This window comes from Zingiber officinale, chromosome 3B (genome assembly GCF_018446385.1).
Source record: "Zingiber officinale cultivar Zhangliang chromosome 3B, Zo_v1.1, whole genome shotgun sequence".
NCBI classification, from domain to species: domain Eukaryota; kingdom Viridiplantae; phylum Streptophyta; class Magnoliopsida; order Zingiberales; family Zingiberaceae; genus Zingiber; species Zingiber officinale.
In genome coordinates this window covers 93,988,771-94,132,949 of record NC_055991.1, presented here as the reverse complement: position 1 = coordinate 94,132,949, position 144,179 = coordinate 93,988,771, and the positions used below count along the sequence as shown (strand labels likewise).

Sequence of the window (144,179 nt, the reverse complement as noted above, 5' to 3'; positions counted from 1 at the left end):
GACATCTTGCACTGAAATAGTGCCCTTGAGATCTCAAATCTCTCGTGCCTCGCTTGTCCTTGATACAGTTTACGAAGATGTTCAATCATATCGTAAGCGCACATCAACTCGTGTTGCTTCTAAAGCTCAGAGTTCATGGTCGCGAGCATTAGACAGGACACATCTAATGCGTCATCTTGATGCTTCTTGTAAGCATCTCGGTCAGCTCGCGTGCCAGTGGCAGGAGCAGCCTCCGGAATGGGCTGCTCCAGAACGTACAGTTTACGTTTCTGGATGAGAACTATTCTCAAGTTCCTGTACCAGTCCAGGAAATTTGCTCCGTTGAGCTTGTTCTTCTCAAGGACAGAACGCAGGAAGAAAGAGTTCGTATTCGACGTCATGGTAATCTAAAACAAAAATTAAAGCAGAAAGTAAATATCATATTCTTTTAATTATTTAATTAGGCCTTTAACTAAATGATGCTCCCACTGAATTCTATAATTCATGTGGGACAAGATTCACATCATACTACGCCTTGAGTTAGCTTTGGCTAAATCGCCCAAGACTTGGTGTGATCGGTAGATAACAATTTACCAATTACATCTCTATGCAACTCTTGTTTATAAGATCAAGATCCGCATTTATATTAAAACTCGAGTTAGCTTTGGCTAATACGCCCAAGAATTAATATAAATGTGATTTTGACCTATCTACCAACCATTGGAAAATGCCTATAGTTAAACTCGATCCAATTGAGTTAACTAGTTACTCAATCTAATTGAGTTGTACTCACCCATGCGTTGATAAGCGGGACCAAGATTGTCCCTCCGTACCCTACCAAGATAATATGTGTTGCTTTGCTTTGGCAGATTCAACAACACATGTGATCGAGGTAGTGATAGGTATCACAGCATGGTAGGCATTTGAGTTGACGCGATTGAGATCTAATCTAATCGAGAGGGTGCATCTTGTACACGATTTAGATCTAATCTAATCGTTAGGCACTAATTAATTACTAATTATGCATCATATACACTCAAGCAATTAATAAATTATTTGTGATTAGTCATGGCCCTACTACGATCTTCTCAAGCCAATGAGAAGATCGGATGGTCAACCTAAGGTCAACAGCTTCTCAAGCTCCTCCCTTTGACCACCTTGTGTTGTTCGCGCCCTCCTCGTAACTCCGTCTCGAGTGGACCTTCCGCCGCTCCAATTTTGTACATTACAATTTTTGAAATTTGAGTTACATTTGAGTCTAAACTAATTTACAACAAGAATATAAAATAGAGAAAGGCACGACGCGCAGGTCGCGAATCAAATATACAACACACACATCACATGACGGCACGCAGGCCGTATTATGAATTACAACACATTTCCAATCAAATTGGGTATTTTGGGTCCATGACTATCACAAAATGATACATAATTCTAAATTATGTATTTTCTATAATTTTCTGTAATTTTTACTATAATTTTACAATATTTATGATTAAAATTCCCGGTGGTTCCGTTTAGCGGGTTTTCGGGCGCAATCTCGGAACGAATCCCCTTGCGTGCCATGGGCAGCGCCCCTACCCGCGATCTAACCGTCGCAAGTGTTCGTTAGTGATCTTACAGCGCCTTAGCCCGCTGTCCCAAAAAGATTTGGGGCGAAACTTTGCCGTTTCGAACAAATCTTCTCGGTAGTCGAAGCCTACAAGTGTCGAAACACTTGTGCTTCGCTTCTATGAGAAAAATACCCATAAAAACTATAAAAATATGAAATTTACAAAATATTACAGAACTGCTATTTTTCATAAAAATACAAAATAAACTCATACAAGACTTCGCACGTGGCTTTGATACCACTGTTGGGTTTTTCGGGCCGCGAAAATCGCTTTTTCGCGTCGCAGAAACCCCGAAACCCCAAGCCACCGGATCCGTGCGAAGTAAAATAAAACAAAAATTCGAGTACGAGTTTCTTACATCTAGATCTATACTAGGAGAAGGAAGTTACCCTTGATGCGATGCCCTTCGCATTCCCGCTCGTCCAACGATTAGCCGGATCTCAAGATCGTCAAGCGTACGATTTTCTAGAAGTATCCACTCGAACAAACTAAGTGGAGAGGTCAAACAAAAAGGTGTGCTAGCACCTATGGAGTGTTTGGCCAAGGAGGAGGAGAGGGAGAAGAGAATGAGAGCTAGAGGAAGAAGATGAAGTAATGAATGCCTTGAATGAAAATAAAATTTTCATTCCACACAATAAGTGGTCGGCCACCTCTTGGAGTTGTAACCTCCATTCTCTTTAATGTGGCCATTAAAGAGGAGATTTGTAACCTCCATAAGTTGACACACACATGTGCTAAACATGATGATGTGGCACATCATCATTAGTCCTCCTAATGCCAACTCACAAATGAGGTGGCAAATAGTCAAGTCAACTTGACTTTTCATCTTCCTCTCAAGTCAAGTCAAACTTGGCCAAATCTCTCTCATGGTTGGTCTAATCTAGCCATTTGATTCAAACCAACTTAATATAATGAATCTAATTCATTTAATTAAATTGATTCAATGAGTCATAATCTAAATTAGACTCATTGAACACATGAATCAACTTGAGTCCAACTCAATTAGTTCAATTAGGATTACACTTAATCCAATTTGATTCATCACATGAATCTAATCCTCTTGGTTTATCATATGAACCTAATCTCCATCTAATTGTCCTTTGTGTGTGACCCTATAGGTTCTTATAACGTTGGCAATGCTACTAAACCCATTTAGAAGCATAAGTAATGAGCGGTATCTAGCAACACATCATTACTACCCAAGTTATAAGAATGTTGAGATCCAACATCACCTTGTGACTACTAATTGTGACTCCTCACAATATATGACAAGTGTCCTTTTATCCTAGACATCTAGATTGATCAATATGAGGCATAGACCGTGTCATCCTCTAATCAACCCAAATCTTGAACTCCAAGTAGACTCACTCAATCAAATGAGCTCAATATCTCATATTTGTTAGGACCGATGATCGCGGCTAGAGAGGGGGGTGTGAATAGTCGCCCCCAAATCGTTCGTTTTTTTCTACAAATCAAGGTTAGCGCAGCAGAAATAAACAATAGAAACGACAACGGAGAATAGAAAACCTCAAACTCGTCGATGTAACGAGGTTCGGAGATGAAACTCCTACTCCTCGGCGTGTCCGTAAGGTGGACGAAGCCTATCAATCCGTCGGTGGATGAGTCCCCGGAGAACCGGCTAATAAATACTCCTTGTGGGTGGAGAAACCTCGCCACAATAGCTTGCAACAGCAATATGGAAATACAAAGAAGAGCAAGAACAAAATACACAATGAATGTACAAATACTCGCTTGCCTTCTCGTCGACTGAAGTCCCGGATGAAGCACCAACTTCAAGGACGAATGCCAACAAGCAACTCAGTCAAAGAAGCTCACACGAAGCTTCGGAGTTCAGCAAAGCTCAAGAGCACAGCTTTCAGAAGAACAACAGCTCAGTTCAAAAGAGGAAGAAGAAGAGAAGCAGTAGCCCTCGATCTCCTTTTATAACCCCTGATATCCTGAGCCAACCTGCGAACCTGCAAGCAAAAAGGCCAGAACACAGAAGCCCGAAATAACCTAGCCGTTGAGTCACAACGGCTAGTCCTCCACCCTGATCGGTCCAGGTTCTTCTGATCGATCATGGAGACCGATCAGACTGATCAGCACACTTCACAGAGAATTGCCCAACTCTCTGTGCGTACCCTGATCGGTCTTGGGGACCGATCAGGCTTCCTGCTGATCGGTCCCCAGACCGATCAGTAAGCTCACAGAAGCACACTGATCGCTTTCTGATCGGTCTCCAGACCGATCTAGGTCTTGATTTTTGCCCAAACCAAGTCCAAACCAATAACCGGTCAACCTTGACCTCTTGGTACATCATGCTTAGCATCCGGTCACTCCCTTGACCTGCTAAGACTCCCCACCAAGTGTCCGGTCAATCCCTTTGACCCACTTGGACTTTTCTCTTCGTGTCAAGTATCCGGTCACTCCCTTGACCTACTTGACCTTCTCAACACCAGATGTCCGATCACCCTTGATCCATCTGGATTTTCCCTTGCCCGGCTTCACTCACCAGGACTTTCACCTAGCTTCACTCACTAGGGTTTTCACCTGGCTTCACTCACCAGGATTTCCAATCTGCCCGGCTTCACTCACCAGGACTTTCCAACTGTCTGGCTTCACTCACCAGGACTTTCCCACTGCCTGGCTTCACTCACCAGGACTTTCACCTAGCTTCACTCACTAGGGTTTTCACAACTGTCTGGCTTCACTCACCAGGACTTATCCGTCTGCCTGGCTTCACTCACCAGGACTTTCCACATCCGGTCCAGAGAATGAGCTACCGAGCCCTCTCTGACCACAGTTCGGAGAACGAGCTACCGAGCCCTCTCCGACTTCCATCCGGTCCAGAGAACGAGCTCCCGAGCCCTCTCTGACCACATCCGGAGAACGAGCTACCGAGCCCTCTCCGACTTCCCATGTGCCAAGCTTCCATACCTGGACTTCTCCGTGCCAAGTCTCCATACTTGGACTTTTCCCGTGCCAAGCTCCCTGCTTGGACTTTTCACCATGCCAAACTCCCTGCTTGGACTTTTCCCATGCCAAGCTCCCTGCTTGGAATTTTTCGAGTCAGGTCAACTCACCTCGGGTCAACCAGGTCAACCTTGACCACGGGTTGCACCCACAATCTCCCAAGCTTGTATCCTTGTAAAACATCAAGATACAACTTTTCTGTTCACGTCAAACATTGTCAAACATAACTCGTCAAACATCAAAACACAACTCGAGTCTGGTCAACCAGGTCAACCTTGACCTAAGGTTGCACCAACAATCTCCCCCTTTTTGATGTTTGACAAAACCCATAATCAAACCCATAATCAAGTTAGGTTAACCCGATAACCTAACTTAGGTTTTCCAATGTTCTTCCCTGAACATTCTCTATTCTCCTCAAACCTACACTCTCCCCCTTTTTGACACACATCAAAAAGAGTGAATCAAGGTCAAGAGTTTCTTTCTAATGAAGGTCTCATACCTTTCATTGAAACCCTTAATTTCCCCCTTGATACTAAGGTCAACAATTAACTTAGTGATAATCCCATATCACTCAAGTCTTTAGGAGTAAAAACTCCCTCTAAAAGTCAACTCCCCCTTGACTAATAGGTAAAAATCCCCCTAAAGGTCAACTCCCCCTTGACCATTGCACCAACAATGTCTTGGAGAGTTTCAAACCTTCAAAATACCAACTCCCGAGCTGAAATTTCAGTCAACAGTTGAAATTCAGCAACTTGGCACGCCCTGATCGGTCACCAGACCGATCAGGCTCCCTCTGGATCGGTCCAGTGACCGATCACACAGACCTGGACCGATCAGGGAACCTCCTGATCGGTCCACGACCACTGATTTCTGATTTCTGAATTTTTCTTCTCCCGAAATTCAGAACCCTCTAGAAAATCACAGAAAATTCTAAAAATTGTAAAATTTTGTGGATACACTCCTCATACCATATACTATCATGGAAAAATAGTTTTCTATGAAAATAAGTTCTATTTTCAAATCTTGATACAAAGTTCAAAAGTCTTTGAAATAGCTCAAAGTTAACTCATCTTTGTATCACTTTGCTCAATGATGAATGCTATCACTAGAAAAGCTTCATCAAGGTTTTTCAAATCAATTTTTAAATGATTTTAAACCATTTAATTTAGGACCACAATCTTTGGGCTAAATGTACATGACTTGTACATAAGCTTTCCCTATGATCCCCAATTTTGAATTAGGCTCATCTAGGTACAAGAACTATGCACCTTGTTCTTAACTCATCATCCTAATATCTCACACACATCTAAGGTGTATCAAACACATCCAAGTAAATTTTGATGTGAGATATGGGTTTAGGTTATCTTTGTTAGGATCCTTTGTACGGCTAGAGAGGGGGGTGTGAATAGCCGACCCCAAATTTCTCTCGTTTCTTTCTACAATAAGGGTTAGCGCAGCGGAAAATAAAACAAAGAAACGAAAGCGGAAAGATCAAACCTCAAACTCGTCGATGTAACGAGGTTCGGAGATGAAACTCCTACTCCTCGGCGTGTCCGTAAGGTGGACGAAGCCTATCAATCCGTCGGTGGATGAGTCCCCGGAAAACCGGCTAAATCAAACTCCTTCTGGGTGGAGAAACCTCGCCACAAGATAAACAGAAGTACAAGAATACAGCAAGAAAACTAAGTACAATACAAGAATGTAATAATCCTAGCTTGCCTTCTTGTCGACTGGATCAAGCAACAGCTCCAAGCGCCTACAACAGCAGGTGACCCAGCCGAAAGCTCACGCGAAGCTTTGGACGAGCTCAACAAAGCTCAAGCACAGCAGCACTTAGCAATCGGAAGGAGGAAGAAGAAGATCTGTAGAAGCCTTCAGCCCCTTTATACCTGCGAAGAAGAAACAGCGAAGAAACTAGCCGTTGCGTCGCAACGGCTAGAACTCTGATCGGTCTGCAGACCGATCAGGGAAGAGGTGGATCGTCTCTGATCGGTCTGTGGACCGATCAGAGAGGAGGTGGATCGGTTCACAGACCGATCCCCTTCCTTTCCCCTTCTCGCGATGCTCGTCTCTGATCGGTCCACAGACCGATCAGGTGTCGCGATCGAGGCCCTGATAGGTCTGTGGACCGATCAGGGAACCTCCTGATCGGTCCATAGACCGATCAGGCTTCGGCTCCTCACGCCACTGATCTATTCCTGATCGGTCTGCAGACCGATCAGGCCATGGGTGGATCGGTCAGCAGACCGATCCACGGTTTTCTTCTCGCGAGGTTCCTGATCGGTCTCCAGACCGATCAGATTGCAATCAGTGAGCCACTGATCTGATTCTGATCGGTCACCAGACCGATCAGGGCAAACGCAGTATCACTGGATCGGTCACCAGACCGATCCAACTCCTCGGTTTAGAGTGCCCTCTCTAACCTAGTTCGGAGAACGAGCTACCGAACCCTCTCCGACTCCATATGCCAAGCTTCACTCACTTGGACTTCTCAACACCAGATGTCCGATCACCCTTGATCCATCTGGATTTTCCCTTGCCCGGCTTCACTCACCAGGACTTTCCACCTGGCTTCACTCACCAGGATTTCACACTGCCTAACATCCCAGTTAGGACTTTCTCATTCACCTAGCTTCACTCACTAGGATTTTCACCTGGCTTCACTCACCAGGATTTCCAATCTGCCTGGCTTCACTCACCAGGACTTTTCCGTCTGCCTGGCTTCACTCACCAGGACTTTCCCTTGCCTGGCTTCACTCACCAGGACTTCCCTACTGCCTAACATCCCAGTTAGGACTTTCCACTGCCTGGCTTCACTCACCAGGACTTTCCAACTGCCTAACATCCCAGTTAGGACTTTCCACTGCCTGGCTTCACTCACCAGGACTTCTCCGTGCCAAGTCTTCATACTTGGACTTTTCCGTGCCAAGTCCCCATACTTGGACTTTTCCAGTGCCAAGCTCCCTGCTTGGACTTTTCCGTGCCAAGTCTCCATACTTGGACTTTTCCCGAATCAGGTCAACCAGGTCAACCTTGACCTACGGTTGCACCAATAATCTCCCAAACATCTATTCTTGTCCCATATCAAGAATAGAACTCTCTCACGAGTGTCAAACATCAACATGCAACACAACTAGGTCAACCTTGACCTAAGGTTGCACCGACAATCTTCCCAAGTCAAACATCAAAATACAACTCGAGTCAAGTCAACTCGAGTCGGTCAACCAGTCAACCTTGACCTAAGGTTGCACCAACAATCTCCCCTTTGATGTTTGACAAAACCATAATCAAGTTAGGTTAACCCGATAACCTAACTTAGGTTTTCCAACCATCTTCCAATGTCCAATGTTCTTTCCTTGAACATTCTCTAGACATTCTCCCTTAGGTTAACCCGATAACCTAACTTGGGTTCTCTAATAATTCTCCCCTTTTGACACACATCAAAAGTATTCCAATGTTCTTCCTTGACAATCTTTCCCTAGCTGAGGTTAAACCGATAACCTAACTTGGGTTCGCCAATAATTCTCCAATGAACACTCTCCCCTTTTGGACACACATCAAAAAGAATAAGGAGGGTATCAAGGTCAAGAGGTTCTTCCTAATGAAAGTCCCATACCTTTCATTGAAATTCTTATGTTCCGATTGATAGTAAGCTCAACAATCCACTTAGTGATAATCCCATATCACTAATCCTCTAAAACTCCCCTAAAAGTCAACTCCCTTGACTAATAGTTAAAACTCCCCTAAAGGCCAACTCTCCCTTGACCATTGCACCAACAATGTCTTGGAGAGTTTCAAACCTTTAGAAATCTAAAACCAACTTTCAGCCGAAATTTCAGACATGCAGTCTATCAGACCTCACTGGATCGGTCACCAGACCGATCCACAGCACTCTGGATCGGTCCAGTGACCGATCCAGCCCTCCCTGGATCGGTCCAGCGACCGATCCAGACACTGATCACAGGGATTTCTGATTTTTCCTCTCCCGAAATTCAGAAACCCCTAATAAATTCCAGAAAATTCGAAAAATTGTAAAATTTTGAGGATACATTCCTCATAACATATACTATCATGGAAAAATAGTTTTCTATGAGAATAACTTCCATTTTCAAATCTTGATACAAAATTCAAAAACTTTGAAATAGTTCAAAGTTAAGTCAACTTTGTATCACAATGTTCAATGATGAATGCTATCACTAGGAAAGCTTCATCAAGGTTTTTCAAAACAATTTTGAAATGATTTCAAACCCTTTAATTTGGGACCACAATCTTAGGGCTATATGTACATGACTTGTACACAAGCTTTCCCGATGATCCCCCATATCTTGAATTAGGCTCATCTAGGTACAAGAGCTATGCACCTTGATCCTAATTCATGATCCTAATATCTCACACACATCTAGAGTGTATCAAGCACATCCATGTCAATTTTGATGTGAGATATGGGTTTAGGTATCTTAGGCTAAGGTCTCATGTATTTTCTAAACACAAATTTGATCTCAATATCAAAATGTGTTTTTCATCCTTAAATCAATTCAATTGATTATTAATGCAAGAGATGATGACATGGCATATAATGATATCATAAGTAAAAACATGTGCCAATGTCATGATGTCATGGCATAAAGTTTGAAAACTTAAATAAAGCATGACATATAAACTAGCCTAGCACTATCATGACATTTCAAATGATGATAAAACTAAACATGATGTCATGACATGTCATATGGCAAACAACCATGGTAAGTTAACACAAATAAAATACCTAGATTACCTATCTAAGTATCCTTAATCTCTTAGTTAACTTAAATTCTAATCCTAGATTGCCCATATATCCCTAAGAGAAACCAAAATCCCAATTATGGTTTTCTCTAGGTTTCCTTAAATTGTGCCAAATAAGATTAAAATATTCTCACTTTGGCACACTTTACTCTTCCAAGGAGTGAATGATAAAGATTATCCCCTTTCATTTTCAAAGGTTCCCAAAACCTTGAAAATGCTCCTTGAGTGTCAATTTCCTCAAAGTTGGGTTAACTACCCTTCTTATTGGAGTTGACACTCTCTAACCCATCTATGGGGTAGAGAAAATGCTCCTAGGAACCCAATACCTACTTGAGCTCATTGGGTTCACTAAAAATTCACTAGGGATGACTTCCCTAGCAACCCTCCTAATGACCCTCTTAGGCTTTAAAGCCTTGGTCATTTGGGTCTCATCAAGATCAACTCTAGGAGTGACTCCTTGTGACCTTGGTGGTGATCTTCCTAGCCCTAGGTTTTATTCCATAATCGAATGGAACATTGTGGTAAGTGGGCTTGACCACTTGGGACTTAGGTTTGTGACCCAAACCTTTCTTGTCCTTGGGCTTTGGTTTTTGACCCTTAAACCCTAGAGATGACTTCTCCATGTTTTTAAGAGCCTTTTCTAAATTATCAAGTCTTGACCTCAAGACTTGATTTTCCCTCTCTAATACCTCAAGTTTTAATTTGTCATTTTCTCTTGAGATATTCCTAGGCATGTGTCTAGTCTTTTTGGGATTTCTACCTAGGTTTTCCTTAACTTTAGAAGCGTTAATCCTAGGGTTGGTATTTCTAGTGTTATCCTTACCTAGGCTAACATGTTTAGCTCCTAAGCACATGTATTGGTTCCTAAAGTTAACATGCTTATCATTATTAACAATTGCAACAAAACTACTAGCATGAGTTTTATTAGAATTGCAATAATGAACCTTAGAGGTTACCTTAGGGTTTGCCTTAGCTCCCCCTATCGTTGTGCCCGGTCTCTTGCCCTTGTGAGGTTGCCTCCCCCTCGGACAATGGCTCCTATAGTGTCCCCTTTGCTTGCATTGGAAGCACACGATGTGCTCCTTGCCCTTGCGTTTGGGACTCCGGCTTCCTTGACCTTTGGCGCCGGTGGAGTCTTTCTTACCCTCTTTGGACACTTACTCTTGTAGTGCCCAAATTCCCTACACTCAAAACACATTATATGCAATTTACTTGAACTTAAAGTGTTTGAGTTACCTAGGATTGAGGATGAATGGATGTTCTCTTCTTCATCCCTCCCGGAGGTAGAAGCTTCTTCTTCGTGCTCCGATCTTGAAGAAGAACTCACTTCCTCTTCTTCCTTGGATGTTGAGTAGCCCTCAACTCCCAACTCGCTCCCTCCATGATGTGAGCTACTTGGCTCACTAGGCTCCTCTTCATGGCTTGAAGTGGAACTCTCCTCATGGTACTTGGCCAAGTTATCCCACAACTCCTTGGCATTGTTGTATTCACCTATCTTACGCAAAATATTAGTAGGTAATGAAAATTCAATTGTTTTAGTTACCTCATTGTTGATCGTTGATTGATGGACTTGTTCCTTTGTCCACTTGTTCTTCTCTAGAGGCTCTCCTTCTTTATCCATTGGAGGAGTAAACCCTTCTTGTACACAAAACCAATTCCACATATTAGTCCTAAGAAAATACATCATCCTTACCTTCCAATATGCGAAGTTGTCGTTGTAGAAGGGTGGAATGGTGATGTCTTCTCCGAATTGATCCATCTCTAGCGCTTGTGCTCCCACGGGTGTGAATCCGATGAAGAGCGACCTCGCTCTGATACCACTTGTTAGGATCCTTTGTACGGCTAGAGAGGGGGGTGTGAATAGCCGACCCCAAATTTCTCTCGTTTCTTTCTACAATAAGGGTTAGCGCAGCGGAAAATAAAACAAAGAAACGAAAGCGGAAAGATCAAACCTCAAACTCGTCGATGTAACGAGGTTCGGAGATGAAACTCCTACTCCTCGGCGTGTCCGTAAGGTGGACGAAGCCTATCAATCCGTCGGTGGATGAGTCCCCGGAAAACCGGCTAAATCAAACTCCTTCTGGGTGGAGAAACCTCGCCACAATGTCTTGCAACAGCAAGATAAACAGAAGTACAAGAATACAGCAAGAAAACTAAGTACAATACAAGAATGTAATAATCCTAGCTTGCCTTCTTGTCGACTGGATCAAGCAACAGCTCCAAGCGCCTACAACAGCAGGTGACCCAGCCGAAAGCTCACGCGAAGCTTTGGACGAGCTCAACAAAGCTCAAGCACAGCAGCACTTAGCAATCGGAAGGAGGAAGAAGAAGATCTGTAGAAGCCTTCAGCCCCTTTATACCTGCGAAGAAGAAACAGCGAAGAAACTAGCCGTTGCGTCGCAACGGCTAGAACTCTGATCGGTCTGCAGACCGATCAGGGAAGAGGTGGATCGTCTCTGATCGGTCTGTGGACCGATCAGAGAGGAGGTGGATCGGTTCACAGACCGATCCCCTTCCTTTCCCCTTCTCGCGATGCTCGTCTCTGATCGGTCCACAGACCGATCAGGTGTCGCGATCGAAGCCCTGATCGGTCTGTGGACCGATCAGGGAACCTCCTGATCGGTCCATAGACCGATCAGGCTTCGGCTCCTCACGCCACTGATCTATTCCTGATCGGTCTGCAGACCGATCAGGCCATGGGTGGATCGGTCAGCAGACCGATCCACGGTTTTCTTCTCGCGAGGTTCCTGATCGGTCTCCAGACCGTGATCGGTCACCAGACCGATCAGGGCAAACGCAGTATCACTGGATCGGTCACCAGACCGATCCAACTCCTCGGTTTAGAGTGCCCTCTCTAACCTAGTTCGGAGAACGAGCTACCGAGCCCTCTCCGACTCCATATGCCAAGCTTCACTCACTTGGACTTCTCAACACCAGATGTCCGATCACCCTTGATCCATCTGGATTTTCCCTTGCCCGGCTTCACTCACCAGGACTTTCCACCTGGCTTCACTCACCAGGATTTCACACTGCCTAACATCCCAGTTAGGACTTTCTCATTCACCTAGCTTCACTCACTAGGATTTTCACCTGGCTTCACTCACCAGGATTTCCAATCTGCCTGGCTTCACTCACCAGGACTTTTCCGTCTGCCTGGCTTCACTCACCAGGACTTTCCCTTGCCTGGCTTCACTCACCAGGACTTCCCAACTGCCTAACATCCCAGTTAGGACTTTCCACTGCCTGGCTTCACTCACCAGGACTTTCCAACTGCCTAACATCCCAGTTAGGACTTTCCACTGCCTGGCTTCACTCACCAGGACTTCTCCGTGCCAAGTCTTCATACTTGGACTTTTCCCGTGCCAAGTCTCCATACTTGGACTTTTCCCGTGCCAAGCTCCCTGCTTGGACTTTTCCAGTGCCAAGTCTCCATACTTGGACTTTTCCCGTGTCAGGTCAACCAGGTCAACCTTGACCTACGGTTGCACCAATAATCTCCCAAACATCTATTCTTGTCCCATATCAAGAATAGAACTCTCTCACGAGTGTCAAACATCAACATGCAACACAACTAGGTCAACCTTGACCTAAGGTTGCACCGACAATCTTCCCAAGTCAAACATCAAAATACAACTCGAGTCAAGTCAACTCGAGTCGGGTCAACCAGGTCAACCTTGACCTAAGGTTGCACCAACAATCTTAGGCTAAGGTCTCATGCATTTTCTAAACATCAATTTGATCTCCATATCAAATTGTGTTTTTAACCTTAAATCAATTTCATTGATTATAAATGCAAGAAATGATGACATGGCATAAAATGATATCATACATAATAACATGTGCCAATGTCATGATGTCATGGCATAAAGTATGAAACTTAAATAAAGCATGACATATAAATAACCTAAGCATTATCATGACATTTCAAATGATCATAGATTAAATATGATGTCATGACATGGCATATGGCAAACAATATATGGCAAATAACATGTAAAGGTATAGAAAATACCTAATTCTAGCCTTAGTTGCCATTTTTGATAATTTCGATCATTTTGCCATAAATTCTATATTCCTAAGTGTAATAGACCTAGCATCTTATACCAAAGATTTTTAGATCACTATGTGCCAATTAGATTGACTCTAGACAACTCCTCAAATTTGATTGACACATTCTAATCACTTTAGGAATAATTCTCCATTTCATTTTCAAGGCTTGATTACACCTTGAAAATTCCTAAAGTGCCACCTTTTGCCATGATTAGGTTAACTACCTAGTCAAGTAAGGTTGGCACACCCTAACTCATCTAGCGTGATGGAATCACGCTCCTAGGAACCCAATACCTATTTGAGCTCATTGGGTTCACTAAGTATTCACTAGGGATGACTTCCCTAGCAACCCTCCTAATGACCCTCCTAGGCTTTGAAGCCTTGGTCATTTGGGACTCATCAAGATCAACTCTAGGGGTGACTCCCCTTGTGACCTTGGTGGTGGTCTTCCTAGCCCTAGGTCATGTTCCATAATCGAATGGAACATTATGGTAAGTGGGCTTGACCACTTGAGACTTAGGTTTGTGACTAAAACCTCTCATGTCCTTGGGCTTTTGCTTTTGACCCTTAGACCCTAGAGTTGACTTCTCCAAATTCTTAAGGGTCTTTTCTAGAATGTCAAGTCTTGACCTCAAGACTTGATTTTCCTTCCTTAATACCTCAAGACTTGATTTGTCATTTTTCTTTGAGGTATTCCTAGGCATATGTCTAGTTGTTTTGGGATTCCTACCTTGGTTCTCCTTAACCTTAGATGAGTTAATCCTAGGGTTGACATTTCTAGTATTTTCCTTACCTAGGTTAACATGTTTTGCTCCTAAGCACATGTATTGATTTCTAAGGTTATCATGCTTATTATTGTTAACAATTGCAACAAAACTACTAGCATGTGTTCTATTTGAATTGCAAAAACGAGCCTTAGAGATTACCTTAGGGTTTACCTTAGCTCCCCCTATAGACGTGCTCGGTCTCTTGTCCTTGTGAGATTGCCTCCCCCTCGGACATTGACTCCTATAGTGTCCCCTTTGATTGCATTGAAAGCACACCACGTGCTCTTTGCCTTTGCGTATCGGGACTCCGGCTTTCTTGACCTTTGGTGCCGGTGGAGACTTTCTAATCCTCTTTAGACACTTACTCTTGTAGTGCCCAAATTCCCTACACTCAAAGCACATTATGTGTAATTTGCTAGAAATTAAAATGCTTGAGTTACCTAGAGTTGAGGATGGATGAACGCTCTCTCCTTCATCCCTTCCGGAGGTAGAAGCTTCTTCTCCTTGCTCCGAACTTGAAGAGGAACTCTCCTCCTCTTCTTCTTTAGATGTTGAGTAGCCCTCAACTTCTAAATCCATCCCTCCATAATGTGAACTCCTTGGCTCACTTGACTCCTCTTCATGGCTTGAAGTGGAGTTCCCCTCATGGAACTTCGCCAAGTTGTTCCACAACTCCTTGGCATCATTGTATCCACCTATCTTACATAGAATGTCATTAGGTAATGAGAATTCAAATACTTTCATTACCTCATCGTTGATTGTGGAATGGTGGATTTGTTCCCTTGTCCACTTCTTCTTCTCGAGTGGTTTTCCTTCCTTATCCATTGGAGGCTTGAAACCTAATTGAACACAACTCCAATTTTCAAGGTTAGTCATAAGAAAATATCTCATTCTTACCTTCCAATACGCGAAGTCGTCGCGGTCATAGAAAGGTGGAATGGTGATGTCTTCTCCGAGTTGATCCATCTCTAGCTTGTGCTCCCTCGGGAGTTAATCCGGCGAAGAGTGACCTCGCTCTGATACCACTTGTTAGGACCGATGATCGCGGCTAGAGAGGGGGGGTGTGAATAGCCGCCCTAAATCGTTCGTTTCTTTCTACAAATCAAGGTTAGCGCAGCGGAAATAAACAATAGAAACGACAACGGAGAATAGCAAACCTCAAACTCGTCGATGTAACGAGGTTCGAAGATGAAACTCCTACTCCTCGGCGTGTCCGTAAGGTGGACGAAGCCTATCAATCCGTCGGTGGATGAGTCCCCGGAGAACCGGCTAATAAATACTCCTTGTGGGTGGAGAAACCTCGCCATAATAGCTTGCAACAGCAATATGGAAATACAAAGAAGAGCAAGAACAAAATACACAATGAATGTACAAATACTCGCTTGCCTTCTCGTCGACTGAAGTCCCGGATGAAGCACCAACTTCACGGACGAATGCCAACAAGCAACTCAGTCAAAGAAGCTCACACGAAGCTTCGGAGCTCAGCAAAGCTCAAGAGCACAACTTTCATAAGAACAGCAGCTCAGTTCAAAAGAGGAAGAAGAAGATAAGCAGTAGCCCTCGATCTCCTTTTATAACCTCTGATATCCTGAGCCAACCTGCGAACCTGCAAGCAAAAAGGCCAGAACACAGAAGCCCGAAATAACCTAGCCGTTGAGTCACAACGGCTAGGCCTGGACCGATCAGGCTCCACCCTGATCGGTCCAGGGTTCTTCTGATCGGTCATGGAGACCGATCAGGCTCTATGCTGATCGGTCCCCAGACCGATCAGAATGCTTTCACAGAGAGTTGCCCAACTCTCTGTGCGTACCCTGATCGGTCCCCAGACTGATCAGTAAGCTCACAGAGGCACACTGATCGCTTCCTGATCGGTCTCTAGACCGATCCACGTCTTGGTTTTTGCCCAAACCAAGTCCAAACCAATATCCGGTCAACCTTGACCTCTTGGTACATCATGTTTAGCATCCGGTCACTCCCTTGACCTACTAAGACTCCCCACCAAGTGTCCGGTCAATCCCTTTGACCCACTTGGACTTTTCTCTTCGTGTCAAGTATCCGGTCACTCCCTTGACCTACTTGACCTTCTCAACACCAGATGTCCGATCACCCTTGATCCATCTGGATTTTCCCTTGCCCGGCTTCACTCACCAGGACTTTCACCTAGCTTCACTCACTAGGGTTTTCCAATCTGCCCGGCTTCACTCACCAAGACTTTCCAACTGCCTGGCTTCACTCACCAGGACTTTCCCACTGCCTGGCTTCACTCACCAGGAATTTCCCACTGCCTGGCTTCACTCACCAGGACTTATCCGTCTGCCTGGCTTAACTCACTAGGACTTTCCACATCCGGTCCAGAGAACGAGCTACCGAGCCCTCTCTGACCACAGTTCGGAGAACGAGCTACCGAGCCCTCTCCGACTTCCATCCGGTCTAGAGAACGAGCTCCCGAGCCCTCTCTGACCACAGTCCGGAGAATGAGCTACCGAGCCCTCTCCGACTTCCCATGTGCCAAGCTTCCATACCTGGACTTCTCCGTGCCAAGTCTCCATACTTGGACTTTTCCCGTGCCAAGCTCCCTGCTTGGACTTTTCACCATGCCAAACTCCCTGCTTGGACTTTTCCCATGCCAAGCTCCCTTCTTGGACTTTTCCGAGTCAGGTCAACTCACCTCGGGTCAACCAGGTCAACCTTGACCACGGGTTGCACCCACAATCTCCCAAGCTTGTATCCTTGTAAAACATCAAGATACAACTTTTCTGTTCACGTCAAACATTGTCAAACATAACTCGTCAAACATCAAAACACAACTCGAGTCTGGTCAACCAGGTCAACCTTGACCTAAGGTTGCACCAACAATATTGACTCATTTGGGCATGGCCATGCGCTTCGTGGTCTCACTCTATCAAGAATATCGATGTCACTTCCGTCATATAGGAGGGATAGAACCCATCTACATCACTCACATCCCTCTGCATAATTCGTTACATACCCAGTAATCGCCTTTATAGTCCACCCAATTATGGGTGACGTTTGACGAAGCCAAAGTACGTAACCACTTATGTAGGGATCCATGGTGACTTCAGGTCCAAGGACTAGTAGTCATACTAATAGCCACATGAGAAAGTATATGATACTCATATAACGATCCATGATACTTTCTCATGGCGGGTCATTCAGTATACATTCTCCAATGCATACCCATGTGTCAACTTGATATCTCTATATCCATGACTTGTGAGATCAAGTCATCGAGGTGACCTACATGCTAGTCTTATTGCATTAACATTGTCCCTAAATGTTAATACTCGACTAGGAATAATTAAGAGTAGTGTTACCTATATCATCTCACTATCGATTCAACCAATCGATTGATATAGGTAAGAACCTTCTACTCAAGGACGCTATTATGCTTAGTTATTTGGCACCAATAAGAGTAAGTATAATAACCAAAACAAATTCCTTTATTTATATAAAAATATGATACAACAAGTCCATAATACAATCATCAAATGATTGACTCTAGGGCTCTAACTAACATGTATCAGTGTAATTTATTAGTTAAGATAAACTAATACTTAATTACACTACGACTACTTCAACGGTTTGTTCCTTTCCATTTTAGTCGCGAGCAACTGTTTATAATTTATAAAGAACCGACAACATGATCTTGTGTGTGTGACACCACACACCATGTTGTCTACTATATAAATTAATTGAATAAATTACATTTAACAAATAAATGTAGATATTTAACCATTGTTATTTTTTATTTCTAAATAAATGTTTATACAAAAGCTAGACTTTTAGTATACACTCTAACAATCTCCCACCTATATTAAAAGACTATACTTCCATAAATGCTACCATACATCTGATTCCCAACCCTTTCACATGCCCATCAAAAGCTCTTGCCTTAAGGACCTTAGTGAAAGGATCTATAGGTCATCACCTGATGCGATCTAGGCGGCAATAACTTCTCCTCGTTTATACGATTTCTCATATTGGGTGGTACTTGCGCTCTATTGTGTTTACTTGCCTTATGGACTTATGGTTTCTTCGAGTTTGCTACTGCACCATTATTATTACAATAAATTGTAATAATTTTGGACAAACCAGAAATCATATCTAAGTCCATCTTGAGGTTATTAAGTCATTCAGCTTCTATGGCTGCCTCTGAGGCTGCCACATACTCAACTTCCATAGTGGAGTCTGAAAAATACCTATGCTTAATACTCCTCCATAGTTATGACTTTACCTCCTAAAGTAAACACAAAACCCCGAGGTCGACTTACTATTGTCCCTATCTGATTGGAAGTCAAAATCCGTGCAACCCACAGGGACCAAATTATCTGCCTTGTAAGCTAGCATATAATCTCTAGTGCCTCTAAGGTACTTCAATATATGCTTTACCGCAGTCCTATGTGTTGGAACCCCAAGGTTGTTTTGGTGTGATCAACAAGTTAAGTTAGGTCCTGCGTTGTTTCTAACCTTGTGTCTAAGTGTGCAGGAGCTTAGGAGCACAGGTACTCGAGCGGAAGACGCAGCTAGCGAGAAGGACGGCACGCGGTGCGTCCAAGGGACGAGGTGCTGCGGAAGAGTACACCGGTGGACGAGAAGGAAGTGCGTGCGGTGGTTCCGAGGTACGAAAGCCAGAGCGGAAGATTGCTCGGGGAGCAAGAGACGCATCTAGCGCGAAGGTCGGCACGGGGTGCAACCGAGGGACGAAGTCTGTGGATGAGTACGCTGGTGGACGAGAAGGGACACGCGGCAATTCCGAGGGATGAGAAGCCGGAGGGAAGCACGCTCGAGAAGACCGGAAGATGGGTTCGGGTGAGCCCTATTCCGGATGTCAGAGATCACTCAAGCAAGCGGAGCCGGAGCAGAAAGACCCGGACCAGAGGCGAGCTGAACCGGAGAAGAGAGCACGGACCAAAAGTCAACAGGGTTGACTTTTGGCTCCGGGGCGCCCGGAAGTGACTTTTTCCCAGGATCGAGCTTTGACTCGATCCAACCGTTGGGGGATAAATCTTATCCCCCCCCCAGGGCACCCGGAACCCTTCCAGCTCCAGAAGCTTTTCAACAATCACGATCATTTTATTTCCAAACACTTGTATGCTTTAGTTGTAGTTAAGCTTCTGTTTTCTGTGCCTAAACGCTGTAAGAGGCTTCTCCTCCTGAAGGAGTTTTTGAGCTTAATCTTCCTTGGATTAACACCCACATCGGTTGTAACCAAGTAAACATCTGGTGCCTCGTCTTTTCTTTTATGCTTTTATTTATCTTCTTAATTCATTTTACAAGTGTTAGCTTAATCGTTCGAGGAAGGGTTGTTTGTTTTTAATTGACAGGTTATTTACCAACCCTTCTAGCCGGCCCAACGGTCCTACAAGTGGTATCAGAGCCGAGTACGCCTCAGAAGGACTAACCGCCGTCTGAAGCAACAAAACAATGGCCGAAGCTAGCGACTACCCACCAGCATTCTAGGGGGAGCTTGCTTCTTGGAAGCAACAAATGATGGTATTTCTTAACTCTGATATTGGTATTTCTCTAATAATGAAAACAGGTTATGAAGCACCGAAAGACACGAACGGAGAGAAAATCGACATACGCCTCTGGAACGAGAAGCAACGTGAAGAGTCCATGGCAAATGGTCGGGCAGAGTTTCACATTCTAAGTGCAATACCAACTAAAGATTTCAACAGAGTCGGAGAGTACAAAAGCGCGAAAGAACTTTGGGAAAAGTTCTTAATGCTCTATGAAGAACCGGTTGAAGTCTTCTCCTCAATAGAGATCGAGCCGTCATCAGAAGAATCCGAGATGGAAGAAATTACCAAGACAGCCCCAACAGCCGAAGTACATCCCGAGATCGATGAAGGGGAAGAATCTTCGGAAGAAATTAATTCAACAGGGGGAGAACCTACGGCCACAAAGGTAAGTCAGGTATGGTCTCCATCTTCTAATCAATTGGTTAAACCAGTCGAAAAGCTGCCTAAAGATTTTTTCGAATTAGAAATTGATTCATCAAAAGAGATTTTCGGTTCAGAAAAACTTTTGTATAACAAATCTTGCAAACTAGATTCTTGCGAATTAAGTACTTTATCAAAAGATTTATTTCCAAATATGTTATCGAAAGAATTTTTCGGATTAAGATATCGACTGTTAAAAGATTTTTGCAAGTTAGAATTTTTGTCGTCAAATTCTTGCAAATCACAAAATAGTCTTTCGAACGAATTTTGCACCTTTCCGAAAGAACTTCTTATATTGTCAAAAAAAAAATTTCAAGTTAAAATTTATGCTATTCAAATATTTTTGTGAAGTAAAAATTCAAAAAATTAAAATGATACAAATTTCTGCATGTATAATCTTTGTGGCGTTAAATCTAAAAAAGATTGATTTAAGAAATTATGATAAGTTAAAATGGAAATTTAAAACTTTCTGATAAATAGAATTAAGAACTAAATAAATAAATAAATACATAGAAATTTTTTTTAAATGTTTAAATTTCTTGCATAAAATCTTTTGGGCTTAGAAAGTTTTTTTTTACTTAGAAATTTTTCAAAAAGCTATTGTTGACTTAGAAATATTTTAATAGATAACTTTTCAAAATTTTCTAAGTCTTTAAACCCTTAGTATTTTAAACCCCATTTTATTGTGATCAAAGGGGGAGAACGAAAGTATAAGTCTAGGGGGAGGTACAAATTGAAAATTAAAAATTTTTGAAATTTAATTTTTTTCTATCTTGTTGCACATTATTGCAATAAATTGTTTAATTTCATATCTATTTTTGACCCTAGCTTAACTTGGGTTGATCACACCAAAAAGGGGGAGATTGTTGGAACCCCAAGGTTGTTTTGGTGTGATCAACAAGTTAAGTTAGGTCCTGCGTTGTTTCTAACCTTGTGTCTAAGTGTGCAGGAGCTTAGGAGCACAGGTACTCGAGCGGAAGACGCAGCTAACGAGAAGGATGACACGCGGTGCGTCCGAGGGATGAGGTGCTGCGGAAGAGTACACCGGCGGACGAGAAGGAAGTGCGTGCGGTGGTTCCGAGGTACGAAAGCCGGAGCGGAAGATTGCTCGGGGAGCAAGAGACGCAGCTAGCGCGAAGGTCGGCACGGGGTGCGACCGAGGGACAAAGTCTGTGGATGAGTACGCTGGTGGACGAGAAGGGACACGCGGCAATTCCGAGGGACGAGAAGCCGGAGGGAAGCACGCTCGAGAAGACCGGAAGATAGGTTCGGGTGAGCCCTATTCCGGATGTCAGAGATCACCCATGCAAGCGGAGCCGGAGCAGAAAGACTCAGACCAGAGGCGAGCTAAACCGGAGAAAAGAGCACGGACCAAAAGTCAACAGGATTGACTTTTGGCTCCGGGGCGCCCGGAACTGACTTTTTCCTAGGATCGAGCTTTGACTCGATCCAACCGTTGGGGGATAAATCTTATCCCCCCCAGGGCACCCGGAACCCTTCCAGGCGCCCCGACCAAGGCTATAAATATAGCCTTGGTCCAGAAGCTTTTCAACAATCACGATCATTCTATTTCCAAACACTTGTATGCTTTAGTTGTAGTTAAGCTTCTGTTTTCTGTGCCTAAACACTGTAAGAGGCTTCTCCGCCTGAAGGAGTTTTTGAGCTTAATCTTCCTTGGATTGACAACCACATCGGTTGTAACCAAGTAAACATATGGTGCCTCGTCTTTTATTTTATGCTTTTATTTATCTTCTTAATTCATTTTACAAGTGTTAGCTTAATCGTTCGAGGAAGGGTTGTTTGTTTTTAATTGACAGGTTATTTACCAACCCTTCTAGCCGGCCCAACGGTCCTACACTATGTCCTTGTCCAGGGTTTCTTAGATATCTGCTAACTATGCCCTCGGCAAAACCGATTTCTGATCTCGTGCATAGCATACATTAGGCTTCCGACAGCCGAAGCATAATGAACTGCCTTCATTTCCTCTATCTCCTTTGATGTCTTCGGAGACATCTCTTTAGATAAAACTACTCCATGCTAAAAAGGTAAGAAACCTTTCTTGGAGTTTTGCATACTTAAAACGAGCAAGGATTGTTTCGATATATAAAGCTTGGGATAAGTAAAATATATTCTCTTCTTGCGATCCCTTTAATCCCAAGAATATATGCATTCTCCCAAGTCCTTCATATCGAATTATTTGGACAACCATACCCTTACTTCTGACAACACTTTGATATTGTTTCCAACTACCAAAAATGTTATCTACGTAAAGTACAAGAAATACCACCACGTTTCCATCACATTTCTTGTATACACAAAACTCATTCAGTTATAAAATAAATCCATAGGTTTGGATTACTTTATTAAACTGGATGTACCAAGACCTTGAAGCTTTATTTCAGTCCATAGACTAATTGAGCTTACACACAAGATGCTCTTTGCTCTTTGTAATAAACTCTTCTGGTTGCTTTATATGGATGTTTTCTTCAAGACTTCCATTAAGGAAAGCTGTCTTGACATCCACTTGCTAAATCTCATAGATAAAAGAATCCGGATAGACTTAAGCATGGCTACCAGTAAAAAGTTTCCTTTTCCAACAAGCCTTGCTTTGAAAGTTTCTACCTTCCTGTCTATCCCTCTTTTCCTATTGTAGACTTATTTTCATCCAACGACTTTTACACCACTTGGTAATTTTATAAGCTCCCAGACTCTATTAGAATACATATATTCTAATTCTGTATTCTTTGCAAAGATGCTGCATCTTTATCTTGGAGTGCTTCGTCATATGTCCAGAGATCAGGTTCATGTCCACCAAGGATCAAGTCCAAAAGACTCTCCCAAACATGAATCTTTTAGGTTGGCTAACAACCCTCCCACTACGACGAGGCACTTTCTGCAATTGTGTATCATTTGTGATACGTGTTGCAGTTTCTTGTGATATTTCATCTTGTACAGTTGGTACTAGGTTAGACGTGTCCTTTAATTTCTTTAAGAACAATTTTTACTCATGGGCTTGTGGTTCATAGTATAGTCCTTTTCTAAAATTGGGTATTGGTGCCAACAATGACTTTCCGATTTTAAGGACTATAAACCTCTTTTCATTTTTCTAGAATAACTCACAAATAAGTGAAGTCATGTCCAACTTTTCAGTGTCTCTCACGTGCTAGACCACCCAAATTTGAATATACTTCAGACTAGGCTTACGCCCATTCTACAATTCTATGGGAATAGAGAATTCTGACTTAGAAGGTACTATGTTCACTTCTGTTTCCAGTGTATATCCTTAAAATGAATTTGGTAATTTTCTGAATAACTCATCATCGATCTAATTATTCCATAAGAGCCTTATACCTTCTTTCTACTACATCATTCTGTTGGGGTGTACCAGGTGCAGTTAGTTGGGATTGAATCCCGACTATTGATAAGTGACTCCTAAACTCTCCTAAGAGGTATTTGTTACTACGATTTCACCGTAGTGTCTTGATACTTTTACTTTGACATTACTCCACATCAGCCTAGTACTCTCTGAACTAATCAAAGCACTTAGACTTGTGGTGCGTCAAGTAAATGTATCCTTATCTCGAATAGTCGTCTATAAAAGAGACGAAATATTCGAAACAACCTCTTGCCTGGATAGTCAAAGATCTACACAAATCAGAATGAACTAATTCCATTATATTTTTGGTTCTATACCCCTTAGACTTAAAAGCTTCTTGGTTATTTTTCCTTCCAAGTAAGACTCGCAGGTTGGAAAGATTTCCACTACCACTGAACCCAAGAGTTCATTGGTTATTATCCTTTGAATCCTACTCAAGTTAATATAACCTAGCCTTAGATGCCAAAAATATGATTGGTTTATCTCCGAAGGTTACTTTCTCTTATTTAGAAAATATTTTATTAATTTCCATTTATTGCATTGTGGGAGTTATTGGATTATAAATTGTCAACCAACATACCAGAACAGATAAATTTCCTCTTTTTCTTGATAACAACTTTGTTATTAAAAGAGGCAGAATATCAAGTTCTTTAAGTAGTTTAGAAACTGAAAACTAGTTCTTTCTAAACTTGGTACGTAAAGACAATTTCTCAAAAAATCCATGTTTTATTCTTCTCGGAGGATAAACACCTCCCACTGCAACAGCTACTACTTTTGCAATAGTGCCCATGTAGACGGTGATTTTCCTTTCATATAGTTGTCAGGCAATAAATTACAGACATGATCAGTGGTTCCCGTATCTACACACCAGGTATCGGTAGATAATACCACTAAATATGTATCAACTAATGAATAAAATACACCTATATTGTTCTTAGTTCTAAGAGGATAGTCTACCTTAATGTCCAAGTCCTATTTCCAATCATTATAATTGAGACTACTAAGTCTTTTCTATAGTATAACAACTAGGGGATTGACTACCATTTAAAAACCTAAGAATCACAAAAATATTTGGTCAAGACCAACTCCTTAAAAATCCCCGTGAATTTTGTATGCCACGATAGTGTGGACGTATACAAAATCAAAGAGGAGATTTTATACATTAATTTTATTATCTCGTCAACCTTACTTTATGACGAATAAAATTAATAGTTGGTCTGTGTTTGATCAAATATTTGGCCAAAACTTTGAATTTAAAATAACATTGATTTCTCAAACAATATTATTTAAATTCACCAACACCTCAAACACCGGGAATTATGCATGCCACGTTAGTGTGGATGTATACAAATTCAACATTCGTAAGAGGAGGGTCTTACCCATTAATTATCTTGTCAACCTTGAATTTCCTCAAACACCATAATTTTGTATGTCACGTTAGTGTGGACGTATACAAATTCAATTGTTTGTAAGAGGAGGTATTACCCTTTTTATATTGTCAACCTAACTTTATGACAAATAAAATTTCCTCAAACACCGTGAATTTTGTATGCCACGTTAGTGTGGACATATACAAATTCAAACATTTGTAAGAGGGGGGTTTTACCTAACTTTATGACAAATTAATAGTTGGTATTGCTTTGGTCCCGCAAAACAATAGCAGTGACTCCGTTGGGGAGGATACTATTGAATGCGTCTAAGTGTATACCATTACATGATATTTAGTCCATTAAATAGGATTATGCCCCTTCAGTTGGAGAAGATCACACACTTCTAAATAATTTCCTATAGCCATCCATAAAGGAAGTTTGATCTAATGATCCGCAATAAACCCATCCGTTGTGGAGGGAGGCACTCAGAGCCAACACGCAAGCTTATTGCATTACTTACAAACCAGTAATGGAGACCGTGGGATTTATATACTAATCTCTCTCCCACTTAGTTATTTAAAATGAGGAATTTTAACCTATGCTAGCATACATCACATGCACATAAACATCACAGTAAATAAAAGCAATAAATTTAGGAATTCATTTTCCAACTATTATGACCTTTTCCATCACTGTCTTCAGTATGCTCCAACCCTAGCCGCTGCCATCTTTAGCCACCGCCATCGGGTCAAGTTGTCGTATCTATCTTGCTTCTTATTCCAATGCGCCTTTGGTCCTCCAATAGCACCACGCCTCGCAAAGATACGATCCACGACAAATATAGAATTTTACATATATCGATCATATATTCCATAAAAGGAATGTACATGTATTCTAGATCGAACAAAAATAAAATTCTAAAAATAATACAGCTCCTGCTGTATTAGATACATACAATCATGCACACACAAAATATTGCTCTTGACATGTCCAAGGGTCCAATCATACACAACATCTATAAGTCATAATAGTTGGAGCCTGCAATCAAAGAGTTAGCACATCCTACTATTATCCTACCTAAATTATGTATGACATGTGCATAACCTATTTGAATTCTAAACACACAGAGGTAAACCCTAGCTCTGATATCAATTGTTGGTTAGTCCTAGGAAAACATACCGATTCCACTGTACAAAAATTTTTATACAAGTATCGAACCTTTCCTTAAATAACCTATTGTGTTCTTTAGAAGTTAAATTAGGAATCGCAGACGGAACTTAACATCATTGATTCCAAATTTAACTTATATGTTCTTAATAGTTTAGATTTGAATCGCAAGCGGAACTTAACACTATTGATTCAAATCCACCTATGTTATTAATTCCATTAAATATTAATTTCTAAAATTAGCTTCCAGGACTGCATGGCGAGGCACATGGCCTTCTTGGATATGGGAGCAACCATCACCGCCTAGACAAAGCCTTTTAAGGAAAGCTAATATTTAATTTCCTTAAATAACTCTAGGTTAACCAAAAAGAACAATCGAATCACAAATTTGAAAAAGAAGAAAACACAAACTCGAAAAACTAATTCGAAAAACTAGATCTAATACCTCTTGTGTTTGGAATTCATACAAAAGAAATACAACTAGTATGATGCGGAAATTAATTACTAATTATACCTTCCTTTGTAAACTTTAATGACCTCTTGATCTTCTACCGTATTCCTCTTCTAACCTCGGACGTTGTGTGGGCAACGATCTTTCGAGATGAGAACCACCAAGCACCTTCTTCTTCCTTCTAGGTTTCGGCCACCAAGAGTCCGTCTTGATGGATAGGTTCGGCCACCACCAATGAACCAAGGGATGCTAGAGACTAGGCTTCCTTTCTCTCCTTCTTCTCCTTGCTTGATCCGGCCACCAAGAGAGCTCCACCAATGAAGAAGTTTCGGCCACAATAAGGAGAGGAGAGAAAAACAGGGGCCGGCCACACCACCAAGGAAGAGAGGAAGGAAGAAAAAGAATAGAGTCGTTAGCCATGAAGGCACCTCTACCCCCTCTTTTATAATCCTTGGTCTTGGCAAATAAGGAAATTTAAATAAAAACTTCCTTAATTCTTTTGCCATGAAAAATAAAATTTATTTAATTAAAAATAATTTCCTCTTCTCACATTACATGACCGGCCACATCTATAAGCTATAAACAAGGAGAGTTTTAATTATAATAAGAATTAAAACTTCCTAATTTGTCTTCGGAAATTTATAAAAAATTTCTCCAATAATTTTTCCCTTCATGGTGATTTGTAAAAAGTAAATTTTATAAATTAAAAGCTTTCTTTTAAACATGTGGATGATTTCCAAAAAGGAAAGTTATCTCTAAAAATTAAAATCTCCTTTTAATCTACAAATAAGGAAAGATATCAAATCTTTTCTTAATCTTTTGTAGAAACTAATAAAAGAGAATATTTAATTTTTAAACTCTCTTTTAAATCATGAACATGGTTAAAAGGGAAAGTTTTCTCAAAATTAAAATTTACCTTTCAATCTACAAATAAGGAAAGATTTCAAATCTTTTCTTAATCTTTTGTAGAAAGCTATAAAAGGAAAGATTTAAATTTTAAACTCTCTTTTAAAACCATGGAACCCACATAAGAAAAATTTTAAAAATAAAATTACTTTTTATTTTAATAGGGTCGGCCACCTAAGCTTGGGTTCAAGCTAGGGTCGGCCACCTCATGAACCCATGAACCATGCCTTTGGCCGGCCCTAGCTTGGACTCCAAGCTAGCTTGGTCGGCCCCTATAGGATGGGTAAGAAGGTGGGTATAGGTGGATATAGTACTCTATAATTAAGAGGCTACGATAAGGACCGAGAGGAGGAATTGGTTTTGGTCTCCCGATGAAATTAAGCATCCCGTGTTCGTCCCGAACACATAATTTAATTTCATCAATAATAATTCATTCCACTAAAGAACTATTATTGAACTACCGCATCAATCCCAAATTATATTTTGGGCTCCTTCTTATTATGAGTGTGTCAGTCTCCCTGTGTTTAAGATTATGAATGCTCACTAATTAAATGAGTTACTAACAACTCAATTAATATCTTAGTCTAAGAGTAGTACCACTCAACCTTATCGTCATGTCAGACTACGTCTACCTGCAGGGTTTAACATGACAATCCTTATGAGCTCCTCTTGGGGTCATTCTCAACCTAGATTACTAGGACACAGTTTCCTTCTATAATCAACAACACACACTATAAGTAATATCATTTCCCAATTTATCAGGCTTATTGATTTATCGAGCTAAATCTCACCCATTGATAAGTCAAAAAAATAAATACTAAATATATGTGTTTGTTATTATATTAGGATTAAGAGCACACGCTTCCATAATAAGTAAGGTCTAGTTCTTTTATAAAGTCAGTACAAAAAGAACTTACTTAAAATGGTCCTACTCAATACACTTGGAGTGTATCAGTGTAATTTATTAGTTAAGATAAACTAATACTTAATTACACTACGACTACTTCAATGGTTTGTTCCTTTCCATTTTAGTCGCGAGCAACTGTTTATAATTTATAAAGAACCGACAACATGATCTTCTGTGTGTGACACCACACACCATGTTGTCTACTATATAAATTAATTGAACAAATTACATTTAACAAATAAATGTATATATTTAACCATTGTGATTCTTTATTTCTAAATAAATGTTTATACAAAAGCTAGGCTTTTAGTATACACTCTAACACCCTATTTCTATCATCTATCTTATAAATGGTTGTTGCTACCTGTTACAATTAATGTAGAGTTTTAAATTTTAGTGTCATTTAGGTAATGACCACACTTCAAATAACAATTACTCCCCCATCTGAAATGTTAGGGAATCATAACTACTGCAACTACTTCTATCCAGTCCTATCACCCTGTGGACTTTAATCGATTAGGCAGCATCAGTTGTCTTATGGGTTGAACTCTAACATTGTAGCAGCTACAATTTTGTAGCTGCTACAACGTTCTTAGTTGTTTACATATCACCTTGTACCCGCTATGATTTGTTAGGTGAGTGTTACAATGACAGGGTTACTATAACTATAGGTGTTACACCATCAAGGTTGTAGGCGTTACGAGTTCCTAGCGGCTAGAATGTTTTGGTATGTGGCCATTATTCAGGGTAGTTTACACCGTAAACAAACTTGGTACAACTTCTTGTTGAAAAACAAGGTGATATTTCATTGTATTTAACTAATTTATTATTGTAATGTGTCACTAAGATATCAACTATTTGTTTACATATTTAATGGTGAGTAATGCTTCAAACTCCCACAAAAGCTATACTTCTCATGTGTATCGTAAGAAAATACAATGAAAAAAGTAATATCCACCAATTTAACTCTTTCATATTATCACTACAACCAAATGACCAAAAGATGGATTTCATAAGCAACTGCTCATTTGCCTGGACCCTAGAGATATCATATAATGCAAAATTAAGAGGTTTTGTACAAAATATGTTTGACAATTTGGATTATCATGCTAAGTGTTTCATCTTTCAAAATCATAAGATTAGATTCACAAGAGAAGATGTTTCAATGATTCTAGGACTTCTAAACCATGGAAATGAAGTACCTTTACATTTGGATGTCGCCTTCACCCCACTGTACCTTCAACATTTCATGGATTGGGAGTGTTCAAAAAAAAGTAGAGAACATATTGATCAACATCAGCAAACAACCATCTCATAAACATGATATTTTGTTTTATCAACTAGTTGTTGTATATTTTTTTTATATGCGTATTATTTATTACTACTAGCAATATATCTAGACTAGTAGTTGTGTAGATGAATTTGGAAATTGAGTTAGATATAATTGGTGTAAGGTTGTATATGAGTACATGACCCCACAAATGGAGCTGATAGGTGTGATGCTCTCTCAAAGGCCCAAGCTGTAGGGTCTTCAAGGAAATCAAACTTCAATGCTTAAAGTCTTTGCACACCTACTTGTGGCAAAAAATTTATAATTTGTAATATCCGCCTATAATTTTTACTTATTATTATAAACATACTTAATTTATTGGAGGTTTGGATGTGTGAACACCTAAGAATCATAGAGTCACGCAAGACCTTTGGCCTTCCAAGAATATGCCCATGGAAGTGGACATTTTGATGAATGTAGCTTTACAATCATCGTCTTTATTATTTGACACTATAATAAAGAAGATGATTGTAAAGCTACATTCATCGAAAATAATAGCTACTTTGCTTCCGTCCGATTTAGAGGAACATATGTTATCGACAGCTACAGCAACAGATGTTGAAGAGCAAATTTATGATGAAATTGCACATAGTTTTACTAATGTGTCTTGTCTTGAGATAACAGTTGAGGAGGAGCAACATGTACCAAAGAATGTTGAGGAACAAGTTGAATGTCAATGCTGCAAATTAAAAGATGAACAACTTGCAGAGAGAGACAAACTTTGATTACTAAGTTGACAAAGGATATAGAAGAAAAGGGGAAACAAATAAAGAATCTTGGTGAATTACTCAAGAGGAATTCCAGTAATGATGAGATTAGCATTGTTATGAAAGACAAGACTATAGATGAAAAGGATAGACTATTAGCTATAAAAGACACGAACATAGCTACACAAAAAAATAAACTTTCAAATCTCCATACACTGCTACATAGGAAGGAATCAGAAAAGGTCATAGTAGGGTCTATCTCGGATATAGCTTCCTTATTTGTTAATCCACAAATACATACAAGAATAAAGAGGTCTCCTACAAAGAGTATTGAGCTACTATTGACTCATAATTTTGAATCAACCCTCAAAAGAAAGAGACCTGATAAATAACGAATGAGGAGAATACCTATGGTGTCTGAAGGGACTACTAAGGGGAAAGGAATCCATAGACCTTTATCCCATCAAATATATCTTCCCTAGTTTCATTAAATCAACAAACCAAACATGCAAAAATTTACAGTCTCAAAAGCAAACTCTTAAAGGTAGGGTTGATTATAGTTAATTCTTTTAATTGTTAATCCTCGATGGAACATTTGTTTTTTTTTATTTGGAGCAACAAGAGAAGGCATATTTAAAAATAAAATAAAATATTGTGGTAGAAGATGTATTATTGAAGCTAAGTCAATTAGAGTGAATTAGTTAGTAACATAATTCCATAAGTATGTATTAGTACCATAGGATGAGCATTCAGTTGAAGTCTCAATAAGTGTAATTATAAACCATGTTTACTACTATGGTTTTCTGCATCATGTGTTATGGGGAATAAGCCAATTGAACGCTATATTTGATTATCAACATACTGAGGAGGTTTTTGCTGCTACCACCTAGGTTTAGCTAGAATTAGTTATTTCACATATATTTTTCATAACTGCTATTGTCATCATGTAGTAGCAAGAATAATATTCATTCATATTATGCGTGATCGATGTCTTCTCTAATTTCACATTTGTCCTATAATATGTGTTTGTTTATGTAGGGTTACAATGTTTCTAATATGGTTGAACTCCACTTTTGTATTAAATATACAATCTTTCATGACACTATTTGACTGGACTCAATGCATGCATAGCGATTGCATAAATGCATATTATTCAATTTTAGCAAATGAAGCAACAACCTGTAGAGCATCATACTACCCATCCATATTTTATAGGTTTGGGTTTATCATAAATATTTGAGTAACTCAACTAATGTTAAGTTCTACAGTTATATATTCCAACCATAATTGTACTTTTTACACAAGATATGTTTTCAATAAAGGATCTTGATGCATTTCAAGAAACGGTCAAAGCTAATGAAGATAAGACAATTAGATATATATATTTTGTCCTCTTAATAATCATGAGGATCACTACATCTATTGGTCATAGACCTAGAGGAATGTAAATTTATTCATTATAACTCCCTCAGTCACATAGAAAATTATACATCTATGTTTGACAAAACTGTAAGTATTAAGTTTTATAGTCTATTACAATAAGCTTTTGATTTGTATTAATTTTATGTGTACAATGCAAGCAAATTTTTTCCTAAATTTAAACTGGTCAAACTTTCAAATATGGCATTGAGGGGGTATCACCTATTTACTTCAGAGAGATTAAATCAATTAAAGTCAATAGCCCCTCACAAGTTACATCATAAGTATTTATTTATCATTCATATATTTGATTTCAATTGGATTCTTACTAGTTACAAACTGTGTATCTTATTGATTAGATTGTGGTTTGTTTGTGATGTGTTGTGCAGAGAGTTTAATGTATCATAGATTGATTGAATTCACACACAAAGAAATGAAAGCTTATAGTTTAGAGTAGGATATAAAATTATGACCAACAAAAACTGATTGGTGCAAGTGTGATGTTGTGTATATAATAACAATGACACTGTTGCAATTGTATATACAAGTTATCATGCCAATTTGTTGTTGTTACAATATCAACATTTGTGGTGAAGGTTCAGTATTGTTGTAAATTTGTAGGAATTTTCGAGCTGCAAAAATTATTTTTTTGCGTTGCGAAAAACCTCGAAGTTCTTGCCACGGATCCGTGCGAAGATAAAAATTTACATATACTTAGTTTTCTCCTAAATCTACACTAGATCTACAAGGTAGGTCTAAGTTTTCTCCTAGATCCAGATCTACACTAGATCCGTGCAATTATACCTTTGTAGCGAAGCCCTTCGCTTATCTCGCTCGTCCAAAAGTTGTCGGATCTCGTAGAGTGTCAAGTGAATACTCCTCTATATGTATCCACACGGACAAGAGATGGAGAAAAACCACTTAGAGTTTGCTAGCACTCTCAAGGAGTTTCGGCAATGGAGGATGAGGGAGAGGGAAGAAGAGAGGAGGAAGAAGAAGACTTGAATTCCAATCAATTATGTGGTCGACCACTCTTGAGAGGTTTTAAACCTCCATGTAATACCAAGAGTCATGACTCTTGGTCTCCCTTATGAGGTGGCACACACTTGATGTAGTCTTGATGATGTGGACCATCATCATTGGCCGACCCTATGCCAAGTCACAATGAGGTGGCAATTGGTCAAGTCAAACTTGACCCTTCATCTTCCCTCTCAAGTCAAGTCAAACTTGACCTCTTATCTCCCATGGTTGATTAAATCCAACCTTTGATTCAAGTCAACTTAATCCAATGAATCTCTATTCATTGATTTAAATTGACTCAATGAATCATAATCTAAATTAGACTCATTAGACACATGAATCAAATTGAGTCCAACTCAATTAGTCTAATTTGGATTACTCTTAATCCAATTTGGTTCATCATATGAACCTAATCCTCTTGGTCCATCATATGAACCTATTCTCCATCTAATTGCCCTTTGTGTATGACCCTATAGGTTTTTTGTAACGTTGGCAATGCTCCTAAACTTATTTAGAAACATAAGTAATGAGTGGTATCTAGCAACACATCATTACTACCCAAGTTACAAGAATGTTGAGATCCAACATCACCTTTGTGACTACTAATTATGACTCTCACAATATATGATAATGTTCTTCTATCCTTGACATCTAAATTGATCAACTGAGGCATAGACTGTGTCATCCTCTAATCAATTTATGTCTTGAACTCCAAGTAGACTCACTCTAATCAAATGAGCTCAATATCTCATATTGACTCATTTGGGCATGGTCATGCACTTAGTGGTCTCACTCTATCAAGAATCATGATGTCATTCCCGTCATATAGGAGGGATAGATCCCATCTACATCATTCACATCCCTCCGCATAATTTGTTACATACCCAGAAGTCTCCTTTATAGTCCACTCATTTACGGGTGACGTTTGACGAAGCCAAAGTATGCAACTCCTTATGTAGGGAACCATGGTGACTTCAGGTCCAAGGACTCATAATCATACTAATAGTCAAATGAGAAAGTATATGACACTCATATAATGATCCATGATACTTTCTCATGGTGGGTCATTTAATATACATTCTCCAATGCATACACATGTGTCAACTTGATATCTCTATATCCATGACTTGTGAAATCAAGTCATCGAGTTGACCTACATGCTAGTCTCATCGCATTAACATTGTTCCTGAATGTTAATACTTGACTAGGAATGATTAAGAGTAGTGTTCTCTATATCATCTCACTATCAATTCAACTAATCGATTGATATAGATAAGAACCTTCTACTCAAGGACGCTATTATACTTAGTTATTTGACACCAATACAAGTAAGTATAACAATCATAAAGAAACGCCTTTATTAGTATATAGGAATATAATACATCGAGCCCATACAAGAATCATTATATGATTGGCTCTAGGGCTCTAACTAACAATCTCCCACTAGCACTAGTGCCAATCAATGTAGGTTCTAAGGCCTAATGACCTAGTGTGACCATCATGCTTTCTCTGTGCCAAAGCCTTGGTCAAGGGATCAGCGACGTTAGTGTAATGCCCGAAAATTCTCAAAACTATTTTAGAAATATTCTATGATTTTTCTGGAATTTTAGGATATTTTTACAGAATTTTTAGAGTAGCGGAAGTAGTAAAAACAAATAGAAAATGAAAATGGCCTAAGCGGGAATTGAACCCGAGACCTATGGTTTATTGATAATTCTAGTAACCAGTTGAACCCAGCAGGGCCGTGCTGAAAGGAAAGGGAAACAATTAAATTTATATTCAAGTTGGGCCGAAGTTACCACTTAATATAAATAAGAAATTATTAAGTGAGGGTTTTATTTTAATCGTGATTCTCTTCTCCTCAACCCTCACCGCCGCCCACTCCTCCTTCCCCTCCCTCTCTCGGAGCCCCAAGCCAAGGGTTCTAGGAGCACCTCCCGGCAACATCAAGGGCACGAGGACGCTCCCCTCCGCGAGAGGAACGCATAGACGCGAGAAGATCGTTGAAGAGATCTCTCCTCCGTGAAACCTAGCGATTAGAATCGTAAGAAATTACGAACAGGAGGTAAGAAACCCCTCACCTGCGGTATAAGTAACTATTCGTGTGATTTTTTATGAATTAGTTTAGTCGTATGCAAATTTCAGCACATAAGGTGTGCACTAGCGTACACCAAGTGCTCGATAGAATGTTTAGCGCAGTCAAATGCTAATTAGGCATTTTATTATCTTGGATAAATGCACTAGAAGCATTTACATAGCCTATTTAGTCTTGCTCTAGCTTTTACAGGACCAGATGTCCAATGGGTGGGCTCCCACAGTCGCCTCTAGGTTCAGATAACCTAGTTCTGGGTTTAGACAATCTAGTGGAAGCAAGACAATAGCTATTAGCTTATGTTCAGTATTTTACTTTCTCAGTGGCACTGTACTGGATTAGATATCCATTGGGTTGGACTCCCATAGTCGTCCCTAGGTTCAGCTAACCTAGCAAACCCTACTAGATTCGGAATTTGCAACCCCGGGTTTAGTTAGGGATGCGCGCACAGCAAGTACAGTCGCCGGGCCCAAACAACAACATGATTATTATTTTAATCTATTATGTTATTAGCTTTTCAAAGCTCACAAAGATCAGTTATATTAGTTGGGTTTGAATTTAGCTTCAGTCTAGCTCAGTTCATGTTTCAGCTCAGTTCTTTCTTATTGATACACATGATAGTTTATGATTAGCTTTGTATGCCATGCTTTAGTGTTCATGTTCAGTGATTTCAATATGTCATGTTTAGTCTAAACAGTACATATTTCAAATAGCATGTTTTAAAGGCATATTGCATCGAATGCATTTTTTGTGAGGTAGATGGTTTCTTACTAAGCGAAAGCTTACAGATACTTTCTTTTCCTTATACTGCAGATAAAGGTAAAGGAAAGATGGACTAGCGGAGGATGGAGGGCAATGCGATGAAGATGTGTGTGGATGGAACTTGGAATAGAGATCTTAGGGAATTTCAGCAAACTTGTTTAAGCACTAGAACTTTTTAGCATTTGGTTATTTCGCACTTTAGTATGTTTAATTGCCATGAACTAGTAAATTATGCACTCTACCATGCTTAGAACCTTAGTTATGTGATGTTAGAATGTTTCCCAGTCATTTTAGAACTTGTATGTGTGATTGAGGCACGAAACAGTGCTGAAATCAGACTCTTGGTACGAAATCAGAAGCCCCAATCGATCGGCTGATCGATTGGAGGCTTCTCAATCGATCAACGGATCGATTGAGAAGTTCGTACCGCGAACAGTAGGCCTCTGGATCGATCAGCCGATCGATCCAGCAAATTCTGTCGCGAACAGAAGCCTCTGGGATCGATCACCGGATCGATTGGCCAGTCTGGATCGATCAGCCGATCGATCCAGAATATTGCCCAAGCACAGTAGCGTACTGGATCGATCACTGGATCGATCCAACCTAAGCCCCACATACAGTAGCCACCTGGATCGATCAATGGATCTATCCGGCCATTTCAATTGATCCGTGGATCGATTGGGAGGCCTGATATCAGCAAGAAACTCTTAGTTAGGTTCCTTGACCATTGGGGGATGTAATATATGTCATGAATAGTTTAGATTACACCCCTTAGCACATGTAGAACCAAGAAATGATAATAGTTTAGCAAAATTTTAATTAGTACAGCTTCCGCACTTAGATTTAATGATGGTCGTGGAATAGTTAGCACAGGATTAATGTAACGATCGGCCTCGCAGCCTAGCCAGTAGGAGGCGGGTCGTTACAGTTAGCCTCTGTGGGTACTCTGTAAATCTTCACATCTCCTCTATCGATGATCTCTCGAATGAGATGGAAGCGCCGTAGTATGTGTTTGGTTCGTTGGTGTGAGCGAGGTTCCTTAGCCTGTGCAATTGCTTCATTGTTGTCACAATAGAGCTCTATAGGATCGGCTATGCTAGGAACCACCTCAAGCTCAGTAATGAACTTGCGGATCCAAACTGCCTCCTTTGCTGCTTCTGATGCAGTAATATACTGTGTCCTGCTTCGAACTCTTCCAGCTCACAGCACCACCATTCAAGCAAAACTCGAACCCAGACTGCGATCTATAATCATCCTGGTCATTTTGGAAGCTGACATCACTGTAACCCTTTACAGCTAGCTCGTCATCGCCTCCAAATATCAAGAAATATTCTTTAGTCCTTCTCAAGTACTTAAGAATATTCTTGACCGCTATCCAGTGACGCTCACCTAGATCTGACTGGTATCTGCTCGTCATGCTCAAAGCATACGAAACATCAGGACGAGTACATAGCATGACATACATGATAGATCCTATGGCTGAAGCATAAGGGATCTTATCCATGTGGTCTATCTCCTCTCTAGAAGAGGGACTTTGAGTCTTTGAAAGACTCACACCATGTGACATCGGCAGAAATCCTTTCTTGGAATTCTACATGGAAAACCGTAGTAATACCGTATCAATATATGTACTTTGACATAGGCCAAGCAATCTCTTAGATCTATCTCTATAGATCTTTATGCCTAGAATACAGGTTGCTTCACCTAAGTCCTTCATTGAGAAATAATTGCCCAGCCAAGTCTTTACAAACTGCAACAAAGGGATGTCATTTCCAATGAGTAGTATGTCATCCACATACAATACAAGGAAGACAACTGTGTTCCCAACAACCTTATTGTAGACACAGGATTCATCTTCATTCTTGATGAAACCAAACTGTTTGATCGCATCATCGAATTGAAGATTCCAGCTCCGAGAAGCTTGCTTTAGTCCATAAATGGACTTATGCAGCTTGCATACTCTGCCAGAATGCAATGGATCTACAAAACCCTCAGGTTGTGTCATGTACACATCCTCGAGCAAGTTTTCATTCAGAAACGTAGTTTTGACATCTATCTGCCAGATCTCATAATCGTGGTATGATGCAATAGCAAGCAGGATCCGAATGGACTTAAACATCGCTACTGGAGAAAAGGTTTCATCATAGTCAATACCATGAATTTGCTTGAAACCTTTAGCTACCAAACGACCCTTATAGGTATGCAAATGTCCATCCATGTCAGTCTTTCTCTTAAAGACCCACTTACATCCAATGGGTTTGACACCTTCAGGTGGATCAACCAAAGTCCATACTTGGTTGGTGTACATGGATTCCATCTCGGATCTCATGGTCTCTAGCCATTTCTCAGAATCTGGTCTCATCACAACTTCCTGATAGGAGGTAGGCTCATTCTCAATGAGCATAACGTCATCATGGTCAGACAAGAGAAATGAGTATCTCTCAGGCTGATGACATACTCTATCAGACCTACGAAGAGGTAGGTCTACTTGAATTGGTTATTGTTCCTCAACTATTTGTGGAACAATGTCATCATCCATAACACTTTGTGGTTCCAGTTTAACTTCCATCAAGGCCTTAGTGCTATAGTCCATAGCTTGAACTTCTTCAAGATCGAACGTACTCCCACTACTTTTTCTAGAAACAAAGTTCTTTTCTAGAAATACCCCAGTCTTAGCCACAAACACTTTGTTTTGACTAGGAATGTAGAAGTAATATCCATTCATTTCCTTGGGATATCCTATAAAATAGCACTTGTCAGATTTGGGTCCCAGTTTGTCCGAGACTTAACGTCGAACGTAAGCCTCACAACCCCAAATCCTCATAAAAGATACCTGGACATCTCTCCCAGTCCATATCCTATATGGTGTTTTTATCATAATTTTAGATGAAACACGTTAAGTGTGAAGGCTGCTGTGTCTAGAGCATATCACCAAAAGGATATAGGAAGATCTATGTGACCCATCATGGATCGTACCATATCTAATAGGGTACGATTCCTCCTTTTGGATACATCATTCCACTGTGGTGTTCCAGGTGGAGTGAGTTGGGATAGAATCCCACACTCAGCTAGATAGTCACGAAACTCATGGCTAAGGTATTCACCACCTCGATCTGATCGAAGTATTTTAATACTCTTGCCTAGCTGGTTTTGTACTTCATTCTTGAATTCTTTGAACTTTTCAAAGTATTGTGACTTATGTGTCATCAGATACACATAACCATATCTACTGAATTCATCAGTAAATATAATGAAGTACTTATAACCACCTCTGGCAATGACATTGAAAGACCCACATACATCACTATGTATAAGTCCTAACAAGTCAGTTGCTCTCTCACTGTGTCCACTAAAGGGAGTCTTGATCATCTTGCCTAGTAGGCATGACTCGCATGTCTCATATGATTCAAAATCAAATGAGTCCAGCAAACCATCTTTATGGAGCTGGGATAAGCGATTCTCATTTATATGACCTAAGCGACAATACCAGAGATAGGTTCGGTTCATTTCATTTGACTTGAACCTTTTGGTACTTATGTTATAGATAGGGTTCTCTAAGTCTAGAATGTAGAGTCCGTTCATCAGAGGTGCACTACAATAGAACATATCGTTTAAATAAACGGAACAACATTTGTTCTTTATTATAAACGAAAAGCCTTTCTTGTCTAAACAAGATACTGAAATGATGTTCTTTGTAAGAGCATGCACATAACAACATTCATCTAATTCTAGTACAAGCCCAGAGGCGGAGATAAATAGTAAATGCCTACAGAAACAGCAACAATCCATGCTCCATTGCCTACTCGTAGGTCCACCTCGCCCTTCGTCAATGCCCTGCTATTTCTCAACGCATGCACATTAGTACAAATGTAAGAAGCACATCTGGTATCCAATACCCATGATACAGAAATAGATAGATTGACTTATATAACATATATACCTGAAGCAGAAGTCTCACTTCTCTTCTTCTTAAGATCTTCCAGGTATCCTTTGTAGTTCCTCTTCCAGTACCCGATCTAACCGCAATGGAAGTAGGTAGTATCCTTGGCAACCCCTCCTTTAGGTTTCATTATGTTGCCTTTGCCCTTGGCTTGGGACTTTCCTTTACCTTTAAGCTTGCCCTTGCCTTTATGCTTTTGCACCATCAAAATGGAATTGGGTTTTACCTTCTTAAGGTTGAGCTCAGCAGTTCTTAACATGCTTAGCAGCTCAGACAGTGACTTGTCAATTTCATTCATGTTGTAATTCATGACAAATTGACTGTAGCTCTCTGGCAAGGATTGCAAGATCAAGTCAGTGGCCAGTTCTTGGCCAAGTGGGAATCCTAACCTCTGTAGGTTTTCTATGTACCCAATCATTTTGAGCACATATAGACCTACGGGAGTCCTATCTTGCATCTTGCACTGAAACAGTGCCTTGGAGATCTCGAATCTCTCGTACTTCGCTTGTCCTAGATATAGTTGACGAAGATGTTCAACCATATCATAAGCAGACATCAACTCGTGTTGCTTTTGAAGCTCAGAGTTCATGGTCGCGAGCATGAGGCATGACACATCTAATGCATCATCTTGATTCTTCTTATAAGCATCTCGGTCAGCTCGCGTGGCAGTGGTAAGAGGTGCCTCGGGAATGGACTGCTCCAGGACATACAATTTTCTTTCTTGTGTGAGAACGATTCTAAGATTCCTGTACCAGTCCAGAAAATTAGCTCCATTGAGCTTGTCCTTGTCAAGGACAGAACGCAGGGAGAAAGTGTTCACGTTTGTCGACATGACAATCTACAATAGAAATAATGCAGAAAGTAAATATCATATTTTATTTATCATTTAATTAGATCTTTAACTAAATGATGTTCCTACTGAATTATAGGACTTTTGTAGAATCAAGTCATGGATGTGGTCAAACCATACTACTAGATTCATACCATTTAGCTATAATTCTCGTGGGACAAGATCCACATCATACTACGCCTTGAGTTAGCTTTGGCTAAATCACCCAAGACTTAGTATAATCGGTAGATAACTAATTATCAATTACATCTCCATGCAACTCTTGTTTATAGGATCAAGATCCTCATTTATACTAAAACTTGAGTTAGCTTTGGCTAAATCGCCCAAAACTTAGTATAAATGTGATTTGTATTCTATCTTCCAACTGTTGGAAAATGCTTATAGTTATACTCGATCCAATTGAGTTAACTAGTTATACTCAATCTAATTGAGTTTGTACTCACCCAAGCTTTGATAGGCGGAATCAAGATTGTCCCTCCGCGGCCTACCAAGATAATATGCGTTGCTCTACTTTGGCAGATTCAACAACAACAAATGATCGAGATAGTGATGGGTATCAAAACTTGGTAACCATTTCGAGTTGACTTGATTAAGATCTAATCTAATCATTAATGTGTATCATATACGCATCAAGGCACTAATTACCCTACAACAGTATGCATCACATACACACAAAGAATATATCAATATTAAAAAATAATGTGACATAGTTATGGCCCTACTGCGATCCTCTCTAGCCAAAGAGAAGATCGAATGGTCAACCTAGGGATAGCACCTTCTCTAAGGTCTTCATTTGACCACCTTGTGTTGTCGGCTCCTTTCTTGTAACTCCATCTTCAATTGTACATTACAAAAGTGAAACTCGAGTTACATTCGAGTCTAAAACTATTTTACAACAGGAATGTTAAAAGAAGGAGGGCACGACATACAAGTCGTGAAACAAAATACAACACGCACAACCAATTGACGGCTCGTAGGCCGTATTATGAATTACAACACACAATTTCCAATCATATTGGGTATTTTGGGTCATAACCATGAACACATCACACACATATTCAAAATATGCATTTTTCATAAATTTTCATAAATTTACTACCATTCTAACAACCCTTTATGAGCCGCAACTTCGCAGCGATCTTGCTTGTTGATTTTTCAACCGAGGTCAAGTAACAATTCCCCTTACGGGGTTAGGGGTAGCACCCCTACTCACAAAATTAACTTTGTGAGTGTTACATAGACCTTACAGCACCTAAAATCACTTAGATCACCGATATGGCCGAGACTAACTCGTTGCGAAAATTTTTTCTTAGTGGCCGAAAACCTCCAAGTGACTATACACTTGTTGTTTCGCTCCCAAGAGAAAAATACTTATAAAAATGTTAAAATTTAGTAAATCTATAGAAATTTACAGATCTGCAAATATCCAATAAAATATAAATAAAACTAGTATATGCTTCGCACGTGCTCTGATACCACTATAGGAACTTTCGAGTCGCAAAAACCACTTTTTTGAGTTGCGGAAAATCTCGAAGTTCTTGCCACGGATCCGTGCGAAGATAAAAAATTTACATATACTTAGTTTTCTCCTAGATCTATACTAGATCTACATGGTAGAGATTATACTTTTGTAGCGAAGCCCTTCGCTTATCCCACTCGTCCAAAAGTTGTCGGATCTCGTAGAATGTCAAGTGAACACTCCTCTATATGTATCCACACGGACAAGAGATGGAGAAAAATCACTTAGAGTGTGCTAGCACACTCAAGGGGTTTCGGCAATGGAGGATGAGGGAGAGGGAAGAAGAGAGGAGGAAGAAGAAGACTTGAATTCCAACTTGAATTCCAATCAATTATGTGGCCGACCACTCTTGAGAGGTTTTAAACCTCCATGTAATACCAAGAGTCATGACTCTTGGTCTCCCTCATGAGGTGGCACACACTTGATGTAGCCTTGATGATGTGGACCATCATCATTGGCCGGCCCTATGCCAAGTCACAATGAGGTGGCAATTGGTCAAGTCAAACTTGACCCTTCATCTTCCCTCTCAAGTCAAGTCAAACTTGACCTCTTATCTCCCATGGTTGATTAAATCCAACCTTTGATTCAAGTCAACTTAATCCAATGAATCTCTATTCGTTGATTTAAATTGACTCAATGAATCATAATCCAAATTAGACTCATTAGACACATGAATCAAATTGAGTCCAACTCAATTAGTCTAATTTGGATTACTCTTAATCCAATTTGGTTCATCATATGAACCTAATCCTCTTGGTCCATTATATGAACCTATTCTCCATCTAATTGCCCTTTGTGTGTGACTTTATAGGTTTTTGTAATGTTGGCAATGCTCCTAAACTCATTTAGAAACATAAGTAATGAGCGGTATCTAGCAACACATCATTACTACCCAAGTTACAAGAATGTTGAGATCCAACATCATCTTTGTGACTACTAATTGTGACTCTCACAATATATGATAATGTCCTTCTATCCTTGACATCTAAATTGATCAACTGAGGCATAGACCGTGTCATCCTCTAATCAATTTATGTCTTGAACTTCAAGTAGACTCACTCTAATCAAATGAGCTCAATATCTCATATTGACTCATTTGGGCATGGCTATGCACTTAGTGGTCTCACTCTATCAAGAATCATGATGTCATTCCCGTCATATAGGAGGGATAGATCTCATCTACATCACTTACATCCCTCCGCACAATTTGTTACATACCCAGTAGTCGTCTTTATAGTCCACCCATTTACGGGTGACGTTTGACGAAGCCAAAGTATGCAACTCCTTATGTAGGGAACCATGGTGACTTCAGGTCCAAGGACTCATAATCATACTAATAGTCAAATGAGAAAGTATATGACACTCATATAATGATCCATGATACTTTCTCATGGCGGGTCATTCAATATACATTCTCCAATGCATACCCATGTGTCAACTTGATATCTCTATATCCATGACTTGTGAGATCAAGTCATCGAGTTGACCTACATGCTAGTCTCATCGCATTAACATTGTCCCTGAATGTTAATACTTGACTAGGAATGATTAAGAGTAGTGTTCTCTATATCATCTCACTATCAATTCAACTAATCGATTGATATAGATAAGAACATTCTACTCAAGGACGCTATTATACTTAGTTATTTGACACCAATATAAGTAAGTATAATAACCATAAAGAAACGCCTTTATTAATATATAGGAATATAATACATCGAGTTCATACAACAATCATCATATGATTGGCTCTAGGGTTCTAACTAACAAAATTCATAAGTATAATGTAGCATCGACAGACCCGTATTTGCTGCAACACTAACATTATGTTGTAACAATCTAGGGTTGCACAAATGCGAAGAAGCGTTGTCTATGATTCATATTGACATTGTATTAGGGAGTGTTTTCAGTATCTCCTACAATGTTACCTCTACATTATAGTAGTTATTCCTTAGCTGCTATAACTATAAGATTTTTCATATTAACGTTGTAGCAGCTATGATTCTGTAGTTGCTACAATATTAATTCTGTGTTGTAAAAGATACGTTGTCGCATCTATTATAACAGAGTAGATGTTTCATATTATACATTGTAGCACCTACAGATTCGTAAATGCTACGACGTTAAGACAATACAATTCTATGGTCTATAATAACACATGTAATGTGTTTCTTATATGGTATTACCAGCAGTAATGATGGTATGTTGGTCAGTAGAATTATATATTGCTGGTGTTTAAAAAGTCTGCAACATGTTGTATGATTATATTGGAACATAATCGCCAACACGTTATTGCTGGTATTCAAAATATAATGCTAAGTATGTGTTGTAACCAAGGTTCTAAAATTCGCTAGGCGCTAGTCGGGCGGCAGACCAGCGCCTAGCGCCTAGGCCGCCTAGGCGGGGACTAGGCGCCGCTAGGCGGATTCCTCGGTATCCCTTATTTCATGTGGACTGTGGACAATGTCATATGCAAATCTAAATGTTTTCTTAAACAATTTCATAGCAATGAAGATCTAACTATGTATGCTAAAATAAATACATACTTTCCAATACCAAAAAATGAAAAACTATAAATGAAATACTGAAATAGTTAAACAATAGAACATGCAGTAAGTTAAACAGTAGAACATGCAGTAAGTTATCATAATCATATAGTAAACAGTAGAACATTGGAAAACAGTAGCAATAGTTCAATTCAAGATTACAATGCATTGTGAACTAGTAACACTAAGCAAAATATAATTGTTAAATAACATAAATCATGTCTTAACAAAATGAGTTCAAAATTACACAACTAATAGACTCATATTTATTCTGCTTCTTTTTCTCCATAATTTTCAATAACTTGTTCTTCATCGGACACAAACTCAATATCATTATTGTGATCCTCGTCTTCTTCTTCGGATTCAAAATCATCTTCATGAAGTTCTCTCACTCTAGAGCTTCTTCGAGGTTGTAGATTTTCATCTGCTCCACTTGCTTCATCAACCATTTGTCAAGTGAGCCCGGAACCTAGTTCAACTTCATCATCTTCCCCACCATCCACAATCCAACCTTGTGCATTTGGAGCATCTTTTGCAAGGACATCAACATTTCTTTCTTTTTCTCTTTTTTGTTTGTTCAACAATCTAGCATTAAATTGGACAAATACTAGATTGTTCAACCTGTTGGCATCCAACCTATTTCTTTTCTTTGTGTGAATCTAAAAAAAACAGAGAAAGTAAATACTATAGTCAGTACCTGAATATAAAGTATAGACGTTAAAAATTATAACTAATTTAATTAAAGAGTAGACTGAAAGTTTAAAACTTACTCCTTCAAATGTACTCCAATTTCTTTCACACCCAGATGAACTTGTAGTTAATGAAAGTATCCTCAATGCCACCCTTAGCAAGTTAGGTGTGTGAGCACCGTATGTACTCCACCATGCACATGGATCAAATGTATCATCATTTTTTTCACATGCTTTTGCTGCCAATGTTTTTCCAAATAACCCAGTCTTATTTCTATATTTTGGAAATTCCTTGTTAATAATTGTATCTTGTAGATCTAACTCATTGGCATGCAAAGTTTCCATGCATTCAAAAATCCCCATCGCGACCTCCTCATAAAGAGCAATAGAACTATCTTTGTAGTAAAAATAAGGATTCAACAAAAATGCAGTGGTATGCAATGATGTATCAAGTCTATCCTTCATTTTTGACTCAATAATGACTATGATAGGCTGATAATTTGATTCCACGTTATTCAGAGCCACCTTGATATCTTCTTTAGCTTGAAGAAGCTCCCCATATAGAAACCCCATCGATGGCTTTCTATCTCCATCTACCAATCGAAGAACTCTTACCAAAGGAGCAAATATTTTTAAACACAGTGTCACACCATTCCAAAAACTCATGCTCATCACTGTAGAGTAAGCCAATTTTCCTTTGTTTGTTTTTTACCATTTACATTTCTCCCACATATCACTTGTAAATATAGCCCTTAAACTAGCTTTTTTTTCAATCAAACTTTGCAATGTGAGGAAATTTGATGCAAACCTGGTAACTCCTGGTCGAACTATGTCTCTCTTCTTCGTGAAACTTCTCATCAATGATAAAGTCTTATGGTGAGCATAGATGAAAATGGTAAAAGCCTTGGATTGCTCAATCACCTTTTTATATCGTGGAAGTTTGCCAATACTTTCAAGCATGAGATTAATAGTGTGAGTTGCACATGAACTCCAAAAGATCCCAGGTCGTTTTTCTCTCATCAATTTAGCTGCAGCCATATTGTTGGTGGCATTGTCTGTAACAATCTGAACAATATTCTGAGCTCCTACTTGTTCAACACACTTGTCAACATACTCAAAAATAAGTTCAGCTGTATGCGCCTCCTCTGAAGACTCCTTAGACTCTAAAAATGTAGTACCCTCCTTGCAATTAACACACAAATTTAAGATGCTTCTTCTTTTTCTATCACTCCATGCATCTGTCATGATCGAGCATCCATTCTTTGCCCATTCTTCTTCATGTTTCTTCAGCAATTGTTTTGTTCTTTCAACTTCGGCTTTCAATAGTGGCTCCCTAAGTTGATATTGAGTTGGAGGCTTGAATCCTGGTCCAAATTGACCCACTACCTCCATTAGTTGCTTGAAGCTATCATTATCAACAGCATTGAATGAGATTCCATTTTCATAAACCCATCTCCCAACATATTGTTGAACTTGTTGAGTTCTCTCTTTGAAAAGTGCCTCATTTATATTTTTTTGGCGAAGCACTTTACTTCCACTGGAGCCTGCATTTTCTGGAGCAATTGCCGATGCATATCTATCCATGGGGCCAAGTGGAAGAGGTTTCTTAATTCCATCCATCCCTTCAATTTCAAGGCCTTCTTCTTCATCTAGAGAAATAGTCACCTCTGCTCTACAACTTTGTTCTTCCATTATTTTGTTCTTCTTTCTGTTCCTCCCTTCTAAAATAACCTGTTTGCACTTATTTTTGTCTTCTTGAGATGCTTTTCGACAACCAGATACATTTCCAGGTATATTTCCAATGTGCTCCTTTATCCTATACACTCCTCCTGACATTGTTTTTCCACATAGCTTACATTTAATTTTGTCGAGGTTTTTAGGATCAATCAATATCCCAAACTCTCATCCGATGTCGTTTGACTTTCTTCTAAGCATTCCGGTTTCGGGTTGAGTGACAGATGCTGTCGAAGATGGATTGCTTGCCATTATGATAACAGATAACCTGAAAAAATTATATATAACAGTATAACTTAACAAGTTAATAACAAGTAACAACATAGCATAGTATGATAATAAAATTTAATTATACATTTTAACTATACCAAACGATACAAAATAATGAAATATAACATTAACAAGTCTGAGAATATTTTTTATATATCAATATATCTTAATCTAACTAATAAAATTTATTAGATAATCATAATAGATATTTGTTTAAAAAAATTAAATTTAAAATATATTTTTTATATTTTTTAAATCTATAATGTGTAGCTTTTCTGGTTGTTTGAAAATTGAAATAATCTTATTCATGTTCAATTTCCGATCTGTAGAAAGGCAAGGCTTAGATGATCCAACTATTATCAGTGGCTTGTTTGAAATTGAAGATGAATAAAATTTTCAAAAAATTAATTTAATTTTTATATTTTTAAAACTGATTTATATAAATTAATAATATTAATTAGAATTTTTAAAATTTTAATATAATTTTAATATTTAATTATTTATAAATCTGATTAATATAAATTAATAATATATAAAATTTATAAATACAATTTATATACATTAATAATATGTATTATGATTTTTTTAATTTTTTTTTATATTTTTAAATCTGTTTTTTACTTTTATAAAATTATATATAAATTAATAATATTTATTGGAATTTTTAAAACTTTAATATAATTTTCATATTTTTATAAATTATAACTGATTTATATAAATTAATAATATTTATTAGATTTTTTAAAATTTTAATATAATTTTAATATTTATAAATCTGATTAATATAAATTAATAATATATAAAATTTATAAATATGATTTATATAAATTATTAAAATTAATAATATGTATTATGATTTTTTAAATTTTATTTATTTTTTAATTTTTAAATCTGATAAATGAAATGATAATTGAAAATATTTATAATAATTTTTATTTTTTTTAAATCTGTTATATAAATTAATATTTAATAATATTTATTAAAAAAATTAAATCTATTATTATTGAATGATTTGAATCCTTATTAGGTTTTATGAACCGAACCCTACCCTATTATTAAAATTATCCCGTTAGGAATTGTTTTAATTTATTAATTATTAAATAAAATAAATTCGTGAAAAAAAAAATGCCGTCGCGGCAGCAGGCGTCACGCGAAGTTGCGACGCCACTGGCCGCCACCGGCCGCCATCGGCGCCTCGCGAGAGGCCTCCGGCGCCGACGGAAGTGTCGCCGGACAAGTCTGGTGCGTCCGGCGAAGTCAGGCGTTGCTTCCAGCGGCGCCGGTAGCGTCGCGGAAAGCGTCTGGCCCATCGCGATGCTACCGGCGTTGCTCGAAGGAAAGCCGGACTTCGCCGGACGCGCCGGACGCGTCCGGCGACCCTTCCGGCGGCGTCTGATGCCCTGCGACGCGTCCGGTGTTACCGGAGAGTTGTCGCGACGACGAAGAAACAAAAAAAAAAAAGAACAGAACAAGAAAACCATAAAAACTCACCGGAAGCTGCTGCAGGGCGAAGACGCAAGTCGGCGAAGCACGAAGGCGAAGCGCGATGAGAGAAGACGAAGTGCCAGCAAATCTGATTTAGTGAATCGCGATAAAAAAATATACCTAAAATACATAAGCCGCCGAAGCCCGCGTTGGCCGCGGAAGCCTGCCGAGGGCCGCCTAGGCGGCCCAGCCGCCTAGGTCTTCCGCCTGACTGCTTTCCGGCGCGGCCTGTTGCCGCACAGCGCCTAGGTGGCGCCTAGGCGGCCGCCTAGGGCGCAATTTAGAACACTGGTTGTAACAACTATTGAACTTTAGTTGCAACAAAGACAACTCCCTTGAGATTAATTAACATTGTAGCAGCTACGGTTCCGTAGCTCTTACAACTTTGACTGTGTGTTGTAATAACTATGGTCCCTCAACTGCTACAACCTAGATATCATATTTCATAATTGCGTTATAGCAGCTATGGTTCCATAACTACTACAATATTATTTCTTACTTTGTATAAGCTACGAAATCGCAACTGCTACAACTCAAAAACCTTCATGTATCATTTTCACATTGTATCAATTACAGTTCTGTATTTGCTACAATGTGAATATAATTTTATTTTATGGGATAGAATTATTTTTTCCCTAAGTCCCAGGACTATAGGGTTACGGTGTTGCTAGTAAGGTCTTACCACCAACACATTGTTGATGGTAGAGGATGTATTAGCAACAGAGTGTAATAAATTATGTTGTAGCGTGTTGCTGGTAAGGAGGATCAGCAACACATTATTGATGTTTTATAGAGTTCAGCAATAATGTGTTGTTCGAATGTCGTGGATCAACAACAAAGTATGCTAATAATATATTGTATTGTCTTGTTGCTATGGATAGACCACCAACAAGTTGTTGCTTTTATAGAGGGACCAATGGTCATAACACATTGTGTTGTTGAAAGGCTCTACAAAAACTTGTGTTTCTGGCAATGTGTTTCTAAATTTATTGCAAAGATCAGCAAAATAATATGTCCTCATAATAGCCTGATGATTATAAATTGGACAAATAACGTACCTCTGACTATATTTTGTTTCCCATTATATCCCTATTGTTAATCAATAATTTTTTTTTAATAATACTCAATCTCCAAATTCAAAATTTTATAACTATCAAAGTTTTAACATGTAGTTGTAGTAGCTACGATTTTGTAACTGCTATAACGTGTTACTGATCCTTGAAAGATCAAGAACACATTGTTCTTAGTCTTATGAAGATTAGCAATCCTAGTCTTATGAAGATTAGCAATATGTTATAGCAGTTATAAAATCGTAGCTGTTGTAACTAGATGTTAAAACTTTGAGATATCTCACCTTTTGACATGGGAGACTAAGTTTTTTAAAAAATATAACTAAAAAAGGGATAGTTATTAATTGATTTTTCTTTTTTTTTATGCCTAATTTTAAAAGTTAAGACCCCTACAAGTTTTGACATATAGTAGTAGCAGTTATAAAATCGTAGCTGCTACAACTAGATGTTAAAACTTTGAGATATCTCACCTTTTGACATGGGAGACTACGTTTTAAAAAAAAAATAAGTAACTAAAAAAGGGATAGGTATTAATTGATTTTTTTTTTCAAATGTCCAATTTCAAAAGTTAAGACCTCTACAAGTTTTGACATGTAGTAGTAGCAGCTACAATTTTGATGCTGCTAAAGTTAAAGATGATCCTCGGAATATCAAGAACACGATGTTGCTAATATGATGAAGATCAACAAAACATTGTAGCTACTATTTCATAAGTGGCATAGGGTGTTGCCACATATGAAATAGTAGCTGCTATAACAAGATATTAAACTTTGAGATATCACACCTGTTGACATGGGAGATTAAGTTTTTATTGTAAAAATTGACTAAGTAACAAAAGGGATAGGTATTAATATAAAAAATAAATTGATATGTCCAATTTCCAAACTTAAGAACTATAGAAGTTTTAACATGTAGTTGTAGTATCTACGAATTCGTAGTTGCTACAATTTGTTATTGATCCTCAAAAATTTAGGAACATGTTGTTGAAAATCTAAAGATCTACTACAATGTTTGGTTTCTAACTTTGAGGTCGTAGTAGTAAGTTGGCAGGATATTATTGTCTTGAAAGGCGAAGTGAACGTGAATTTCAAGATCAGTCATGGCCCTTGATGTAAAACCTGTAAGAGTTGTCATTCAATTTCCACTTCCAAATGTCATGTTGTGGTAGAATTCAATTAGCTCAAGGCAAGGGTTAAATAGTGTGAGAATAAGTCCAACACTGGGTTACTGTTAATGTATATTGTTGCTGGTTTTGAAATGCCAACAACACGTTGTAGCTGCTGCAATGCTAACTCCATGTTTCATCTTCATGTTGTTGCATCTAGAGTTTAACAATTTATTAATATGGAATTAATAATAATGATCCTCACTAAATTTTACATTGCCCATAGCTTGATCAATTCTTTTTGCCCAAAACTGGCTGATGGACCTACAATCATCCGAATGTTCCCAAATATATATAAAAAAAAAATAGTTGACACAACTACATGCCAACTCAGGCGATGTTCCACTTAAGAGCCAATCAAGTCCCACTTCTGCCAGAATATATGATATTGGAGTGTTTTGTTAGAAAACAAACAAGAATGTTTCATATATTATCCAATTATGAGTGTTCGTTTGTCATTATGGTCCAAACCACGTAGCTCTTCTAATTTTGATTCGTGTTATTGGACCTATTCCATCTTTACCTATTAATTTGGTTAGAATAACTAAATCTACCATGTCTAAAGTTATTAAATGTCAAAGTTATAGCTTATACTTGTAGCAACTACACTTTTGTAGACGCTACAACATGTTACTGATATTATAAAGAACAACAAAAATGTGTTCCTGATCTTTTGACGATCAACAACACATTGTAGTAACTAATAAATCATAGTTGCTACAACTAAAAGAACATTGATTTTATAGGGCATAACTTTTGACATGGGAGATTACCTATGGAACCCTACAAACAATTGTAGACCTAAACATCCTAAACCCTATAATGGATTACTCTTATCTGCACCACATCCTATTACAATGTACAAATGATAATTTATGTCATGATTTTGATGGTGCCCTCCCTTCGAAGAAAAAACAACAAAGACACTCTTATTAACTTTAATAAATCTAGGTCATTTTTCCACCTACTTATTTCAATTATGGTATTGACCAAGGGAATGCACAAGAAGATGATTGCTCTAAGATCACCATGCACTTGCCTCTAATGGTAAGATACATCTTTCTTCGAATGTGCCAAACTAGAGCATATGCAATTTGAATTTATGTAATTGTGCTCAAGGTTGGATTGAGTTAGTATATGGATAAATTTTAGATTGTGTTGCTAGTCTTGGAATATCACCAACAAACTTGTCCCACACCTTGTAGCTAGTCTTCTAAGGATAAGAAATAGAGTGTTCTAACATGTATTATACTGTGTTGTTGGTGTTGGAATAACAACAATACTTTGTTGTTGTTCTAGGTTATAAGCAATAATGTGTAGTTGGTCTTCCTAATATTAGAAACAGAGCCTTCTAACATGTATTATAGTGCATTGTTGGTGTCGAAATACCAGCAACACTTTGTTGTTGTTCTAAAGCTATAAGCAATAATGTGTACTTAGTCTTCGTATGATAAAAAATAAAGTGTTCTAATAGGTATTATTGTATGTTGCTGGTGTGAAAATAGTAGCAACACTTTGTTGTTGTTGTTGTAGGGGTATAAGCAACAATGTGTTCTTGGTCTTTCTAGAATCGGTGTAAAAATACCAGCAACACGTTTCTATTGTAGGGGTATATGCAACAATCTGTTGCTACTCTTTCTAGAATCAACGTCAAGTCTTCTAATATGTAATGTAGTGTGTTGTTGGTGTGAAAATAGCAGCAACACGTTTATGTTGTTCTAGGTGTATTAGTAATAGAGTGTTCTAATAAGTATTATAGTGTGTTGCTGGTGTAAAAATAACAACCTAATGTTGTTGGTCTTTTCACAATCACCAACAAGGTGTTCATTAACAAGACGAGGATCACGACCCTGTGTTCTTACATATATTGTGATGTATTGTGATAAGATATTGATACCAACAGAAAGGTGTCTTACACCACTTTTTGACAACACAATTTAGTTCAATTTAGTTCATGTGACTCCAAAACATCAATAATTTTTTTTTGTCACTTTTAGCCAAGTATTGATATTGATACCAACAGAAAGGTGTCTTACACCACTTTTTGACAACACAATTTAGTTCATGGGACTCCAATACATCAATAATTTTTTTTTGTCACTTTTAGCCAAGTGTTGATATTGATACCAACAGAAAAGTATCTTATACAACTTTTTGACAACACAATTTAGTTCATGGGACTCCAATACATCAATAATTTTTTTTGTCACTTTTAGCCAAGTGTAACAACATCAGTCGGTGTTGTAACAACAATGGCTAATGAACCTATAAACCCTCACAAGAAGAATAAATAAAAGCTCAATAATTTATACTAAGCTATTGCTACCACTAAACCACAATCTCAATTAGGTAGACAACAACAACCACATTAACAATATGATAGCAACGAGCTTTTATACAATATATGCCACACAAAATCACAATTTACACCATAAACATTCACAGTCACTACTAACACTACATTTGACTACATTACTTCTATACCCAATAGGTATAACAAGTATCTTTTTACACATAAACTTACTGCATCATTTTATCCTAATGAACATACTAAACATTGTCCCCTATGAGATTGATGATTGACTCATTCTAGTTCGAATCTATTGCCTTTTTCCTTCATAATTGACAATGCAACCTCCACTCTAGTTGTATCAATGTATTTTTGTATGAAATTCATATTCATATCATATAACAAATGTCGACAATATTCCATTACAAAGAAGCCACGGTCATTACTGCATTTTCAAATATTTCAAAAACTTAGTTAAATGGTCATATAAATTCGTTAAATAATCATGTATTAATTTACTTACGGCATTATTTGTTGGGGGCAATCAACTATAGTAGAGGCCCAATCATTTAAAGGCATATAATCATGTAGATCGTCATGCATTTGTCTTAGTTAAACACTCGAAAAAAATTTCAATCTAGATACCTGTCACAAACCATAGGATTATGTTAAATTATTTATATATCATTTTTTCATAGCCCAATACAAATTATTTGGAAGAAAATTTACTAATCAACTCTATAAAATGTTGATTATTTTTTTTATTGTAGGACAACAAATTATAATGGTAGAATGTTTTTGTCTCAATGTCCATGGATAATAAATGATGGTGAGAATGATCAGTATTCATTGGTATAAAAATATACCTAGCTTTACGATCAACTGGATCAATCAACAGGATTTATTTTTTATAATGTGTAACATACTAGTTCCTCATAAGTGTTCCCTTGATGATTGTACAAATCAAGATATATTCATAGTTGGTATAATAATATCACAAACAAATTAATATGTTATTATATAAAAATAAATTTCTATCTCAAATCCGATTGAGCAATAAATGGATCGGTTATATGTCATATTAGACGATGATGTTTCCCTAAAGAGTATTGAAATGTATGCGTTGATTAATTCCCCATCCGTAAAAATCCTGCTATCAAGACATGTAAGGAAGTCATTTGCTATCAATGTATAGAAGTCTTTCTCCCATATTGAGTCAGAATTAGACCACCTCAATTTCTCAAGTATTGCTATGAGGTAGGCCACATTTCCTTTTCATTTTTGTCTTTTTTGTTTCTTTAAATTTACCTTTAATATATTGTAAATAAAAATAACTCAATGTATTTAATACTAACAATAGAAATTCATATCAATATGATTGCAATTACTATTTCAGAATTACTCCATAGTTTCTTGTTTACTTTAATAACATCCACCCTCCTTCTGTTGAGTGTCTTCTCCCTTTGTTAAATTCATTCAGCCTCTTGTTCTTCATCAATCTTGTCGATAACTAATATAATCTTGTATTCTTACATTTCAATTTGTTTCCTTTGCATTTGATTATTTTTGTCCCCCTCCTTCATTTGTCTCCTAGTTCTCTTCATACCATGGACCATTGGTATCAATGAAGGTTTATCTTTCGGAGTGTCCTTAAGTCATAGCACCTTCTATCGCGTCCTCTTCTCATCTAATTGTCGGATGATTCTACAAGAGGAGGATGTCCTACAGGGTGCTTATTTGGAAATGATAATTCTTTCCTTTTCAAAATGTCAACTAATACTTTATTGAAGGAAATTAATTCTACATTCTGCTGGATAAGAATTTCAATCTTTATTTCCTTTGCAATACACCCTAAACATCCAACTACCTCTAATGAGTCTATATCGATATTTGCAGTAGATGTTTCACCCCTTTATCACATTGAATGGCGAGGGGGAACCAAGTAAATAGACTTCCTCAAGAGTAGGAAGAATATCAACAAGAATATGATTAATCAATAATATTAGATGATCAATGAACAAACATTTACATAGATAATAGGATTGTAGCATTATAACAAATACATTTATATTTACCTAGAGAGGTGAGAGTCCTTATAGCTTAACGCTTACTTTATTAATATGAGAATAAGCAGTTCTCCACTTGGTTATTCTAGGTCCTACCATGCTGGTTGTCCGTTGAATAGGGATATGCTCAAGAAATCATGTCTATGACAAAAATAAATAATTGGATTATATTAACTACCAATGCAAACAACTAACTAAATATTCAAAACTTACAAGTAGACCAACAAATCCCTTCATATAAGGCATTGTGACCATATGGCTAGGATGCTTTGCCACAAACACTTCTCCAAATATCGAGAGTTGAGGACTCATATAATTATATATTATCTCAACCCAATTATAATTTCCTAAGTTATCGAAATCATTGACAATATCTATAATTCCTATAGGTAGCTTATAAGTAGAAGAAGCAAATAAAATAGAAGAAAAAATATAAAATTTACAAAACAACATAACATCGTTATCTGAATCAATGCGCAAATAATATTTCTTCATTAGGTCTTCCAATCTAGATCGATCTAGCTCTTTCCTTACAAAATATCTAGTATACAATTTTCCATAAGCAACATTCAAATTCATCTTTACAATCATGGGTCTATCTAGGATTCCAAGCAATAGTGGTCTTTGGTTGTGAAAGTCATGCCCACATTGTGAAATTTAAATATTTTACCTTCTGAATCCCGGTTCTCGAAAATGTTAAATAGTAATCACCTAAGTGAAATTTTCGGTATGCTAAGGAATGACACAAAAGGGTTATTGCTTATAATGCTAATGTGTTTTCCGTAGTCTTAGTCTTGACTGCTCTTTTTCCTTCCCCTTACCCTTTAGGGAAGTTTGACAAAAGAAATTTATAAATGACCAAATTTATTCATCCAATGTAATTTATGCTCGATATGTATATTTTTTTCCAGCTATTAATGTAGATGTTTGAATTTCCTGCAATATAAAAATTAAACATTCCACCTTTGTACATGAACAAACAAATAACATTCAAACATAATACCATTTTTTAGCTAATTCATTTTGATAAATTTAACAAACTTAAATAAAAATTAAATAATTTATTGTACATATCAAAGCATTTGTAAACATCATTCCTAGTAGATGATGATACTGAGATACTATAGTTTTTTCACTAGGATCATTTACCTTCAATTATCATATTGCTTCCACCAATTCAATCATATAAATTTTGTGAAACTAACTTAATCTAAGCATACAAATTTTGATTGCATTTTTTTAACTAATAAAAAATTTTCGGTCACCTATGAAGTTGATGGATTCTTTGACATTTCAAATGTTATTAATACTGTAGCATTCAATTCCCTCTCACTCGAAACTACTTCCAACTAACAAACACCAACTGAAGGAATGGAAGCCTTATACGATAGGCGGATGACATGGTCGGCAGTGAAGAACTAAGTCCTATCGTTCATGATTTCGTCGATGAGATTTGAGTTTGCCTAGTAAAAACGTCAATTAACACAAATGGAACTAGCCCAATGAAGTAAAAGTTGTCTTTTAGGTTGTTTTCACCGATGGGTGCTAGGGTTTCCAATTTCTCAGATGAAGCGAGAGCAAGACGGTGTTAGGATTTTTTATGCGAAAACGAGTGCTTCAGTGACATACCTCATACTCTCAATTAATTCATGTTTCGGACGCACTTCAAGAATGTCAAGGTAAAATGAAAATTTAACCCATGATAAGCTATGCAATTTGGACAATTCCAAAACACCAACACGATTTGGACATTTCCCAAAATTACCTACGTTGTTTGGTAAATTACCATAAAATATTTATTCCAAATTTTAATCCTCTTATTATTTATCTAAGTATTTCTACCATGCACCATGTTCGTGGAGGTATGATTTTTTTTTCTGATTAGCACTAAATATTCAAATCAATTAATTCTGAAAATAATCAACTTGACTCTATGAAAATTTTTCATAAGATATAAAGGTTTCTAAAGTACTTGCAGCAAACGGCCCAACAATCCAAATTTATCATTCGAAATGTCTTACAATTTGTCATAATTGAAAATTGAACCATAAGTATTTAAGAGACTGCATCACTATACCATAGAACTATTCCAAATTAGTGATGTCAAATGCATTGAAGCATCAATGAAATAAATGGATCGGCATTATAAATTGAGTTATGCCAAATATGGAGAAAAATAAGTGTGGGGAGCCTAGATCAAGAAAGAATTTAATGGACAAAAGACTAGGAGGCTTGAATCAAGGGGAAGCTCAAAGTACTTGAGAGAGGGGTCAGCCTAGATAAAGGAAGAGTTTAATCTACTTCAGGGTGGGAAACCTAGATCGAAAAAGAGCTAAAGACCAAAAGACTATGAACACACTATATTGTGATATTGCCTAAGTAGCTGGTGAGATACTTTCAGCTTGGTTGTTGAAGCTTCGTGACTTTGGACGGTACCCAAGTGGTGTCTATCAACAGCTCAAGTTTTGGATCTTTGGGCAACTTACAGGGTTTGTAGTTCTAACAGTAAAACCGTTGAATGTTCTAGCAGTTCCTGTTTTAGTTGTTTTTCCAAAATCTATGATTTAAAGATTTCAACAATGATGGAAACACACAAGAATTCTTTTACAAGTGGACTGAATTTCACTATCCTGACGTCAGATTTTCAGCATGCAATAGCTGTTTCCACCGACGATGTTACGGGTTCCTTGAAAATTCTTTTACTTCTTTGCTTTTCTAGCAAGATATCTTTCCCGAGCTGCCTGAATTTTACTATCTGTGGAATCAGATTTCTTGTCGGTATTGGCCCTTTCTACAGGCAATGTTAAATTCCCTTCCTTTGCGATCTCATGGCTCTCTAAAGTGTCAGAACCACCACTGCTGAATGAGGGATAGACTAAATTTTAAACAAAAAAGAGAAGTGAATGGCAAACTCTTGGACTTCATTAAGTGCATTACCTCAACTTGTGAATGTTCATCTTCTCTAGTTTCCGCAAGATTGTTTGGACCCATGAGATTTCAACAGCACAAACATTTCTCATAAATGGACGACTTGTACTGATGAGTTCGTGATACACGACGTAGTCCGGCAATTGACCATCTTCATCAGCTTCTAGAACAGAGGAAGGATGGACCTGGGAAGAAAGATAACTTTGATGAGTCACTTAGCCACTAAAATAAAGACCGAACAATGAAAACGACTGAGAGACCACGACTTGTGACATATAATTGCGTAATGCATCAAAAGATAACTTTCTAGTAAAAGAATGTCCCACAACCATTGCAAAAAATGTGCACGATAACCACATAATGGTTTGGGTAATCAGGCAGATTTAGTATGAAAACAGGACATGTATCTTGTGCCGACATGGATCTGGTGAGGATGGGTTGTGATCCTCAGAGCGAACACCATGGCCAAGATTTATGTAGAATGGTATCAAATTTTGGTAATTTATTGGAATGTTATGTTTCGACCATTTCAATGTCTACCTATACTATGGTACAAGATTTAAAATCATGTTCAGCATAAACAATGTCTACCTATACTATGGTACAAGATTTAGAATCATGTTCAGCATAAACAATGTCTACCTATACTTCATCTCCTTCCTTCTTCAACTCCAATCCATTACTGGCATCATGTATCGAAACATCAACATGATACTTCCAATCAAAGACTGAAACTTTAGTATGACTCGAGATTTTGAATTTTGGTTGAAATAATCATTCATGAAAAAAAAACTTTCAACTAAACTATGATCGATATGACTTGTTAAATGAAATTTTGTTATGTCATGCAACAATGATTGGGGACACGTCAATATAAATATCTAAATACAACTATACATAACTGTTTTTGATACTTGAAATTTAGAAAGAAACTTTTCCCCCTAAATATCAAGGTAAAAGTTTCTTTACTAACTGTTACTGATGAAATGTTAGTTTCTGGTTACTTCTGATGAATCTTGAATGTCACCCGAACTTCAAAACTAAGGAAAATTCAGATGTAAAGAATACAGCTCAACTAGGTAACCTCAACTATGTATAAACTAATTCCAACTGTGTTAGGAGTAGACTTCAATGCAATTAGATAAATATCTAGTTATGAATTTTCAAGTCAATTTGGCAAAGCTAGAAAAGGAAAGTCTAAAAATTTTGAAACATAGATGATTGAAATCATGCAAAGGAAATCTTATTTGATCGCCAACTACCAGAAAGAAAAATTACATACTATATATTCAAAGAATTAAAAGTAGATTAAGTGGATTTAAATGATTGCTTAGTTAAAAGTCACAGCTACCTGCACAAGTTGTGATCTGTAACCAAGCGTATGAAAGCCATTGTGATGAATCATCCGCTCAGCTAACTGGTTTCCATAGCCTTTGCACAAAGCTCTCCTGAGTTTTCTGTAATTTTTATCACTCTTGTTTTGCATTATACCTGATTCTACATCCAATGGTCCTGCATTCAACAAAGCCAATAGCCATAAAATAGAGTAACAGCCACACAATAATCTCTAGAAAGAATTGAAACTTCGAATGACTTATAGCCACTGACACTGAAGTCATGACTTATAAATGTGTGAAACATTAATTTTTTTTTAATGTTGTTTTTTTAATCATATTTTAAATAAATATTTTAAAATGATTTTTCATTAACTACACGGATTCTAAATCAATTTCATTTTGATTAATAGTAAATTAAACTAAAAGGAAAAAATTAAAATAACAAGACCACTTTCTTCATTCTAAATATTTTTTTTTCTTTATAAAATAAAAATTAAAAAATTAAAATTTCCGATGAGCATCATTCTCAATATCTCTTAAGCTCAGTTTTTTTATAATATTTTAAATAAGAAAAAATTAAAAAGCTATTAAATAAAAAATTGCACCGAACAAAAATAAAGAAAATATTTAGTTTAATTTTGATTAGATAATAGTTAACTAAAGCATAATAAAATTTTAGTTTCATTCAATTTAAATTGATTGTAAACTAAACTAAATAAAAAAATTAAATTAATTTTTTACAATAAAATATATTTTCTAGTGAGATTTATTTTTGAAAATTAAAGGATTATAAAACTTATGTTGTCGATCTACAATAAAGCAAATTCATCAATTATGTTATTTTTTAATATTTACATTTAAACGTAAATAATTTAATTTTTATAAAAAAAAATTAAAAATTGATATCTGAATACGGATTGAGTTCAAATAAAACTAAACTGAACCAATCAGAAAGTTTCAGTTTGTTTTATGTATGTCAACTTGATTTTCAATTCTTAAAACTGACAAAAAATTAGACTCAGTTTAGTTTGATTTACTTTGGACTGAATAAAACCATTATGCATATATGATCTAGAATATTACTATATGTATTTCATACAATTTAAATTGTGTGTTCATTTTATTTTCATTTGTTTAATTGTAAATTAAATCAAATAAAAGAAATATATTTTATTTTTGTAGATAATACTGTTTATAGTAAAAATTTACAGTATCAAAACTTAATTTCTTATATTAATTCAGATACAAAATTTGACCGACAATATTATTATTAAGAACCAAATATAAAAGTTTGACATTTTAATAAAACTTCAATTAAAAATACACTAAGCTAAGCCCAAAGATATTTTGCTGCCACATCTGTATATACATAGTTTAATACCAAAAATAGTTTTTTCTCTTAAATGCATCTTCTTCATCCTCTCCTAAGAAGATCTAAGTTTTGCTCTGCCTATCAATCACCTAAAAAATGTTTAGCCAAATCCTTCAAAGAATCATTCATGACTCTACTGTGATTCAGTGCCCCGCTTTTTTCCCTCTTTGCGCTTCTTAAGACAATTTTAAAATCTTATAGAATGTCTTATCTTATCTTCCTATTTTTTCTCTAGCTTATCTTTCTATTTTATCTCCTATTTTATTTCTAGCTTATCTTAAAGATATAACTATAAATATATGTTCCTGTAATTCATTAGATAATAAGACATATAGTTTAGTTCTGAGTTTCTTCCTTTTTTTTTTTTAGTGTTTTTATGGTATCAGAACAATAAAAGTATTTTTTGAGGAAACTCATTTTTTACGAGTGAGCAGGATGAATGATTCTGATGTATCTTTGGACGTTGGTGAATCAAATCCCATAATTGCTCCCACTACTTATGATAATTCTTTACCCTTCCAAATCACTAGCTTTAAGCTCTCTAGCCGGAATTATCTTCAATGGTCTAGATCCGTCCAACTTATCATTTGAGGGGAGGGTCGTTTCGGCTATCCCGATGGTTCTATTCCTAGGCCATCTTCAACCGACCCTTCCTTTGCTAATTGGGACATCCAGAACTCCATGGTAATGGTAATGGCATGGCTCCTACACTCGATGGATGACATCATTGCTGAGATTTATCTCCTCTATCCAATGTGAAAGCAATATGGGAAGCAGCCAACTTGGCCTATTCAAATTTGGAGGACTCTACACAAATGTTCGATCTGCAACATCATTCCAAAAATCTACATTAAGATGATTGTACAGTCACTCAATATTTCATTTCTCTAACCAAACTCTGGCAGGAACTTGATCTCTTTACTCAACCGGCTTGGACTGACACCACCAACGATGAGATCTATCGCAAATTACTTGCAAAAGAATGGACCTACGATTTTTTGACCAGACTCAATCCTATTCTCGATGATGTTCGTGGTTGCATCCTACATATAAACCACTTCCGAGTCTTGATGCTATTTTTCCGAAGGTCTGTCAAGAAGAAGAAAGCCGTCGCGCCATGTTTGATGGCTCCTCCATGCCCTCTGCTTCGTCCATTAATTCTGATGCATCTACCATGGCTGCTCGATCCCCCAACTCTCGTGGCACTCGCAAACCTCTTTGGTGTGATCATTGTAACTGTCCCCATCAGACCAAAGAAACCTACGGAAAGCTTCACGGTAAGCCCACAGATTGGATCCCACGCAATCAACGCAAGAGTGACAAATCCAAGCCTCCGATTGCAGCCAAATCCGATGCAGCATCCTCATCATCTTTGACCTTCACCCAGGCCAACTCGATCAGATTGGTCAAATGTACATCCTTGATGACTCATGGTATTTCCTCCTCTACTATGAATGAGTCACCCACATCGGGTGAGTCTTGGATTATTGATTCTGATGCTTCTAAGCATATGCCAGGTACTCGTACTATTTTTCTTCATACAGTCAATATTCTGGTACTCGTACTGTTACTTTGGCAGATGAATCAGTAGGGGAATTGGAACTACAACTCTTTGTCCCAATCTTTTGCTGCATAAAGTTTTATTTATTTCCAATTTGTCATATAACTTACTCTCAATTAGCAAACTAACTCGAGATTCAGATTGTGTAGCTAATTTTTCCCAAAACTCATGTTTTTCAGGATGTTTTTCAGGATCAAAACTCAGGAAGGATGATTGGGCATGCTTTAGGCATGCTGCTCAGGTGATTGGATTGTACTACTTTTTATGTGCTAACTCTTAGGCTTGTTGTCAAGATGTTCGTAGTTCAGTCTCTTCTCACTGCCACCACCAAATAAAGCTACTCCATCACCGTCTTGGACATCCTAACTTCTCTTATATGCGTTGCTTATTTCCTTCGTTGTTTCTTTCTTTAGATCACTGTGTGTGAATTCTATCAATTAGCTAAACACACTAGGGTTCTTTTTTCAATTCATCCATATCATGATTCGAAACCTATTTTCCCTTGTTCATAGTGACCTATGTTTCTTCAATTTCAAATAAAAGGTGGTTTATTTCCTTTATTGATGATCATTCTCGAGTTTGTTGGATATTTTTTTTACATGAAAAATCTGAAGTTGCGTATATATTAGAGCAATTTTATAACATGATTCTCAGACTAACTCTCATATCCAAATTCTTCGAACTGATAATAGAGCTGAATATTTTAATTCCTCACCAAATAATTTTTCTTCAAAAAAAAAAAGGGCGTTATTCATCAAAGTTCTTGTGTCGATACACCACAACAAAATAATGTATCTGAAAGGAAAAAACGTCATCTTCTAGAAGTTGCTAACACACTACCTTTTTCTAGCAATCTACATATACATTTTTTGGGATGTTATTTTAACTGCTTGCTATTTGATAAATCAGCTACCATCTAGAGTGTTAAAATTTAAAATCCAAATTTCCACTCTTCAAGAATGTTTTTCAAAATCTCATATCTTTTCTGATCTTTCTTTACACATATTTGGATGCTCGGTTTTCATTCATATTCATAATCATCTTAGGTCTAAATTAGATCCTAGAAGTCACAAGTGCATTTTTTGTTGGGTACTCTTCCACCAAAAAAAAGTTATAGATGTTGTTGTGATAAGCAAGGGTAGATAGGTCTTTTTATCTTTTGTTAATAAGTTGATTCTTAGGGTTGTATGGCTATATAAACATATGTAATTCGACTGGAAATAGATGAATCCTTAAACTCTTTTATTACAACATGGTCTCAGAGCAACCCTAACCCTAGTGTCGCCGCACCTCCTTTCTCTTGACGCCGCCTAATCTTCTTTCGCTCATTTCCTCTTCTGCTCCCGGCCCGACGCTCCTCCTGCTCGCGACTTCTTCCAGCGGCGACGCTCCTTCTCCTGCTCGCGACTTCTTCCAGCGGCGTCTCTTCTGCTGCTCACGACTTCTTCCAGCGGCGTCTAGGGCACAGCGGCGTTCCCTCGCCCCTTCTGCTGCTCGCGATTTCTTCCAGCGGCGTCTAGGGCACAGTGGCGGCGTTTTTTCTTCCTTCTTCATCTTGCGACGCCGCCCAATCTCTTCATCTCGCGCCGTGATTCCTTCACCGCTGGTTATTCCACCTCCTTCGCCGATCTCTGCTTCCTTCCCCGACGTCGCCACCTTCTTTCTTGTGCAGTGCCGGCGGCAGTTCTGATCTCCTTGTGTGGCGCAGGCGGCTATCTCTCGACGCTGTGATTTCTCTAGTATCTGTTTTGTCGTGATTTCTCTAGCATTTTTTTTTGTTTGTTTTGTGAGCGTAATGGCGGATAACGCTAGTAAAACCTCGGGGATTTCTGTGAATCCTATGGCGTCTTCAGGACAGGTACAACCATTTTTCACAATGGCAGGCACGGGAGGGTCCGGTCTTCAGATAGTATCAGAAAAATTGTCCGAGACAAATTATGCATCTTGGGCAGTTGCTATTGAACTTTATGTCGAAGGTCATGATAAACTTGATATTCTTCACGGCTCTAAAGTGAAACCAGACGAAAAGGATCCTAGCTTTCGCACTTGGCGGCGTGACAATATTCAATTAATGACTTGGATACTTAACTCTGTTAGTTCTGGCATCAAACAAGTCATTCTTCATAACAAAACAGCGTATGACATGTGGAAGACACTGGAGCAGATGTATGGACGTCGACATGATATGCTGCGTACTTATCAGCTCAGCAGTCAAATTTTCAAACTTGAACAAGGTTCTATGTCAGTCACCAATTATTTTGCTACTCTGAAGGGGCTGTGGGATGAGTTTGACTACTACCAGATGGAAAATTGGAGTTCCACTAATGATCATCAGAGATATTTAAAGCTTCTGGAAAAAGACAGAATTATTAAATTTTTTGATGGACTTAATGCAGAGTTTGAAAATTTAAAAGGGCAAATCCTTGGTCTTGATCCTACTCCCTCTCTAGAACAAGTTTACTACAAAATTCTAAGTGAAGAAGGTAAAAGAAGGACGATGAACAACAAGGGGAGTTTCACTATAAGCCCTCCGATTGGGGAGACCTCTGTCTTTATTGGTTCTGCAAACAAGTTCCGACTTGGGGAAACTAAAGGACGAGGAGACAGATTTTGTCGGCACTACAAGAGGACTAATCATGATTCAGATTTCTGTTGAGAAAAATATCCAGAAAAGAAACCTGAAAAATTTAAACATAATGCTAAGAAGGCTCCTAATAGTGGTAATATTGCTATCCAAAAGTTAGAAAATGAAGAGATTATTGGTTCCTCTGTGCCTTCTACCACTGGATTGTCTTCTACTGATATTGTTAACCTCCAATATCTTCTCTCTCGGCTTCAGGCTTCATCTTCTGTCTCTACTCCAGTTCAAGCGCACACAGGTATTCGTAGCTTGGGATTAAGTGTTACTGGTCCTAGCTTTTACGACCCCTGGGTCATTGATTCAGGAGCTACAGATCACATGACAAATGCTGCTAACTCCTTTATTTCTTACTCTTTATCCTCTGGGCAGGAGAAAGTGATCATTGCAGATGGAACCAAAGCCACTGTTACTGGCAAAGGTTCCATAAAACTTACAGATCATTTTTTCCTATCCTCTGCACTTCACGTTCCTTCCGTTTCTATTAATTTACTTTCTGTTAGCAGCATTACTAAACAACTACACTGCTCCGTAACCTTTTTCCCTGATCATTGTGTCTTCCAGGATCTCGAGACCAAGCAGACGATTGGGACTGGCCGTGAAGTAGGGGGTCTTTATTATTATCAGCTTGAAACAACATCTGCTCTGAAATCTGCAGCCAAGTGTTTGGACAATAAGCATCAAGAAATTCTTTTATGGCATTCTCGGTTGGGACATTTGTCTTTTCAGTTTTTGAAAATTTTATTTCCTAGTCTCTTCTTTTCTGTTTCTCTTCAGTCATTTCAATGTGAAATCTGTCAGTTATCCAAACATTATAGAACCCATTTTTTCTGAGTCTATAAAGAAGAGTTTGTCTCCATTTGATCTTGTTCATTCGGATGTGTGGGGGCCTCTCCTGTGACTTCTTTGGATGGCTATCGATATTTTCTTTCTTTTATTGATGACTACACCCACTGTACATGGCTTTATTTGATGAAAACCAGGGAAGAAGTTCCTCGTCTCATTCAAAATTTTTGTAGAATGGTTGAAACCCAATTTAACTCAAAGGTGAAGATTCATCGTTCTGACAATGCCCGTGAGTACTTTGCACAATCTCTAAATACTTTTCTTGCGGACTCGGGAATTCTTCATGAGTCATCTTGTCACTACACACCACAACAAAATGGAGTGGCCGAGAGAAAGAATCGTCATATTCTTGAAACAGCCCGTGCACTATTATTTCAACGTCACTTACCCAAATATTTCTGGGTTGATGCTGTTCTTGCCGCTGCTTATCTCATCAATCGATTGTCATCTAAAGGTCTCGGGAACCGGTGTCCTCTCACTATTCTTCATCCTAGCGTAGAGTTGTTCTCCCTTACACCTCGGGTTTTTGGTTCTCTTTGTTTTATACATGTCCTTGGTCCCAAATCCTTTAAACTTGATCCTCGTTCTATACGAGGAGTTTTTATAGGGTATTCCACTTGCCAGAAAGGCTACAAGTGCTTTGATCCTATTACTAGGACAAGATATATCTTGAAGGATGTTACCTTTTTTGAGTCTGAGTCCTATTATTCTCCTCAGTCTCGTCCTCAGGGGGAGAATACTACCTCTTCCTTTGTACCTCAAGTGGTTCCTCATGTGATTCCTTCTCCTATTTCACTGGATGTCATGGAAAATGGAAAAGATGCTCCATCACTGGGCTCACAGTCTTCACCAGATATTATTACTTACAAACGACGACGACACAAGCAAGGACCTACTGTTGATCGGCTAGTTGAATCGGATGCTCCGGCTCCTGATCCTGTGAAGCAGTTATCCTCATCAGTTGAGCCAACCGCACCTCGAAATATGAATGAGCTGAACCTTCCTATTGCTGTTAGGAAGGGTGTCAGGTCATGTACTCAACATCCTATCTCCAACCACGTTTCATATTCTCGTTTGTCTCCTTCATATCATGTATTTGTTTCACAGTTATCAAATCACGCTATACCTTCTTCCTATTATGAAGCTGTAAGGGATTCAAGGTGGCAGGAAGCAATGAATGAAGAAATGGAGGCTCTCAACAAAAATGGTACTTGGGAATTAGTTGATCCCCCAAAGGGGAAGAACTTGGTTGGTTCTAAATGGGTCTATGCTATCAAGTATAACTCAGAGGGTGAAGTGATCAGATATAAAGCCAGACTTGTTGCCAAGGGATTCACCCAAACATATGGGGTGGATTACTTGGAAACTTTTGCACCAGTTGCAAAGCTGAACTCGGTCAGGGTAATTCTTTCTCTTGCTGCTCAATATGATTGGCCTCTATCTCAGTTAGATGTTAAAAATGCCTTCTTAAATGGTGACCTTTATGAAGAAGTATACATGTTACCACCTCCTGGAATTGAAACAAAAGGAAAGGTTTGCAAGATAAGAAAAGCTTTGTACGGGCTTAAACAATCTCCCAGAGCATGGTTTGATAGGTTTTGCAAAGTCATGATATTGTTTGGCTTTAAACAAGGGAATGCTGATCATACACTCTTTATAAAAAAGAAAGAGGGCAGAACTACCATTCTTTTGGTTTATGTTGATGATATGATAGTTACAGGTGATGATGAGGTAGAAATCCAGGCTCTTAAGTCCAAGTTAACATCAGAATTTGAAATTAAAGATCTTGGATCATTGAGGTACTTCCTGGGCATTGAAGCCGCTCGATCAAAAAAAGGAATCTATGTATGTCAGAGAAAATATGTGTTGGATTTACTCAAGGAGACAGGGAAGCTGGGTTCTCGGCCAGCGTCTACTCCTATAGAAGTAAATCATGATCTTACTAGTTCTAGTGGGGAGGATCTTACAAATCTGGAAAAGGGAACATATCAAAGGTTGATTGGAAAATTACTTTATTTATCTATGACTAGGCCTGACATCACCTATGCTGTTAGTGTAGTAAGCCAGTACATGCATGCTCCTAAAACTATCCACATGAAGGCCGTTGACAGGATTTTAAGGTACTTGAAATCATGTCCTGGAAAAGGCTTGCTGTTTAAAGGAGGTGGTGATCTGAAGGTGGAATGTTATTCTGATGCAGACTGGGCTGGTTCTCGAGATGATAGAAGATCCACTTCTGGCTATTGCACTTTTTTAGGAGGAAACTTGGTAACGTGGAGTAAGAAACAAAATGTTTGTGCACGGTCCAGTGCTAAAGCAGAATATCGAGCCATGGCACATGGTCTTACAGAGATGTTGTGGTTGAGTTTTCTGTTGACAGACATGGGATTAAAGGCTGAATTACCTCTCAGGCTGTATTGTGACAACAAGGCAGCAATCAATATTGCAAATAATCCGGTACAACATGACCGGACTAAACACATTGAGATTGATCGTCACTTTATTCGGGAGAGACTTGATTCTGGAGAGCTATGTCTGCCTTATGTTAAGTCTGAGGACCAACTTGCTGATATGTTTACAAAAGCTATACCCCAAGCTGTGTTCAACTCTTCTCTTAGCAAGTTGAACATGTTTGATATATATGTTCAACTTGAGGGGGAGTGTTGTGATAAGCAAGGGTAGATAGGTCTTTTTATCTTTTGTTAATAAGTTGATTCTTAGGGTTGTATGGCTATATAAACATATGTAATTCGACTGGAAATAGATGAATCTTTAAACTCTTTGGATGCTCGGTTTTCATTCATATTCATAATCATCTTAGGTCTAAATTAGATCCTAGAAGTCACAAGTGCATTTTTTGTTGGGTACTCTTCCACCAAAAAAAAGTTATAGATGTTATTCTCCTTCAAAGAGAAAATATTTTATCTCTAGAGATGTCACCTTTTTTGAACATCAATCCTTTTATTTGAAGTCTTCTACCCAGGGGAGTCTTTGATTAAAAATTTGGCTCTACCGCATATTTCTCTAACTAATTGGGAATATTTTTGGGAAACAAATCCACCTCCTAATCAAGCTCGGGGGAGATCTTAACTCCACAAAATCATGAACCTATCTTACTTCCACAAGACCCAGAAATTCAAAATTTAGAAATTCAAGATTACCCTGCTTCTGCAAATCCAAAAATTCCAAGTCAGGAAAATCCACAATCACCTCAAATATCTCCCCGTATCACTCCAGTACCCAAAATTTCCAAACCCATTGAATTTTTTCCAGTGACTTACAACAAAAGAAAGCACGTAGAAACCAAGTTTGATCTGATATCTCTAGCGCCTCACTCGTCTGGCTCAAGTTCTAGTCCTGATGATACTAAGCTGCTACAATTGGATGTGTCAATCGCACTTCATAAAGGTACTCGTCTGTATACTCAACATCTTATCTCAGATTTTTTAAGATACTCTCATCTATCAAGACATATGAGTGCTTTGGTAACAAATCTCTTAGAAACAGCAGTACCAGCCAATATTGACGAGGCTCTTAAACACAAACATTGGCATACAATGGTCTATGAAGAGATCAAAGCCTTGGAAAACAATGATACATGGGACATAGTCAATCGACCGGCAAGAAAGAGCCCGGTTGGCTTCAGGTGGGTCTTCATGATTAAGTACAAAAGTGATGGTTCGGTTGAAAGATACAAAGCTCGTCTCGTGGCCAAGGGGTATACTCAAACTTACAGAATTGACTACCAAGAGACGTTCGCTCCTGTCGCAAAGATCAACACTATTCGAGTATTGCTATCTCTTGCAACAAACTTAGATTGGCCTCTTCACCAACTAGAAGTCTCTTGTCTTTCTCAACGGTGATCTAACAGAAGAGGCGTACATGGATCTGCCACCTGGGTTCAACAAGAATAAAGAAGCCTCAGTTTGTCGTCTAAAGAAAGCTCTCTACAGTCTAAAGCAATCTCCAAAGGCTTGGTTTGACAGGTTTACCAAGACGGTTCAACAACTTGGTTACAAGCAAGCTCACACCGACCATACTCTATTTCACCATATAGTAAAGGATAAGATTGTCATATTGATTATGTAGACAACACTATAATCACTGGTAATAACCTTGAAGAGATGGAAAGGATCAAGAAACATCTTGTAGCAACATTTGAAATGAAGGATCATGGGAAACTTTGATTTTTCCTTGGAATGGAAGTTGCTCGAAGTAAGGAAGGAATATTCATCTCACAACGAAAATATATTCTCGACTTGCTAAGAGACGTCGGGTTAATGGAATGTAAACCTATTGATACTCCCATGGATCCAAATGTAAAACTTGAGACTCATACAGAAGATTCACTTGTAGACCGAGGCATGTTTCAACGACTTGTTGGCAGATTGATTTATCTTGCGCAGACCTGACATCGCATTTCCGGTGAGTTGTATTAGTCAATTTAGGCACTAACCGTATCAATGTCACTTGAATGCTGCAAACAAAATTTTGAAGTATCTAAAGTGAACTCCTAGCATAGGGTTGATGTTCAAAAAGAATGTCACAAGAAATGTTGAAGTATTTATTGATGTTGATTGGGCAGGGTGTCCGAATGATCAAAGATCCACTTTGGGTTATTGTTCTTTTGTGTTCGAAAATCTGGTCACTTGGCGAAGTAAGAAGCAGCCTGTAGCAAGAAGTAGTGTCAAGGCCGAGTTTCGTTCCACTACTCTTGGTATATGTGAAGCCCTTTGGCTGAAACAACTCCTTAAAGAACTACACATACCAAAGCAAAGTTCCATAATTATTTGGGGCGACAACAAAGCTGCGATCTCAATTTCACACAACCCCGTCCATGTTAATAGAACAAAGCATGTTGAGATTGATCGACATTTCATTAAGGAGAAGATTAATGAAGGTATTATCGAAGTCTCATACATACCTACCACAAAGTAGGCATTCTTACAAAGGCTCTCTTTAAGCCTATGTTTGATTGATTAATAGACAATCTTGGGATGTATAACATATACTATCCAGCTTGAGGGGGAGTGTAGAATATCTTACCTTATCTTCCTATTTTATCTCTAGCTTATCTTCCTATTTTATCTCTTCCTTACCTTTATCTCTTGTAAACATATAACTATAAATATATGTTCCTGTAATTCATTAGATAATAAGATATAGTCTAGTTCTGAGTTTCTTCATGTTTTTAGTGCTTTTAAATCCATAAATTGTTGGTCAGGCCAAGGCAATCAATCTTAGTTTAGAAAAATTGTTTAGGTGTCTAATGGGCAAAAAAGCAGAGAATTTGGGATTCTACTTTGTCACTTGTCAAATTTGCTACAAAAACTTGTAAATTGGTCCATTGGTCAAAGTCCATTCGAAATAAAGTATAGGTCAAAAGCTAGTTAACATGTTAAACAAATTCTTTTAACTACAACTTCTCATTCACCTAAATTAGCTGAAAGTTTTATAGAGTGTATTCAAAAGGTTCATATAAATGTGATAAGGGAATTGCTCTGAAACACGCTATAACTGTAAGGAGTTCAATGTAGAAGACAATGTGTTTATTTGCATCCGAAAGGATTTTCCAAAAACTACTTCAACAAGGTTCATATTCATTCCTATGGGCCTTTTAAAATTATGAGAAGACTTAATTCTAATACATATATTTTTAACCCACACGCTAATTTAGATATTAGTTCAATTTTCAGTGTTGAAGACTTAATACCACTGAGGCGTATTCAGGTATTTCACCTTTCTTTGTTGATACAATCATTTGCTAAAAGTTCAAGTTCTTGCACTCTCATCCGCAACACAAGTCACTCCTTAGAGCAAGCATATTATGGGCACTTAGCCAATTTTTGCTACTCACAGCAACACCCAAAGGTGCATAGTTCATCAGAAGAGACTTCCGGACATTGACATTTTGCCCCAAAAGTCTTGAAGAAATGGCCACAATTGGTCGATCCATCTATAGAGGAGTCCCCACTTCATACCTATTAAGGCACCGCAAATATTGATCTCCTCACTAACAAAGTCGAATTCTTTTGGGTGGGAGAGAATGGTTGAAGAGTGATTCAAATTAGGAATAACTTTAATTTTGAGTTGTTTCAAGTTGTTTGGTAATTAGTTGTGCTACTTTATAACTCATCTCTCACTTGGCAGTCAATTAATAGTGATTATAGAATTTCCTAGTTTGTTGAGTTAATTCCTACTTTTTTATAAAATTGAGTTTGTAAAAGTGTCTAGTCTCTTATGTAATTATCAACTTTTGTTTAATAAGATTTTCACTTTATTTTCTCTGCGTGTGAGGTTTGTTCATGCTACTTCAATAAAGTTTCCAACAGTTTGAGGTTTAACTCCGTTTGTGCTATGTCAACCACTCATATATTAGGGTCAAATAAGGTAGCTCTCTATCTTTGTTGAGAGATGCCAATATGTAGCATTCAATAGCTAAAAAAAACCTAACAGGACAAACAAATGCAGATAATTGTAATCAATGAGATAAGTTGACAATTGTTCAGAGAATAATAACTTTAGTCACACAACAAATAAACGTAACATAGTGAATTTACCTTTTGCTATCTTATGCACAATCTGAGATAGTTGATTCCTCACATCCTTGCTAAACATCATGCTGCGAACCTGTAAGTTTCCCAAAGCATTAGTAAACTCTATATAGTTATCAATTATAGCCAAATTTAAAAAGTTATTGTGCAAAAGAGAATAATAAAGTAGGACCCAGGAACCAAAAGGATTGTAATAACAGAAATTAGCAACCCTATTAATTCACCTATATGTATCTATCATTGACAGTTAAACTAGCAATTAGGTATTATCTGAAAGTGTATTAATAAGCTGACCTTGAAATCAAACAACAATATCAACAACAATCAAGGTTTTATCCCACTAAGTAGGATCAGCTATATGGATCCTCCTACGTCATTGGGTTTTATCCCCTATTATATTCTCATCTATATTTCAATAAACTTTATCTTATTTTATCGTTGTTAACTAAATCTTCTTTGGTCTTCCTCTTCCTTGATTAAAAAAAAAAAAAGGGCAGCCCGACGCACAAAACTCCCGCTATGCGGGTCCGGGGAAGGATCTATTGTACGCAGTCTTATCTTGCCTTTTCAAGAGGTTGTTTCCAAGATTCGAACCCGTGACCTTTTGGTCATAAAGCAACAACTTTACCGTTGCACCCAGGCTCCCCTTCTTCCTCTTCCTTGATTAATGAGTGTATTTGTTATGATTTCACATAACCGACGTATTTATTGATCATCTATGTACATAATCATATCATCCAAGCTCGACTTTCTCTCTAATGTTCTCATTTCTTACTCTATCTATCCTCATATTTTGACTCTCACCGTTTGCTCGTGTGCTCAATTCATAACCCAACATCATGCATATAACATAACATGTATAACCGCTATTTTATAAAACTTCCCTTCAAATTGACCTTGAAACCACATGAACTAAAAATATACTAATTTCAAGATAAGAGGATTTTGTTGAAGGCGGCAATTGTTATTTTTTTAGAAAGGAAAGTTTCCATTAGAAGAAAATATATTCACATTTTAGCTGTTATGAAATTACAATTCCAGAGAGGCAGATATTAATAGCGTAAAGACAAACTAAGACCTAGTTAAGGTCGGAAAAATTAATTTGAATGCAAGATGAAAGGAATATAAAAGCCATAGGGAACAAGTGGTGGAACAAATAATCCTGTCTAGTGAATCATCCATGTCATAGCCTATACCATGGCAATAAACAAGAATAAAGTAGATGAAACTTAAAAAGAAGATTACTGAAGAATTAACAAACAGGAAACAATATAGAGAACATCGATATTGATGTATTATTCCTTGATATTCAGTTTCTTCAAAATTCTGATGGGAAAACAAGTCAGCACCAGAACATTGGACTCAGGATATCATACCAACATTACCTTTAAAGATATTCTGACTACCTCAGCATCACCAAGCCACATCTGTAATATGCTCTGGTCAAGTTAATGGTCAACCCAACAACCCCAAGTGTGTCGAGAGATCAAATCAATTGCCCACTCAGGTCAAATTCCTGCCATGATAGATATCTATTTACTCTATGTTAAAGGTAGTTTATCTCATCTCTACGCTTATTTTAGATGACCTGACGTAAGTGTCAAAAAGTGACCATGTCAGACACAATTATCATGTACTTCCATTTCTTGGTTTCCTCTCGTGGGAATTTTCCAACCCAACTATAGTTGAGTTATCCCATTTCTCTTTCCACTTCAAAGGTTCAAACTAACTGACACAAATTCAACTACTTCATCAACCACAAGAGCAATAACCTTAACTTACAAGTTTCCAACAAAAAGTATTTACATGACAAGGTTAGGCCCAACCTGACTATGGTGGTTAGGGAATATACACAGAGAGAGAGAGAGAGAAGCACTCTTGCAACTTTTAATTCATGTCATCCCGTGATGGAGAACCAACCATATTCTTTCTACTTATAGTTTGATAGAAACCCAGGGGTCTATCACGTGAAAAAATCGAAAGAGAAAGGGAAAAGGGGGATAGGGTGATCGCTTCGAGGGGATCGGCCTCCAATAATCAAACGAAATTGATTAATTAAAAGGGAAATTGCCTATCTTCCAAAGTTACATAACGTCTCTTTAAATAAAGACCTAAATTACCTTTTCAAAAAGAAAAGGTCTAAAAGAAAAATAAAATAAAACTACCTTTTCAAAAGAAAAGGTGTAAAAGAAAAATAAAATAAAAATACATTTTCATGAGAAAATGTCAAATTAAAACTTATCTAAAATAAAAAAGGAAAAGTCTAAAACTTATTTTAAAAAGGAAATAAAATTAATAGATTTATTTGAAAAGATCCATTAAAGGATCTTATCATTCCACCGCCCTTCAAAACAACCTTGTCCTCAAGGTTGTTTATCAATAAATTCTGGAAATTTTTCTTGAATGGTATCATATAATTCCCATGTTGCATCATCGATAGATAAATTGTCCCATTGAATTAATAGCTCAACCGTTGCTTGATTGTTCTTCTTCACAAGTCTCCTTTCTAAAATAGCATAAGGTTGAAATTTAACTTCACCATCTGAATTCACTTCAGGAAGATGTTGTTGAGGAGTAAATTTATCGCCTAGTTTCTTCTTTAAACAAGACACGTGAAATACAGGGTGTATTTTAGAATCTCGTGGAAGCTCCAAGCGATAAGCAATAGGTCCAATACGTTCCATCACTTTATAAGGGCCATAAAATTTCGGTGACAACTTCATAGAGTTTGAACGACGAATTGAAACTTGTTTGTATGGTTGTAGTTTTAGAAAAACCCAATCTCCTATTGCAAATTCTCTTTCCGAACGATGCATGTCGGCCAATTGCTTTATTCTTGCTTGTGCATCGCATAAGTTATTTTTCAAAAGTTGCAATATTTGGTCCCTTGTGCGTAGATTTTGGTCGACTTGATGCACATTTGTTGATCCACGTGTGTATGAGCTAACTGAGGGTGGTATACATCCATAAACGGCCTCAAATGGGGTAATCTTAGTAGCTGAGTGGTAGGTCGTATTGTACCACCATTCTGCCCATGGAAGCCAACGAACCCACTCCTTGGGTCTATCACCAGTTAAGCAACGTAAATAATTCTCTAAACATCGATTAACAACCTCTGTTTGTCCATCAGACTGTGGGTGGTAAGATGTGCTAAAATTAAGTTTAGTACCTTGCAATTGGAATAATTCTCTCCAAAATTTACTTGTGAAAACCGGATCTCTATCAGTGACAATAGATCTTGGTAGACCATGTAGTTTGATTATATGGTCAACAAATGCTTGTGCAACACGGGCAGCAGTATAAGGATGCGATAATGTACAAAAATGGGCATACTTTGTCAGACGATCAACGACCACCATGATAGTACTTTGTCCTTGTGAAGTGGGTAACCCATCTATGAAATCCATGGAAATGTCTGTCCAAATTTGTTCAGGTATAAGAAGGGGTTGAAGAAGACCTGGTCTTGCTACATTTTCTCCTTTGTTTCTTTGACATATATCACATTCAGCAACAAAGTTTTTGGTATCCTTCTTCATTCCCTTCCAATAGAAAGCTCTTGAAATCCGTTTATACGTGCGTAGGAAGCCAGAATGCCCTGCAATTGGTGAACAATGAAATTCCTCCAGTATTACTTCCTTTTCAGCTGAGTTTGCTGGAAGGAAGATTCTATTTTTATATCGTAAAATTTCTCCATCCCAAGAATAGTGGGGTTCTGGCGATGAATTTTGTAATATGTTTTGGATGAGAGCCTATGCCGCTGAATTTTCCTTTTGCTCCTTTTTTATGTTCTCCAAGTTTTTGCAAGTTACTAAGGATATAGCAGTGAACTCTATCTGGTTAGGAAGGCGAGATAAAGCATCAGCTACTGTATTTTCTGTTCCCTTCTTGTAAACGATTTCATAATCATATCCTAAAAGTCTCTTGATCCATTTTTGTTGATCCATATTTGAGATACGTTGATCCAAGATGAACTTAAGACTCTTATGATCAGTTCGTATTTGAAAGCGTCGGCCAAGAAGATAGGGTCTCCATTTTGTAACTGCATGTATGATTGCCAACATTTCCTTGTCATAAATTGACATCTGTTGATGTAGAGGAGATAGTGCCTTGCTAGTAAAAGCTAATGGTTGTCCTTCTTGCATAAGTACTGCTCCGATTCCAACTCCAGATGCATCGGCTTCAATGACAAATTGCTTATTGAAATTAGGTAGTGCAAGAACTGGTGTTGTCGTCATAGCCTCCTTTAAATTTTGAAATGCGTTTTCTGCTTCAGGACACCATCTAAATGCATCTTTCTTTAACAAAGTCGTTAGTGGAGCGCTAATCTTTCCATAATTTTTTACAAATTTACGATAATAACCTGTGAGACCCAGAAAACCACGTAATGCCTTGATATTCTTTGGGGTGGGCCACTCCTTCATAACTAGCACCTTTGAGGGATCAGTAGCTACTCCTTTTTTACTTACAATATGACCAAGGTATTCCACCTTAGTTGTCCCAAAGCTGCACTTAGATCTTTTCACAAAAAGAGAATGCTCACGTAAAAGAGTGAGTACTTTATAAAGGTGATGCAAATGATCTTCGAATGATGAACTATAAACAAGAATATCATCAAAAAAAATCAAAACAAACTTGCGGAAATAAGGCCTGAAAATATCGTTCATCAAACTTTGGAATGTAGAAGGTGCATTAGTTAAACCGAAAGGCATGACTAAAAATTCATAATGACCATCATGAGTCCGAAAGGCTATTTTTGGAATGTCCGGCTGATAGATCCTTATCTGATGGAAGCCTGAGCGAAGATCCAATTTTGAGAAGACTGAGGAACCTCCTAATTTATCAAGTAATTCATCAATGATGGGGATGGGATACTTATCTTTCACCGTAATTTTATTGAGTGCCCGATAATCTACACACATTCGCCAACTTCCATCTTTCTTTCGCACAAGCAGTACTGGAGATGAGTATGGGCTTACACTTGGGCGAACAATACCAGCTTGAAGCATCTCTTGTACAATCTTCTCAATTACCTCCTTCTGTATGTAAGGGTAGCGATAAGGTCTAACATTTGCTGGTGCACTCCCCGGTATTAGAGGTATACGATGATCATGTGAACGTGATGGAGGAAGTCCCTTTGGCTCAGCAAATATCATAGAAAATTTAGAAAGAAGTATCTCTAATTCTGGAGGGGTATATAAGGTACCTTTATGATCCTTTTTGATGGAGAGTTGCATAAGAAAAATGGAGCAATCTTTCTTTAATAGCCGCTCTGCCTGATAACTACTGATTGATGTGATAGTATCTTGTCTCTTGCCTCTGATGCAAACTTCTTTTCCTTGATCTTGGAAGCGCATTGTTAGTTGAGAGAAATTCCATATTATGTCTCCTAATGTTCTCAACCATTGTGCTCCAAGTACAACATCGCATCCATCCAGGGGTAGAAGAAAAAGATCTGTGATTAATTCATAATTTGGTAAGATAATTTTAATACCTTCGCATTTTCCTGGACTTGTAAGTGATCTTCCATCCGCCACCTTAACATCAAATGTAGATGCTCGCTCTATTTTTTGTTTAAGCCTTCTTGCTAAGGTTGAGTCTAGAAAATTGTTGGTGCTTCCTGAATCTATAAGTATCATTACTGGTTGCTTTTTAATGAATCCTTTTACCTTCATTATTTGCGGAGTTTGTAGTCCTTCTAAGGCATGTACTGATATTGCCATAGAGTCATCTTGTACTTCGTTGATATTATCTTGTGTTTCACCTTCATAGAAATCATCTTCTTCCTCAGAGTTCTCTATTGGTTCAATCATCAGTATCCTCTTTTGCTTGCATTGATGACCACGGTGCCACTTTTCATTGCAATGCCAACATAATCCCTTTGCCATCCTTTCCTTGATCTCTTCTTTTGTCAATCTACGAGGTGTTGAATAATGTGATGAGTTTTCACGAATTACCTTATTATTTCTTCTTCCTTCCTCATTGATCTTCTCTTCTTGTAGTCGTGCAAAGGATAAGGCAGCCTTCATGGTGCGGGGTTAGGGGTGAGCAAAAGTTCGGTTAAACCGAATAAACTGATTAAACCGACCGAATTTAAAAATTCGGTTCGGTTTATTCGGAAATTCGGTTTTTTATTTCTAAAAAATCGGTTAATTCGGTTAATTCGGTTCGGGTTCGGTTTTGATTTTTTTATTCGGTTAAACCGAATAAACCGAATAGACCGAATTTTTAAACCAAATCGGTTTTTTAGACCATAAATTTTAGACCAAACCAAATTTTTATTAAGCTAAACCAAATTTTTAGAAAAAATCGGTTTATTCGGTTTGTTCGGTTCGGTTTGTTCGGTTTTCTTGGAAATTCGGTTCGGTTCGGTTCGGTTTTTATCTAAAATCGGTTCGGTTCGGTTTATTCGAAAACAAATCGGTTCGGTTCGGTTCGGTTAATTCGGTTCGGTTCGGTTCGGTTTTAACCGAATACTCACCCCTAGGCGGGGTTGATTCATTTTTACTTCTCGTCGTATATCAAGGCGAAGTCCTTCAATAAAAGTGCCCAGTAGTTGCTTTTCTGACCAATCACGAGTTCGATTAGAGAGTCGCTCGAATCGCCCTTGGTACTCTAGTACGGTTGAAGTCTGTCGAATTTTGGCCAATTCTCCATCAACATTCTCATAACCGGAGGGACCAAATCGATTAATGAATTCTTCCTTGAATTCCTCCCATTTTGGAGGCCCATGGCATGCTTCAAGCCAGTCATACCATTGGATGGCATCGCCTTCAAGATTTATAGATGCTAGTTCTACCTTTGCATTGTCCGACGTGCCGTGGAAGCGAAAATATTTTTCAGCCCTTGAAATCCATCCAATCGGATCGTTGTTCTCCCAGCGAGGAAATTCCACCTTCATACGTAAATGGTTGTGCTCTCGATCTTCATTTGAGTTTGCTCCTTGGTCATAATGTTGTCGAGATTGTTGATTTATTCCCTTTTTGATTAGTATGCTTGAGCTGGAATCTGCTTCTAAACGATCCTTCAATTCTTGCACTATTGTGACCAACGATGCCATAGTTTTTTCGAGTTTATCCATCCTTGTCTCGTGCTTAGCTTCAAATTCCAAAGCCCATTTGGCGTCAGGATGAGATCCTCCAGTTGCCATGACAGAGTGAATTTTCTTTTCTTGAAGTCGGGTTAAGACCATGCGCTTGTTGAAGTTGCTGCGAGATACTATAGGATGAAGATGAAATGAACTTGCTCTGATACCAAGTTGATAGGAACCCAGGGGTCTATCACGTGAAAAAATCGAAAGAGAAAGGGAAAAAGGGGATAGGGTGATCGCTTCGAGGGGATCGGCCTCCAATAATCAAACGAAATTGATTAATTAAAAGGGAAATTGCCTATCTTCCAAAGTTACATAACGTCCCTTTAAATAGAGACCTAAATTACCTTTTCAAAAAGAAAAGGTCTAAAAGAAAAATAAAATAAAACTACCTTTTCAAAAGAAAAGGTGTAAAAGAAAAATAAAATAAAAATACATTTTCATGAGAAAATGTCAAATTAAAACTTATCTAAAATAAAAAAGGAAAAGTCTAAAACTTATTTTAAAAAGGAAATAAAATTAATAGATTTATTTGAAAAGATCCATTAAAGGATCTTATCATAGTTCTTAATCAAAACTAAGAAAAAACTCAACAAAAAACTGAAAATATAATCACCGCAAGAAAAAGATATTGATTATGTTGTCACTTGCCTTATCCAGAATCATAATCACATATGCAGTTGATATTTTGGTTGTGCAAGATGCGAACATCAAAACTTGATGCCAAGAAGGTTAAACAAAATAGACATGGAAAATATCTTGTACTATGAAACCCAAATTTGCAATGCTTTTTTACCCATGAACTGATATTGTAGGTTAACTCAATGGACAGCTAAACTAGTGATCACATAACCAAAATGCCTCTAGATTGTAACACTGCAATAAAAAATACAACCACTGAAGATAAGAATAAAGATTCCATCTCCTGTATGTTGAAGGTAAAAAAGACATGTCAACAATGCCTCTCCAGTAACAATAAAATAACATGGAACCTTTTCATAAAAGTAAATGTTAATGTACCTGTAATTCATAGTTTGTGCACCAACTTGGATCATAGAAAGCATGATCCCAACTTTCAAACACCTGAAGCAGTTGGATATGATCACCCCACCCACAACCATCAGGTAGTTTGGAAAATGGTTGTTTTCTCTTTTTTTCTTTATTCTTACTGTTCAGTACATGTGGTTATTCAGTTCCACGTACATGTATCACAATGAAAAATTAGGCATCAGAATTCCCAGAAAGTGAACAAATTGGCAACTTGAAGTGAATTCATCAAGTTAATATGTAAACATTCTATCAGCTGTAGGAAATAAGTGCATATTACTTTACAGAAATGAAAAACCACAATCCACCGCTAAGAATGGCATAGTAAATATGAACTTAACTATTAGAATACTTGGATGAATAGAGAATTAAAACACTAAGATTTTTTTTTTGTTTCAACACTTGCATGGTATATGCATTTACATTTGCAGCTTGCAAGTATCCCTGATCATGGAAGATCTACTGATGATAATACTAGCATGGAATCTTGAGTTTATATTTCTGATGAGGCAAATAAGGAAAGACAGGGACCGATAACATTAGCTGATGATAAGCATAAGTAACAAGGATCACCTTCGACTAGGACGAATTGTAACTTCTGCTGATAACATAGCAGCGACAGTCAAAGCCTCAGACAAACATCCAAGTTCATTTGCCTCAATCAACGTTCTTGCTAGTGAGGGCTCCAATGGAAGCTCTAAAAAATAGTGATAAAACACCAAATAACAGTGAAGGCATGTTTGTTTGAAAGGAAATTCAAAATACAAGTGAATCCTTTAAAACAATATGAAATGCCAAATGCATGGTCTAGAAAATAGACCTCCACAACTCAACCATGAAATGCTTAACACAATAAATGAATGAAAAGAATACTGGTTTCTAGCCATCCTAAATAACTGAATATAGTGTTTGCTTTATCATGGTTATATCCAAAGTTTCAAACCTTGAACGGTGCCAAAGTTTTGGTCATTATCTAGAATGATACAGTTTTGATGCCATGTTGTATTGGGTCTTGCCAGTATGACTTTGAGACTTAATTTCTTCTACATATAAATGGATACCAATTAAAAACTTTTTGCATTAACACTTAAGAGCAATAGCTTACAAATTATTACAAACATCTTTTGTAAAAATTAATAAGTTAAATTTTGTAAATTATCTTAATTTAATTAAACTTAGTATAACTTACATAAGTTATAATTGATTATTTTTACTTATAATTTTGTGATTTTGATTAATCATTTTATGATAATTATGTACTTGTAATTAAGATTAATTATTTAATCATAATTAATTTTAATATTATTTGAAGTAAATTGTAAATAATACAGATGAATAATACTATTTTATAAAAAAAAATATAATGATATGATATAAATTACTAAATAAGGATTACATTTGTATCAATGTTATATAGAATAAACTAATACTAATTAATTATATATTTATCAATTAATTGTATTAACTAAATATATGATGTATTATATATGCATCAATTATATATACTATACTACATCAATTAATTCGTTGTAGTATATTAATTAAAAAGATGACCTTAGGATAAGGGCACAAAATAAAGACTTCTCCCATCCCAGCGACCTTAATCCTGACTTCACCATGACTCACAATCATCTAATTGTGGGTTCAATAAGGTTCAAAATCTAGAAAAACTTCCTCCAGAAATGTGACCTCGCTCCTCTGCCACCAATGACCTTCAATTACTACTACACAGATGCACCAAGGGCCTCCTTCTGTAGGAGTCACCTCCACCACCGTACATTTTTCATCAATTGATGTTCAGTAGGCATTCTCCTATAAATTTCAAGTCTATTTATGTATCTTCTTCCTCCTCTTCCCCTCCCCTTTATCTGCATAGGCAATTTCGGTTGTGCCGGCATGTTCTGTGTTAGAGTCATATAGCTGAATGAAGATTTGGCAGTTTATATAAGCAAAGATACAAAAAAACTTTGGCAGCTAAGAAGGAAAAACGTATGTGAAACAAAGAGAACATAGATATGGAAAAAAAAAAAAGAGTCGGAGTGGGAGAAATCATTAAAAGCGGGATGGATGGCATTATATCACAAGGGAAAATTCAGCTCTACATCACACAAGGGATTTAATTTAAACTCTAAACCATGAGGATGCTCTCACTCAGATGCTAAGAGAATCAAAGCTTGCATTAATGCATGACAATCATTAAGTACTAATAAGGGATAATCATATTTTAATTTTGTAACTTATTTCTTTATAACTAACTTTCTGATTGATATAGGCATAATTTTTAAAGTCAACAAGTAATGTGGAAGAGAATTATAGAATACACTCATTTGAATACATCTTGACAAGCTTCAAGGTTTGATGAAGCATGCCAAGTGTCAACATAGGACATACTAAAACCGTATCATTCAAACCAATGACCTAAACTCTAACAAGAAACAATACTTTAAACATTGCTCTTCACTACAACCACTACTCAGTCTGCACCTCACCGTTCAATATTAAGATCTTTCCTAGTATCATGTCTTTATTGACACACATCACCATTACAAGACAAGCATCTAGGTAGACTCACTTTTTATACATGTTATTTGCAAAACATTTATACACAATGCTCCATGAAGAATAGAAGGCTTACTAAACTACTGTGTAATAATTTCATTGAGTTTGAAGGGCATATGACAACAAAAATGTCATAGGCATTCCTTGCCTGTTAACAAAAATTACCAACCTCTCCCTTATTTTATTTGAAACTAGGACAAAAATGGTAAATCAAATTCTATTGCATGCACAAATGAAGGCTGACAACATATATTAAATTAGCCCTCAAGCATCAAATTAAACATGGAACTCTTACCAGCCATAGATTTTCCAATATCAGTTATTTGTCCATTTTCATCGATTGCGTCAATCAGGTATAACTGCCTTAAAGCATCTTCTAATGATTCACCTGTAGAAACATAGTGTGAACTTCACAAATATATTTCCATTAGGAATGGAATATATGGCAAACATGTGTGTTTTATGTATGTTTTAAGGTCTAAGGACTGAAATGGACAAACAAATCCATAGGAGCAGAATAACATATGGTGAAGTTTCTCTTACGTGATGGAGGATCAAGAAAATCAAACTTCAAGATGTCAATGTCAGAAAGGCTTAGTGACTTCAGGTACAGAACAGTTCCAGCAAGAGATGATCGTTGAATTTCTGGTATTGTGGCATCAAGAAACTCTTCATTGTAAACACTTATCGGGTATAATCTGTAACACTTGCCAGGACGAGTTCTTCCAGCTCGGCCAGCTCGCTGATCAGCTTGAACCCTACAAAAGTTTATGCCAACAATTTCAAACAATTATATATTAATTTAATCTAGAATGCTCAAATCTAAGCATCATGTGAAAATATTATTTCCAAACATGAATATGAAAATCAGAAGGATCCCTTCTGATGCATATCAAAGCAAATCTAGTATAATATGTCTGCATGTCTGTGTGTTTGTGTAAAGCAAAGCCCCCTGTAACAAGCTTCTCCTTTCACGTCATAATTTCTACAAAAAAATTTGAATGTAGATGTTGCATTTGGCAAATCAAACCCTTTAATTGATACATTATGCAAGGGAGAAGGAGGGGAGGGGACAAGAATAAATACTACTACTTTCTTAATTCATACCTTAGAATATTTGATTTATCATTATTAATTTAAATAAAATGTTAAATGTCTCTTTTTTAATGTTTCATTGTTTGCTAATCCTCAACATGTGTGAATTCAAAAAATAAATGATTATGACTGACACTGATTTAGAAATAAATTAAATGGAGTGCAGTTAAATTTTTAAAACTAATATATTTGACTATGAAATTACTTTTAATATATAAGAAAAATTAAAAAATAATACAAATTATTTCACACATGATATTATGTATGCTGGGTTGTTAAAGGCGCGCCTGAGGCGCGCCCGAGGCGCTAGGCGCAGGGAAGAACGCCTCTTCCCACGCGAGGCGGGCGCTGTTTGCCAGGCGCGCCTCGTGCGCCTTTGCACGTCAACGAAGGCGCAATCAAGGCGCGATCGAGGCACCGTGATCGATCGTGAACAGATATGGATTTTAAACCAAAAAAAAACATTCCAAATCAACGTTATTTGGAATTAGGGCACGGGAAATAGGAGAAGAAAACGCAGGAAGGTGGAAGAGAACGCAGGAAGGGAGGAAGAAACCTGAACCCTTTTTCATCCGTCGTCGTCGCGCCATCGCTGAGGAAGAAACCCAAGTCCATCGCTGTCACGCCATCGCTGAGGAAGAAATCCAAGTATGTTTTCCTTCTTTTTTCCTGTTTTTTCTGTTCTTCACTTCGTCTTCTTCGTCTCTTCTTCTTCTTTTTCGTCTGTCATCATCTTCTTCTTCTCTTCTTCTCTTCGCTTCTTCTCTTCGTTTCTTTTTCTTCTTCGTTTCTATATCTTTTTTTCTTCTGCAGTTCTGTATCTTCTTTTCTTTGTGTTGCTGCTGTACAGTTCGTGTTCTGCTTTGCTGTGTTGCTGCTGTCCAGTTTCGTGTTCTGCTTTGCTGAGCTGCTGTCCAGTTCGTGTTCTGCTTTGTTGTGATTCTGTCCAGTTCGTGTTCTGCTGTGCTACTGTCCAGTTTTGTTTTATTTTGGATTTCTGTTTTTTAATTTTTGCAGGTTGTGTGTTTGCTTACTGCTGTCCGGTTTTTAAATTTTGTTGCTGTGCTGCTGTTTTTTAATTTTTGCAGGTTGCATTTTTACTTTCTAGATCCTACTGCTGTCCGGTTTTTTAATTTTGTTGCTGTGATGCTGTTCGTATTGGTGCTGCTGTCTGCTGTCCGATATTTCATTTTTTTACTGTTTTTTTATTTTTGTTTGTCTTGTTTTGCTTTTTTGTTTTTTTACTATTGCTGGTACTGTACAGTGTACAGTACTTTTCTATTGCTGGTACCATATTAATTTTATTTTATTTTTAATTTTTCAGATTATTTTCTTGTTTAATTATCATGGAAGGTAGTAGTGATACTCCAACATATATATCAAAAGATCCGGGATGGAATTATTTTCAAAGAGTTAATCCGGATAATAAAAATGATTTAATTTGTAACTTTTGTCAAAAAGTTACAAAAGGGGGTATTTATCGTGCAAAACAACATCTTGTTGGGGGGTTTCGAAATACTACGACTTGCAAAAAATGTCCACCTCATGTACGTGAAGAAATTAAAATTTTCATGGAGAAAAAGGCAGAGAAAAGTAATCTTTCTCAACTTACGACATTGGACTTTGAGGATGTAGACCCTTTTGGTGATGATATTGATATGGATAATATTGGAGCTAAAGGTGTGCCGCCTATAAGTACAAGTTCTAGATCAGTGAATATGCAAAAAAGGCCCAGACAAATAGGTCCAATGGATACGTATTTTGCTCCTAATGTACAAAAAATTGTTGAAAGTAAAAAGGGTAAAGAAAGACAATCTACGATAAATGAGGCATATAAGAAAGAATTGAGGGAAAAAACTTGTATGGCCATAACTGAGTGGATGTATGATGCGGCAATTCCATTTAATGCCGTTAATTATTCAAGCTTCAAAAGAATGTTGGACTTGGTTGGCCAATATGGCATAGGTCTAAAAGGACCTAGTTATCATGAGGTGTGGGTTCCTTTTCTAAAAAAGACGGTTGATAGTGTGACAAATGATTACATTAAGTCGTGTGAAACAGAATGGGCCAAGTATGGTTGTAGTTTGATGGCAGATGGGTGGACAGACAAAAGGCAGAGGATTAATTTTTTAGTGAATTCTCCTAAAGGTTCAGTTTTCATCTAATCGGTTGATGCTTCTGATTATGCAAAGACTGGAGAGAAAATATTTCAGTTGCTTGATCGATTTGTGGAGCGTGTAGGAGAAGTAAATGTTGTTCAAGTTGTTACAGATAGTACAAGTAACAATGTGCTTGCTGGTAAGAATCTATTTAATTCTTTCTTATCAATATGCTTTTTCTTATATATGTTAAATTTATCTACTTTTCTAACTTCGTTTGTAGGAAAATTATTAGAAGCAAAAATGCCACACTTGTATTGGACTCCTTGTGTTGCTCACTGCGTTGACTTGATCTTAGAAGATATAGGGAAATTGCCTGATTTTAAAGCAACATTGAAGAAGGCAATGAGTGTGAATGCTTACATTTATGTTCGCCCCGGCATGGTAAATATGTTGAGGCAATTCACAAGATAAAAAGAGCTTTGTCGGGCAGGTGTCACAAGATTTGCTACAGCTTTTCTTACTCTTGAAAGGATGCACCTACAGAAGCAAAATTTAAGAAAAATGTTCATTTCAAAAGATTGGACAGAGAGTAAATGGGCAAAAGAAGCGGCGGGGAAGAAGGTAGCTAAAATTATCATGACACTTAGATTTTGGAGCAGTATTGTGCATATTTTAAAGATATATGGCCCTTTAGTTCGTGTTCTGAGACTGGTTGATGGCGAAAGAAAACCTGCAATGGGCTATATTTATGAGGCTATGGATAGGGCAAAAGAAACAATTATGAAGGCCTTCAAGGAGAAAGAAGAGAAATACAAAGAAGTGTTTGAGATCATTAATGCGAGATGGGAATGTCAACTTCATCGACCTCTGCATGCTGCAGGACATTATTGAATCCAGAATATTTTTATTCATACACAGATTCAAATATCTGTGGAGAAGTGGTGAATGGTTTGTTTGAAACTATGGAGAGATTAGTTTCAAGCGCTGCCGAGCAAGATAAAATCACTACCCAGCTCTCTATATATCGAAAGGCAGAAGGGATACTTGGGAGAAATGTGGCAATTAGACATAGAAGAGCATTATCTCCAGCAGAATGGTGGGAATGCTATGGAGCAAATAGCCCAGAATTACAAAAGTTTGTAATTAAAGTGCTTAGCCTCACTTGTAGTGCTTCTGGCTGTGAGCGCAATTGGAGTGTATTTGAGCAGGTATGTAATAAATATAAATGTATAATACTATTAGTATGTTACTTTTATAAGTAGAAAATATTTTTTGCTATTTTATTATACTTACTGTGATTTTTGACATTTTGTAGATTCACAGCAAAAAAAAGAATAGACTAGCTCAACAGCGCTTAAATGATTTGGTATTTGTGAAATACAATCGTGCCTTAAAACTTCGGTATGGCGCACGTGATAAAATTGACCCCATCTCTTTGACAAATATTAATGACAGTAATGAATGGTTGATGGGCAGAATGGATGGAGAAAGTGATAATGAAGAAGATGAGTTGGTTTTTGAAGGTGATGACTTGACATGGGATGCCGTTGCTAGGGCTAGTGGAGCTGAAGAGCCTGAATATTGTACTAGAGGAAAAAATATTACATCCATGACCTCTAGTTCACATGCTAGGCCTAAACAAGTCGAGAAGGGAAATGCATCTTCCTCTATGAGACACTCATCTCTAAGACTTAGAGATGAAGAAGAAGAAGAAGAAGAAATTGAATTTGAAGAAGATGAAGATAATACAATGAGGATGATCTTAAGCTTGATGATTAATTTGACTTATTACACTTGTTTTGATGGACTTTGTTAGTTTAAAATAGAAAGTTGAAACTTGAAAGTTTGAAACTTTTATTAATTTTATCATGGTGTTGTTTTACTTGTTATATTTGATATTGATGTGTGTGGAATATTAATAGTTATCATATTTGACATAGTATATGAGTGTGGCAAAAGGTTAGTAGTCATCAACCTCATGTTCAAGAGGCGCGCGCTTCGGGCGCGCCTCGCGCCTCGGGCTCTAGGAGCCCTTTGCGCCTCGGTGCGCTTCGCGCCTCTAACAACACTGTATGTATGATTCATTGATATTTTTTGAAAGCTTTCATGAATGCATGAGGACAACCAACAAAGACCATAAAAAGTTTAATATCCGCTAAAAAATTTACTAGGGTTGTGCATTGAAAGGAAAGCATGCTTGTGTAAATCAAAGCTTTATATACGGAATAGAAAACTATTTAATTCAGATTCACATTTACTGCTTCTATTTACATTTTAAAAATATATATATAAATTAATTTTAATAAATTATATAAATATTAATTGTGCAACACAAGTACAAATCTTTTACTAATTAGTTCAAAGTACAGAAGTCAGGAATGAGAAAATATAGCAAAGAGATTAAACATATTTCTAATGTTCCACCTTTAAGTGCATAACTGCATATGTCGTGGAGAGCACAGGAAAACTTGCAATTTCTATTATATCAAACATGAAACATATTATAACAAACATCCTTATTGAAACGATGATAATATGATATGTGAATTGACAGTTAAATGAATCAAACATATTATAACAAACATCCTTATTGAAACGATGATAATATGATATGTGAATTGACAGTTAAATGAACAAGATACTTGTGTGATGATTCAAGATTACTCTCCAAACACTTAAAAAAGCATTATCTCTATTAATTAATTTTAATAAATTATCTAAATATTAATTGTGCAACACAAGTACCATTTTACTAACTAGTTCAAAGTACAGAAGTTAGGAATGTGTAAAATACCGGAAAAGGGCGAATAACCATAAGAGAATTTTCCGGATTTTTTAAAAATTTTCTGAGAATTTTTCGGAGACCGTATGACGTAGGTTACGAGGATAAATATTGGGCTACCCCATTTAAACGAGAAAATGTTTGATTTTCTTTTTATTTTTCCTTTTCTTTTTCTTTTCCTTCCCCGCCGAACCCGTGCCCGTGCCCTAACCTCCTCGCGCCGAGCCTCTTCTCCTCTCACGCCGTCTCTTCCTTTTCCTAACCGGTGCCGCATGCGACGGTTTCTTCTTCCTCGCGATTTAAGCCGCGACCAAGGATTTTGCATCTTCTTCTTCTTCGTCTCCTCCCCTTTCCTCACCGAGCCCTTCTCCCAATCCCTTCGTCCTCCACCCGACGGCGCCGCCCTTTCCCGCATACAAAGCCTCTCAGCCAAGGAAGCCCTAGCATCACCTTCTTCCCCTCTGCCCACACCGTTCCTCGCCACAGAGATCCCCAATCTCACCGAGGGTGCTGGTCCGACGCTTGCCTCTTGCTCAAGGGTAGTCGAAGAAGTCGTCGCCCTCTTTCCCGATCACTGTCGATCTCACGCCTCGGCGCCGGTTGCTAATCACCAGAAAGGACCGAGCCACCTCCAAGCCCTAGTCTCACCCTCTGTTAAATCTCGAGAGGAAGAACTTGGCATTGTTGCAGGTAAAGCATGTTTGGGTATTTAGGATTTGATCACTTTAGTTCTGCCCTAATTTGGGAGTTTAGTATCAGATCTCTAATTGTGTTAATCGGGGAGTTATGGACTTAGGGTATTATTGGCAGTGGATTCGAGCATCACCATTTGAGGGCGACTCACAACTCCGGCCACAATTTCCAGCAGCTACCCTTCTCTAGCAGTCACTTGGCTATGACTTTGAGGTAAGAGACTTAAGTTAGGTTGATTTAGGTTTTTAGTAGTGGGATGAAACATGAATCGCCACTAGAATTGATTTAAGTATAGATTTAAATCTAAATAGAATGATTAGGGTTTAAGGAAACTAACCCTAGTTGAACGTTGAGTTATATTGAATTAGGTTTTCTGGTAAATAAGGATTTTGTTTATCTATTTTTGTTATAATAAAAACTTAGCTAAACCGTATGATATATTACAGGACTTTGATTCGAGACGGTGTCTCGACGAGGGATCTATTTCGGATATGATCCTCTTATTGAAGGCAGGTACTTTGACTTATCTTTTAAGATATTGTCATTTGATATGCATAGTAATATTTAGCTAGTAGTAATATTTATGTTCATTTCTGCATTGGTATGTCATTATCTATTGCCTGAGCATGTTGTATTTCTTACCTGCTTTGCATTCATGTTCCTTTGATTATTTATGTCCTTAAGGTAATGACATATCATGCCTGATTATGTTCAAGACATTGATTTATTTTACCTGACCTGTGTACCTAGGATATTCAATTTGATCCATATACCTTTTTGGTACACATTATGTAGAGGTGGATAGGATCAGGATATTTCCATGCTTAGTATCATGCATCATCTCGCATGATTGCATACTGTGCGATAGTTGGCTCCATTATTGTTGAGCACATCGCCAGTTACATGGATCTACACACACGACCACTCATGGGTTAGTGGTTTTTATCAGGCAGGATGTGTTGCAGCAGGTTACTCTGTCAAGGGCTCCGCTGGTCCACTCATGGGTAGTGTGACGCAGCGTGGTAGCAGGACAGGGATCTCTCCTCTGGATTGTCTCAGGGAGATGAGAGCATTGTGCTCCCCCACTTATGATTTGAGGTAAGGAGGATAAGTGTACTCCGATAGCATCCCGTCCACTCGGTCACTCAGGAGCAGTGATGGCAGAGTGCATGGTTGTCACAGCCCTACCCACTCGGTCTCACCATCGTGTGTGAGACGGCAGACCAGGGCATGTTGCATCATATGCACTGACTGCATTTATTGCTTTTGTTTGCTGCACTTTATATGTTGCATATTTAGTTGATGCATATGTTTGACATGCATAAAAGATTTATGATACTCTCAGTCTGACGACCTTGTTATCCCTATACCCAGGTCCTAGTTAGTACAGATACTCCTGCTCCTTACAATTTTGCATTTTTCATATGATATATATTCAGGAGACTGTACGCATATTTATTATTAGTTGTTATTTCTTACTATACATGTCAGTAGTTACCCGCTGAGGAGTTGACTCACCCTGTTGATATTACTATTTTCAGGTTGAGGTTGTTTGGAGGATTTCCAGTCACTAGTACCCCCCAGATTGCGAGGATTTCCGTTTTGGATCTTTTCTTTGGTTTCCTTATTATGTTATTGTCTATGTTTTCAGACTTGTATCTTTTTGGCACTTTGGATCTTGAATGGTCCTTTATTATCGATGGGTTTTCATTTGATATTCCTACATGCCTGCCCAGACGGCAGAAGAGGTAGGTTTGGATGTATGCTGGTGATTTAAGTTTTATGGGTGTAGTTGAGTAGGATATAAGATTTGAGTTTTATGGGTATAGTTGAGTAGGATATTTGAGATGATTTTCTTATCGTTGCTTAGGTTTAGTTTTTACTATTAAACTGCGTGGGTACTTGCTTATTATATATATATATATATATATATATATATATATATATATATATATATATATATATATATATATATATATATTCCGACCGTGTTGGCCGAGGTTTGTGTGGCCAAGAGGGCTTGTAGGTATGTTTCAGATTGTCACCCGTACAAGGAGATGCTGCCGAAATTTCTTCTAGCAGGGACTCCCCCGGGGCGTGACAATTTATTTGGTATCAGAGCCAAGTTTCTGATGCTTGATTTTCGTATTTTGGTTTTGCGTGTTAATCTGATATCAATTTATTTGGTATCAGGGCAAGGTTACGATACCTACTTTTCGTGTTCTGGATTTGAGAGTTAGCCCGAGTTTGCTAATTAACTTGGGTATTTATTTTCGGATTTGTACGACTTTCCGTCGATTTTCTCGTACGGGATTCCGAGGTTATATATAGGGACTGGACAGCGACGGAACATCTCCAGACGGCAAATAGGTAAAAAGGTAATTTTATAATTTTTGTTACTTGTAGTAATATCTGAGTTATAACTTAACAGAGATGAGGAGATCTACACGTGCATCTGCGTTGAGACGTGGTGCTGGACGGCCACGTAAGAGGACTTTGAAATCTCTGGCAACGGACTCGCCAGAGATCCCTACTGGGATTAAGCCTGTCGGTCAGGGACAAACTCAAGATACTGCGGGTGCGTCGAGCTCTCAAACTCCGATAGCTTCGTTAGAGGTACCCACCCATACATTATACACTGTACCACCCGTGGCAAACCCGATACCTCCACCAGCAGAGGCTGCGGCGTACCCAACACCACCGCCACCTGGACCTACCGTGTACCTGGCACCAGCTGCACCCGCACCCCCCCAGTGCCTATAGTGTACCCAGCACCCGCACCAGCGGTACCGGTTGCTCCATTTCCGGTACCACCACCTACCATACCTCTAGCCGCGGCCACTCATATCGACCCTGCAGTACCACCAGTGGTACATGCTCCAGCTTATTCAGCAGCACCGGGAGTACCTCCCCCGGTCTATCCAGCGGTACTACCTGTACCACCAGCTCCAAGGATTCCGCCAGTTCCCGCGACAATCCCTACCCACCTCACTGATATTGTCGCGGCACGAGCCCAGATTCTAGCATTGGCAGAGTCAATGAAGAGTCAATTCACACTATTCCGCGGGGAGACTGATCCGGATGTGGCCCAGTCCTGGATAGAGACCATGGAACGGACCTTCTTCTACATGGCTTGCTCCGAGTGAGAGAAAGCAGAGTTGGCTGCTTTCCATCTGCGGGATGAGGACGACACCTGGTGGGATATGCAGTGTTCCATCATAGGTGAGCAGAATATTACCTGGGCGAGTTTCAGAGAGGCTTTTGAGAGCCGGTATTGCCCACAAGCATATCAGATGACTCGTCGGTAGGATTTTCTGAGTCTGCGGCAGAACAACCGCTCGGTGACAGAGTACAATGCTGAGTTTAATCGGTTGGTTAGGTTTTGTCCAGAATTAGTTGCTGAGGACAGATCCCGCATGCTACAGTTTGTCCAGGGACTGGATAAATATCTACAAGTAAAGATTGTCGATTTTGGTAATTCTTCTTACATAGAGACATCGGACAGAGCCCTGATGATAGAGTCAGCTCACCAGAAAGCATACCCGGACAAGAAAAAGAAACAGACAGATCGGACATCTGGACAGATCCAGCAACCACAGGCTACACAGCAGCAGAGTGGTCGCAGTCGGACAGGTCAAGGAACTTCTAGGGCATCTGGTCAGCCTCAGAAGTCAAGGCGATCTTCATCAGGACGTTTCCGGCCTCCTCAGTAGCCCGGAAACAACCCGCCAGTGACATCCATTGCGCCCGATGTGGGTCCAGAGAGCACACCACATCAGCCTGCACCCTGGGACAGTCAGTTTGCTATTATTGTAAACTGCCTGGGCACATGAGCCGAGATTGTTCGTTGAAGGCTCAGCATATTGCTTCCGGAATTTCTGGTTATGGAGTTCAGCTCAGTCAGACAGGGACTCAGCGAGGAGGGCACAGAGCCCAAACTTCGCATCGCCAGCAGAGGATAGCTCCCCCTGCAGCTGTTGCTTATGGCATGCATGGACAGGAGCACCCCAGTGCCCTCATAGTATCACAGAGTTCTGTCGTGGGATCGTCATATCAGCTGCAGCCTCAACCCCTAGTCCAGTATCTGCAGCCCTAGCCTCTGGTTCAGTACCAGACGTAGTCACAGCCACCAGTACAGTATCAGTCGCAACCCTGACTTCCACCTCTGGCCCCGTATCCAGCACCGCCTCAGTGGCCGGCTCCTGCCCAGATGCAACCGCCGCTGGCAGCACTACCACCTCCACCAGAGACTGGACGGATTCATGCGGTCACTAGAGAGAATGCGCAACGGGCCGACGGGTCCATTTTTCGCGGTACGATTTTCATTTATGCCTTATCTGCTGATATGCTGATAGATATGGTAGCTCGCATTCTTTTATATCTTGTACCTTATGAGGGAGATTGGTAGATTATTCACTTTCAGACCGCGGCGACTAACCGTCTCTCTATCGTCCGGCGATACTTTGGACGTCACCCAGGAGGTCAAAGGTTGCCCGTTAGACTTTGGTAACAAGATACTTATGGTAGATCTTTTAGTACTGGAAATGGTCGAGACTGATATTATTCTTGGCATGGATTGGCTGTCAGCATATCATGCCACTGTTGATTGCTAGACGAGGGTGGTCACATTTCGGCCTCCGAACCAACCCTCGTGGGATTTCACTGCATCAGAGACAACGGCATATCGACTATTTCGGCGATTCAGGTTCAGAAGCTGCTCTCACATGGCTGTCAAGGTTTTCCGTTATCTCTGATTACTATTGAAGACGGTAGTAGTTCTCAACTCTCCAACGTTCCAGTAGTCTGAGAGTATCCGGATGTATTTCTAGAGGAGCTACTAGGGTTGCCTTCCAGAAGGCAAGTGGAGTTTGCTATTGAGTTGATTCCGGGAACCGCGCCGACATCGAAAGCTCCTTACCGTATGGCACCAAAAGAGTTGAACGAACTGAAGGTTCAACTCCAAGAGCTTTTAGACAGGGGATTTATACGCCCTAGTGCTTCTCCGTGGGGTTCTCCGGTATTTGTCAAGAAAAGGGATGGTACTCTGAGGTTGTGCATAGACTATAGACAACTGAATGCAGTGACCGTCAGAAATAAGTACCCCTTACCTCGGATCGAGGATTTATTTGATCAGCTCAAAGGTACATCAATGTATTCTAAGATTGATCTGCGGTCCGGATATCATCAACTGAGAGTCAAAGGATCTGATATTCAGAAGACAGCATTCCGTACCAGATATGGCCATTATGAGTTTTTGGTAATGTCATTTGGGCTTACCAATACTCCAGCGGTATTTATGGATTTGATAAACCGCGTCTTCCTGGAGTATCTTGATCAGTTTGTTATCATTTTCATTGATGACATATTGATCTATTCGCGTTCCGAGGAGGAACATGCGCAACATCTTCGCACAGTCTTAGAGACTCTTTGACGACATCAGCTATATGCGAAGTTCAGCAAGTGTGCCTTCTGGCTATCTTCAGTCGGTTTTCTGGGTCACGTGGTCTCTAACCGAGGTATTTCAGTAGACCCTCAGAAGATCGAGGCTGTCACCAGTTGAGAACAGCTGAAATCAGTACAGGAGATCCGCAGTTTCTTGGGACTGGCAGGATATTACAGACGTTTTGTCGAGGGTTTCTCCCGCATAGCTATGTCACTGACACACCTGACCAGGAAAGGCGTGAGGTTCACGTGGTCCGAGGCCTGCGAGACCAGCTTACAGGAGCTGAAGCGGAGATTAGTGTCGGCTCCAGTGTTGGTTTTACCCGCTGGAGAGAATGGATTCGTATTTTACACTGACGCATCTCTTCAGGGTTTGGGCGTTGTCCTGATGCAACACGGCAGAGTAGTCTCCTATGCTTCTCGTCAATTGAAGGAGCATGAGAAAAACTACCCTGTACATGATCTGGAGCCGCCGCCATCATCTTTGCTTTGAAGATTTGGCGGCATCATCTATACGGCATTACCTTTGAGATTCTCACGGATCATAAGAGTCTCAAATATATTTTCACCCAGAAAGAACTTAATCTCTGACACAGGAGATGGATGAAGTTCTTGAAGGATTAGGATTGTACCATTAGCTATCACCCAGGGAAGGCTAATGTGGTTGTCGATGCACTCAGCAGGAAGTCCAGAGGGACTTTGGCTTGCCACAGAGCTTCAGTCACGGACTTGATTCAGGGTTTCTCCGACTTTGGCCTTAAGGAGCAGGGGCAGACAGAGCGAGGTGTTTTGGTTACTATGGTTGCTCAGTTGTCGATCAGGATGAGGATCCGGGAGGCCTAGGCCGGAGATCAACATTTTTAGTTCATTGGCAACCAGATAGCTTCTGGGCAACAGACAGAGTTCACCCGAGATGATGCGGGTATTATATATTTCCAAGGTCGATTATGCGTACCTCCATCTCACCCGGTCAAGGAGGAGTTACTTCAGGAGGCTCATCGTTCCCGATTTGCTATCCACCTAGGCGGGACCCGCATGTATCGAGATTTGAGGCGTTCCTACTGGTGAAACGGCATGAAGAAAGATATCGCGGAATTCGTAGCTAGATGTCTTGTCTGTCAACAAGTGAAGGCTGAGCACCATAGACCTGCCGGATTACTTCAGCGGATTCCTATTCCTGAGTGGATATGGGACACATTACCATGGATTTTGTGGTGGGTTTGCCTAGGACACGACGAGGTCATGACGCGATTTGGATAATCGTTGATCGATTAACCAAATCGACGCACTTCTTAGCGATCCGGAAGACTGATTCCCTGAATCGATTGTCAGATCTGTATTGCCGAGAGATCATCAGATTACATGGAGTTCCTTTGAGTAATATTTCGAATAGAGCCCCTCGATTCACGTCCCGATTCTGGCAGAGTCTGCAGCAGGCCTTGGGCACTCAGCTCCATTTCAGTACAGCTTTCCATCCGCAGACTGATGGACAGTCAGAGCGGACCATTCAGACTCTAGAGGACTTGTTGAGGTCTTGTGTATTAGATTTCGGAGGCAATTAGGAGGACCATTTGCCATTGGTAGAGTTCGCCAACAACAACAGCTTTCATTCGGCTATCCAGATGGCACCGTTTGAAGCGTTGTATGTGGGAGGAGGTTAGAGAGGCCCAGCTGCTAGGGCCTCATAGAGCTTAGTAGGAGGCAGAGTTGGTCCGTACTATCAGACGAAGGATGTCAGAGGCGCAGGACCACCAGAAAAGTTATGCTAATCGGAAACGGAGACCCCTGGAGTTCTCTACTGACAACCATATTTTTCTGCGTGTTTCACCCACGAAATGGGTGAAGAGATTTGGCCTCTTAGGTAAGCTAGCTCCGCGATACATTGGACCTTTCCAAATCTTGGAGAGGATTGGAGCAGTAGCTTATCGTCTGGCACTACCACCGTCCCTGGCAAGCGTTCACGATGTGTTCCATGTGTCTATGCTGAGGAGATATATATCCGAATCGGCACATGTGCTGACAGATATCTCAGTTCCTATTCAGCCTGATGTAACCTACGAGGAGGTTCCAGTATGGATTCTAGATCAGAAAGAGCGTCAGCTGCGGAACAAGACTATCCGGCTGGTTAAAGTCGGATGGCAGTATCATTCGGACGAGGAGGCTACCTGGGAGCTCGAGGATACGATCCGAGCTCGATACCCCCATCTTTTCACTTAAGGTATGTGAGTTAATTCTCGTTCAACATTTATATTATCTATATGTTGTTAGTACTTACTAATGGTAGATAACGAAATTTGGGGATCAAATTTTTATTAGTAAAGGAAAATGTAAAATACCAGAAAAGGGCGAATAACCATAAGGGAATTTTTCGAAATTTTTAGAAATTTTCTGAGAATTTTTCGGAGATTGTATGGCGTAGGTTACGAGGATAAATATTGGGCTACCCCATTTAAACGAGAAAATGTTTGATTTTCTTTTTATTTTTCCTTTTCTTTTTCTTTTCCTTCCCCGCCGAACCCGTGCCCGTGCCCTAACCTCCTCGCACCGAGCCTCTTCTCCTCTCACGCCGTCTCTTCCTTTTCCTAACCGGCGCCGCATGCGACGATTTCTTCTTCCTCGCGATTTAAGCCGCGGCCAAGGATTTTGCATCTTCTTCATCTCCTCCCCTTTCCTCACCGAGCCCTTCTACCGATCCCTTCGTCCTCCACCCGACGGCCCCGCCCTTTCCCGCATACAAAGCCCCTCGGCCAAGGAAGCCCTAGCGTCACCTTCTTCCCCTCTGCCCACATCGTTCCTCGCCACAGAGATCCCCAATCTCACCGAGGGTTCCGGTCCGACGCTTGCCTCTTGCTCACGGGTAGTCGTTCCCCTTCCTTTACCCTCTGCCTTTGCTAATCACCAGAAAGGACCGAGCCACCTCCAAGCCCTAGTCTCACCCTCTGTTAAATCTCCGGCAGAGAGGAAGAACTTGGCATCGTTGCAGGTAAAGCATGTTTGGGTATTTGGGGTTTGATCACTTTAGTTCTGCCCTAATTTAGGAGTTTAGTATCAGATCTCTAATTGTGTTAATCGGGGAGTTCTGGACTTAGGGTATTATTGGTAGTGGATTCGAGCATCACCATTTGAGGGCGACTCACAACTCCGGCCACAATTTCCTGCAGCTACCCTTCTCCAGCAGTCACTTGGCTGTGAGTTTGAGGTAAGAGACTTAAGTTAGGTTGATTTAGGTTTTTAGTAGTGGGATGAAACATGAATCGCCACTAGAATTGATTTAAGTATAGATTTAAATCTAAATAGAATGATTAGGATTTAAGGAAACTAACCCTAGTTGAACGTTGAGTTATATTGAATTAGGGTTTCTGGTAAATAAGGATTTTGTTTATCTATTTTTGTTATAATAAAAACTTAGCTAAACCGTATGATATATTACAGGACTTTGATTCGAGGCGGTGTCTCGACGAGGGATCTATTTCGAATACGATCCTCTTATTGGAGGCAGATACTTTGACTTATCTTTTAAGATATTGTCATTTGATATGCATAGTAATATTTAGCGAGTAGTAATATTTATGTTCATTTCTGCATTGGTATGTCATTATCTATTACCTGAGCATGTTGTATTTCTTACCTGCTTTGGATTCATGTTCCTTTGATTATTTATGTCCTTAAGGTAATGACATATCATGCCTGATTATGTTCAAGACATTGATTTATTTTACCTGACCTGTGTACCTAGGATATTCAATTTGATCCATATACCTTTTTGGTACACATTATGTAGAGGTGGATAGGATCAGGATATTTCCATGCTTAGTATCATGCATCATCTCGCATGATTGCATACTGTGCGATAGTTGGCTCCATTATTGTTGAGCACATCGCCAGTTACATGGATCTACACACACGACCACTCATGGGTTAGTGGTTTTTATCAGGCAGGGTGTGTTGCAGCAGGTTACTCTGTCAAGGGCTCCGCTGGTCCACTCATGGGTAGTGTGACGCAGCGCGGTAGCAGGACAGGATCCTCCTCTGGATTGTCTTAGGGAAATGAGAGCATTGTGCTCCCCCACTTATGATTTTAGTGTACCGACAAGATCTCATCCACTTGGCCACGAATGATGGCAGAGTGCACGGTTGTCACAGCCCTACCCACTCGGTCTCACCATTGTGTGTGAGACGGCTGACAAGGATATGTTGCATCATATGCACTGACTGCATTTATTGCTTGTGTTTGCTGCACTTTATATGCTGCATATTTGGTGGATGCATATGTTTGACCTACATACAGGATTTATGATACTCTCGGTCTGACGACCTTGTTATCCCTATACCCAGGTCCTGGTTAGTACAGATACTCCTGCTCCTTACAGTTTTATATTTTTCATATGATATATACCCAGGAGACTGTACGCATATTTATTATTAGTTGTTATTTCTTACTATGCATGTCAGTAGTTACCCGCTGAGGAGTTGACTCAACCTGTTGATATTACTATTTTCAGGTTGAGGCTGTCCGGAGGATTTCCAGTCGCTAGTCCCCCCTCCAGATTGCGAGAATTTCCGTTTTGGATCTTTTCTTTGGTTTCCTTATTATGTTATCGTCTATATTTTCAGACTTGTATCTTTTTGGCACTTTGGATCTTGAATGGTCCTTTATTATCGATGGGTTTTCATTTGGTATATCTTCCTACATGCCTGCCCGGACGGCAAAAGAGGTAGGTTTGGATGTATGCTGGTGATTTGAGTTTTATGGGTGTAGTTGAGTAGGATATTTGAGATGATTTCCTTATCGTTGCTTAGGTTTAGTTTTTACTATTAAACTGCGTTGGTGCTTGCTTATTATATATATATATATATATATTCTGACTGTGTTGACCGAGGTTTGTGTGGCCTAGAGGGCTTGTAGACATGTTTCATATTGTCGCCCGTACAGGGGAGATGCTGCCAAAATTTCTTCTGGCAAAGACTCCCCCGGGGCATGACAGAATGAGTATATATTACTAAAAGAGATTAAACATATTTCTAATGTCTTGCCTTTGTAAGTGCATATCCTGGAGATATAGGGAAAAAAATGATAATATGATATGTGAATTGACAGTTAAATGAATATACTTGTGATTGATTCTAGATCACTCTCCAAACAATTAAAAAAGAATTGTCTCTATTAGAGTTAGAGTTTTTGAAATTGCCACTTGTATATGTTGTGGATTTAGTCCCCAGATTGTATCTTTTAGTTATGGAATATTAAAATGTATTGGTAAATAAAATTTTCCATTTTCATAGATGAATTTCTTAAAAAATAGAGCTTGATATATATATATATATATATATAAAACAATTTTTTTATTTATTAGACATAATAGTGTGATGTACTTTTTTTTCAATTTTCAATGACCTTATTTTATATTTTAAAATTTAAATCTGAAAATAGAAATTTTTCACAAACCAAACACGGAAGCTCAATGGTTAGGATTTTCATCTTCAATCCACATAAAGATACGACCAAGTTTGATATGATGCAATGGTTCTCCTACGTCAACCAAGTAAAACTTTAATTTTCCCCATCATCATAAAATATTTTCACAAACCAAACAAGGAAGCTCAATGATTAGGATTTTCATCTTCAATCCACATAAATATACGACATGGCCAAGTTTGATAAGATGCAACGGTTCTCCTACATCGACCAAGTAAAACTTTAATTTTCCCATCATCATAAAATATTTTCCTTCACCTCCACCCCTCTCCACAACTACATGTTTGTGGTTCTCAATGTCATCAACTCAACCCCTTCTATATTCCCGTTCACCAATAGGAGATAAACAATTGGTGATTTCCCTCTAGTTGTGGTTTCCTCACCATTCCCTATCAAGTTCTTTGAATATCCAACCTTCTTCCCCAATGTTTCTTTCCTTTGTGGGATTGTTGTTGCTTTCACCTACAATAACTCATATCTTATTTGTGAGGGATTCTTAAGACGAATCACCCCTCCTTTATAACAATGTGCCAAGGTCAACCCTCTTCTTGGTGTTGCTCCAAGCCTCCAATGCACCAAAAGGAATAGAACTCCTCAAAATACAACCTTTCTTTCTCAAGCAATGCAAATTCCCCTCCCTCATCTACTTCTTAGTATCTCCCCACCCAACCCATGTGCATCCTCTCCTCATGTATTATTTAGAACCCAACTTCCCATATCCCACAGGTGCACCAACCCACGCCTCTGCTTGCAAAAGCTGCAATTTCACTCTTCCATCTATGAGAAACATTGAAAATCCAACTCCATTCAGATTCCCTTTCTCTTGCCAATCATTGTATCCTATTTCATCTGCCAGGCATGATCTACAAAATCTAGCACTCCTCAAGATCCTAATAAAGTTAGTGATATGAATTCTTCTCGAGTCATCTGTCACTCAAGAAAGATTGGCAAGTGGGATTCAATCGAGCAAAGACCCAATTAGCCTTGGCCCCATATAGTGAGGCCAAACACCAACTTGCTTTGTTTATCTAATTAGAACTTGATTGCAAAATGAATAACCAACCAATTTCATCCCTTGTGGTGCCAACAACTGATAGATTTCTCAAGATAGTAGAAACTAAAAAAACATACAAACCCTTGCCTTCGAGTTATAACAGGTCATTTCATGGCTTTGATATAGCTTTCCCCAGTGTGGCAGACTAGTGGTAGACTCTGAACTGTTTATGCTACATGTAAGTCACACGTTTAACATAACAATTGGAGCTGAGGCATCAGCCATCTCAGAAACCTTTAAAATGTTAATTTTCTTTATTTGTCATCAATTATAAAATTTCTATATTTTGTTTAATTCAAAGAATCATATCCCTTTTGTATTGTTCTATCCTTCTGATCCATGTAGTCCATCACTAAACCAACAATATCTGGCATTTGGTTCTCCTTAATTGCAACACAGGAGCATGACAGAAAAGACAACAGAAACATAACGTGACTACACAAAGAGTTGTGTAGGTTTAACTAGTGCAGAATACGATACAGGAAGTTATGCATATTTGGTATGACCAACCTACTTATCTGAACGATATCAAGAGAATACATTCCAGTTGATGGGTTGTACTGCCGCTGCTTCACAAATCCAGAATCAATGACATACCTAGCAGGAGAAAATAGACAAGTAATCTCTCAAGTTAGTCATTCATCACTTAGGAATAGATACACAAAATATCAGCAACAAAGAAATATATAGGACATTTATTAGCAAGCCTCAACAACTGTTACACATATCTAGTTTTCTATTGACAGGCGTCATGGATTTGAACCGTAGCTTTCACTGGGGGAAAAAATACCACTATGCTCAACTATCTACAGATGTGGTTGCCAGAAGAATTTGTTCACTTAAAAAAATTCGAGGATGGCCAGAAGTACCTACATGCTAATGCTAGCTACACATGGTATTTTACATAAACTTATGAAGGATAAGTGACACGAAGAGGCTACAAGAGAAATTAGTGGAAGAGAGTAAAAGAACTCATGAGAGGTAATTCATCATTGTGACAATTGTCACAACCTACCATCAAGCCTTCAACCTTTCTCGCTTCTTCATGACTCGTAACTCTAGTATGATAGGCAGTGTTCTAAATTTCAGACTAGGTGGCCGCCTAGGCGCTAAGCGTCTGCCAACCGCACCGAAAAAATGTTAGGCGGTCAACCTAGGCGGCCTTTGGCGCTACTAGGCATCCCTGTGTGTTGCTAGGTAGCGACGAGATTTTTTTGGCCTTTTGAGCTTTTAAATCTAAAAGCCCAATAAAAAACTGGGGCTTGTTCTACCAATTAAAAGTCTAGTTGTCTGCGCTCTACAATTAAACGTCAACACAAGAAACAAGAAAAGTAGAAAACTGAAAACCTAATCTATGCTCTACTATTTCTTTAAATCATTTCTGATTTCTTTTCTATGGAATATCGTTTCATCTTCATCATTGAACGGTCTTATTGATAGTTGAAAAGGTAAATTTTTTCCATCTTTCATTTTTTCTCATGCTTTTCAATATTTTTTATGTTAATCTTTGGAATATCCAAATCTTGGAACTTGGAAGAGGAAACTGTATGGACTATTTTTTTTATTTCAATTTTTTAATCTTTCCTACTGTTTTTTCTTTTCATATGACTGTCTTGTACTTTAGAACCATGGGAGTAGGTTCTCAGTATAAAATTGCTATTTTAATTAAATTATATATAATTTTTTCTTAGACTTGTTAATGATTTCAAAGTTCCTAAATTTATTCTTAAATCACTTTTCAGGTTATCACAATTAAGTTATTAACAATATATTATAATGACAAGCAATCCATCTTCGACAGCATTCGTCACTCAACCCGAATCTAGGATTCTTTAGGAGAAAGACAAATGATATTGGATGGGAGTTTGGGATGTTAATTGATCCTAAGACCATCGACAAAGTTCAATACAAGTTGTGTGGAAAAATAATGTCGGAAGTGTATAGGATCAAGGAGCACATAAGAAAGATACCTAAAAATGTATTTGGTTGTTGAAAAACATCTCAAGAAGATAGAAATAAGTGTAAACGGGCTATTTTAGAAGAGAGGAATAGAAGAACAAAATAATGGAAAAACAAAGTTGTAGAGCAGAGATGACTATTTTTCTAGACGAAGAAGAAGGTCCTGAAATTGAAGAGATAGATAGAATTAAAAAAACTCTTCCACTTGGCCCGATAGATAGATATGTATCGGTAATTGCTCCACAAAATGTAAGTTCAAGTGGGAGTAAAGTGCTTCCCCAAAAAAATATAAATGAGGCTCTTTTAAAAGAGAGAACTCTAACAAGTTCAACAATATGTTGAGAGATGGGTTTATGAAAATGAAATCTCATTCAATATTGTTGATAATGATAGCTTCAAGCAACTAAAGGAGACAGTGAGTCAATTAGGATCAGGATTCAAGCCTCTAACTCAATATCAACTTAGACAGCTACTGTTGAAAGCCGAAATTGAAAGAACAAAGCAACTGCTAAAGAAACATGAAGAAGAATGGGCAAAGAATGGGTGTTCAATGCAAATGCATAGAGTGATAGAAAAAGAATAAGCATCTTAAATTTGTGTGTTAATTGCAAGGAAGGTACTACAATTTTTAGAGTCTAAGGAGTCTTCAGACGAGGCATATATAACTGAACTTATTTTTGAGTATGTTGACAAGTGTGTTAAACAAGTAGGAGCTCTGAATATTGTTTAGATTGTAACAGACAATGCCACCAATAATATAGTTGCAACTAAATTGATGACAGAAAAGCGACCTGGATCTTTTGGAGTTCATGTGCAACACACGTTATTAATCTCATACTTGAAAGTATTGGCAAACAGAATTTCCACGATATGAAAAGATTATTGAGCAAGCCAAGTCTTTTACCATTTTCGTTTATACTCACCATAAGACTTTGTCATTGATGAGAAGTTTCATAAAGAAGAGAGACATAGTCTGGCCAGGAGTTACCAGGTTGGCATCAAATTTCCTCATATTGTAAAGTTTGATTTTAAGGGCCATGTTTACACGTGATATGTATGAGAAATGCAAATGGTCAAAAATAAAGGGAAATTGACTTACTTTAATGTGATGAGCATGAGTTTTTGCAATGGTGTGACACTTTGAAAATATTTGCTCCTTTAGTAAGAGTTCTTCGATTGATAGATAGAGATAGAAAGTCATCCATGGGATTTCTATATGGGGAGCTTCTTCAAGTTAAAGAGGATATTAAGGTGCCCCTAAACAATGCGGAATCAAATTATAAACCTATCATAGTGATTATTGAGTCAAAAAATGAAGGTAGACTTAATACATCATTGCATCCTTATTTTTACTATAAAAATAGTTCTATTACTCTTTATGAGGAGGCCGCGATAGGAAGTTTTGAATACATGGAAATTTTGCATGTCAATGAGTTTGATCTACAAGATACAATTATTAACAAGGAATTTGCAAAATATAGAGACAAGATTGGATTATTTGGAAAAATATTGGCAGAAAAAGCATGTGAAAAAAATGATGATATATTTGATCCATGTGCAGGGTGGAGTATATACGGTGCTCACAAACCCAACTTGCTAAGAGTGTCATTGAGGATACTTTCATTAACTACAAGTCCATCTATGTGTGAAAGAAATTGGAGTGCATTTGAAGGAGCATACTTTAAAATGTTTAAAGTTTATATTTGTTTAAAGTAAAACCTAGAATCTCATGTTGGTTAAACCCCCACGAGTTAGGCCTTTATATAGGAAACGAAATAGAACCAAAAGACTCAAATACCCTTTTACTTATTCTAACACTCCCCCTCAAGCTTGAGAATATAGATCATATATACCAAGCTTGTTACATATGTAGTCAATCCGAGGACCTCTAAGTGATTTAGTAAATATATCTGCTAGCTGATCATTTGAGTTGACAAAACTAGTAGATATTTCTCCGGATATGACTTTCTCTCTGACAAAGTGACAGTCAACTTCAATATGCTTTGTTCTCTCATGGAAGACTGGATTTGAGGCAATATGCATAGCAGCTTGGTTGTCACATATGAGTGACATTTGTGTAACCTCTCCAAACCTTAGTTCCTGAAGCAACTGTTTTAACCATATAAGTTCTTGACTAGCAATAGCCATAGCTCGATATTCTGCCTCTGCACTGGATCTTGCCACAACATTTTGTTTCTTGCTTTTCCAAGAAATAAGATTACCTCCGACAAATATACAAAATCCAGAAGTGGACCTTCTATCAGAGGGAGATCCTGCCCAATCTGCATCAGAATATCCTACGACTTCAGTATGTCCTTTGTCTTCATATAAAAGACCCTTTCCTGGTGCTCCCCGATATATCGAACAACGCGAGTCATCGCATCCCAATGTTCTTTGACGGAGAGCTAAGAAACCGACTTACTACACTCACCGCAAATGAGATATCCGGACGAGTAACAATAAGGTAGCTTAGTTGCCCTACCAATCGCCTGTACTGCTCAGGATCCGGAAGAGGCTTCCTAGGAGCTTGACATTAGGATCCATGGGTCGACTGTCTTTGAGTTTAACATTCCTGTTTCTTCCAAGAATATCCATTGCATACTTCCTTTGGGATATAATAATCCCATTTTTAGACCGTGCCACTTCTATCCCCTAGAAATATTTGAGTTTGCCAAGATCTTTTGTCTGGAAATGTTTAAAAAGATGTTTTACTTGTGAAATTCCAAGATGATCATTACCGTGATGACAATATCATCAACATAAACCACTACATAAACGCAACCAGTAGATGAATGACGATAAAAACAGAATGATCAGCCTCGCCCGAGTCATGCCAAACTGTTGAATTACGGTACTAAATCTACTGAACCACGCTCTGGGTGACCGCTGAGACCATATAAAGATTTCCGCAAGCGACATACAAGACCAGAAGACTCCCCCTGAGCAACAAAACACGGAGGTTTCTCCATGTAGACTTTCTCGAGCAAGTCACCATGTAAGAATGCATTTTTGATGTCCAACTGATGAAGGGGCCAATGGCGAATTGCAGCAATAGACAGAAAAAGACGCACAAAAGACATCGTGGCAACAGGAGAAAAGATGTCTCCATAATCCAATCCAAATACCTGAGTATAGCATTTAGCGACAAGACAAGCCTTAAGCCGATCAACCGTGCCGTCTACACCAACTTTTACCGTAAACACCCATCGACAACCAACCACTGACTTCCCAGGAGGTAGAGGAACGAGGTTCCAAGTCCCACTGCTCTGTAAGGCACTCATTTCATCAAGCATAGCCTGTTTCCATCCTGGATGGGCAAAGGCATCACCTACAGTCTTTGGAAGAGAAACAGAAGACAAGGAAGACAGGCAATAATAATAGGATGGGGAAAGATGATGATGGCTCAAAGAAACATAGTGAGGAGAAGGATTACGAGTGGAACGCATACCCTTTCGAAGTGCAATAGGAACATCAGAGTCAGGAGATGGGACCGGAGGAAACGACGAAGGACTTGGCTCTACAGATGTGCCCACAGCAGTGTCAGTGTTGGTCGGCGGCAAAGCAGAACGAGGACGGCGCTGATAAACCTGCAAAGGAGGAGACGAGGCAGGAGGTGATAGAGGCGCCTCCGGAGGATAAAAGATAGTCATTGGTGCAGGTGGAGAGGGAGAAACCTCGGCCTGTGAAGCGGAAGGACCAAAAAAAGAAACCGACTCAAAGAATGTGACGTCAGCAGAGATGAAGTACCGACGAAGAGTAGGGGAATAACACTTGTACCCTTTCTGAGACCGCGGGTACCCAAGGAAGACACACTTATGAGACCGAGGAGATAGTTTGTCAATGCCGGGATCAAGAGCATGAACAAAACAAATAGAACCAAAGACCCGAGGTGGTAGAGGATGAAGGGACTGATGTGGATAAAGTACCTGATGAGGTATTTTACCCTGGAGAGTGGATGAAGGCATGCGATTGATGAGATAACACGCAGTAAGTACGGCATCACCCCAAAACTGATGAGGGACATGAGAATGAAGAAGAATAGTCCGAGTGGTTTCAAGGAGATGACGATTCTTGCGTTCTGCAACCCCATTCTGTTGAGGGGTATGAGGGCAAGAAGTGCGATGCAGCACACCATGAGATGTCAACAAGCTACGAAACTGAGTAGACAAATACTCGCGTGCATTATCACTTTGCAAAGTTCGAAGGGAAATACCAAATTGAGTTTTTATTTCAAGGAAAAAGGATTCAAAAATAGAAAACAACTCTGAACGATCCTTCATAAGATATAACCATGTACAACGGGAAAAATCGTCTATAAAAGTAACAAAATATCTTGACCCCATTGTAGAAGAAACACGACTCGGACCCCAAACATCAGAATGAACCAAAGAAAAGGGAGACATAGCCCGACTCTCAATACGAGGAGAAAAAGAACTACGAACATGCTTACCTAATTGACACGACGCACAAGATAAAGACTCTAAGTGAGAAAGACTAGGATGTAACTGTTTCAACTTATTAAGACCTGGATGTCCCAACTGAGCATGAATAAGAAGTGGAGATGCCGCCGCCGAACCAACAAAAGAGGGTTGGTGAAGTCGATATAGGCCATGAGATTCACATCCGAAGCCAATCATCCTCCCCGTACTCCGGTCCTGTAGGGAAACGGACGTGTTAGTAAAAGAAATGACACAATCAAGAGATCGAGTAAGTTGACTTATTGACAATAAATTAAAAGGAGCGCCGGGAACATAAAGAACATTATGAATCGAAAGAGATGAAGAAGGATGAACAATACCAATACCCTAGGATTGAGTTTGGGAACCATCGCCACGGTGACCATGGTAAATTACCGTAAGTAGTGAGAGAGGAAAAAGGGATTTATTACCGTGATATGATGGTGGCCCTAATCAAGAACCCAAGGACTCAAGAACGAGATACGCCAGAAAAGAAGTACCGTGTGCAATGGTAGTAGTGGAATCGAAGCCTGCCGATCCTCAAACCATTTCAGAAAGTCATATAGGAAGGTGTTGAAGTCGAATCCGGTGTTAACTATGAAGTGGAAGCTGAAGGAGCAGTAAAACTCCGAATGAACTGAGCAGCGCGAGGAGGGCGACCATGTAGACTCCAAGATTTATCAATCGTGTGTCCTGGTCGGTGGCAATGATCACACCAAGGGCGTCCTTTGCTACCCTTGCGAGGTGGAGGTCTATTCTTGTGTCGAGAGACCAAAGCCGACGAGTCAATAGGAACGGAAGAAGGCATCGTCAAGACTTTCGCCTGGACACGGAGAAGAGTCGCCCGTATTTTCCATGGTAGCTTCGGGGCTGCCAGGATCTGGTCATGACATGAGAATAATCTGTGAGCGCACCGTATAAAGCCAAAGACATAAAAATTTCTTCCGATTTTCAAGCTCTTCAACAGGATTGGCCGCAGGTGAGCAGTTCATTGAAGTCACAAAGAAGGCTAGAAACCGAACCCAGATAATTTGACATCAATCCTTAATCTGATGGTCCCGAGGATAGTCGCGAGATCTTCACAAACTTGATAGAGTCGCCGAGAGGTGTTTGTAAAGAGTTGTTGAACTTGCGTCCAAACAGCTTTGCAGGTTTTGTGAGTACGGAAGACATTCCTAAGAGATGAATGGATGGTGGCTCGGATAATACAACACAACTGAGCGACAACCTTCTTCCACAGAGGACGATCGGCGTCTCGAATATCTTCTTCAGTTTGAGTGAGATGTGTCTCATATCCTTGTCCAACAAGCCAAAGTTCAATGTGAGATGCCCAGGAGATATAATTTTTACCATCCAACTGCTCGGAAGAAAGGGGTGCAGTAATATGGTTGGTAAAGATTGAGGTATCTGGTTTTGGAGCGCCAGATGTAGCCATGAATAGAACTGTGGACCGGACTGTGCTTGCTTCTTCTGCCCAATCGGATGAATCCTTAATCTGACTTCGAATCAGGCGACTGTGGGTTCGTGTCCCACCGGGCGTGCCACTGGAAAATTCGCAGCACCGGGCGTGCCACTGGAAAACTCGCAGCAGGGTAACGTGAGATGCGGAAGCTTCGAAGCTTGCTGATGGATGGGAAGGAATTGGAACGCCACCAATTCTTCCCCGCCCGAACAGAAGAGTTGAGCTTGAACAGGGAACGTCGCCGCTGGAGAGAAGAAGAGGTGCCGCCGGCTGGAAAGAAGAAGAAGAAAGGGGAGCGCCTCTGTGCCCTAGCCGCCCGAGAAGAGGAAAAACGCGATTGGTAGGGAGACGAAGCCGATAGAGGGGAGCACCAGGATGCCTCTGTGCCCTAGCCGCCCGAGCAGAGGAAACGCGAACAGAAGGGCGTCGGGCGTCGGGCGTCGGGTGTCTGGCGTCCACGAAACAGCAGGCCGGCGTCGGGCGTCCACGAGGCGGAGCTCAGCGTCCACGAACCAGCAGGAGAAGCTCGATGCTGGAGAAGAACTCGCGCGTCGCTGGAGAAGAACACGCGCGCGCGTCGCTGGAGAGGAAGGCTCGGCAGAAAGAGACGGCGCGGATAGAGAAAAGAAATTAGGGTTTTAACTTGGCTCTGATACCATGTTTAAAGTAAAACCTAGAATCTCATGTTGGTTAAACCCCCACGAGTTAGGCCTTTATATAGGAAACGAAATAGAACCAAAAGACTCAAATACCCTTTTACTTATTCTAACAATATTCATGTTACTAACTATAATATTTACTCTCTCTTTTTTTTTAAGAATCATCCAAAGAAAAAAAATAGGTTGGATGCCAACAAGTTGAACAATCTAGTATTTGTCTAATTTAATGCTAGATTGTTGAACAAACAAAAAAGAGAAAGAAAAGAATGTCGATGTCCTTCTTGAAAAGATGCTTCAAATGCTCAAAGTTGAATTGTGGATAGTGGGGAAGATGATGAAGTTGAGCTAGGTTCCGGGCTCACTTGGTAAATGGTTGATGAAGCAAGTGGAGCAGATGAAAATCTACAACCCGAAGAAGCTCTAAAGTGAGAGAACTTCACGAGGATGATTTTGCATCCGAAGATGAGGAGATCATAATGATGATATTGAGTTTGTGTCCGATGAAGAACAAGTTGTTGAAAATTATGAAGAAGTAGAATAAATATGTGATATTTTATTAGTTCTATAATTTTGAACTCATTTTAAATTTGATGTTATTGTGTTGGAGTTATAGTATGTGATTTATTATGTAATTTATGTTGATACTGTGGAATCCGCCTAACAGTGCCTAGTCCCCACTTAGGTGGTTTAGAAGCGCACTGGTTTGGATCTCGACTAACGCCTAGTAAATTTTAAAACCTTAATGATAGGTCTTCATCAAGCAAGATGCATCTCCAACTCTGCATTATAACCTCTTCTCCTCTACTACAAGGAGTGCAAGCTACAATTTAAAAACTATTCCGCGTAGTTCAGCATAAATAAAACATCTCATTTAATTGGAGTACGAAATGGATCAAGATGGGTAATCACATGTGTATCATCAGGTTTCAAAATACCATTCACAACAATGAGATTTTCTCATCTCTAACAAAAGGACGAGATGGGAAATGACAAAGATGTGGGGTGATCTATTTCTTCACAGTCCCATTCCTCTTAGTGACTTCCTCACTGAGGCACAGAGGTGTTACAACAATGAAGGGAACATTGCAGATGCTGAAATGGCAGCAAGGGTGGTTTCTGGTCACCTCCCAAGACATACGAGACATGGCATTGTTACAAGTTCTTTAATTGGAACTTCTTCTATTCTTCCTCTCCACCCACCCACCCCCACTCCTTCCTCTTCTTCTTCATCATCATAATCACCATCTTCTTCTTCTTCCTCCACCCCTCTCATTGCTAGGTAAACAATTTATATTATTATATTGCCGTTACAAGTTAAGCTATTTGTTTAGGATGGAAAAATAATGATTGAATATTAGTAGTGAGAGTTGAATTTTGTAACTTGGGTTGTATCGAGTTAGTTGGATCAAGATTGGATTCATCAACCATGAATTATAGTTAATTTCTAGATTTTGTATTTTTTATCTTAAATTTTTCTGAGGTGTTTCTATATTATATTGTAGATACTCATTAAATGGACAAATTCCTTTAGATCCTTAAATCTCTACTCGTTGTATATTTGAAGAGGTAAATCTATCCTTCAACTCATTTATATTTTCTTCGTGCATTGAAAAAGGGATCAAAACATCATTTAAAATAGTGAAATAAATTTTTAAAAGAGCTAACCTATTTGGGTTTAAACAATTGATATTCATTCATGTTACCCATATTTGGGTGATCATATGGGATTAGCATAGGAATGGTTTCTTTTCAAATGTTAAAAATTGAAACTCTAATTAGTCAATAGTTGATCAATCGATACCTATCTTTAGATTGTGAATTTTCCCTTCCACGATATATGTTGATTCATATGTTGATACTTATAGCTTTCTCATATTATAATTTTGTGTTTGGAGACAACCTATTAATCTACTATTTAAATAGTGATGGCATAGGTTAGCGTCTTAATCTAAACAAATAATGAGAATCTAAGGTGAAATAACTACTGTGTAAAAATATTTAAAGTGAAACAACAATAAGTATAAATAGAGAAAATAAAGCCTAGTCTTTTACTAAAGTAACTTACCGCCCACATGATATTATGGTAGAATGATGTCTATCTGCAATTATTATTTATTTGTACAATGGCTCTATTTCATTGTATATCACTGATAAGGGCTTTAATCTATGTGTCAAATGATGTTATTTAAGCTCTAAGAATTTGACTCCAGTGATTCATTTCTTAATGAATTGATTAGTGATAAATTCATTGGAGATGATTAAAAGATAATATTAAAAGTTTATTAAATTCTGATAAAAGGTGATGATAAATAAAAGAGAAAGAATGGCGAATTTAATTAGTGATAAGTGAAATGAAAATAAGAGTTTATATATATTAAAACTAAAGTCCTCAAATGAAACTTTAAAGATGTAATGAAATTCATAACTGATCTTCTTGATGTGGTAACTAAAATTAAATTCGTACACATTTTTTACACATCTTTTTTGTTTATTCACTTGGCAATTTGTGCTCGCTTTCTACTTTCCTTATCCCAGCATTGCATGCAAAGGTTGAACTTGAAGTTATAGTTGGTTTCAGATAGTATTTAGAGTTATTCTAAGATCCTTGATGTGTTGTTACCATTTTAGCTTTATTCATTGTACTTTTTGCTCAGTTCATCTGATTTTTTGATGTTACACAGTTTCACTGTATGTTCTGTAGAAAAAAAATAAAAAATTATATTTTGTGGAACACCTCTTGCTATCTTGAGTTATTGATTACTAGTATGGTCTTTGGTTACCTATTATTACAATGTCATCAAGTGTGGTATCTCCTGGTAAGTGGAATTACACTCTGAAAGTGTGATAAATAGAATCGTAGAGTTCCAATGACTAATCTTGGCACCATAACTATACTTTAGATTTTTATGACTGTCAGTTGCTTGATAGTTGAGAGTGACTAAAACATACTTTTCTACAGCTAAAAACCCAATTGAAATTGACAGATATAAGTGACAAGCATGTTGTTTCCTATTTACCAATTTCTCTCAATGTCTCAAAGTTACAAAAGTGAAGGGTAGATGAACTAAGCAATTTAGTTCTATTCAGAGATTAAGTTGAAATACTAACTGCACCCGTGAAGATGGAGAAGCACAAGATACTTCACCAAAACAATTCAAGAATAATTGTACCAACTATATTTCCCAGCTCAACAAGCTGTTGTTAAATAACCATATAGCTACAGAAATTTACACAAACTTTTAAGTTCAGAAACAATATATGTTTCACCTGTTTACTACAATAGAGTCATTATATGATTTTAAATGAATGCATAAGAGACTTCAATGGGGTTTCCCATATGGAAAGAAAACTTGAGACCATTAAGCATTATGCTACTAGGATCCATCTTAAGTTAACTTCAATGTGTAGCTAAAACCCTTGGTTAAAAACCATTTCCCAACAAGTTTTCAGAAGAAAATATGAGAAGACTAAAACTATCAACAAACATAGGTGTTTTATTTCTGTAATAGTTGTCAACCAAACAGTAGAACCTCTAAATCTGCAATAGAATAAACACTGCAAACCGAGATTATACCTAAAAATATACCTCTTGTCACTATGTGACTAAATCTATAACATTGATACTAGAATTGTTAATCATTTCAGCCTCTAGCTGACCAGAAGAAAGTTTTGAAGAGGCATTAATGCAATTAGGGGATCTACAGAGCTATTCACTTTTTGAGAGTACAAATATGCAAATCCAGAATGATAAGGTTGGGAAAAACAACAACCAACAACAATCAAGCCTTATCCCACTAGGTCAGGAAAAAGCAAATAAAAAAATTCTCCAATTACTCGTTAGGTCATCAAGCAAGTAAGTTCCAAAATAGTAGCATTTTGTGGAAAAGAAGTTATTTTCTGTAACTACATTAATATTTCTAACTGCAGTGTCTGTTCTCAAATAAGTATAATCGTCAGTGTTAGGCACATACTCAACCTTTGCTACAATACATTAGAAATAATAACAAAAGCAAAGAAATATCAAATGTGCCAACCACAAAAGAAATGAAATACATCATCCTTACACAACACCATCAACAGTGAGGGAAGTTTCTGCTATATTTGTCGAAACAATAAATCGTCTACAATTTGGTGGTGCTGGACTGAATACGCGAACCTATTTCAAAAAAATTAAACGCAAGTTATAGTCATGATACAATTTTTGAAGTTTAATACAGTTTGGTTAGATCAAAATCAATACATTGGGGGCAAGCAACCAAGAATGAGGAAAGTCACTTTAATGGGTAAGATTTCAAAGATAATAAAGATGGTAGTATTGTCTCCAACAGTTAGGAAAAAAAAGGTAGAAAAGCATGATGTAAATACCTTGCTATTCATTGTTGTCATGTGTATATAAAAAATTCTATGAAAATGACATACAACCTCTGTCTTCATTGATTGAAAACTAAATAGCAGGCAGATACACAGCACTAGACCAAATGACACTTCTAAGTAAAAAATGGAAGCCCCCAGCTTATAATCATAAAAAAAAAAATTTTAAAAATGCAGTCAATGGATTGAAAAGGATTGCAAAACACAAGACATATTTGGGAAATATTCAATCCAAATACAAAATTGCAGATTGAATTTTAATGGTTAATTTAACAATTGCAAGCATCTAATTAGCATGATACAAGAACCACAAACAGTAGTTTAGTTGCCAATAATATTAACTCAATGTTCAATGTAAAAACAAGAATACAGTTTCCTAAATTCATATTGCATCATTGATTGGTTCAAATATCAACTACTTGGGAAACAAAAAGTTGCATATATTGTTACCAATCTGAATCAATTTAAGAATTAATGATTACTTTAGAGGTTAGATAAAACTCATTGTTTGATTCAACACCATGCACACAGTAGATTAAGTATTGAATAATGAATATAAGTTCAGTGGAGACTAAAGCAGCATTTGTGAAACTCCATGGAAGGAGACACCTTAAATAAGATATGATTATATAAATATTATATATATAATGGATGCAAAACTACCATGAAATTTCACACTCTAGAAACTGTTATGTACAAACTAAAAGAAAACTACACTTTGCCTGCATTTCTGGTGGTAAAGAGCCATGAAGTGGGAGGACAATAGCATCCACACAGGAACCTTCTTCAAGCTTTTGGATACTATCTTCTAGTCTGGATACCATTTTATCAATATCATCCTAAAAGCATATACATCGTCAGAAATTTGCAAGGTTATTAAATGATAATAAAATGGGAAACAATGAAAGCCCTAAACTTAAAGCATAAATCCCATCAACAAATGAGCCAAATAAATGATATTGCATGTTATCTCGGATATCTGATAAGGATAACAGAGTCAATGTTAAGCATCTTTATCCAATCAAAACAAGGGATAATTTTAGTTCAAAAATAACACACCTGTCCTGTCATAAAAATCAAGACATCCCCAAGTGGTTCACGCAGATGGATATCTGTTAACAGAAATATGGATGGTTGATATCACAGCAAAACCTACAAGATAGTAAAAAATCTTACAGAATAAAGTAAAGCAAAGTGAGATCTGTTTAATTGTATTTGTCCGCAAAGTATTGCAATGCGAAGAAAATTTTAACATTTTCTCAAAAAACTTATTATTAATGTACACCACAATATCAATTTTTGAACAAAATTTGTAAATACATTTAGGCCAGAAGAAAGAAGTTAGCTGTTTTTCTTGCCAACATGAAATATTTGTAATAGCATGATAGGCTACTTTGACCGTCCAACAAAACCAATCATCAACATGGATTCACAAGTCCATTAAAAGAATCTTATAGGACCATGAATGTTGATCCAAGCAATATGAGAATTATTGGGTTTTTGTTTGGTTCTAACCAGTGTACTTTAGCAATCAAAATAGTTCAGGATCTTAATCATATTTATTCCGTTCATCATTGCATGATTGTCAAAATCAATAAAGGTATTGGGATTAGAAAGTCAAAAAATATCTAATTGTTGGTTGTATCAAATCGTTAAGATCAATAAAGGAATTGGGATTAGAAAGTCAAAATATCAAATTGTTGGTTGTATCAAATCATTAAGATCAATAAACTTGAAATTAATAGGGAAAAAATTAAAAAAGATAAAATAAATAAATGAGTCATTGCAAATGATGCTTAAAGTCTTAAGAAGAATATACTTTATATATAATTAAAAAATAATTATTAATAGTATATTAGATAGAAAAGATAATACAATTGAAAAAAAAATCAGATTAATAGCACATAAACATCAATAATATCAATTTTATATTATGATATTAACAATACCACATGCTTATTTGATATAATCATATTATAACTTTATATGTTATACCTATTAGATCACCAAATAACAACTCTAAGCATGAATTGGTTGTGGTTGCAAAAAGTATCCCAATTCATGTAAATTTCAATTGACTTCATCTATTTTCTAGTGAAATTTTATTCACATCTAGCTAATTTCTTTGAAACCCTAGTCTTCTTTAAACTACTGTATCGATCTTCTTACAAAGCTCAAGTCTTTGCATATGCGAATCCAACTTGGACCATCCATATCAGCCAATTTTGAGAGCTATGCATCATTGCCATTTTAAACCATTACTGTTGATTGCCTTACCATTACAAAGAAAGTGGAATGTTAGATAAAACATAGATATTTAGAATTCCACCCTTTACTATTTCTTCTATTTATTGAAGTTAAACTTTAAAGTATGAGCCCTTCACTGAAATAGATATTCTACCAATTAGAAGATGCATTCCTGGAATCACACATTTCATAGCTTTGCTACAGAGTATGCTTGGAAAGGAGCTAAAGTACTCGTGCTCGTTGATGAAACTTCAACTTTCTAAAATTAAAAATAAAAATAAAAAATAGGCTCATGTACAAATACTCATGCTAATTTCAATATTCAAGAATTTATAATTACTTACCATTTTAATCATAATTTATAAACAAATCATAGCATAGTTATTGCATTCTGCTTCAGCTTTGAATGTTCCTACTTCTTGACATGACATGCATTTTTATTATCAATATGATTCAAATCCATTGCATTGAATATCGGCTATTAAGGCAATGGCCTTCTCCCCTATTTTTAAAACTTAAAACATAATAATAATTATATATAATGCCTTAATTAGGCATTGTCATGCCATTCAACATCAATCCCAGCCATTAAATTCCCTCCAGATGTATTTACTAGGTTATAATGAGCATTTAGTCATCAGATGTATTATTAGAATTTATATATACGAGTACAATGGTTCTCATTAAATCAGTATATCTATTATAATAGAAATTTATTCCTCTAAAGTTAGTATGAGAAAAATTCAATTTTTGGAATTTAATCATAGCTAAGGTTGTTGAATCAAAGTTCAAATCGTGAATCATTTTAGTAATTTTGCAAATCGTGAATCATAAAGTTCATGTTAAAAGGATAAGCAAAAAAACTACATTGTAAAAATTTGTAAGAATATCTTACTCAATACCTAGTATAATTAATATAACACATAAACACAAATAATAAAATACATTATATAACTAAAGAGAAGAGTGTAAAGGTCATATTATTAGATTAATATCTCTAAGATCTCCCTAAACATTTCATCAATCTTCTGAGCAACTCCAATATATAAAGCAATCTATCAAGGAGATATATTTGTATTGTATCACAGTTACCCTATATTCTCTCCCATTTGAGATGTCATCATCCTCCTAGTCATCTTAATCTAGTGTAATCATACAAAGAGCAGTTTAATCAATCTAAGGAATAAGTAATTTAATCATACCAAGAGCAGTTTTCAGGCAAGATTCAACATAATTTGTAGGACGCTCAGTGCTGTAAAATTTTTCCACAGGAAATAATGTCCCAGGGACATTCAATACAGGACATCCAGAGAAAAATCTAGATACTTTGACGCCATCTAGGGTAGCTGAAGTGATAAGAACTTTAAAATTTGAGGTGCGTCTCTTAGTTAAGCGCTTCATTAAGCCCAGTAAAATGTCACTGCACAAAAGTGTAATTATCAGAGAATAAGCTAAATTGGAAAACAAACAATTAAAAAAGGCACATTTTAGTGCTAATTGCTAAATAATGCACTAAATAACAATTGCACAGTAGCACATCATATAATGTAACTGTAGCCATGCCATGGAGAACTGCACCAATCAAATAAATGCTAGTCTGAATAAACAACCTAGTGTGCATTTTAGTTTGTTCAAAGCCTGACTGGTATCAAAATTAGAGCATAAACAAATCAAGTATGACCCACTATTTATTAATGCACACATATAGCTATTAATACACTACAAGGTTGCATTATATGTAATCTCGCCTTTGAGACTAAATGGAGGTTGGAAGAAATCAGAAACATCAGAAGTCTGTCATAAATACCAATATTTCTTTTCAGATTCATGTTGTATGCTAAGGAGCCTAAGAGAGGTCTAGAACATATATTATGTCAAAAATCAAGTTATTGCTTAAGCTACAAAAGAAACATGTGATACTAGAAATAGTTCCAATTGCCAATAAGGTAATATTGTCTATACATAAGAACTTTGTAGTATTTTCTCGGATCAAACTAACAAGCCAACACTGATAATATCGTTAGAAATGTTTCTTGTTCTCCTAGCATGATTATTCATGAATCATGATAAACATGGATATTGTCGGGTCCCTTCCTACTACACCTAAAGATAAGATCTTCATTTGTAAACTACTGAAGGGCAGGCTTTCCACCAACTCCTAACTTTCATTGCTAGCCTTCCTCATTTCACATCTGTGGTCTTTGCGCAGATTCCAGAATATCAATGTCATCAAGCCATATTTAGATTCTTTCCTTGAGATCATTTATCTTTCACTAGTAGTTTTGTAATTGTCATCCAGCTTTGTCGCTCAATTTCCAATTTTTATGATTCATGAAATCAAGGTGGATGGTTGTTGGAAAGGGTCATCCTTACAAAACTAAGCAAGATTTCAGATATTAGCTCTCTTGGCTGACTTCTTAGGTGTCTGTACAAAACTATACTGGTCAAGTTTATAGAAATTGCTCAATTGCCCTCAAAGCTACTTAGTGCAGAACCACTGCTTTCTGGGGAATTTCGTAAGTTCACAAGTATTAATACTAGCAGACATGTTGAGCAATTTCATCCACAAGATACCCACGGCACTCAAACACCCACCACAACATGGACACTCCTAGTTGGATGTTGGCACCTCCAAGTAACCTTTCTGATAATTCTAACAACGTTTATTTAGCTTTACACTGAGGAAGTGACATGATGAAGGTACTGGAATTCTCAACTAAAGACAGGCCTAAAAAAGAACTGCAGGATTCTGTCCTATTCAAGTTAACCCATTCTTTAATAGCTTGTTTTGGGATGTCAGAAGGGACTCCAACAAGCTTTAAAGAAGAATTGGCAAGATTTTGATGTTTATTATGATTGCCAAACTGTTAACATTGTAATGGACATTTTAGTTAACTGTCTAGTATTTAAAAAGAGTACAGAGATTTTTCATCAGTTGTCAAACCATATATATCCAATTATTTTGGGTGGCTCCATGAATCTTATTCCTCTATTGGAGTTCTATCCAAAGCTGTATCATTAGTAATATTCATGGTAATTAAATCATTTTTTATCACATTGACTAATAATTTCTTTGGTCTCACTTTACCCTTTGCACCTTCCATTCTAATGGGTTCAAGCATCAAACTATTCTAACTATCAAATTTATTGGTCATCTTTAACACATCCAATTTACTATTCTAATGTCTGCTACATTAGCTCTTTATACGTATCACTGCCTAATAAAATTTCTTTTTTAGCACACGAGGGGCATGTGAATTACACAAGACTCTAGAATTTCCTCTCCATTTTGACCACTGTTTTTTATCCTATTAATGATCTCTTCATCAATTTCATCATTTCCTACATTTTAGCAACTACAAAAGCACCAATGATTGCTCTTGAATTTTAGCATTCATTCTATTTCTAGTAATTCCACACATCCAATTTACTATTCTAATGTATGCTACATTAGCTCTTTTTATGTGTCATTGCCTAATAAAATTTCCTTTTTAGCACACAAGGGACATGTGAATTACACAAGAGTACTCTAGAATTTCCTCTCCATTTTGACTACTGATTTTTATCCTATTAATGATCTCTTCATCAATCTCATTCGAGATATCCAAAAATTATTACAAAAGTTTCATGTTCATCCATCTTTTTATTTTATCAATTCCTTTTCTGTTACTAAAACCAAAACATTAAAAATTTACTCCATGTAAGTCTATACAGGCGAAACTTCTTGTTCGCCTATCAATTGGCACACACGTTGGTATTGTTCCTAATAAAGCCCCTTTAATTCAAATTGATGCTTAAATTAAAGATCTTTTAGTAACTTTTGCAATAATTCATTACATAGCTTAATCTTGTTCCTAATAAAACCCCTTTATGATTAAATATATTCAGAGAGAAAAAATTGTCAATCAAATGAAAGGTTTTTGTTTAAAATTAACATGAAAATATATTATAGGTGTGGTATCCACAAAAGCATTATCTGAGATGTCCATGTTGCATCCTAATGAGGCACATTAATTTGAAAAACTATGTTTTTCACGATTGTCAGCTTTATAGAACATCTAGTATAGAAATTAACAGGTCATCAACAATTTTTTTAACTAAAACTGTAGTGTGCATATTGCCAATATTTTATTCTTTTACCATTCTGAGGGGAGCCTTGGCGCAATAGTAAAGTTGTTGCTTTGCGACCTAAACGGGTTCGAATCCTGAAAACAACCTCTTACAAAAAGCAAGATAAGGCTGCATACAATGAATCCTTCCCTGGGACCCCGCATAGCGGGAGCTTCGTGCACCGGGCTGCCCTTTACCATTCTAAAAATTATGATGTATTTACTTTTTAATAAGCTTAACAGTTCAATTTTTACAAAATTGTTTCCTTAAATTGGTGGGTATAAGGTATCATTTGTCTGAAAAAGAAAAGGAAAAGACATGCTAAAATCATATACTCGTCTTAATTCTTAAGATTAATATATTGCTAATCTAGGAAAAGAAGTTTATAAACTAAGAAAAATGTCAGTACGTGTTCAAACTACGTTCATGAGCTTCATCCAAAATAATAACTGAGTATTGATTGAGCTCTGGATTAGATAGACTTTCTCGAAGAAGACAACCATCAGTTAGGTACCTGAGCATAGAAGAACCAGAATGATAAAATAAAATATTAAATTATAAACACAAAATCAATCACAAGACATGTACAATTTGTTCCGTACTTAATGCAAGTTTTTTCAGAGGTTCGATCTTCAAAACGAATTGCATAACCAACTTCTTCACCAAGTCGAACACCAAGCTCAAATGCAACCCGCCTATGCAAATAAAACGGATAAGATAATCACGAGATAAAAAATACACAGGATAAATAGTAATGATCCACCAAAATCGGAGAGTTCATAGCTTCCATCTCTAAAATCTTTCTGTGAACTGACAGAGAGATACATAGTGCGAACAGCGGGCTTTACCTAGAGACGGAGACCGCTGCGACACGGCGAGGCTGGGTGACAGCGATTGCGCCGGAACGAGTGTAGCCACGGCGATGCAAGATCTGGGAGAGCTGGGTGCTCTTTCCGGATCCGGTCTCGCCGATAATTACTACCACCGAGTTCTCTTCCACGGTCTCTACGATCTTCTCCTCGAACTTGTTGATGGGGAGGACGGCCATGGACGCGGAGGATGGAGCGCCGGCTCTCCCCCAGTCTCTGCTCGTAAGCGTTCGAAGGTGAAAGAGGGCTTCAGGTCCAGGCTTTTTCTTTTATTGAATTCACGCTGCTGTAAGCCAGTCAAAAATTATTATATAAATTATAAATTTTAAATAATAAATAAATAAATATATATATATATATAGAAATTTATACATACATTATTTGTTTTTTTTTACTTACGAATATGTCATTTAGGTTATGTTTAGTTCAGGGATATTATAGATAACAACCAAGGTTATTCATCTATGATAATTTAGGATAATCGTGTTTAGTTCAAGCTTTTTCTAGATTCCAAAATTTTCTCGATTTTAAATCGTTAATAAACGTCATCAATCTTAACATTGAACCCAGAATCAGAAAACCATGGACACCCTAAGTTTTTCTTGATTCCGGAGGTTAAGTAATTTTTTTTCAAAATTACCCTCGAAAGGATCAGAGTCGTCGAGCGAGCTAGGCAGTGTCGGATCGGTAATAGGACAATGCGGAGGTGGCAACAAGCATCGATCACTGTGAAGCTTCATGTGGTGCGTGGAGGAGAGGTGGCTAAAGGTGGCAGCAATGGGCGGCGGGCAGTGTCGGATCGACAATGAGGTGGTGCGGAGGTGCAGCAAGTAGCGGAAGCAACGAAGCATTCCTTCATGGGTGCAAATCGTCGCGAAGCTTCCTATAGCGGCCAGAGGTGGCAGCAGCGGCAGTGGGTTGCAGAGGTGGCAGCAGCAGGCGATGGTGGGAAGCGGCAGCAAGTGGTGGACAGCAGCGACAGTGGGCAGCAGTAGCAAAGCGGCGACTAGAGGTGGCAGCAGCAAGCGCGCGAATGGCAAGCTACGCGATAGGCAAGCTGTGAGAGGCGATAGGCAAGCTATGATAGGCGATAGGCAAGCTGTGATAGGCAGGGGCCGGCAAGTGGGCAACGACAATGGAGGAAGATGACGATGGTTTTTTTTTTATTTTTTAAGTTAAGTATTTGATTAAAACTTTAGTTAATTAAATCAATCAACCCCTAGCTATGGTTAGAATAAATTAAATAGACATAATCTAAAGCCCAATAAAATTATCTTAAAAAATCTAAAATAATAAAAAAATATCTAATTTTATTTATTTGATATATATATCGCTATTAATAATAATATTATCATTATTAAACCAAGGACGATAAGGTAACATATCACACTATGTTATCTACTAAAACCTCCAAATAAATGAGGTTTTATTACATTAGCTAAATTAAACTAAACACTATCTGGTTATGTTTCATTCTTTATAACCTTGATTATGTTATTACCTAGTAATTACATAACGAAGGTTATACGTGATAATTTGAACCAAACGTACCCTTATGGTTTAGGGATTGGATAATAGTATTAAGGATAAAAAAATTCAAACCGAAAAAAAATTATATATACGCTTCATGCACGATTGAGTGGTCAAGACACCCAGAAGTAATCAGAGCGCCCGAGCGAGCAGTCACTCGGGGCGCCTGGATCACTTCTGGGTGCCCTCACTACTTAGTCACCCATGAACCTCGTGCATAGGGCATGTGTGTGTGTATATATATAGAAAATTGATATCTTGCATGTCGCACAGTGCACAATTGTGCGCGTACAAGATATCAGCGTGTTTTTTTTAAATTTTTCCCATTTTTAAAAATCAATATTTCCTCGGATATAAATCCCAAATATATTACTATACCCTTTAAACGTATTACTATATCCGTAAACATCTATTTTTTTCATTTTTAATTTTTTTTTAACTAAACATTATAATCTAATTGAGAAATCTGAACCCTAGAGGCAAAATCTTAAAAAAATTTAATTTAAATACTATAATCCAATTGGGAAGCCTAAACCATGGGTAAAGAATTAAAAAAACTATATTAAAAAATTTTAAAATTTTACCTCTAGTGTTCATGCTTCCCACCAGGTTATAGTGTTCAGTTAAAAGAAAAATAAAAAAAAATATTGATTTACAAGTATAGTAATGCATTTACAAGGTATAGTAATATATTTGGGATTTATATTCAAGAAATTGTTGATTTTTTTTAAAAAAAATACAACAATAAACAACAACCAAGCCTTATCATACTAGGTAGGGCCGACTATATAAATCTTTTTACGCTATTGAGCTCTATCTCTTACTATATCATCATTTATAGTTAGATAAATTTTATTTTATTTTATTGTTGCTAACCGAGTCTTTTTTGGTCTTCGTCTTCCTCATTTGATATGTGTGTTTGTCATAGTTTCATATCGCCTAACTTAAGCATTTATTGGTCATCTAAGTACATGTCCGTATCATCTTAAACATGTCTTTCGGAGTTTTCCCTCAATAAATGCAACTCTAACTTTCTCTCTAATACTCTCATTTCTTATTTTGTCTATCTTCGTATGTTCACACATCCACCTTAACATCCTCATCTCTGTAACTCTCATCTTTTGCTCATGTGCTCGAGTTATAGTCTAACATTTAACTCCATATAACATAACAGGTCTAACTACGATTTTATAGAACTTTCTTTTAAGTTTTAGAGGTATTTTACGATCACATAAAACACTCGACGCTCCCCTCCATTTCAATTATCCTGCTTATATTCTATGTAAGACATCTCTCTCAATCCCTCCATCATTTTACAAAAATGATCATAAATATTTAAAGCTCCCAATTTCGGACAATTCATCCTCTCCTATTTTAACAATTATCTCATTACTTCTAATATTGCTAAACTTAAATTCCATATATTCTATCTTTAATCTACTAAGCCTAAAACTTTTCCCTTTTAGTGTTTCCCCCAAATATTTTAGTTTAGCATCTACTCTTTCACGTGTTTCATCTACCAAAATAATATCATCTACAAACAACATGCACCACGGTACTGTGTCTTGAATGTGTATAGTGAGTTTGTCCATAATTAGTGTAAACAGATAGAGACTTAGAGCTAATCCTTGATGTAACCCTATCTTTATTGGAAATATTTCAGTTACTCCGCCTGAAATCTTTACTCTAGTTGTTAAATCCTCGTACATATCCTTAATTAATTCAATATATGTTATGCTAATATTTATCTTTTTTAAAATTCTCCATATAATTACTCTTGGGACTCTATCATAAGTTTTTTCTAAGTTAATGAATACCATGTGTAGATCTTGTTTTTACTCTCGATACTTTTCAATTAATTATCTAAGAAGATGTATAACTTCTATTGTCGGTCTTCCAGGCATGAACCCAAATTGATTTTCTATCACTGTGGTCTCCTTCCTTAATTTTTTTCAATTACTTTTTCTCAAAGTTTCATGGTATGACTCATTAGTTTAATACCCCTATAGTTTGTACAATTTTGTATGTCTCTCTTGTGCTTATACAAGGGAACTAGAGTATTTATCCTCCGTTGATCAGGTTTTTTTTCATTTTCAATATCATGTTAAATAATTTTGTAAGATATTCAATACTTTGTTTCCCTATGCACTTCCATACCTCTATCGGAATATCATCTAGTCCAACAACTTTTTCATTGTACATCCCATTTAAAGTTTATTTTACTTCTAAAATTTGAATTCTATGATAAAAATTAAAATTTCTATACTCATTTAACCTACTTAAATTGTCTAAGTTAAGTTGGTCACCTAAACCTTCATTAAAAAGTTGATGAAAACACATCTTCCACCGCTCTTTCATTTCTTCATCATTTACTAATACTCTATTACGTTAATCTTTAATACATTTTATTTGGATAAGATCTCTTATTTTTCTTTCTCTCATTTTATCTATTATATAAATGTTTCTTTCCCCTTCTTTTGTATCCAATTTTTAATATAATTGTTCAAAAGTTTCATTCTATGTTTCACTCACTACTTTTTTAGCTTCTTTCTTGGCTATTGTATTTTTTAAAAGTTTTTCTCGTTCTTAAAAATATATAATTCCTTGTAAGCTATTTGTTTTTCCTTCACTTTCTCTTATACTTTCTCATTCCGCCACCAAGATTCCTTACTTAATGACGCATGTCCCTTTAACTCATCTGTAGGACTGTTGCGGCCGGCTAGAAGGGGGGTTGAATAGCATTGAAAAAAAAACAAAAACACTCTTCTCGAACTCTTAAACTAACACTTGTAAATTAAAGTAGGCAGAAAGTGTTGGGACCGAAAAGTAGCTAGAGGGGGGTGAATAGCTCGGCGCGATCTCGTGCTCGTCGTTGCTTGTTTCTTCAATGATGTGCAGCGGAAAATACAAGAAAACAAATACAACAACGCTAACTCGAGGATTTACTTGGTATCCACCTCAAGAAGAGGTGACTAGTCTAAGGATCCACACACTCACGCACTCTCCACTATGAAAAATACTCCTTTACGGTAACTACCGAAGGCAGGGAAGACCTACAAGCTCACAGTACAAGAAGAAAGGGAAGGAAAATACAATACAAGCAAAAGCTTACAAGATATGCACAAGAAACCCTAAGCCTAGCTTCTTCCTCGCCTCTTGACTTGGACGTGCACCAGCACAAGCCTCCAAGAACCTTCAAGATATGGCGTGAGAGCTGTGGAGAAGTTGCTGTAGAGTCGCAGTGAATCGAAGATGGAAGCCGTGGAAGATCTGTCGAGAGAAACGCTCGCCAACGGCTAAATACGACGCCAACGGTCGAATCCCAATCGATTGGGTTGCTCCCAATCAATTGGGGAGGCTTTGAATTGATTGGCCGATCGATCCAGAGCGCCTCTGTGCTCTCAGGAATTGCCTGGATCGATTGGCTGATCGATCCAGGGTTATCACGCAAAATCGCAGCTCCCAATCGATCAGCCGATCGATTGGGAGGCTTTCTGTGCGATCGGCGATTCTCCCAATCGATCCACTGATCGATTGGGAGGAGGCTTGTCGCAGGGACTCGCCCAATCGATCAGCCGATCGATTGGACATGAGCCAATCGATCGGCTGATCGATCCAGCTCCTGTTTTTGCCCAAAAATAATTCCAAAGTCCCCTACACCAACATCTGGTCAACCATGACCTGTTAGTACATCATGTCTAACATCCGGTCACCCTTGACCTGCTAGGACTCCCTCACCAAGTGTCCGGTCAATCACTTTGACCCACTTGGACTTTTCTCGTCATGTCAAGTGTCCGGTCATCCTTGACCCACTCGAACTTATCTCCACCAGGTGTCCGATCAACCTTGATCCACTTGGATTTCTCGTACCAAATATTCGGTCAATCCCTTTGACCTACTTAAGCTTCCCAACACCAGATGTCTGATCAAACTTGATCCATCTAGATTTCCTGTACCTGGCTTCACTCACTAGCACTTTTACCTAGCTTCACTCACTAGGATTTCTCATTTACCTGACTTCACTCACCAGGACTTTCCATACTGTCTAGCTTCACTCACTAGGTCTTTCACCTGACTTCACTCACCAGGATTTTCCAGTTGTCCGGCTTCACTCACCGGGACTTTCACCTAGCTTCACTCACTAGGACTTTCCAGTCAAGTATCCAGTCAACCTTGACCTACTTGGCTCTTCTTCACAATCTCCCCACATGAACAATCGCACCTACAATCTCCATGTGTTGTCTACATGTATTGTCAAATATCGAAACTTAAACATCAAGACTCGAGCTTGAACCAATTCAAGCTCAGTCAACCAGGTCAACCTTGACCTAGGGGATATTACACCAACAAGCTCCCCCTTTTTGATGTTTGACAATACCTTTAAGTTAGGCTAGTCTTATAGCTTCAACTCTCCTTCATGCCAATGTAAGAATGATGGTTTCCTTCATTCTCCTCCTTTTCCAGAGGGCAAACTCCCTCTTAGGTAATGAAGGCCTAACTTAACCGCACATTCTCCCCCGATTGGCACACATCAAAAACTCTCCCCCTGAAGAGTTACCCAACGTTGTTTACAACTTCACTCGTTATTCACAACACAGTAATGAAGGTCCCATACCCTTTATTATTCTCAACGCTCATCCTTGAGCATATACCACTTGGTATATTCACACATAATTCAAATGAAGGTCTCATACCCTTCATTGTCATCAAATACTCATCCGTGAGCATACATCACATGAATCATGAAGATATCCACTCTCCATTATATTCAAATGCCCAACCTTGAGCATACTCGCTAAAGAAGGTTAACCACCTTCCAAGGTGTATGAAAATTAGATTTTCATGTCCTTAAAGAGTAACTCCCCCTAAAGACATGCACGTAACTTTTGTCATTGCACCAACAATGACTTGAAATCCCTAAAACTTTAGGAAATCCAAAATTTAGAAGTTTTGAGGTCCAAAAATTCAATATTGAAACCAAACCTCAACCTCTACTTAGTCTCCCTTAATCAATCCGTCCTTGTTTTCATCACGAAAACTCCCCCTAAATGTATACAAATGTGTTTTGAGGAGTTAGGAATGGTTACCTAGACTAAAGATGGTTCAAAATGCTGAAATCAAGCTTTCCCAGCCAAAATCAGCATTCCCAGCCAAAATCAGCATTCCCAATCGATTGGAGTTGGATCCACTGATTGATTCAGACTGCGTGGATTGATCGGCTGATCGATCCAGCGAGCTTCTGCTCGCGGGAAAACTCCTCTCAATCGATCGCCCGATCAATTGAGGCACTCCAATCGATCGAGTGATCGATTGAAACTCTGAAAATGTTGAAATTCACTTTCAGTCAATTTCAGAAACTCCCCAAAAATTCTACAAAATTCGAAAAATCATGAAAATTTATGTAGACATTCCTTAGGGCATATACTATTAAGGAAAAATAGTTTTATATGAAAATACTTTCTATTTTCCAAGTTTGACATAAACTTGAAAACTTGTAAAAACTTTAGTGTTTTCTTCTAGTTTGTGCCTAACTTTTCAATGATGATTACTATCAAAAGATAGTCTTCACCAAGGTTTTCCAAAAGTATTTTAAAATCATTTTCAAAATCAATATCCAATCATATTCTTTCAGCTCAATGCACATGACTTGTACATTAGCTTTCCCAATGATTGGAAAACACATAACTATGTGTTTTGATGAACTTAAAACTCAAAAGAATGCACTAGATCAACATCTTGAGTTTTGTTCATCATCCTAACATCTCACTTATATCTAATGTGCACTAAAACACATACAAGTTACCTTATAGTTCTTGTGAGATGTAAAATTTTGGTTTTGTCCTAAACTAGGGATCATGCATATCTATCTAGGCATTTTGAGGTTAGGAACATCCACCAAGAACGTTACTTGTTAATGAATGTCATTTGTCCTTAGTTTGCAAGGAATTAAAAACATGCGTGATGTGTTATGGCATACATCAAAGATAAATAATTTTTTAAAAAAATTTCTATTAGTATATGATGTATATATGATATGACATGGCATGATATTTTTATGTTTTTCATAATAAGGCATGAATACAAAATATGATGTCATGGCATATGATAGGCAAACAAAGTATGACAAGTTAGCATAAATGAAATACCTAGATTATCTATCTAAGTATCCTTAATCCTTAGCTAAATTAAAATTTTAAAAACTAGATTGCCCACTATTTCCTAAGAAAAATGCCAAATTTCAATTTTTTACATTTCTTTTGATTTTTCTAATTTTGTGCCAATTTAAATTAAGCAAATTCCTCAAATTTTTGGCACAATTTACTCTTCCAAGAATAACAAGTTAAATTAAGGCTTAAGTTACCTTTAACTCTCAATGAAATGTCAACATCCCAACTTGGCATTTCTTTAGACTTGATTTCTTGTGCTAATTAAGATTATATCCAAATACTCAAATTATGACACATCTTACTCGTTCCAAGAGTAAGCCATTAATCCTTATCATTTTCAAAGGTTAACAATAACCTTGAAAAAGCTCTTAGAGTGTCAACTTTATCATGATTGGGTTAACTACCCTTTCAATTTGAGTTGACACTCTCTAACCTATCTAGGGGCTAGAGAAAATGCTCCTATGAACCCAAAACCTATTGGTACTCCTTGGATGCTCTAGGTACTCACTAGGGATAACTTCCCTAGATACCTTCCTAGTGACCTTGTTTGACTTCTTAGAAGCCTTGGTCACATTTTCTAGATCAACTCTAGGGATTTCTTCCCTTGTGACCTTCTTTGTGACTTTCTTGGACTTCTTAGAAGTCTTAGTCACTTTTGTTGCAAAAATACTCTTAGGAATAACCTTCCTAGTATTTTTGACTTGACCATTTGACCTAGGGTTGGTTCCATAATTATATGGAACCATATGATAAGAAGGCACATCCTTTTTAGTTTTAGGTTTGTATCCCAAACCCCTATGACCCTTGGATGACCCTTGTTGTCCTAACCCTAGATTTTGCTCATTTTGCCCTTTTAGGATATTTTCCATCCTTTTTAGGGTCTTTTCCATTTTATCAAGCCTTGACCTCAAGACTTGATTTTCTCTTATTAAATCCTTAGTTTTTGGTTTTTCATTTAATCCTTGAGCAATTTTATTTTTAGGCTTGTAACTATGGTCCTTAGTGTTATTGTCTAAACTTTTACCTACCTTCCTAACCCTAGGTGTGGTAGTCTTAGCATGGAGAGTCATATGTTTTTCTTTAATACTATCATGCTTCCTATTTCTATGGTAAATAGCATTAAAATGATAAAAATTTGAATTAGCATGTTTTTTACCATTATTTAAAGGGGTAGGTTCAATAAATGATACTTTGCATTTTACCTTGGAGGCTCCCCCTTTACTCATGTTTCCTCCCTTAGACTTGACCGCCTTATTTCCCTTAGGACATTGACTTCTATAATATCCTTTTTGGTTACACAAGAAGCACACAATGTGCTCCTTGTTCTTCTTTGTTGTGGGGATGGTCTCCTTGGGCTTCTCCTTGCCCTTTGGTGCCGCTTGACCCTTCTTCTTGGCCAATTTAGGGCACTTGCTCTTGTAGTGCCCATGTTCCCTACATTCAAAACATATGATATGATCTTTATTTTTAAATGAAATATTTATACTTTCACATGTAGGGATGACACTTGATCCTCCATTTGATGTCTCTTAATTTTTGGAGGATACATCATCTTCTTCTTCTCCTTTTGACCTGGATGTAGAAACTTCTCCTTCTTCTTGATCTGGTGTCACCAAAGGTCGCTCCCCCTTAATCCTAGAGGTGGAGACTTCTTCATCTTCATCTTGTACATGGAACAAGGAGTATGCTCCCTCTTTGCCCTTTTCATTACATTCCTTTGAAGATGAAGCTTCTTGGACTTCTTCTTCAGAAGTTGAGCATCTCTCAACTTCGGAGTCCTCTTGATTTTGATCCAATGAGTCACCCTCTTTGGATTCTTCTTGATTTGGTACAGTGGAGGGGATCCCATGAATCGTTGCCAATTTGCTCCAAAGCTCCTTGGCATCCTTGAATTCTCCAATTTGCTCCAAAGTGTGGCTAGGCAATAGATTGACCAAAAGCTTGGTCACTTTATCATTGGCATCACTCCTTTGAATTTGTTCTTGGCTCAACTTGCTCCTCTTGAGAATTTTGCCCTTTGAACTTGTTGGAGCTTCGAAGCCTTCCATGAGAGCAAACCATTGCTATATTTCCACCATCAAGAAATTTTCGATCCTTGATCTCCAAAGCTCGAAGCTCATCATTGTGAATGGTGGAGGCACCCTCGTGTCGAATCTGAGTCCATCTTGGAATTCCATCTTGAAGTTGAGCTTTTTGAATTCTTTAATTTTGATGAATTTGCTTCAACTTTTTCACCCTCTAGCTTTGCTGCCCCTTCTGGCGATGATTCCGGTAAAGAGCGACCTCGCTCTGATACCACTTGTTGGGACCGAAAAGTAACTAGAGGGGGGGTGAATAGCTTGGCGCGATCTCGTGCTCGTCGTTGCTTGTTTCTTCAATGATGTGTAGCGGAAAATACAAGAAAACAAATACAACAACGCTAACTCGAGGATTTACTTGGTATCCACCTCAAGAAGAGGTGACTAGTCTAAGGATCCACACACTCACGCACCCTCCACTATGAAAAATACTCCTTTACGGTAACTACCGAAGGCGGGGAAGACCTACAAGCTCACAGTACAAGAAGAAAGGGAAGGAAAATACAATACAAGCAAAAGCTTACAAGATATGCACAAGAAACCCTAAGCCTAGCTTCTTCCTCGCCTCTTGACTTGGACGTGCACCAGCACAAGCCTCCAAGAACCTTCAAGATCTGGCGTGAGAGCTGTGGAGAAGTTGTTGTAGAGTCGCAGTGAATCGAAGATGGAAGCCATGGAAGATCTGTCGAGAAAAACGCTCGCCAACAGCTAAATACGACGCCAACGGTAGGATCCCAATCGATTGGATTGCTCCCAATTGATTGGGGAGGCTTTGGATCGATCGATCCACAACGCCTCTGTGCTCTTAGGAATTGCCTGGATCGATCGGCTGATCGATCCAGGGCTTATCGCGTAAAATTGCAGCTCCCAATCGATCAGCCGATCGATTGGAGGCTCCCAATCGATCGACCGATCGATTGGGAGGCTTTTTGTGCGATCGACAATTCTCCCAATCGATCCACTGATCGATTGGGAGGAGGCTTGTTGCAGGGACTCGCCCAATCGATCAGCCAATCGATTGGGCATGAGCCAATAGATCGCCTGATCGATCCAGCTCTTGTTTTTGCCTAAAAATAAGTCCAAAGTCCTCTACACCAATATCTGGTCAACTATGACCTGTTGGTACATCATGTCTAACATCCGGTCACCCTTGACCTGTTAGCACTCCCTCACTAAGTGTCCGGTCAATACCTTTGACTCACTTGGACTTTTCTCCTCGTGCCAAGTGTCCGGTCATCCTTGACCCACTTGAACTTTTCTCCACCAGGTGTCCGATCAACCTTGATCCACTTGAATTTCCCGTGCCAAGTATCCAGTCAATCCCTTTGACCTACTTAGGCTTCCCAACACCAGATGTTTGATCAAATTTGATCCATCTGGATTTCTTGTGTCTGGCTTCACTCACCAGGACTTTTACCTAGCTTCACTCACTAGGATTTTCCTTCTGCCTAGCTTTACTCACTAGGACTTCTCATTTGCCTGACTTCACTCACCAGGACTTTTCATACTGCCTAGCTTCACTCACTATGTCTTTCACCTGATTTCACTCACCAGGATTTTCCAGCTGCCCGCTTCACTCACCGGGACTTTCACCTAACTTCACTCACTAGGACTTTCCAGTCAAGTATCCAGTCAACCTTGACCTACTTGACTCTCCTTCACAATCTCCCCACATGAACAATCGCACCTGCAATCTCCATGTGCTGTCTACATGTATTGTCAAATATCGAAACTCAAACATCAAGACTCGAGCTTGAACCAATTCAAGTTCAGTTAACCAGGTCAACCTTGACCTAGGGAATATTGCACCAACATAAAGTAAATCAGAAAGATGAGGCACCGGATTTGACTTGGTTACAACCAAAGAGGTTGTTAATCCAAGGAATGTCGCACTAGTATCTCCTTCGGGTGGAGAAGCCTCTTACAACAGTGAAAGCGTAAAACAAGGAAGCTAATCTAAAATTGAAGCGTACAAGTGTTGGAAATGAATTGCTCTGAGTTGTTGAAAAGCTTCTGGACCAAGGCTATATTTATAGCCTTGGTCGAGGCGCTTGGAGGGTTCCGGACGCCCTGGGAGGGATAAATTTTATCCCCCAACGTTCAGATCGAGTCAAAGCTCGATCCTAGGAAAAAATCATCTCCGGGCGCTCCGGTACGTTCCGGGCGCCCCAGACCCAAAAGTCAACTTCGGTTGACTTTTTCAGTCCGGGTCCTCTGCTCCGGCTCTAGTCGCCTCAGTCCGGGTCTTCAACTCCAGATCCGCTCGCTTGGGTGATCTCGGCCATCCGGAAAAGGGCTCACCCGAACCCAACTTCCGGTCTTCTCGAGTGGGCTTCCGCTCCGGCTTCTCGTCCCTCGGCGTACTCATCCGCAGTCTTAGTCCCTCGGAGGCACCGCATGCCGCCCTTCTCGCTAGCTGTGTCTCTTGCTCTTCGAGCAATCTTCCGCTCCGGCTTTTGTCCCTCGGAACCATCGCACGCTTCCTTCTCGTCTGCCGGTGTACTCTTCCGCAGCGCCTCGTCCCTCAGACGCACCACGTGTCATCCTTCTCACTAGCTGCGTCTTCCACTCGACTACTTGTGCTCCTAAGCTCCAGCACACTTAGACACAAGGTTAGAAATACACATGACCTAACTTAACTTGTTGATCACACCAAAACAACCTTGGAGTTCCAACAATCTCTCCCTTTTTGGTGTAAGCAACCCAAGTTAAGCTAGAGTTAAAATAGACATAAAATAAACTTAACTAAATTTGCAATTAAGTGCAAAAATAAAATAAGTTTAATTTTTGGTCTACCTCCCCCTAGATTTATACTTTTCCTTCTCCCCCTTTGATCACATAAAAAATGGGGTTCTAAGAAAAAATCTAAGGGTAAAAATGTCATAAAATTTTGAGATCCTTAAAAAATTTTGCAATAAACAATCTCTGTAAAAAAATTTTAAGTAAAATTTTAAGAAAATATTCTAAGTGAAATGATAAGAAAAAAAAATTCTAACTTAGACAGCTTTGCAAAAACTTTTTTTGAAAAAAAAATCCTAACTTAAGATTTTTCTAAGTAAAATTTTCTAAGTAAAAATTTCACGTAAAAGTATTTTTCTAAGTATAAAAATATTTTGAAAAAAATGTTTGAAAAACTTTAAAAGCATTAATTAATTCTAATTTTAATGCTTTGACCGAAAGTTAATTAAACAGTTATTTCAATATTTTGACTTCCAGGTTGTGGCGAGGCACTAGGCCTTCTTGGTTATTGGAGCAACAACCACTTCCTTAGACAAAGCCTCATAGAGAAATGCACTGTTTAATTTTCTCACTGAAAGCATTAATTTCGTTTAAAATTTAGACTAAGCAAGATTTAGGAACCCAATATAGGTTCCAGCCTACTGGATTAATTAATATTTCTTAGGTACATATTTTCTTGAAATATTTGTAATTTGTCCCTGATGATATCTATAATACCAATTTAAATTTTTAAATTTTCTAAAATTAGATGAACACGTATGGTTTTTTAAATTATCTACTTGAATTTTCAGATTTTTATTTTCTAATTTCAATTTCTCATTTTCTAATTTTGATTTGTCTAATTCTTCTAAGGAACAAGATTTAGCCAAAATTATTTTTAAATTTTTAATCTCCTTTTTTAATTTGCAACAGTCTTTTGTTAATAGTTTAACAAACTTAAAGAGTTTATCGGGAGGAAGTGATTGTACCTCACTTACCTTGTCGATCCCGTTGTCCGTTTCTCTCCCTGAACTGCTGCTTTCTTCCAATGTGGCTCCCCCTTCATCGATGCTCTCGATGCTCATTTCGGAAGAGCTTGACTCGCAGTCATCGTCTTGATGACTTGCCATTAGCGCAAGTCCGGAGAATGCCTCGACTTCCGACTCCGACGACGTATCGTCTCACGTCGCCTTTAGGGCCTTTCGCTTTTGAATTGACTTCTTACCCTTCTCCTTGTCCTTGTTCTTCAGCTTGGGGTAGTTGTCCTTGACGTGCCCTTCTTCGTCGTAGTGGTAGCAGTGGATCGTCCTTTTCTTTCTACCCTATGGATGGTTAGTTTTTCTAGAATTGCATAACTTCTTAAATCGCCTTACCATCATTACCATTTCCTCGTCGTCGAGAGAAGACTCTGACTCAGGTTCGTCTCTCGATGCTTTGAGGGCGACGTTGTTCTTGGGCTCCTTCATTCCTACACATCTTGACTCATGCACTTCAAATGTTGAAAAGAATTCTTCTAACGAAATCTTTTCTAAATCTTTAGAAATGTAAAATGCATCTACTAATGATGCCCATTTGGTATTTCTAGGAAAGGAATTTAAAGCGTACCTTAGCGAATCTCGGTTACTTACCTTTTCTCCGAGATTCGAGAGTCCGGTCATAATCTCCTTGATTCTTGAGTGCAGGTGCGCAACTGTCTCGTCTTCCCCAAGTCGCAGGCTGGTGAGCTGATTGCGAAGTAGATCTCTTCTTGCGAGCTTGGCTTCGGGCGTCCCTTCATGCAGCTCGAGGAACTTCTCCCAAAGTTCCTTTGCCGAGTCGTAGTTCCCGATCCTGTTGACTTCTTGAGGCGGAAGAACGCTTAGCAGATGGTATTCTGCTTTGCCGTTCGCCACGAAGTCGGCCTGCTCCTTTTTCGTCCAATTGGATTTCTCCTTACCTTCCGGTGCTGTAAAACCAAATTCCATTGTAAGCATTAATTCAAAATAGGTGGTAAAAAAATACCTGCATCATCTTTTTCCAAGAGGCGAAATCCCCTTCGAATTTCGGTGGGTGGATGCTTGGTCCGGCCATCTCGTTGCTTCGTTCGGCGGTTAGTCCTCCTGAAGCACCTCGGCTCTGATACCACTTGTAAGACCGTTGCAGCCAGCTAGAAGGGGAGGTTGAATAGCCCTGAAAAACAAAAAAAAACAAAAATACCCTTCTCGAACTCTTAAACTAACACTTGTAAATTAAAGTAGGCAGAAAGTAAATCAGAAAGATGAGGCACCGGATTTGACTTGGTTACAACCAAGGAGGTTGTTAATCCAAGGAATGTCACACTAGTATCTCCTTCGGGCGGAGAAGTCTCTTACAGCAGTGAAAGCGTAAAACAAGGAAGCTAATCTAAAACTGAAGCATACAAGTGTTGGAAATGAATTGCTCTGAGTTGTTGAAAAGCTTCTGGACCAAGACTATATTTATAGCCTTGGTCGGGGCACTTGAAGGGTTCCGGACGCCCTGGGGGGGTTAAATTTTATCCACCAATGTTCAGATCGAGTCAAAGCTCGATCCTGGGAAAAAGTCATCTCCGGGCGCCCCGGTACGTTCCGGGCGCCCCGGTCAGTTCCGAGCGCCCCGGACCCAAAAGTCAACTCCAGTTGACTTTTTCGGTCCGAGTCCTCTGCTCTGGCTCTAGTCGCCTCGGTCCGGGTCTTCAACTCTGGATCCGCTCGCTTGGGTGATCTTGGCCATCCGGAAAAGGGTTCACCCGAACCCAACTTCCGGTCTTCTCGAGTGGGCTTCCGCTCCGGCTTCTCGTCCCTCGGAATCGCTGCGTGTTTCCTTCTCGTCCGCCGGTGTACTCATCCGCAGTCTTAGTCCCTCGGAGGCACCGCGTGCCGCCCTTCTCGCTAGCTGTGTCTCTTGCTCCTCGAGCAATCTTCCGCTCCGACTTTCGTCCCTTGGAACCATCGCACGCTTCCTTCTCGTTCGCCGGTGTACTCTTCCGCAGCGCCTCGTCCCTCGGACGCATCGCGTGCCGTCCTTCTCGCTAGCTGCGTCTTCCATTCGGCTACATGTGCTTCTAAGCTCCTGCACACTTAGACACAAGGTTAGAAACACACAGGACCTAATTTAACTTGTTGATCACACCAAAATAACATTGGGGTTCCAACATCATCGAGTACACTCTTAGCTACTATTTTTAACTTTGATATCATCTTATCCTATGTTGTATTAGAGTCATCGTATATTTCACCTAATGCTTGTACCTCTACCCTCTCCTTAAATATATTTTGGTTCCTATCCTTTAACTTCCACCACTTAATTCTAAGAGGTGTATATATTTTCTTTCTATTAATACTATGTTTGAGGCATATATCTAATACTACTAACCTATGTTGGGTAGTTAAGCTTTCTCCAGGGATGACTTTGCAATCTTGACAAATCTTTCTATCCTTTTTCCTAACTATAAGAAAATCAATTTATGATTTATTATTCCCACTTTTGAACATGACTAAGTATTCTTCTCTTTTATTAAAAAATGTATAAGCTAATATAAGGTCATATACTATCGCAAAATCTAATATAATTTTTCCTTCCTCATTTCTTGTTCCAAACTCATAACTTCCATGTACCGTCTCACATTCCTCATTTTTCACTCCAACATGCATATTTAGATCACCTCCTATTAAAATCATTTCATTTGATGAAATATTTTATAATATTTCATCGAAGTCATCCCAAAATCTTGATTTGGTAACTTCATCTAATCCTACTTGCGGTGCATATACGCTAATTATGTTCATAGTTTCTTTCACCACTATTATCTTAAGGGTTATAATTCTATCCTCTTTTCTAACTACTCCTACAATTTTATCCTTTAACGAATATCTACAATAATACCCACTCTATTTTTTGCTTTACTCTTTCCAGTGTACCATAACTTAAAACTCGAGTTCTCTATCATCTTTGCCTTCTCGCCTACCTATTTTATCTTTTATACACACAAAATACTAAGTTTTCTCCTAATTATCGCATCTACTACATCCATTGATTTACCAGTAAGGGTTCCTATGTTCCATATTCAAAATCTTATATTATTAGGTTTTCTATCATATTTGTTCTTATCCAACCTATGGTGTGAGAACTCTTGGCTATTTAACATTACACCCAAGTTTATCAGACTCTGTAACGTGAACTCGTGCATATTTAGCACTACACCCGAGTTCTTAAGATGTAGTGGTCTTTGCCGAGACGTTATAATCGGACCCTGCAACGTGTTCATTTCGGGGAACAACCTAGCATTACCAGAATAATTTAATGGATCCATTCATTGAATATTTACCATAGTTTTAATACTAATTGTCAACCTAATGCAACCCTCCTCCTTTATCCGAGCTTGGGACCGAACATGACCGATCGTTATGGGAGGAGTTATATATATATATATATATATATACCATGTACATCCGTTCGGTGAGCGACGCATGGGCGGCTCATAGTGAATATGGATGCCCAAACCACTTCCATGTTCCCCGAGTGGATTTCGGCCACTTAGAGCACTCGGGAGTGGTCCAGCCGCCCAGATTCACTCTAAGTCACCCAGAGTCGCTCATCGAATGGATGTGCAGGGTAATAATATATATAAGCACTTTCTTAGTTTTTCAGGTATATAAGTATCAAGTTTAAACAGTAACAGATGAATTTTCTTTAACAGCTGGATATAAAGCTGTCAAATTAGGTTGGGTCTGTCGAGTTGACCCCACTCTATCAAATAATTTAAGTGAGTTGGGTTGAAAATTTATCTACCCATCATCTGGCGGACCTAAATAGGTTAGCCCGTGCGGGTTACGGGTCCAGGCGGGCCAACATGCGGCGAGCTCGGATTGGCCCGCGGGCCTGACAAAAATATCAATGAATATTTATAAATATATTAGAACTTATAAATACAATAATAAATATCCATTAATGGTGAGAATTCAACTACTGAGAAGCCTGAGATAATACATTCTCTCTCTAACTCTCTTCCCCTATTACTAATTTACTATAGTGATAATTATAAAACATAATAGTACTTAAAACTTAAAACCCTATTTCTATTTTCCCAATTCCCATCGATCACTTGACGCTTCGCCTTTGTTCATCGTGACACTACCTAACTCGCGCTCCTAAAGTCATAGCCTCGCAGGCTTGAACGCACCTGCGGCCTGCCTCATCAGCGACCGCTAGCTAGTGTCTCCCCATGGTCATGAAGTAAAACGACATTCTGCCTCACGCGTGTCTACCTCAGTGTCTCCCTATAGCCGCATGAAACCTGCAAAGACACAGAGTGCAAACAAACTGAAAGATGGCAGTCCAACTCCGATATATGATAAGCTTGAATCCATTAATTCAGCAATCGTTAATCTCCCAACTCGAATCTCATAAGTTCAGCAGTCTCCAAGTTTTGTTTGAGGTAGGATTTTTGGCTCCCTTTCCTAATTTCTTTCTATTTCCCACTAGTTTCATAGTCCCTACTCGGCTACTCCCTAATGTTTAGCATTTGTTATGCAATACTAGATTACCAGTTCTCTCTTTTGATCCTCAACATATCTTGTGTTTTGACTTTGGATTGATTTGTTCTGCATTTGTTCTGCAGTCAATAGGGCTAACATAAAAAATAAATTTAGGTTATTTTTCTATTGGCATCTAGAGTTCTTGTTTGATTGATTTTATCATAAACTAAATTTATTTATTTATTGTATTTCAGATTGATTTTGAAATGGACTCTAGTTCTTAAAAGCAAACTATTATTTTAGATAATGAATTGGAAAGTGCTAAGCATGATGACAATAGGCTAATTAAAAGGTTTAAAGAAACTTCTGATATTTTGGTGCATTTTAAGAAAATCAAAGGGGTTGATTATATAGATAAAACTGAATATATTGGATGTAAAAACAGTGTAAGTGTGGGGGTAAACAATATGAAATTTCTACATTGTGACGTCATCTTAAAATTTGTGACAAATTAAAGTTCCATGATGTAGGTCAAATGGTTCTTGATCAATATGGGAAGATGAGGTCTAAGAAAATAAATCAAAAGTCTGGCTTATGGAATCATCAGACATGATTTACCATTTTCATTTGTTTAGTATGATGGTATTAGAGCTTGGATGAAGTACAAATCTAGATGTTTCTTTCATTTCTAGAAATACTCTTGTTTAACTAAATCTACTTGAAGGAAAAAAGAGAAGCTTAAGTGTATTTTGACTACGATTCAGAATAGAGTTTGTTTGATTTCAGATTTGTGGGCGATGTGCACTAGTGAGGGTTATATTTGCTTGACTGCCCATTTTGTTGATAATGATTGGAAATTAAATAGAAAAATACTTAGTTTTTCTCATATGCCCCCTCCACACTCAGGAGTTGAATTAACTGTAAAATTGTTGAATATTTGAATGAATGAGGGAATTGACAAAAAGACTTTCTCTTTGACATTAGATAGTGCATCTAGTAATAATAACATGCAAGTTCATTTGAAAGAGCAACTCTCTTTACATGATAGTTTATTGTGTGACAGTCAATTTTTTCATGTTCGTTGTTTTGCTCATATATTGAATCTTATTGTCCAAGAAGGTTTGAAAGTGACTACTGTACTTTGAATAAAATTAGAGAGTCAGTCAAGTATGTTAAAGGTTCACAGGCTAGGATGAAGAAGTTTGGAGAATGTGTACAAGCAGTTGATAACATTGATACTAGTATTGGCTTACGACTAGATGTGTCTACTCGTTGGAACTCAACATATTTAATGTTGGATAGTACCATCAAATATAAAAAAGCTTTTGCTTCTTTTCAATTCAATGACAAGAATTATAAATATTGTCCTTCAAGTGAAGAGTGGAAAAGAGGAGAGAAAATATGTGAGTTCCTTGAGCTATTTTATGACACTACTAATTTGATCTCTGGTTCTTCTTATCCTACATCAAATTTGTATTTTATGCAAATATGGAAGTTTGAAGTTTTGTTAAAGGAAAACTTATTAAATGAAGATGAGGTGATGAGTTGTATGTGTAAACGAATGATGGAGAAGTTTGACAAGTATTGGACTCAATATAGTATGGTGCTTGCATTTGGAGCTATTTTTAACCCACAATAAAGCTTTCAATGTTGGAATTTTTTTATTCAAAGGTTGAAAGTGATTCTCTTAAATGCAAAAAAAAAGATCTTATGAAGACAAAATTGTATAAGCTTGTTGACCAGTATTCTAATACTAACCAGACAAGTTCTTCACAACCATAATCTTCTATCACATATACACTTTCACAAAGTGTTGGAGTTAAAGGAAAGAACAAAAGAATCGTTGATGTAAGTACTCAAATTTTTTTTTTTTATATTCTCTAATTTTTTTTGTCACTATTATTCCAATTAATGTAATATCCATGTCCTGGCAATGCCAGTTTACCACATCTAACAAGACTGTTAAGTTTCCCAAGGCAAGGACTTCACCTAGCTCGGGCTTGGACCTGACTACACTTATGGACCAGCCAAGATTGTGCCTTCAACCATATTTTGGAAAACTCAAGCCCTCAGACTCAGTAAGCTTATCTATTAAGATTGTTCAATTTTCATTGATCAATTGTTTTTTATTTTTTTATAGATTTATGGATTACGGATTAAAGATTACTGATTGATTTGTCTAATTCGTAATCCGTCTTGAATTAAGTCGGGTTGGAGATTTTATAGTCCGCCAGGATAGTGGGTTAGCCAGCCTCGCCAGATGTTGGATTTTTGGTGGATTGGTCCACCCCGTCGTAAGTTGGTCCGTTTGACAGTTCTAACTAGATGACCTAAAAAAGTTAGACTGATAGGTGGCACACTGTGAACATTTTACGATTTACCTTGATAGCAGTGGGAAATTTAAGTGTGATCAGAACGATACTTGATGTCAACTAATAAAATAAAAATTTAAAAATGGGAAATATAATAAATTTTAAAAATATATAAATTTAAAAACTATTAAAAATAGTATAAATTTGAATATATAAATATACTTTACAAAAACATAAAATTCAAGTTTGAATATATAGAATGAGCTTTAAAAAATATTAGAGTTCCATCGTAAGTGAAAAACTTAGCTAAAATTATTATATGCTTATTTTTTATTTTAAGTTTTTTTAGTTGACACTATCTCATTTATAGAGATTAATTTTGGGAATCATCAGCCCTAATAAAATCTTATCCATTAATTTATGGAAGTTAAAACTCAATATTTAAATGTATGCGACTCGATTAAGTGCATGTTATCGAAGTTCGACCATTTAAAAGTAACTCAAAAATAATTGTGGAATAGTTTTGATGAGGTTGGAAATCGTATTTGAACTTTAATATCCGCTTGCAGAATCTGTATATTCAAATTTAAATTTTAAATAGAAAAATAATACAATTATAATCAATTAAAAACATAGATGAACTTTAATAACCTAATAACCTCCTAGGATGCATCTATATTTTCAAATTTAAAATTAGAGCAAAAGTATCATATACTAATTTTGATCAAAATTATTATATTATTTATTTTTTATTTTTTTTCAATATGTATATATATATATAATTTGAAATTTTATATAATATTTCTAAAAACATATAATCTTATTATTTTATTAAAACTATGAATTTTTACTGACAATAATTTGTGATGAAATCAAAATAAAATTATCTTAATATCTTTTTTATATAAAAAAATATACACTGTTATAGTTCTCTTTAGTTTCGCATTTTAGAATTGGCAATATCGTAAGCGGATAAGCTTCTATAAATACGTTGAGCTAGCGACGTTAAAAATCATACCTTTCTCGATCTTTTGGCTAAGATAAAGTATAATACTTGTTCTTATCAATTTAATATCTGATATAAAAAATTAAATTAATTTTTTATAAAGGAAAGTCCATTACGGTAGCTTGTTGCTGGGATTTTCGAACATCACCCTTGAGTTGTACTATTGTAGGTTTGACGCACCCTTACAAGTTCAATTTATAGATCTGAGGCACTAATTACACGTATTCATGTATTATATTGCACATGCAATGCGTGGCAATGATGACTAATTAAACTTAATTATCTCATACCATCTTGTCCCATTTTTAAGTACCCTCGGGGCTATGGTACAACGACATGATATCCTGTAAGAAACTATAACACTAAACACGCAGAAAGCACAGCGAAAAAATAAGTTTCTTTCCAGAAAATTCATGCGAAGGAAAATCATATACTAAGTATTTGTTAAAGGGAGTTATACCTTTGGTGCGTGAACACGAACTCCTGACAGCTAGGATCTCAGCACGATTAAACATTTGCTCTTCTTTCGATATCCACACAAATAAGTCTTTCGTCCATCTCACAAAATCAAGAAGTGGAGAAGAAAAACCATCTAAGGTTGTGCTAGCAAACACACTAGGAGGTTTCGGCCAAGAGAAGGAAGAGAGGAAGAAGAAGAGCAAGAATAAAATTCTTACCATGAAAATGAATCCAAAAACCCCTTTTGTACTCATTCATTAAATTGCCTTAATTAACATTAATATTTGTTTTCATCCAATGCATCCAATACATGAGCAATTCAAAATTGACTACTCTTTATCTAATGCATGATCAATTCTAGACTCAATGAATCTAATTCGAACTGGACTCAATCCAATAGTTGGATCTAATTGAGTCTAACTCAATGAGTCAAATTTGAATTAGACTTAATCCAATGATCCATTATATGA

At 38.0% G+C, this 144,179-nt stretch overlaps 1 protein-coding gene and 1 pseudogene across 2 annotated transcripts; one reads left to right on the top strand and one right to left on the bottom strand.

Annotated features, from left to right (window-relative positions):
* Positions 1–57,752: 57,752 nt before the first annotated feature.
* Positions 57,753–122,227, bottom strand: LOC121967114 (probable pre-mRNA-splicing factor ATP-dependent RNA helicase DEAH4). Of its 2 annotated transcripts, none has more exons than XM_042517145.1 (16): positions 121,945–122,227; positions 121,699–121,791; positions 121,506–121,610; positions 118,189–118,406; positions 115,799–115,851; positions 115,462–115,578; positions 114,433–114,524; positions 102,342–102,428; positions 83,731–83,945; positions 83,483–83,575; positions 81,202–81,325; positions 80,602–80,749; positions 72,501–72,570; positions 59,538–59,698; positions 58,196–58,371; positions 57,753–58,117 (listed from the first exon to the last, which is right to left on the bottom strand). In XM_042517145.1, exons 1-16 carry the CDS (start codon positions 122,142–122,144, stop codon positions 57,958–57,960), a joined length of 2,112 nt encoding a protein of 703 aa, XP_042373079.1. In that variant the 5' UTR covers positions 122,145–122,227; the 3' UTR covers positions 57,753–57,957. The 2 variants fall into 2 exon arrangements, with proteins under 2 accessions (XP_042373079.1, XP_042373080.1); XM_042517146.1 differs by having other exon boundaries at positions 57,753–58,114; positions 121,945–122,226.
* Positions 122,228–143,258: 21,031 nt separating this feature from the next.
* Positions 143,259–143,435, top strand: LOC121968692 (annotated as a pseudogene).
* Positions 143,436–144,179: the final 744 nt, after the last annotated feature.

Bases quoted from the DNA above. Each gene is read 5' to 3' on its own strand.
- LOC121967114 (XM_042517145.1), bottom strand. From the start codon at position 122,144: ATGGCCGTCCTCCCCATCAACAAGTTCGAGGAGAAGATCGTAGAGACC. The intron at 118,407-121,505 runs GTACTGACATTT...ACTTTTGTGCAG, and splicing joins CATGAACGTAGTTTGAACAC to TGACATTTTACTGGGCTTAA. The intron at 58,118-58,195 runs GTAATGCACTTA...TCCCTCATTCAG, and splicing joins ATGAACATTCACAAGTTGAG to CAGTGGTGGTTCTGACACTT.